A 144,179-nucleotide genomic window follows, 5' to 3' on the forward strand; every position below is an offset into this window, starting at 1 on the left:
ACACATTTGTATAAACCACACATGGAATTTATATTTAAATATTTGAATAAAATAATAATAATAAGAAGAAATATTTGTAACAACTGATGGAGTGCTGATGAATGCTGCAAACACGATTTGTCAAGGTAACGGTTACTTAGTCATTCCTTTGCCAAGAGAGCTCCAAACACTTACACGAGACAGTAATGCCCTACACCCTACAAAGTACACACTTCAGGGCTCTACCCTTTGAAGGGAGTAGTGCATAAGGATGCTCACTTCTGTTTAGTATTCGCCCATTGTAGTTTATGTGAGCATTTTTTGGGAAAGTCTCTAAATTATCTCTAAATAAAACGTTTTTGTTCTAAATAATGTAAGCAGACAGTAAAGTGGATCTTAAACTCCAAAACACCATGAATTGTAAGTCACTTTTTATGTCACTTTTCATTGGGGACAGCAGTACGGCGGCTCCTGCTCCTTCTGGCCCCAGCAGTCAGTAATGCAGCTCATACAGTAACTGTGTCCACAGGGAATCGTCACCGGCTCCAAAATAATAAACATATGACATCAAGTTAGCATAGAATTATTAAATGCATACAGTAATAACTGTACATTCTTTTGTTAGTTAAAATTATTATTTAAGTTTATATGAAGTTTTTACCTTTTTAGACAGAAATGTAAGTCAAATATTCACTCCTTTACAGCTTTAGCTTGACTAAAACAGTGTGAATCCTTAAGGAAAGGCTCATGTCGCAGGGAAATAGGTTTCGTTTCTCTTGAATCCACAAGAGAAAGAAAAGACCAAGAGCAGATTATAAATCTATTATTAATGTGAGGCCATGATTTTGCAGTTCTGTTGCTCTTTCCTGTATTTTGCTCAGAATCATAACATAAAACGTATTTCTTTATTTTTTATTTGCATTAACTGCTACAAACACATTTCAAGCCATCTGTGTTTACAATGATTCAATTATTGATGATTTCGTGTTGGATAAACACCACCACTGGCATCAAACTTGTAAAGTTTGAAAAGTGATGCTCTTGATCACAAGAAGAACAGATATTCATTCAGCTGCTGTGGAGAAAAACAATAATCACAGACTATCTCACATATATCAGTTTCTTGAGACAAAATATTTCATAAAACAGCCACATTTTCACTTAGATATCTGATGATCATTAGAACCCTATGCTTTTAAACACAAATGCAATATTTGTTTTATTTGTTTAAGATTACATTAATAACTAGATGAGTAAAGTTTGTGAACAAAACGTTGAGGTTGGCTTGAAGAAGATAGAAGATTTGTCTCAGTTCCAGCCAGAAGATCCCTATGTGTCAAATAAAAATTCACCATAATTAAATATTTGGCCTGGGTAGGAATAATTTTGGACTTAACTGTATATTTATTTCTGAACTGTCTGAAACCTTTTCTTTTTAATAATCCTGACAGATGAACCATGTGAAACCCCACATGCAGGGTAGAGGGGTTCAGTGAATGTGGTCTGGACTCTGTGTAGTAGAGTCATTGTGTCAGAGACGCTGTAGAAGCACAGAGTTCCTGCTCTCTGATCCAGATACACTCCTATTCTAGAGGAAGGGACAACAGGGATTGAAATTTGCTTATTATTATGTATGAAATTGACATTCTGCTTATAACGGGACAATCTCCAGGATGTTTTGTTGAAGCCAAGTCTGCAGTCATCATTGTTTCCTTTACGTCCAATTCCTTTGTAACAAACTGCTACACCCCAAATATCCCCACTGCACTCAACCTCCCAGTAACAGCGACCGCACAAACCCTCTCTACAGAGGACATTACAATATTCATCAAATCGCTCTGGGTGATCAGGATATTGCTGGACTTCATCTGAATATGATGCTTTTTTGTTTTTTTCTGACAAGATGATATTTTTGTGTGCAGTGTTTGGATCCAGTTTCAGTTGACGGAAATCTGAAGAAAATGAGGTGACAAATAAATATGCCAATAAATGACTGTCCACCACCCCTTGCTCAAAGTGTCACATTTTAATAACTAATGATTCAAATAGACAGATACAGTTATTTATATTTTCAGCACATAATAGAAAGAGTTCACAGACATTATAAACCATTATAATTTAACAGTTGTGTGGAAACAACGTATAAAAATAAAACTCAACTTACACTGCAAAAATTCATCTGGAGTTTTAGGTTCTGGAGACTCTGCAACATGGACGTTTGACACTAAAGATGAGGCAAGAAACAATCAAATGTTTCATTTACAAACAATTACAAACACATTTTTAGAGTAAAACAGCATTTAATAATAAAGAAATTACCGTCTCGAGATATTCTGGCTGTTTGCTGTTGACAGACGTCCTCCAAAACCTCTCTGAATGCTGAGATTGAAATGTCTTTAAAAGACAGATGAGTGTGTTGAGTGAAGCTGGGAACGTCTTCATATGAGGGTAAAACACACACAGACTGACAGCTCTGAAATTAGAAAAATAATTTGTCCACCAATCAGATCTTTTCCAAAACATATAAAAAGCATGGCACATTGGAGTTTCATTTAATAGATTCTTAACATTTTTGCATCATCACCTTCAGACAGTGGATCTGATCGTCAGTAATCAGAAGTTTCTCAATCTCTGCTTGTGTTTTTCTGAGTTCTGTCAGCTCTTGATCCAGATGTTTGTGAAGTTTCTCTGCTCGATCTATCTCAGTCTTCTCCTGATCTCTGATCTGATCTTTAATCTCAGAGCGTTTCTTCTCCAGAGAGCAGATGAGCTCAGTGAAGACCTTCTCAATGTCCTCCACGGCCTCTTGTGCTGAACTCTGTTGGAGACACAAAGATGTGATCATGGAGATCATTGTTGTGACTTAATTTAGCACAGTAGCCAATGTAAGAGTCAAATTCCAAATGGCTTTTTTGTCTTAAAGGACACTTCAGGAAGGGGAAGTCATTTGTAGAAATGTTTGAAAGTGAACCACTGAATCGCTTCATGAAGGGCCCTTTCAGAAGACTGTTAGCGAAGGGAACATGCGACGGTCTCTTCAAGGAATTAATTTCCGTTTGTGATCATGTGATCTTTGGTTCAGAAGATCTTGTGAGGCATTTTAAAGCAAAGTTGGGGTTGATTTTCACTTGACATACAAAATAGACTAATTAAATTTGTCTATATTTTAATGTAAAACAAAATATTTTAGTCAGTTTTAGAAATATGATTTAAGATGGTAGTGTAATCAAGTTTAGTTTACAATATTTGAATAAAATAAAAATAAGAAATATTTGAAACAACTGATGGAGTGCTAAATGCTGCACGCATGCTCAGATTTGTGAAGGTAACATTTTCTCAGTCATTCCCTCCGTCAAGAGAGCTCCAAACATTTACACGAGACAGTAATGCCCTTCACCCTTCAAAGTACACACTTCAGGGCTCTACCCTTTGAGGGGAGTAGTGCATATTGATGCTCACATTTTTATGAAATTCTGTATATAATAAGCTGTTTTTGTTCTAAATAATGTAAGCAGACAGTAAACTAGTGGCTCTCAAACTCCAAAACACTATGAATTGTAAGTCAATTTTTTATAGCACTTTTAAAAAATATATTTGTAGCTTAAAGTTCATTGGTCACCATCTACCTTTATTGAATAAAACAATAAATCAACTTTTTTGTGTCAAATAAACTTTAAAACAATGAAGGAAACACAAAGAAACATACTTTAAGATGTTTAACAGCTTCTCTGAGTTCCTGCTGACCTCTCTCTCGTTCCTGGATCAGATTCTGATGTGTCTCCTTCATCTCCTCTAATTCTTTCTGATGATGTTAGTATACAAATTAATAAAACAACAGGTAAACATTGAAACAACACCCTGCCATTCTATTAAAGAGTGAATCAAAAAGCATAAACATTTATGCAATATAATAATAATAATAATAATAATAATAATAATAGTTATTATTAAATATTTTATGCTTTTTTTATTATGGTTGATATTACCTTTTTACTAGTCCATTCTGAATCCACATACACAACACTGTGTCCTTTATGATTATCAGTACACATGCAACAAATGCACTGACGGTCATCCTGACAGTACATCTCCAGAAGTTTCCCATGACTGAGGCAGATGTTCTCCTGAATGTTTCTGGAGGCTGGGACTAGTTTGTGCTTCATAAACGCAGGAGATTGATAGTGAAGCTGCAGGTGAGTTTGACAGAAGGAGGCCAAGCACTGCAGACAGGACTTTACAGCTCTGCTCTTCTCTGTAGTGCAAACATCACACTCCACAGCAGTTGTTTGTAGAGACGTCTTCTGCAGTGTCTCCATCATCTCCGCTATCAGAGTGTTCTTCTTCAGTAGAGGTCTCTGACCGAAGCTCTCTCTGCATTGGGGACAGCAGTACGGCGGCTCCTGCTCCTTCTGGCCCCAGCAGTCAGTAATGCAGCTCATACAGTAACTGTGTCCACAGGGAATCGTCACCGGCTCCTTCAGCCGATCCAAACAGATTGAACAGATGAACTGATCCTCATACTGACTCGCTACAGACTCAGACATTTCTCTGCAGATAGTTTATAGAGCTCTGATAGAAACTGCTCTGCCAGAAGTAAATCATTAATGAAAGAAAACATAAATCCACATGTAAATCATTAATGAATAAGCACGTCTAAAAATCTACAAATATCTTAAAGTTTTATCAGCTTATCATTTAAAAAAGAATAATACTTAGCGTTTCACCCGTGATCAAAAGAATAAACATATGACATCGAGATTAACATTAATGTATTTTTATTAAATATACAGGCCCACTGTAGAAGGCTAATTTCATGCACTTTTTTCAAGGCAATGAAAAAACATAGCTAAAACCATTATTTAACGTTTATGTTCGTCTTTTTTAATGTTCTTACCTGTTTTTACAAAATAAAAAATCGAATATATCCCCTCCTTACAGCTTTAAATGAAAAAGAAGAGCGTGGATCCTTTAGCAGAGACTCCTGTAGCAAAGAACTTGGTTTCGTTTCTCTTGAAACCACACACTTCCTGGTTTGCTCAGAATTATTACAGTATCTCTTGACACCAACTGCAGTAGCCAAAGAATGCAAAAATCACTAAGAAACGGAGCATGCAGAAACTTACCAAAATTACGAAAAATGACATTTACAAAATCAAGAAAAGGCTCGAGTTAGGTTTTAAATAACAACTTATTGTAATCAAACATTTACCATAAAACATAACATTTATTACCTTATCTGTCACATTACACGACAACAGTAAATTAAGATATTCTCCCGTAGTATTACAATGTCACGAAGTAGCAGTAAAAGTCACCCCAGATGGCAAAATACACTCGGGCCAGTTCCGGTTAGATGCTCTCCTGCCGAAGACCACTCGGGCCGGACGCCTGTGCACTCACTGCCCGATTCCGGCCAGAGTCAATCGGAATGGTGTCCAATAACATACCAAATATGTTTTTTTTTTTTTTTTGTTTGAACCGCTACTAATCGTCCAACCATCTGATTTAATCACATTTCATGTTGACTGGACACAATGACATTGGCAAACATTATACAGAAAACATGTATTGTTTAAAAAGAAAGAAGATCAGATAATTCAGCTGCTGTGGAGAGAACCAACAGAGTCTCACACAAATCAGATTCTTCAGACAATTATTTCAGATAAAACCGCTATTTTATAAATACAAACGTACACTTTAATTTGATTTAAATTTTCTTTTATTCCACTTTACAGTATACATGAAACCAAGGAAAACAAATATAGAGATTAAACTTTAAAGAATAAGATCATTTTAAATTTGTGCCTCTTCTGAAAGGTTTTACAGCTATTTCTGTTTAACTTTTTGCCAACACTATCGGATATCAAGTCAGCTCAGTTGTCTAAACTGTAAAGAAATCATTTGTAAACAAAGAAAATGCTTAATTAGCAGGTAGAAACACACACAAAGTGGCTGCATTGAATAATAATACATGTGTAAAGTAAAATATAATTATTTGGTCAACACCATAACCTGTAAAATCAGTCTACTAGCTTCCACGACAGTTTAAAAATATATATTTTTTATAATTTCTTTTTACAAATTGACCCTAGCACTTTGCTGGCTTAATGGTGAACTGCATCATTGATTCAGACATTATTAGTATAACGAGCTACAGAAATATTGTTAAAGATCACAGAAAACACAAAATCTTAATAACACCTGATTTTGAAACATCTGATAATGGACTATAGATTTATTTACTGATATCCAGTTTGACAGCTCAAGTGTGTGTTGTGTATTTATTGTTTATGTTCAAGAAATATTATGTCTTTTGTTCATCCAAACTACACATTTCAGGATTTCAGCAGCTGAATTTAAATTGAAAAATTATGTTTTTTATGGTCTGCCTGAGTGTTTCTCTGCTCTATGGTCCTCACAGATGAACATTTCCCAGCTAGAAAAGCAGGGTAGAGGGGTTTAGTGAATGTGGTCTGGACTCTGTGTAGTAGAGTTATTGTGTCAGAGACGCTGTAGAAGCACAGAGTTCCTGCTCTCTGATCCAGATACACTCCTATTCTAGAAGAAGGGACAACATTGATATAGACATACTCCGTATTATGTATGAATTTGACATTCTGGTGATACCGGGACAATCTCCAGGATATTTTGTTGAAGCCAAGTTTACAGTCATCACTGTTTCCTTTACGTCCAATTCCTTTGTAACAAACTGCAACAGCCCAGTGGTCCCCACTGCACTCAACCTCCCAGTAACAGCGACCGCACAAACCCTCTCTACACATGATGTAATGAAACACATCAAATCGCTCTGGGTGATCAGGATACTGCTGGACTTCATCTGAATGTGATGCTTTCCTGTTCTCTTCAGACAGTTTAAGTTCTTTGTGTGCAGTGTTTGGATCCATTTGCAGTTGACAGAAATCTGAGGAATAGAAATGACCATGAAACTGAATTATGAACTTGATTATTATTTTCTTAAATTCACGTTTTGCTTTTTGATGATATTTACAAATTAATTTGTGAAAAAAATAAATAACTTGACTTACATTGCCAAAGTGTATCTGGAGTGTTTGGCTCTGGAGTCTGTGCAACATGGACATTTGACACTGAGAAGACAAGAAGAAACACAAAGGTACAGTCAATGTTAAGGTTTAACATAGTATGAATGCCACATTTTATATCCCAAAGAAAAGAAGAATTCAGACCTTCTCGAGATATTCTGGCTGTTTGCTGTTGACAGACATCCTCCAAAACCTCTCTGAATGCTGAGATTGAAATGTCTTTAAAAGACAGATGAGTGTGTTGAGTGAAGCTGGGAACGTCTTCATATGAGGGTAAGACACACACAGACTGACAGCTCTGAAATGAGACACATACATAGCTTGTAAAGCAAGGATACATTTTGCTTTACATAAAGAGAAACAGAACAAAGATGTATCCATGGTGATATGATGCCATCATATGATCATACATTTTTATTCACTTTCATCACCTTCAGACAGTGGATCTGATCGTCAGTAATCAGAAGTTTCTCAATCTCTGCTTGTGTTTTTCTGAGTTCTGTCAGCTCTTGATCCAGATGTTTATGAAGTTTCTCTGCTCGATCTATCTCAGTCTTCTCCTGATCTCTGATCTGATCTTTAATCTCAGAGCGTTTCTTCTCCAGAGAGCAGACGAGCTCAGTGAAGACCTTCTCAATGTCCTCCACGGCCTCTTGTGCTGAACTCTGTTGGAGAAGAACAACAGCATAAATACTGTATTTATGAGACCAAGTTCAATAATTTTGTCATAATACTTGTCCAAATCAAACAGTCAATTGAACTAGCAAAATCAAAATGTCATCCAGTTTATCATGCCTCTCTTTTATTATTTTGATACTTGTGATACTCACTTTAAAAGACTTCACAGCTTCTCTGAGTTCCTGCTGACCTCTCTCTCGTTCCTCAATCAGCTTTTGACACGACACCTTTATCTCCTTTAACTTGTCCTGAGGATGTTAATGTACAAACTCAATATAGTTACACCTTGCCAATATAATTTTGTGATCATTAATTATCAAACTAAATATACATCATAAAAAGGTAATAAAGAAGAACAAGAATAGGTACTGATATAGGACTAATAAGCATTCATTACCTTTTTACTAGTCCATTCTGAATCCACAGACACCACATTATGTCCTCTGTGATTATCAGTACATAAAGAACAAATGCACTGACGATCATCCTGACAGTAAATCTCCAGAGGTTTCCCATGACTGAGGCAGATGTTCTCCTGAATGTTTCTGGAGGCTGGGACTAGTTTGTGCTTCATAAACGCAGGAGATTGATAGTGAAGCTGCAGGTGAGTTTGACAGAAGGAGGCCAAGCACTGCAGACAGGACTTTACAGCTCTGCTCTTCTCTGTAGTGCAAACATCACACTCCACAGCAGCCGTTTGTAGAGACGTCTTCTGCAGCGTCTCCATCATCTCCGCTATCAGAGTGTTCTTCTTCAGTAGAGGTCTCTGACCGAAGCTCTCTCTGCATTGGGGACAGCAGTACGGCGGCTCCTGCTCCTTCTGGCCCCAGCAGTCAGTAATGCAGCTCATACAGTAACTGTGTCCACAGGGAATCGTCACCGGCTCCTTCAGCCGATCCAAACAGACTGAACAGATGAACTGATCCTCATACTGACTCGCTGCAGACTCCGCCATTTCTCTGCAGATAGTTTATAGAGCTCTGATAGAAACTGCTCTGCCAGAAGTAAATCATTAATGAAAGAGCACGTCTAAGTACAAAGTACTTACATGTTTGTGTATTAAGAATAGTCCTAAACACTTCACCCGTGTCCAAAATAATAAACATATGACATCAAGATAATAATAAACGCATACAATAATATTCTCTTTTTCTTTTTCAATGCAAGCAAAAAAGGCAGGTAACACTATTTTTAAAGATCAGTGTAGATCCTAAAGCAGAGGCTTGTTTAGCAGAGAGATAGGTTTCGTTTCTCCTGAATCCACATGCTTCCTGGTTTTCAGATGTGTGCACGTCACGAGAGGGAAAATGAAGACCAAAGGGCTTTTTACACTGCGCTTAAAGCCCGGGTTTTGTCAAGAAAACTCGTTATTTATCATATATCTGGTGTCAGAATTCCAGTAAACAGCAACAGTAAAATGGATGGTCAGTGTACATGTACTCTACCTAAAAAGATACTTTATCTTTTACACTTGCTATAGTTTTATTTCATTTTACTACATTCAGCTGATTTATTTCCATGCAGTGGACAGGAGTGTAAAAGTTGAGAAAGTGAAAGTATAGACACACTATAAAGATTTTAACATTTTTAAGTCCAGGTACCTAATCAAACATTTATTTGTGTTAAAACTTTCCACAAATAATGGTAACAACCTTAATCACCTTTTTTTTAACTTATAAATACTTATAAATAAATTCTGTTCTATGCTAATCAACAGCAGACATTTGCTGTCAATAAAACGTAATGTATTTAGTCCAGAATAGTCGTGATCACCACAGAAATATGCAAAAAAAGGTACAGGAATAGAAACATGATTTCTTTTTAAAAGTAGACATGACAAATCCGTTCCCATTGGATCAAGTCCTTGCCTACTTCAACGGACACACAACACGGATATCATTTGTCTTGTTATATTTCTAATTCATATACTTCCTGGTTTTCTGTGCGTAAACAACATGGGCGTGTACACCGTGCCCCAAAGGAAAGAGAGAGAGAAAATAACTACAAGAGCGATAAGAAAAAAAAGCCTAAATGTAATCTGTTCAGAAATGCAATAATCCAACAATTCATATTTTAAAGCAAAAGCACTTAACAATGAAAACAATACAGCCCATGTCACCTTTCAAATTTATTAGTTAGGCTACTATGGAGAAAATGCTAAAAAAGATGTGGTGATAATATAGCATGATGTTCCCTTTCATAGGTCACTTCGATGCTGCGGTGACGTCACCGGCTATGGGAACACCCCTTGGTGTGAGGAATGTCTGAAGCCCTATACCATCTCGCCAATCCTATTGGCAAAATAGCGCTTGGCACCACCCTTACGCATGTGCACGCATCATATACCTGGGTGCCGTGCAGCATTTCGCTCAGATTTCATTCCTTCAGGGAAGCGAATCATCTGTGCCCTAGGATTCATCTCGCGTTCTCCAGCGGTTTCTACGAGCAGTGTTAACTCCTCTTCGCGGACATGATGAGTTTTCGAAAGTACAAGGAGTCGTGTACCAGGTACATCACGAAGGGAGACTCTCATGACAGGTGCGTAGTATGTCTGGGTTTACATCACGCACAGGCGGCGCTTATCGGCCTTTCTTCCTGTCCCCATTGTGATGGCCTGCGGCTCAGAGTACTGCGCTCGAGGGTGGAAGTATTTTCTGATGTCGCCTCCCTGTCTAACCCCAGCCATGTCACTTCTGCGACTGCCGAGGCACCGCACGAGGCGATAGCTTGGGGTGACACGTGCAACATGGATTTCGAGGACAGGGCAGTGCTGGAATATTCTCCACATCGCCCACTCTCCCCTACCCTGGTACAGAATAAAAGTTTTATTGAGCCTGTCGTCTTCTCTAATGAGGATTTACAGCCCACACCGGAAGCATGTAGTGCCATTTCCTTCGGTTGTGGACACTATGATGATGACGTTTTATCCACCGTGGCCTCGGGGTCTGAGGATTTTGCGGCCGACACTAGCCCTCTCCCTCCTAGCGGACAGGAGAGGCTTGTTTCCCCCTCCTACAGCGAGCTGTTGGACGTGGTTTCTCGCGTGGTGGGTAAATTGGGGCTGGATTGGGAGGTTGAGAAGGCCGAGGCCCAACCTTCCTCTAAGCTGGACGACCGTTTTCTAACCAGTCGGACACCTGCACAGCCCCGAAGGCCTTTACCTTTTATCCCGGACCTCCACCAAGAGGTTTCGAGGTCCTGGAAACAGCCATTCTCGGCACAAATTACTAACGCTGCGACTGCGGATTTCGCCACCATTTCCGATATGGTGAACCATGGCTATGCAGCGGTGCCTCCGGTGGAAGAGACTCTCGCCGAACACATCGCGCCTAATTCGGCCGCGGCATGGAAGTCTCACCCCCTTCTTCCCTCTAAGGCGTGTCGAGTCACGTCCAGCCTAGTTGGGAAATCCTACATGGCCGCTGGCCGCCAGCGAGTAGCCTCTTGGGATGAGCCTTCACCTATGGCGCCCCCTCGCAAGGATTGGGGCCCTAAGGTTTTACCACCGGCTCACCAACGTCAGCGCAAGAGGTTAAACCTGAGTTCGACGGCTAATGCCTCCCGTTCTAGGGCACCTAATAGCAGCTCCTGATGTTCTTGCTGCTTGCCAGGGACTGTGCCCTGCAAATCTGTGCCCAAATCGAATCTGGGATCTCCACTAGAGAGCGCTGTTGGACTGCTTTCGCGCATCCAACACTCTCATTGCAGTCCCCATGCTCAAACACTGACTGTCTCTCCGCAAACAGCGCCTCGAGCAGCATTGGATCGAGCTGAATGCCAAACGTTCCCTCAGACACTGCGCAATCCAATCCAGCTTTCAGAATTCGAGGAGCGATTCAAGGGTCCTGCACAGACGACCCGTTTATGACGGCTCGCACAGCCGCCACTTTTTCGCTAGCGGCAGAGCCCGATGTTCAATCTGTTGGCCTAATTCCTGCCGTGGACACGTTTCAGTATTATACACAATGAGACGGAACAGCTCTTACACATACACTTCCCCTGTGCAACGCCACAAGCTTTTCGTGCCTGGACATTTTAACGTGTATGAAAGCGTTGCGGGAAGCAGAAATTTTGAGACCGCTAATGTTGTTTCGGATCGCATGGGAACGCTTGCCCGACATTTCTCAATGGGTGTTACACACAATTTGTCACGGATACACCATTACCTTTTAGGTCTAATGGCAGCGGCATTCCCCGTAATTCGTCTGGGATTACTTCACATGTGCACTTTTCAGTGGTGGACGAAAAGACTAAATATTTCACCCTGTTGTCTTCCGCATCGGACGATTTCGGTGACACGGAGGTGTGTGATGTCGTTAAAACTATGGATGTCAACCGAATTTCTCCTAACCGGGGGTTCGGCTGGGGATTTGTGCTTTCCGAGAGACTGTCATGACGGATGCGTCTTTGACCGGTTGGGGAGCTGTTTGTCAAGGGCGCCCAGCCCACGGAGTGTGGACAGCGGCACAACGCAGTTGGCACATAAACAGGTTGGAATTACTGGCGGTTTTTCTGGCGCTCCAGTATTTCTCGAATCTGGGCTCTGTGAAGGTGTTGTTGCGACGGAGGCCTAATTATGTCCCTAAGGTCGCATCTAATAGCTTTCGCTTTCAGCAAGTGGTCCTGGAGGCTTTATCCCCTGCTGAGGTGGGGTCAGGAGATCTAAGTCTTTGCCCTGTGAGAGCTTTAAAGACTTATGTGGATCGTACAGCCCCATGGCGTGAGTCTGACCAGCTGTTTGTTTGTTTTGGACATAAGAATAAAGGCCATGCGGTTACAAAACAGCGAATGTCCAATTGGCTGGTGGAGGCAATATCTTTAGCCTATGAGGCGCGTGGACTCGCTTTGCCCTTAGGAGTTAAAGCTCATTCCACGAGAGCAGTGGCTTCTTCTCGAGTTTTCTCAGTGGATCTTCTATGGATGATATCTGTGCTGCGGCAGGTTGGTCCTCACCGAACACTTTTATCAAGTCTTACATTCTGGATGTGAGGATGGCCCCTGGCTCCCGGGTTCTCTCCGCTTGAGCAGATGCTTCCTCGGATCTCAGTTATCAGGTACGTCAGGCGTTATGGTATAGCGTTCCCATAGCCGGTGACGTCACCGCAGCATCGAAGTGACCTATGAAAGGGAACATCTCGGTTACGTATGTAACCATGGTTCCCTGAATAGGTTCATGAAATGGTTGTCCATAAAATGCACTTGTTCTGTTGTGAGTAATCTTAAAGATTCCTAAATGCATCTCCTTTCAGAAGGCCAAAAAAATGATTTTGCTTTCGCCTAGATACACACAGCATCTCACTGACATGACTGCTTTAACAGACAGTAACAACTGTTACTGAAACCAGCCTTCTTTGTTTTTCTGAACATTTGGATGGCATTATGCAAATATTTCCACATAGTGACGTAAAAATTTGGGGCTGTGTTAGAATGAGCCGTTTTATGACGTTTCATAAATGAATCTTGCAAAATAAGAAAAGTTGCCTTTTTGTAGTGGATTAGTTTTAAAGTGATGTTTCTGAAAATAAATATAACAAAAAAGGTGATTTTGTGTGCACACAAGAACTATTTAAATCTATTTTTTTTCCATGCATACAAATCTTACTAAAGGTTGTCTGTAGGATTCTGTTATTATATGAAGCATTGCTTTTATTGTTTTATTCTCACCCATTTACTCGCTTTAAAAGATTTCACAGCTTCACTGAGATGTTGCTGACCTCTCTCTCTCTCTCCGGGATCAGCTTTTGACATGCCATGTTTATATAACTTGTCCTGAGGATGTTAACACACAAAATCATTAAATAACAAAAGTAGAAATACGCACCTTGCCAAGATATCAAGTAAATATCAAGTAAGACACTGTGTCTACTATAATCCCTAAATTTGTAATAATTAATTAAACTTTATCAGCTCAGGGAGAAAAAGACAACTACCTGAAAATAGCATTCATTAAAAGAACTGTCTTTCGAAGTTGTAAATAAAAATGATCTTTTGGAATGTGTTTTACAAGAAAATTTAATATTTGACTTTATAGCTCATATTTTTTCTCGTCAGCATGTAGCTAAAGTCGCAATAGAAATAGCCTTTTGTTACTCATAGCCCATAGCCCATAGGTTGATGATACACAGGGCAAATTTTTGAGCAAGGTTGAGCACTTGAGAATGGGATACAAATGTATACCTTTAGATTGGTCATGGGCCCTGTCTCAACTAGTTTGTCGTTAACAGCAACATGCCCAAAGTCGCTCAGCAACATTGCTCAGAAAGTTGTTCTGTGTATCATCAGCTTTAATATGGAAGCACGTTTCCGCCACAGAATAAAAATAAAATAAAAAGGTTGTTGTTACTTTTTATCTCACAATTGTGATATAAACTTGCAATTTGTGAGTTATAAAGTCATAATTGTGAGATATATAGTCACTATTGCGAGATATAGGCCTTAAGTTAGAATTTCTTGATATAAAGACACAATTGCAAGATAAAAACAATTCTGAGTTTATATCTCACAATTCTGACTTTATAAGACATAATTTTTGAGTTAAGATCGGGACACACCAAGCTGAAAGTTGGGCTAGTTTGTTTGGTGTGTTCCACTCATCGAACGAGTCAGTGCACAATAATTAAAGCAAAAGTGATGAAAACAAGCACGTAAATGAAGGCAGTACCGTCAGAAGGCTGTTTAAATGTTACGTGATCTTTTCTAATAATTCTAATATATGAATGTTTTCATAACAACATGAGCCGCTTAAAATAATTAAAGTTATCAACGTTACTGATATTTAAAATGCAGCTTTTTTGGTCCGACACTGCCGATGTGAAGCAGGATTTATCCTTTAGGATTTATTCTTTTATACTTTTTTCGCATTTGCCAATGTACTATTCTTTGAAAAGACGGGGCGACAAGGACTAATTATCCTCTAAAACCATCGGGAATCTCCATCCAACCCAAATTATGCACGTCCTTCTTTGTTTTTTTTTTGGATGCATTTATTTTCACATATGATCATCTGCTGAATATTAATGTCATAATGAACAGTGACAACAGAGCAGGTTACACCAAACCTACTGTAAACAAACAAAACCAAACACTGAAAGAAACAAAACAAAACACTGTGACATACCATGATGGCATAAAAGAGTGTGAGAACAAGATAAAAAAACTGCATCATAAAGAAAAACATGAATTTTGACAATATTTTATATTTGAATGACTGAATGTTTTTCTGTCTGAAATGCAATGAAAATGATTTCTGTCGTTTTCCAGAAAATAACCCCCCCCCCTCCCCCCCGAAAACACTTCATAAGATCAATTTACTTGAAATTGAGAAACAAAAATATAAATACAGATAGATATAAAGACATTCTCAGTAAATATACAATGCAAATTTTACTTGAGAACAAAACAAAAAGAAATTTGCCAATGAGTCAAGTATAAATCTAACAAAACAGATTTATACTTTTTAAGTTATAATGAAGTATTAATACATTGTAATTAAAATTGTATATTCGAGATATACTGTCTAAAAACGTCTTAATATCTAAAGCAGTTTTTCTTCTCAAGCAAACTGACCTTATTTAAAGTGTGTCTTGGTATTTTTACTGCAAAACAACAAAAAATGCATTTTCTTTTGCAGCAAGACTCTTTTCTATGGCTTTCAGCACAGCAGCCACAAATGCTCTTTAACTTTATTTTTTATTTGTGTGTGTGTGTGTGTGTGTGTTCAATGTGTTTTTTTGGATGGGGTCAAGAACATGCCCAACCAAAAATTAATAAAAATAAACATATTTTTGTGTAACAGTGCAATGGCTTTCTTGCGTAATAACTGCCTTTCTTTTTCGTTTTTACAATTTTAAATGATTATTCCTTATTTCATTAGCAATTCTGCTGTTGAGTACATAAATTTATTTAAGCTTTTTTGTGCCAACAACCTATTTAGGCTGCAATGATAGTTACATTCATGTGTTAAGGTCAAATAGGGGCTTCAAACACACAATAACAGGAATAAACGGACAAATATGACACTGTGAGACTAGCACACAATCACCTGTACAGTGATAAATGAACTGAACACACTCTTAGACATCTGTTTTTGCATAAATGTGCACACAGTGTCAGGTATATGCATCTGTGCAAGATGTTTTTGCTTTTACATTGCATGGTTGTAAGTGCAACCTGATTGGCTGTTCCCAGACAGGAAGTCAGTCTCAGATTGGATCCTCTCCGAATCCAAACCTCGAGAAAATCCAGTGAAACTTCGATCGCCCTCATAGCATCTCAGTGATGCCGACAACCCCTTCAAAGACCTGCCAACATAAGAACAGCTTCTCTGACAGAAATAACCTGCTGAATCCACATACAACATCTATCTGACGTGAAGTGCTGTTTGAGATGGAAAAACAAACTCAGAGGAGGCTGAAGGTGAACTGACTGTCAAGGCTTTTTAGAAGGAACATTAAAAGACTGAAAGTTAAGGAAAACCAAGAAACAAGAACATTGACTTCCAGACACAACCTTTTTAGTCATTTCCCTTTTTCTCCTAACACCTTCTTCTCCGAAGACACTCCCAAATGGTGAATGAAACCACATAGCTTGTAGTCTTTGAGGTCAAAGTTTAGCCATCAAGCAGGTAGACGACGAACTCGTAGGTGCACATCATGACAGCAGTATTGGGGATCTGTCTGACCACATGTGTGGTGAGTCCTCGGTAAAGAGCTCGATAGCTTTCCTCTCGAATCACCAGACTGAGACTCTGGAAGAACGAGCGATACTTGGAGCCTTCTTCCCTTAGCCTTGTGCGGATCACCTCTGCAGAAGCACACAGAAAACACACATATGCTCAGAATTAGAAATAGTACACTTGAAACTCAAAATGATACTGTTTCTATCCCTTTCTACTTTTTATATACCATTCAAACATTTAAGGTCAGTAAGAATTTTTTATGTTTTTTTTTTAAAGAAATCTCTTATGCTCATCAAGGTTGCATTTATTTCATTTCAAATGTTATTGACAATGAAATGTTATTGCAATCTAAAATAACTTTTCCCCATCACTAGAATATTGCCACAACTTTTACTTTATCTTCTGATCACTCTTCAAAAAATATTAAAAGTAAAAAAATAAAAAAATAAATAAAGTTATATTCTTTCCCAGTATTTTTGTCTTATTTTCCAGTTCACACGTCTTGAGATTCTTAAATCAAGATATAGTTATTTAAGAGGCATAACTTGTTTTCTGTGAAATTGATCAAACTGAAGTTGAGTTTATGATTAAAACAATGACAAATATCTGACAAAACAAATATCAACTTAAAGGGACAGTTCACCCAAAAATCTAAATTATGTGACAAATTATTCACCCACAAGTTGTTTTGGGTTTGGAACAACATGAGGGTGAGTACACTATTTAAAGTTTTCCATTCCCCATTGACAGATATTTGTTTGTATTCGAAGCTTAAAATTGCTTAACTTTGTTTGTTAAAACAACACTTAATTTCTCTAATTTGCATCTTAAGTAAATGTATCTTGATTTAATGATGTTTAAGTATTTCTATTGCAAAACAAAAACACTGAGGAAGAGGATTTATAATTCTGCATTCAACGTTTAATGTCACGCCTTTATGAATTTAAGACTTTCTGCTCTGATTTAAAACACTTTTAAGGCTTTAAATTGTGGAAAGGGTTAATTAAGACTATTTAAGACCCTCAGAGACACATCTTTACACTCACTTTTGATGCATTTAATGCATCCTTGCTGAATAAATGAAATCGTTTGAACAGTCGTGTATGTAACATTATGAAAATAGGTTGTTAATGATGTTTCATGTTGACTTCACGATGATAAGGTGCTCTGATGGTAAGATGCACATGCTCACCGTGTGGATAGGCTATGCAGGTGGCGCAGGTCTTGGAAGTGGCGGCTGCCAGCATCATGCCCACGAAGTCCGACGCGTCCTTGGCTGTGTCCTCTGCCCCATCCATGTGCGTAGCTGCTTTGGCCTCTAAAAGACGACGTTTTATGCTTTCATAGATCACAAAGTGAATCACAGTCTCTGAGATGCCCGCGTAAGAAGCAGACATGCCGCGGTAAAACCCGCGTAGACCGTCCGTCTGATACACGCGCCGCACACACTCAAACGCATTCATGCGACGCTCTCCGCGTTTCCTGTGCAGAGTCAAATACAAAACTTACTCTGGATTCATGAATAAGCAGCACTAGTCATGTTAAAATTATAATCTACTTGTATAATGCCACGTATCTGTTTGCATTTACCTGGCGTCCAATTGTAGACGTGTCTTAATTAACCAAATTGGGTTGGTTGCAGTTATAGCCGTGAATCCTGATTGAAGAAGAAGAGAAAAGGTTAAAATGCAAATTTACTAAACACAGAAATGAGCACAAACTTTCACACACTAACAGATATTCTGCCGAATTAGCTACTTTTTAAATACTAACTTTATACTATTCAAAAGTTTGAGGTCGGTAAGTTTATTTTTTTTTTTTAACACTTTGGTTGAACATGGAAGCATGCAATTGACATTAAAGATATCTGCATTGTTACAAAAGATTTCCATTTCAGATAAATGCTGTTCTTTTGAACTTTAAAAAAAAAATGTATCATGGTTTCAAATAGAATATATTTTAAATTGTAATAATTTCACAATATCACAGTTTTACTGTATTTTTGATCAAATAAATGCAGTCTTAGTAAACATAAGAGACTTCTTTTAAAACACCAATAAATCTTATGAACCTCAAACTTTTAAACACTTTTGAATATTTTGGTTTTACATAAATGGCCGTCCTGATAGCAAGCATGTCACAATTAAACAACAGCAGGCAGTACAAGCATTTTTAGCAAAACCATCCAAATTCATTTTGATAAAATAGTTGTTGTTGGACAATACATTTAGGTTGAAAATTAACCATATGTATTTGAAATTTTTGTGCTTATTTTTCTTTATTGTTATTCAAAATTTGATTCAAACTGTCTTGCTGCTTTAAAACTGGAATAAACATTTTTTTTTCTTTGCACAATTTGAGCATAATGTATATATATATATATATATATATATATATATATATATATATATATATATATATATATATGTTATAGCACTGAATTTGCACATTGTTTGGAGGAAAACATTGCAGCTCAGAGTTACAGCCCTAGTTTTCAACAAATACTGCACTCCTCATGTGATTTTCTTCTAAACGACTTTCTGTCTATCATCTTCATAAACAATGAAAGGCGCAAGAAAACTCTAGCATAGTACGAGCGTTAAACTTAATCCACCTTGGCAAAAGTCCAGGTGACAGGAGTCCAACAAACACACACACCCATTCTCTTCTGGCCGTGTGCCAGGTCTTTATTGGGCTGTGACATTTATTGGCCTGTTACTCAGAGATACAGCATTGAACAAAAGGAAAAAGCTGCTATTCCAATCCACTGGAGAAATCATCACGTGCAATTAAGCAGTAAACGGTTTATATTTAATGAGCCCATCAAAACCGAGGAAACAGGATGTAGTTGGATTGCATGCTCAAATTTACCTGCAATCCCAGCAGACGTCATGTGCACCTGCGTGGAGTCTGGCTCAAACACACAGTTCAGTCTCTCCTTTGAGCTGGAATAGGCGGCGAAGTAGATGGCCCTGAAAACACAGCAGGACACATGAGTAACAAACACACAACGATATTACACCCTACTGAACTACAACAGACTGGCCAGGCTGGTTTTGGCCACTTTGGTTGGTGTGGGAGACCAGATGAAGCAGCTGAGCACCACCTTGCCCAAGCTTGGAGACTTACTAAACCGTGTACCAATTATCTGACTGATCTGATTATATCATCTAAACCAGCTAAGACGAGCAAATCACCAATTAGGCTGGTTTAAAATGTTCCCTTCAGGACTTGGTCATTAGCTGGTCCAAGTCATTTATTATCTGCAACAAACTAACCTCATACTAGTTTAAGGTGGGTTTTGAAACAAGCTGGTTGGTGACCAGCTAAAAACTATCCACCAAGTTCTGAACACAACTGACAAAGGATAATGATTTTTCAGGAGTGCAATTATGCCAAATCTTATAATGCGCAATAATTGTTTACAGAATTGTTCACATCATTCATACATTTATATTTAGTTTCCATAGCCTTATTTTTTTTATTTTTTATAACATTTAGATATTATCTGATTAACATCATATCAGCCAAACACAAATACCAAAGCTAAGCTAGATTTTTCCAAAGGATAAATCCAAAGCTGCCAAATACAACATAATTTCGCTCCCCACCTTCTGAAATGCATATTAGGTGACTATGATGCCTACATAGCCAGCTCACAAGGACAGCATGTTCCTTACAAACCCTCACATGTAACTGCAAATGTTTGCACATGTACTATCCTGAAGCTCTTAACTGTTGGATGGTGAACACTGAACAGGAAAACACTCTCCACACACTCCGCAACTAATCTCAAGTTTGATCTCACCATACTGCCTGTAGAACACACACGTTTACATAAGCATCCCTTAAAAGTAACTGGTCCGGCACTGATTTATCATGCATGCCTCATTGGACAAATGCTTTATCCTGAATGCATGCATGAAAAACATCTGTTTATACAGACAATAAATGATAAAACCACCATTTATCATGGCCACTTATTTATTAAATTGCTCTTTAAGCTGTGCTGTTATATCGGAGCCGTCTGAGGTTTGTTACGCCTCAGCTGAAGGCAAAAACGGCTCTTTGGGATTTCAGAATATGAGCTTCATTGTTCCTGAAAACCTCAAAAACAGCAGGGTTTAACACCTGATTTAATCAACAGGTGTTAATTGAGCTTTGTGATGTTGATGATAAACTCAGTGGTAAATTATGTTTAAAATCACATTGTATTATTTAGTACTAAAACTCTACATGTACTTTTTTAAAGGAACAGTTCTTAAAGGAACAGTTCACCCAAAACTCGCAAACAAAAAATATATTTAGGAAGTGTCTCATTGTTTGGACAGTCAAAAAACACAGAATCCTTTCTCAAAATATCTGTTCAATCCTAAATTTGAGAGTAACTCATACAGGATTTTAACAAGTCATTAAATAATAAGAAAATTTTCATTTTTGGGCAAACTATCTTTTTAATTGGGGGCTCAGATTCCCCAAATTTGCATGGCTGATGTCTGCCCTGTAAAATAACCCTAAACTGAATGCTGAAAATCAGACTTGTGTCTGTGTGTTTTTTCCAAACTATGTAAATTTGCAGCTTTACTGGTTGAGCAGGGTCAGATTCACACCACTTCAGCATACACAGTTCAGGACTACACGCTCTTACAGGTGTTTCGATCTGCCTGTTTAACTGTATGAATGGACAAACACTCACCGCGAAGGAGCCACTCCAATCAGATTGGGCCCCAGGCCCCGAAATAAAGAACGAGGGCCTTCCTTCTCAAGAATTAATCTGAGAAAGACAGAGAGAGAAACATATCAAAAGAAGCGCAAGACAAACGTACCAAAGTGACAATTTTGTTCTGAATGACTTTGTGAACATTAGATAAACAGGTTTAGAGTTGTTAAAAAGTGGTTCCTGAAAAATATTTGGGGGCAGAGGTAATATATGTCCTATATTTCACTCCAAAATCAATGTAAAAAATGGGGGCTTAATTGTCATGAAAATAAAACTTTTAATTATGAAAACAAATATGTATTATTTTTCGTTTGCTATATAAATGAGCTGATTTGTTTTGGAGTGAAATATAACCAAAACATTTCTTTCTGAGAGTCACTCAAATATTTTTGAATCCTTCGATCAGTCAATAAGACGGACACACCTCTGAAGAAGAACACGTTCAAACAAAGAAATTCCTCAAAGACGCACCTAAAACATTTCTCTTGTGTGCATGAGAGCTTGACATCCCACACATATAGCATAAAAGAAAGTCATAAAGAGAAGCTAAATAAAGATGAAATCAAATGAATGATGACCTTGTTCAGGTCGTTCAAGAGTTATTTATATTCCATCTTGAACATCAATATATACAATCTTAATACTGCATTTATTCTTTATCCCCAGTGGTTTGCAACCGGCAGGTTGTGAAAAGAAAAATGGGACATATAAGTTCATGGACATCAGGCAAGAAAACAATGCTAGATGGAAATAATAAAAAGCAACTACCTGTGAAATTGGGTGTAATTTGCCATAATTGGTATTGAACTAATCAACTTTTAAAAAGGAAGCAAAAATACTTCCCATACCTTTTGTTATTGACGTCAAAGTACATGTGTCCAATCAAAGTCTACAGTACTAAGATGCAATTTCAGGTGTCAGAAAACCAAAATAGACAGATGCCAACATGGACAGGTTATGTAACAATCCAAGAGTGTTGTGTATGATGTAAGAGTCCTTTATTTACCGTATAAAATTAGTAAATGAGACCAAAGTCGATATAAATGTCTTTGTGTTTACTATTTTGGTATCTTTCTGTGATATAACCCGAGTTAAACTATGAGGACAAGGGGCCTGTCTTGAGACCCAGTGATTCACACACACACACACACACACACACACACACACACACACACTCATCAACCGAGAGCCAGGACGCGGTGTTTAGTGTGAGGGCAGTGATTGGTTGGGTAAGGGGGAGTGAAAACCACTATGAACAGTCTCTTTATAAAGAAAACAGAAAGAAAGAGGCAAAGAGAGTGCATTATAGACTTTATGCAGTGTGCACTGTATAAACACTGAACATCTGCTTTGGTAATGTATACATTTATATATTATATATGTGGAACCAACTAGTATCAAAACACACTCAGATTGCAAACCAACGTTTCTTATTTTGTCTCGTCTTCTGACCTTGTTTAGTCACATTTGGTGGTGTACTGAAGAAATATGACCACATTTTTGGAAAGAGTCAACAAAAAAGGGGCGTTTCCTCTGGCAGGGAAGATGGACGATTGGTTTTAGGCCGACAAACCATAGATCAAATGTTTGCAAAACGCAGATGTAACGTGGTGATGCATGAATCCAGAACTAAAACCAACATGTTAAAACGAGTAAATATTATTGTCTTCATATCTAGTATACATCTACAAATAAATATATATATATATATATATATATATATATATATATATATATATATATATATATATATATATATATATATATATATATATAATATAGAATTGATGTATAAAATATGATTATTATATAAATATATTATTTGAATAATATATTTATGCACCTCAGTATTGTATCACAGTATTGTATTCAAAGAATATCATGATTTTATCACGGTTAATTTCCAAAAAACATGGAAATAGCATGGTACTTTTTTGTTAGTGTACTTACAGACAAAAGACAGCAATGTGTATGCATGCACTGCACAAAACTCAAAGAGGTCTAACTTGTTTAAACGTACCTGAGGCAATGCAGGGGCCCCGGAGGAGCCACACGTGCCACGCTGGCTCCATTAACTGTGCTCAGATGCAGCTCAGAGAAGCGGAGCGTTATTGAGGAAGACTGAAGCCTCGTCTTCACCACCTCTAACGGACAGGTCAGGATCGCACCCACCGTGCCTCCACATCTGAGAGAAACAGAGAAAACGCCATTTCAGAGACAGTGCAACTCTGCACATAAGAATCAATTAAAAGAAATGATCAATTGAATGAAAATATGGTCAAATTCTGCCAGTGTAGGACATTCATCCCATGACTTCTTATATGAAACGAACAAGACTTCAGTCGAACGTCACAACACGGATATAGAGGAAATGAGGGTGATAGAATTTCAACTCTAATGTGAAAGGCCAGTTGCCATTAATCGGCTCCAACACTTGCACTCGTGCAGCGATATGTAGGTCAGCAAACACAGTAACCAAAACCACCCCTCACCTGCCAAAAACAACCTGATATCAGTGATTCCCAATGGAAAAAACGCCATCTGAAATGTGAGGTGTGATATATGTGATACATGTCTAAAGTTACAGAAATGTGGTTGAGGAACAGCTTATTTGACCAAGATAAAACAGTATCATATAGCAATACCATGCTACTTTTGATTGTTATTTTCATATATGAAAACACTAAGATAAATATGGTATGCAATACTGTGCAGTTACGAATAACAAGAGTATATGGGACATAGAGTTGGGATAAAACGCCAGTTTTCTGACAGTATCGTGTAGAGAGACAGTGCCAGTCAATAGTTCTATTTTAAACTGCTCTGGTTTATCAGAGGACAGATATTTAGAGCACAGGCTACAATCACTGAATATCAATGCCGAAATGAGGAGTCCCTCGCCACTTCAGGAAAGCACACTAGTGAGATCAGTGACTTTCACTTCTAAAATCACCTTCTCGCTGTTCAAGTATTACTAAAGATTTAAACCTTCTATTTTATTTTTAAAGAATAAGAACACAAATATCCTGAGGTTTCTCTCTCTCTATGTAGACTGTAATATAAACATCAGTGTGGCTGAATTCAAGGCCTCTTGGGATGGCACTGGCAGTGCTAAATTATGCAACGTCATACTGCAAACCATAATGCGTTGTTTATATGTAGGTTCGTTTGTTGATTTCAGAATCAAGCTGAATGTCTATAAATCCGTTATTCATTTAGTGAAGACATTATCAGCCCTAAATGACTCTATAACAGCTGTCAGTTCTTCTGTTGCATCAGATTTACTCTTCCCGGGAAACGCAAACTTATTGGATATGTGGAGCAATCTGACCTGTGTACAGTATATACACAGTGGGAATGTAAACATATTAATGCAAGCTTTACTGCTATCAAACATATGTTGAACTACTCATCAAGTGCATTGAAAAATGATCTCATCATTACAGCTTTAAACGAGCATGGAGTAGATTTTGGTATATTGTGTGTTATTGTAATGACCTTTTCAGTGTTAGAAGGATCATTTTTGACTTGGTAAACCCTGCAAGTTAAATAGCACCGAATTAATGACAATATATTGTCTCTGAATTAAAATTCCGAATTTTTGTATGTGCATTTATTAAAGCCATTCCTCTTAAAAAAAAACTGAATTGATCTTAAAACCCTCAATCTGTCACCCTGACGCTTCTCATGTCCGTCATAACCAAACAAAAACTCAATTGTTCTCTAAAATGGTTGGTAATGGCAACAGCATGGGGTACAGTTTTTTTTTTTTTTTTCATTTAAGTATATAGATATTATTGGGATCAGTAAGATTTTTTAATGTGTTTAAAAGAGCTTCTTCAGTGTCACATGATCCTTTAGAAACCATTCTAATATGCTTATGTTGGAAACAGTTGTGCTGCTTAGTAAACATGAAAAGAACAGCATTTATTCAAAATAGAAATCTTTTCTAACAATTTAAGAGTTTATCACTTTTTATTCATTTAACATCCTTGCTGAATAAAAGCATTGATTTATTTTTAAAAATTAAAATGAAAAATTGAATGGTAGTCTATGTTGTTACAAAAGATTTCTATTTTGATTAAATGCTGTTCTTTTAATTGTTTTATTCATCAAAGAATCCTTAAAAAACACACACAAAGTTGAAGTTCAACAGAAACGTGAAGCAGCATTTAAGAATGATTTCTTAAGTATTTTGTGACATTGAAATCTAAAGTAATGATCATGAAAAGTCAGCTTTGATCACAGCAATAAATTCTATTTTAAAGTATATTCAAATAGAAAGACATTATTTTAAATTGAAATAATATTTCACATCAATCATTAAAATGTGTGTGTGCATATATATAAAATATTTTAAAACAGTGTAAAAAATAATTTATAATAAATCAAATGATCTATTATTAGTAATATTGTTAGTAACGTTAGTATTTCTAGACTCTAGTTATGTTGTTTGTGTAATCTAGAAGAGTGAAGCTGTCTCACCCTCCAGCAAACAGATGCACCAGTGTGTCTCTCTGGCTCATCTCAGCTCATTCTCTCCGGGATACACCGGGCTGAGCAAGTGTCAGAGTCCGTGTCCGGGTGTCGCTCATGCGGGTGTGCGTCGCGGTCACTATCAGCCACTTTATGAAACCTCAAAACATTTCGGCGCGGCTTCGCCTCCAATAAACCCCCGCTGATCGATCCACGGCCGTCAATTCTTCAATAATTAGTCTGAAAGTGAGTCTATGGTGGAGAAGTGACTACATATCAGGGTCAAAATCCAACTGTCAGGTTAGATCAGGGTGTACAGAACGTGCACGTTTGCCTCGCACGCAGTTCACCTTCGTGTTCACTCACATTCCGCGACGCGAACGCGCTCACTGTTGACTCTAGCTATAGACCAATCAGAGCGCAAAACAAAAGCGTCCATTGGTCGACTTTCAGTTGACGTCACCAGAGCCCGCCCCCATCAAACGCCTTTCACGTGATCTCTGCTCTTTCACATACTTGCATATATAGCCTACATAACAGTGGTGTGGGTTACATGTGTGACAAAACTAAAATTAAATATTACAAACTTTGCCAGAAATAACTAAACTATTTTTATTCTGTGCCTAGTACACTGAAACCGTACACTGAAATAATTATCCCCCAGAAATGGCTAATAAATGTATCAAATGTCTACAAAGAAACACATTGAATTAAACATGAAAAATTGAACAATTTCTTGCAAAACTTATAAAACTTTTTATTCCCAACGTTTTATAACTAACCTCTGCACTCTTTGGTCCCAGACAGTGTTAATTGTTCTTTTTTCTTTAAATAATTATTTTTAAAATAATGATTCTTTTTATTTTCTATTATTTTCTTGGATGATGTAGCATCTGTCAGGTTTCTTTTTATAGATACAGTTAGAGATATTTATTTTATCATATTGTTTTTTTTTTATTATTCTAAATAAAGAGGATTTATTGGGCAGGGGTTATTCTGAGTTGATTTTTATTTATTTATTTTTTTTATTATTTTTTTTTTTTTTGTAATTGTGATATTAAGACCATTACTTTTTCTTTTCTTTTTTTTTTTTTTTTGGATCTGTGGATGGGAGGAGAAAAAAAATGCTGTTCAAAACACAAAAACTTAAGCTTGTACTTTGACAGCAAACAAAAACGTTGTGCACAAAACACACTCTTTTATTGACATTATGTTTTCCAAAACAAACTCTTTACCTGAGCAGCTTACTGAAAAATTACCATGAATAACAACTCTCTTTTTTTACTGAGGAATTTCTTTAATTATATTATAAAAATAATATAAAGGCATATAAAGCAGAATTATTGGGATTTACGGCATTATAGATCACTGGTTTATTAACATGATCAGTAAAGTCTTTGCACACGTCTTCAACCTGAGCAATCAGACAAAACTTGTAAAACCTGCTGTTCCTAACCAAATTATTACAAACGTATATAATCTAACAATTATCAGATTTGCAAAATGCAATTAACAAACTTCAAACATTTAACCAAAATTATCAGCTGTAGTTAATAGAGACATTTGCAGCTACTGTTTCGGCTTCTGTGTGTTCAAGAGAGATGAAGACACAGCATATCTCTATCACATCTATCAGTAACTGGGCGAATAGAAGACAGAGGCTCTTTGAACTGTGTGTGTTCTATGTAAACAGGTAGATCTATATTTAAAGTGATTCAATCTTCTGTTTATTCAGGTCTTGGCTTTATGTGCAACTTTATATATAAGTCACATGAGTCAGTGCGGCAAACATGCATGAACTTGCAGACCTGTAAAGGCAGTAGAATATGCAAGTGTGAGAGGGAGGAAACCACTCATCTTTTGTCTATTTAATTTTTTGTTTACGGAAGAACGGTTAATTATTACTGTAGTTCTTTAAACTGGTTTATCCAAATAAACCATACCTCTCCCTATTGCAGTTCCTCATTCCCTTCTGCTCCACTATTCCCTGCAAACCTGAACATTTTACAGTTTGATCTGAACTGACTTGAACGAAATATTTGTCCCATTGTCTTGTCAGAGCTGCCTTACATTTCCATTTTAACCCCTTAAATGAGTTTAACAAGAACAAACTTGCAGTTCTTTGCCAAAGAGTGATCTAGTGTAAAGGGCAACCTGGTCTCAGACACTTGAGCTGGAAATCAGTTCAAATAATGCAGAATCTGTGCATACAAACAAGCACAGAGTGTGTACACACACACACACACACGGCATAAAGTGGGTTGCAGACAGTAAAAAAACAACGTTAAATGCAAATAACACGTTGCAACTAACCATTTAAATGTGCATACTTGCAAAATAAATGGGCATGCTATTATTATTAATATACTTCACAAGGAGTGAATATAGGTTTTGCTGCAACAATGATAAACACTGTTTGTAGTCATGTGGTCACACTCCCAGCCAAATTCAAGGGACGTGTACTCCGGCACTTCATGTCCGATGTTAAATCTGTGTCCAGAAGAAAAACCACAGAAACCTCTAGCGGATCTTTATTTAAATTCAATTCAAGTTTATTTGTATAGTGCTTTTTACGATATTAATCATTGCAAAGCAATTTTACAGAAGATTACGTTTCTACAATATTTAGTAGTGGCTTAAAAGTAATGACTGTCAGTTTATGTGCATATGGCAGAAATTTTCTGAAAAATTAATACAAGACGTAGTCAACCATCCGATGAACACAGCAATTATTATATGATGCAGTCACACTTGTAGCAATATTTGTTAGTTCTGTATGTAGTTTCAGAGTTAGCATCATCTGGGGTCCTCTGAGGGTCAGCATCATCTCTTCTCAGGTTTTCTGGATCCAGACTGGAGCTTGTTTAAATCCTATTTACCACTGGATGTAAATCCCAGTAGAAACAGAGAAACAAATAGAGACACAATTAGTGTTGCTGCTTTTCCAACAAAGTAAAATGAATTAGTTTAACCCAAGCTAAAAAATAAGAATGCACATTTGAAAAGATTCAACTGCAGTCACAATTTAAGCATTATTCGAATGCTTGGCAAAAGAGATGCGTTTTTAATCTAGATTTAAACAGAGAGAGTGTGTCTGAACCCGAACATTATCAGGAAGGCTATTCCAGAGTTTGGGAGCCAAACGTGAAAAAGTCCAGCTTTTTGTAACCTTAGGGTGCGTGATGGATTGTAACGTGGTAGAAGGCTAGTATGCAGGAGCTAAACCATTTAGGGCCTTATAGGTAAGTAATGATAATTTGTAACTGATACAGAACTTAATAGGTAGCCAGTGCAGAGACTGTAATATTGGTGTTATATGATAATATTTTCTAAGGACTGTAGCTGCTGCATTTTGGACTAACTGTAGCTTGTTTATCAGTGGTGGACGAAGTACACAAATCAAGTACTTGAGTAAAAGTACAGATACGTATAATAAAATATTACTCCAGTAAAAGTAAAAGTACTCCTTTTTCAATTTTACTCAAGTGAAAGTACAAAAGTACTCAATTTGTTATGTACTTAAGTAAAAAAGTACCGAAAGATAGATGTTTGCAATTTTATAGAGGCTAATTTAATTTTATATTAGCACTTTTTTTTATTATAATCCTACTGCTCAAAATACCTGGGATTTTTTCCAAAATAACCACTATATGGAGTCAAGATATATTTTTGTTGTTGATATGGACTACGCTGACGAGAGTAATGTTCACTGTGAAGCTTACACTGTGATAAAACAGAGATGACCATCTGATTTTCACCAGTAAGAACAAAATATTTTAAAGTTTGTTGTTTTACAGAACATCACAGTTATATATGACATGATAATAAGGCCTGAAGATTTTAAGGAAAATATAATTATATTTTCATAATGATTTTTTCCTTCTCAAACCTTGTCTGGGGTGTAAAAACACCCCTGGCCAAACGGGGTGCATCTCTTCCCCTCTTTGATAATTACTGTAGTTACCATGTTCTGGACATCACATCCTTTCTTTTCTCCCCAGATGTAATCTATATATATATATATATATATATATATATATATATATATATATTATATATATATATATATATATATATATATATATATATATATATATATATATATATATATAGATATAGATATAGATATAGATATACACAGGTGGTTGAATAAAAATATTTGGACATTATTTATAAAAATTACCTCAAGTTAGCACCAGCAAGCTTGTTAGCTAGACAGTTAGCATCAGCTAACAATATTTACTTATTTTCAGTATGGTTATGAATAACGTCCTTAATAACAATGGATGAAAAGTTTAGAGCTCTACTGATGATTAAGTCTAGAGTGTGTCCACCTTTGTGTGTGGGTCCATGTACATGCTGAATCGATAGGTAAAAAAAAGCCTCAAGTCCAAATATTCATTTATCACCAATTAACTGTTTGACAAACACTTCCTGCTTCGATGTCCAGATCTGATTTAAAAAAAATGTCAAACATGCTCCGATGTCCCGATCTGAATCAACCGAGTCGCGAACATGCTCCGAAGTGGCGATCTGAATCAACCGAGTCGCGAACAGGCTCCGAAGTCCCGCTCTGAATCAACCGAGTCGCGAACAGGCTCCGAAGTGCCGATCTGAATCAACCGAGTCGCGAAAATGCTCCGAAGTGCCGATCTGAATCAACCGAGTCGCGAACAGGCTCCAAAGTCCCGATCTGAATCAACCGAGCCGCGAACATGCTCCGAAGTGCCGATCTGAATCAACCGAGTCGCGAACATGCTCCGAAGTGCCGATCTGAATCAACCGAGTCGCGAACAGGCTCCGAATTGCCGATCTGAATCAAGCGAGCCGCGAACATGCTCCGAAGTCCCGATCTGAATCAACCGAGTCGCGAACATGCTCCGAAGTCCCGATCTGAATCAGCCGAGTCGCGAACATGCTCCGAAGTCCCGATCTGAATCAAACCGAGTCGCGAACAGGCTCCGAAGTCCCGATCTGAATCAACCGAGTCGCGAACAGGCTCCGAAGTGCCGATCTGAATCAACAGAGTCAAGAACAGGCTCCGAAGTCCCGATCTGAATAAACAGAGTCGAGAACAGGCTCCGAATTGCCGATCTGAAAACTTCGACCAAAGAATGTAAAAAATAACTCCATTTCTCTAATAACTCTATAATAACTCTAAAAATCTATGAAAGACTGAGATCATGTATCTAAAAATAAATCGCTATAGTAAAAGAGAAATAATAAGAGGAGTGAAGTTTCCTACCATTCTGCTGTGTTTGGTCCTCACGCGCGTCTGACGCTTCGCGGCAAGTCTCAGCCCCTCACACGCGCGTTTACAGCGCTAAATTAATCCTCTTTGCTAATTATTATACATTTACTTCATTGTCAGCTTCAGGTACTTAATTTATTATTGTTCAATGAACTGTTTGAAACAAAAAAGGTTGCATTTCAGTAATAATTCTAAATTATCAAAATAAAATATATAAAATAATGGTTTCTATTTTAATATCCTTTAAAATATAATCTATTTCTGTGATGTGCAGCTGTATTTTCAGCATCATTCCTCCAGTCTTCAGTGTCACATGATCTTTAGAAATCATGAAAATATGATGATTTATTATTAGAACTATTAATAGTTGTGCTACCAAATGTTATTTTGGAATCTGTGATACTTTTTTCAGGATTCTTTGATGAATAAAAAGTTAAAATTAAATAAATAAACTTGAGTAAAAGTACAGATACGTATAATAAAATATTACTCCAGTAAAAGTAAAAGTACTCCTTTTTCAATTTTACTCAAGTGAAAGTACAAAAGTACTCAATTTGTTATGTACTTAAGTAAAAAAAGTACTGATATATAGATGTTTGCAATTTTATATAGGCTAATTTAGTTTTATATTAGCACTTTTTTTTATATATAATCCTACTGCTCAAAATACCTGGGATTTTTTTCCAAAATAACCACTACATGTATATGGAGTCAAGATATATTTTTGTTGATATGGACTTTTGTTTTAAAGTGTTTTAAAAGTTTGTGGTTTAACAGAACACAGTTATATATGACATGATAATAAGGCCTGAAGTTAGGAAGAACTTCAGTTATTTATTCGGTTATGAATAAACATTCATGTCTGTCTAACGTTACTCGTCTAGTTAATCCAAACAATATACGTATAACATTGATACACAATGTAAAAACAGACGTCATGGTAGCATTTTAATAAAACTGTTAATATTACGGTAGCGGGGAATTTGGACATGCATGAGTTATTTTATTTAATCTGTGTTAGTTTAAGGTTATTTTATTTTATTTTTTAACCTAAAACACAGAGACGCTGATTGATGTGTCTGCATCGTTTGCACTGGAGCATTTCAGTGGGCTTAAACAGATCACTCTTTACAGTGGATTTAGTTCCCAAACAACTGACAATTTTGACCTAAATATGATTTTCAGTTACAATAATCAATCCTAAATTTCGACTTTAATAACTTACTTTTAGCAGCAGGACAACCACCTAGAAGTGCATTACAATAGTCCAGTCTAGAGGTCATGAATGCATGAGGCATCATTAATTGTTTTCAAGTGCATGGAGGCACAACAAACACCTAGGCCTACACAGAAGAGCTTTATTTGATTGAGGAGGAGGACACCTCATAGACTGTTTCCATAGATGGCTAGGCTGTACAAACACAAATAGCTACCATATGATACCATGCTATCACCACAATTTTGGTCTTTGGCGTTGCTCAATCTGCACCTTGTTGTATGTGGTTTTCCTACATTTCACTTCTGTTCCTACATTCCACTGCTTGTAAGTCAAATAAATTGAACGTGACATAAAATCTTGTATATTTGACCATTTATGACCAGCAGATGGAGTAGTACTGAACTCGACAGTATGTCTAACACACACCACACACACACACACACACACCACACACACACACCACACACACACACACACACACAAACAGACACCATTCTCTCTCTCTCTCTCTCTCTCTCTCTCTCTCTCTCTTCTCTCTCTCAATTTATATGTTTAGAGGATCGCAGCAGGGCTGATCGGTCATTCTTCACCGCTCGGATCGATCTGAACGGAATATCTCGGCTCTGTTCGGTCAGGTAAAGCGGGTTTCCCTCTTCTCGTGCCGTGACGTGTCTGTACGTGTGTTTGATCCGCTGATCTCACTGAACGATTCAGGATTGAATATGCAGCGTTCCCGTTTTCCATCCGAATTCTTCTCGTGCTCCTTTTGCACGGTTTCCCCACGACACCGATGTTGCGCTACTGAGATCTCAAACTGATCGTCTTTACTGCTAAAACACTGACATTATATGCAGAAAAACTGCTCCTTTCCAGCATTGTCGGATTTTTAAGATTCTACACTTTCAGACCGTGACATTTATTGTTTAAAATGCGTTATTACATGCGAGCTGTCAACAGCAACTTCTCCATATGGCCTATAAAGAAAATAGTAAAAATATAGAAACACATTTCAGGACAATCAAGTAAATATATAGATACAGTTATTAGAAATGTCATATTTGCATTATTGTTGGTTTCATACATACAAACATACACAATACTGTAAAGGGGTACATTTCTAAGGTGCAATATATATATATATATATATATATATATATATATATATATATATATATATATATATATATATATATATATATATATATATAAAAATTATTATTTGAGCAAAACATGCCTTTTTATATAAAGTTCCATTATGTTAAATATATGAACTTGATGACCTTGAGACACCGTAATGAGGTATAAATATAGTTTTCTATAAAACTTACAAAATGTTTATTTTCAGTTCAAAATCCCAAAACATGTTTATTATGAAAGAGTTTGCATTTAAATAATTGTTTAAATTTCACTTTTGAACTGTTTTAGCCTTCACTAGTTCATTTCAATTATCCTGCTGTGTGACAAATTTTGATATTATCAATATTTCATGTCATGTGTCTCCTTTAAAATGAGGCCATAAAACAGCATGAATAATAATTACACAAAAGTAGTTTTAGATGGAATAAGGCTTGTTTACACCATCACACTGCAAGAGACTGCTGGCATTAGAAGCACAACATTACCAACAAAGTGAAAAAAGGTGCAAAATTGGTGTGATATTGCATTTTTAAAATGTCAATGCATGTTTGTTTTCATCTCAGTATTTGGAGTTTATCTGCAGAGGAGGAAGGGTGTAGTCTAGGAAGTGGTTTAATGCTCTTTGGCGGCTATAAACATGTGCTCAGTTCATCAGCCGTGCATGTTTGTATGCGCACTTCAGATTTGGTCAAAACGATCATTGTAGGAATTTAAAGGCACAGCTATTATCTGTATTTAGAGTTAATAGCAGTTTTTGCTTCTGCGCGACTGGGGTAAATTACACGTTGCTTCTTGGTGCTGTGTGAAGGTTTGTAAGTTCACCAGACTTTTGGCTGTCCTGTGTTATGTTTTTTTTTTTTTTTTTTTTTTTTTTGCAATATGCCTATAAAAGTGAAACCAGACTGTGGGGTCAACATTTTAACATTTGTTAAGCATCACATGCATGTTCTGTTTTTCGTATGTGTGCAATATTAATATGTTTCCATTGCCTCTTAATTTTCCAGGTGACCGTAAGTAGGCTGTGCATGTATGGCTGATGGACAGGCGTCTGAACCAGTCACAGGACAATGCTGGGCACGAAGCCGTTTCATGCTGGTGCTGATGGTGGGTGCCCCTGCTGGCGGTGCTGAGTTTCAGCCTGCAGTATTGTAAGTGTGAAACACAATGTATTATTTCAGTCACATTTCCTCTGTATGAATTTACAGCTATACATGCATTCTCTAAGTTTTCTTTGGGAACTGCTTTGTATGTATGTTAAGTGTGTCAAGTGCGGTAATATAACCTCCGCTGAATTGTATTTACTTTCTTAGTATGTGCCTGAGTGTGGGTTTTGTGTCCAGTGGGAATATGATCTCAATTAGACTGCATTCAACACACTAAACAAAGGCATTTCCCTTGAAGACATGCTATATATATTGCATGCTATATATATATATATATATATATATATATATATATATATATATATATATATATATATATATATATATTATATATATATATATATATATAATGGATTGTTCCCTGTTTCAGTAAAATACAGTCTTAAGGGATACTTTTTTAATCGGCTGCAAAAAAAATATAAAAAAAGACAAACGGTGTCTTTATACTTTATTATTACCATGTTAAAAACACTATGTTAATACCACGCTGGGCCACCATAAACACCCTCAATATACAGATTTTTGGTTAATCAATATAGGATGTTTTTCAGTTATGAATTCTTAAATGTCTACAAAAAGATACTGTAGCAGTACTTTGAAATATATCATGATGCTAAACTTCCAAGTATATCATAAGTATGGAATGGTGCATGTCCAACAACCCATGGTACTTTTGTAAGTGTAAAAACAAAGCCACTTTATTCAAAGATAGCAAGTTTTAAAGAACTGGTTTGTAGCAGTGGCATCTGCTGTATAAAAGAAAGCATGAGATCTCACAGATGAAATGCTTTTTGCTTGATACTCTGCTCAGAAGTATGTCAAACAGTATAAAGTTATCATCAAGTAGTGATTTTTCTTCTGTATTGTGAGACAACTCAAGTGTTTTTACGAGAAGGTCCATTTATGACCTTTTGATTAAACATTATGAGGTCAATAAAATAAAATAAAATGCATGCATGGATGAATTGTCCATAATAAGACCTATAACATGAATTAGATGAATTAGAAAATCTCTATCTGTCGTTTTCACTGGAAGATACAGTTATGACATTCTGATTAAGAATTACGAGGTCAAACACAATTTAAAAATGTACAATCAGATCTATAATAAGCATTTGAAAAATAAAGAGATTTTATATCAAGCTGACTTTAAGTAGAAAAGTAGAGACTGTCTGACCTCTGGGAATGTTTACGTGAGCTTGTGAACTAGTAGAAGTTGGGGGCTGCCAGCCGACACATGGATGATACTCCACTGTCGGTCTAAATTCAATCTCTGAAGTTTACATTACATTTTTAAGAAGTGAAACTGGGCAGTCCAAAAACCTGGGAGACCCAAAGTCATTGGAGAGAATATGGTTTGCAGCAGATAAACGTTTTAATGCACTGGTCAATCAAATTAGCTTCTGAGACAGATTATTCCCAGATTAGACCCCAATGTCCCATGTCCTTGACTAAAAAAATCCTCTTTCCCAGATGACTGCGGTTATTTGTATCTGAGAAACCAGCCCTGCATATATAAGCAGATTAAACGTTTAATGCGACAGCTACAGAAAAATCCTGCTAATTTAGTCGTTTAAAAAGCACAGATGGTAAGAATTTGCAAAGCCAACTCGAATGAAACCATGACATCTTTTGACAAGGCGAGCAGGGATTGGTCATTGATCGTTTTAATACCCACCTTCTGCATCCCACAGCCAATCACAGTTCAGTCTGAGCAACAGGCCAACATAAGAGAACCAAATTTTGGTTGTGCTCAGGCGTGAACATGTGCTTGGAGATAGTAAAGAGTTGCCCTTTGATCTGGTTTACAGTCTCTCTTTGTACTTAAAACATTTCACTCAGCTGTTAGTTCAGAAAACTGCATCTGCTTACACACTTGTAATCTAATGCAATGACATTTTAAGTGTCTCAAATGCTTAAATGCATCTGTATTTTCGCTGAATCTGATTGTCATCCTTACGGTCTTCCTCACGTTGCCTGTTTGCTTTTACCTAGAGAGAGGTCATTACTAATTCATTCCTTCCTTTGTGGTGTCTCCAACAAGAGCTGAAAGCTGTCTGAATGTAGGACAGAACAGGGTCTTAAATTAGCCGACCTCTCTCTCTCTCTCTCTCTCTCTCTCTCTCTCTTTACTTCAGTTCAGTTCACTCAAGCATGACTGATGTAGTTTTAGAGAAGGAGTCTCAGAGTCTGTTGAGACTGAGAGAAAGAGGCCATACATTGAGAAAGATGAAAAATGACCCATTCTCATTCCATGATATGTTTGTTTCTGTCAACATTGCTTCATTGCTGAAGGACACACTGCTAACAACACACACAATATCAGCCGGACGGCCTTGAACAGCACTGTCTGTCCTGCTTGATTTGTGCCTGTTGTATTTGTGTTTAGGTGTGTGGGATTCTTTTTGTGCACTCTACTCAGACTTTCAGCTACAAAGAGCTCTTTGTGTGGCCGGCCTCTGCACTGAGCTGTGATTGGCTGAGAACTCTGAGCTTACGCCTGATTGGTCAGGAAGCTTTTACAGGAGTCAAATGGGGTTTGATGCTGAATTAAAACCAGTATGAGGTACAAACCTGCACAGGCTCACTTTAACATCTCCAGAATGTCTTTCATGGTGCGTGTAAACCAGCTAACCATTATACTTCTGTCTGGTGAGTTTAACTCCTCATTGGTTAGGGTTAGTTGGAAATGCTAGTGTTTATCGTTTAGTCCATTTTACTTATTAAGTTCAGCAACAGTATTTATATGCTTTTCTCAGTTTTTTGCTTCATAATGTTGCATACATATTTCCAATGTGAATGGAATAAAAGAAACTGAAAGTTGATGCCAAATTGTATTGTTATGTAACTGGAACAATGAAAAGTTTTAATCCCTGGCTTACTTTGATGCCATGTTAAACATACCTTTAATTAGGAGTTAGATGGCGATGCCGCTCGTTTCTTTTATTAAAGCATTTCATGCTCTTTAAGGGTTATATCATGTGTTTTCACATTTTATTTATTTTCTTAAATCCACTTCTAATGTTTTTTTTTGTTTTTTTTTGCCAAAACAATCATAATTTAGTTTTTCATGGTCTTCTTATTGAAGCGTCTTAGTTTTATATATATATGCTGGTTTTGGAAAATTTGAGTTATTAATGTTAGAGTCTGTTTTTATAGTGCAATCTGGAGACAATTTGATTTGTCATAATTATGAGCCCTAAGCATGAGTTGCTCTCATTGTTTTTGTGTACTAAAAATGTAAGTATCCAGATGTTGGTCTTGTGTTTTCATCTGTCACATTGAAGGATTGTAGCACCTTCTTTCTGGTAGCTGTCACTCACTGGTTAATATCCGGTCAGACCCCTCCCTCTGTCCACATCACCCTGGCGATTCCCAAAATTGACAATCCGCAGCACTGTGCAGTCTCAATATTTGTTTTATGAGGTCAGAACTGGGGAAGCTGGAAAAAGTGTGTGCTTGAGCTCAGTGACTCTCATAGTCCTTTCTTTCTTTCCCCAGTGCACCTCATTCCAACCAATCCGGTGGCAGAGCAAAGGTCACTTGGTAAAAGCAGAAAGCGTGTGAATCCGGTCCTCCACACGGATGCTCCCGCTCCAGACCCCATCCGAGACACTCACAAGTACTGCAATTACCCCAACCTCACCGAGCACGGCTGGGAGGGTAAGAAACACACTCATTTCCCCTCTCTCTCTCACTCACCTGAAGACTCTCTCAGACGTGTGCTGATGTATTTGTGTGTCATAGGTCACAGTCCGGCTGACTACAGGCTGCTGTCGGTACATGTGATGATTCGGCATGGAGACCGTTTCCCTCTGTACTCCATCCCCAAAACCAAGAAACCCGCCATAGACTGTTTACTATCGGAAAAGAGGTACATATGCAAATCATCTGATGATGATCTTCATATTTGTTACTGAACATACAACTTCTGATGCTCATGTTCATCACTTTTTTAAATGCATCTTGTTTTTTCAAGGAATCAAAACTGATTGGACTCATCCCTCGCTGCAGAGGATTGTATTTTGTTTTTTTGATCTCACAGCTGATAACCACCAGTAACTGGTGTGTAAATGTGGGATTATGATTTTGTTTAGCGTGTGTGTGTGTGTTTATCAGTGTTTGATGTTTGTCAGAGGGCATGCAGTTTATGAATCATTATCAGATTAAGATTTCATTCCCGTCGTCGTCTCTTTTAGCCGCTCCTGAGCCGTGTCTCTGTGGTGACTGAACAGTCACTGTAACACTGCTGAAAATAACACTGTTGTGTTTCCATGGTTTCATTGTAGAGTTCTTACCAATGGCTTGACAAATGCTTTTGTCCAGAGTATTCCAATGATTATTAATCATGCACAGCATATCATAATATTCCCATGATGGCTGAGATTTATGTATTATAAAGTAATCCTCAGACACAAATCCTTCTTTCTCATTCCCTTAAACATGCTCTGGTTCTTTACATGCACTAAATATGCTTACCTTACTATCTAAATGCAGACGTGCCCTCAGAGGTCAGATGATTCAGATTAACTCTGTGACCTGACCCAACTGGACTCTTCTGATGGTCTCTGACTCAAAAATGAGAATGCATTATAATAAAATTCAGTGATCTGACATACCTTGTGTTTAGAAATCAAAACTGACTGCAAAGGGAAATAATACCCAGTGTGTTAGATATACTTGTTACTTTCCAGTTTTCATTCCCTTAGTTGCATGAGACTTGCATTAATTCCATGGAGTAATTATTTAAATGGTGCATGTTTCATGCAATTGTAGTACTTTTGTTCATCGATTCAGTGTAGTTAATACTGTGCCTTTGCATTGTTTTTGGTGTATGCTATTGTCATCTTATAGTTTTCAGGAACAAACAACAGACCTCTGCCCTTGACTTTTATTGTTTTTAATTTATAAAAAAATTTTTTTTACTGCAGACTAACCCAAAATGTAGTTATAAAAGTATTCGCAGTTTTATAATTAATCAAAAGGCTAACCAGCTTATTTATGAACCTTGGAAGAAGTCCCTAATGTAGAATAGCTTGTTAAATTCAGATCATTATGAATGTTATCACGCTTCCCCCTTCTGGATATGTCTAGTAATGACATGCTCACATGGCTACTTAATTGTTGGCCTACTGTGTTGTTTTTATTGGTAAAGTCTGATTTAAAAAAAGTTCTAAAACACTATTTGTTGTTGTTGTTGTTGTAATTTTGCAGAAATCCCTCTCACCCCCTCTTGGCCTCCTTCATTAGTCACATGGCTCTCAGTGGGCGTGGTCACTGGGACACATCACTGGTATCTCTGCCCAGATTACCCAATCACAGCACCTGTGAAATGGGAGAGCTCACACAGACAGGTAAATAATCACACTGCACAGCTATAGAATATATATATATATATATATATATATATATATATATATATATATATATATATATATATATATATATTAGGGGTGTAACGGTTCACAAAATTCACGGTTCGGTTCGATACGATACACTGATGTCACGGTTCGGTTCGGTTCGGTTCGATACGTTTTAGATACAGCAAAATGTAAAAACATCTCAACTTTTCAGAATGCCGCAAGCGCACCGCGGGTCATGTGACAAGAACCAACCAATCAGCTTCATCCTTTCCCGTAACAACGTTGAGAGCTCAGCCAAGATGAAGGATCAGCTGATCATAGTTGTATATGGATTGCAATTTTGAAATAAATTTAGTAGCAGAGCTACTGCAAGCGATTTTTAGAGCTGCAAATCCATTTATCCTTCGCTGAAATTTCCGCGTCTCATGGAGAGAGCACGTCATTGTTGCTTAGCAAAGACAGACGCCTCATGAGCGCTTCTGCCCAAGCGCTTTGGAAAGAGGAGAAAGACGCGCTTAGCGTTTTCCACGCGTTTTTAGGCACGATATGTGAACGGCCCCTAAGGCGCTCGCTCACTCAGCACGCGCTGAAGGCTCGTTGCAAAATGTCGAATGCCTTTAACAGACCAGAAATATAAGATCCTAAAATAACCAACAGGTCTGGTGTTTGGGTTGGATTCCCTGTAAGCTATAGTTTCTAAATGCTGCAGGGATAGTTTGCTGCGTGCATGTTTCTCCTTTTTTTCGTCTTTTATCAGATAGTACTGACGCATATATCCCCGCTGGTGTTTTTTTTTTTTTTTAATTATTCCCGCTGCAGATGCGACATACCGTTGTTTTTTTTATCCACCACTCTCTTGCCATCACCATTATAGCTTAAAGGGAATCCAAAGTGCACCCAAACACCAGACCTGTTGGTTATTGGAGGATCTTCTCATTTCTAGTCTGTTAAACGCATTGGCTATTTTGCAACGAGCCTTCAGCGTGTACTGAGTGAGCGAGCGCCTGCTGAGTAGCCTAACATAAACATATAAGATGGTGTTTTTTTCTTCTTCGGGAGTGTCAGGGGCGTTGCCTGTTACGTTGTTTGGGTTATTGGGCTACCTTGTTGAACGCATATCATTATATTTCTCTCTCTCTCTTTTTTTTTTTTTCAAATATAATTAATTACTCCAACGAACCGTTCGGTATACATAATGCGTACCGCGTACCGAACCGAAAGCGTCGTACCGAACGGTTCAATACGAATACGCGTATCGTTACACCCCTAATATATATATATATATATATATATATATATATATATATATATATATATATATATATATATATATATATATATATATGACCAAAACACACAGCTTTACTAAACCTTAGACTAAAAATACAAACGTAGACCAAAAATATCTGAATATCTGGTGACCCATACTTAGAATTTGTGCTCTGCATTTAACCAATCCAAAGTACACACACACACACACGCACACACACGCACACGCACACACACAGACCCAGAGCCATTTATGCTGCGGCACCCGGGGAGCAGTTGGGGGTTCGATGCCTTGCTCAAGGGCACCTAACTCATGTTATTGCTGGCCTGAGATTCGAACCCACAACCCTAGGGTTAGGAGTCAAACTCTCTAACCACTAGGCCATGACTTCCCCTTAAATAGCCTTGATAAAATAACAAGATATAAAATATCATTACTCCACATTCTTACCCACATGTATTTTTCTTTTTTCGCTTAAGGAGTCGTACAGCACTTGAAAAACGGCGATCATCTTCGCCAGGCTTACATCAAGCGTCACAATCTGCTCACTGCTGATTGGTCGCCACAGCAGTTGTGGGTGGAGACTACAGGTAAGAGCCGCACCCTTCAGAGTGGATTGGCCTTCCTCTTTGGGTTTCTGCCTCATTTCGATTGGTCACGGCTGACGGTAAGACAGCAGTGGAGTACGCTGTTCTGCGGTTCCTCGTGTGACTGTCCCGCACGCAACCGGTACCTGGAGCAGGAGCAGCGCAGGCAGTATCGGCAGAGGACTGCAGACACCGAACTGGAACACACATATGTCACAATGGCGAAGACGTTGGGCGTGGCCACAAAGACTCTAAGGGCGGCCAATCCGGTGGATGCATTGTTGTGTCACTTTTGTCATGGTCTTTCTTTTCCATGCTCTAGCACACAAACTACATCAAACGCTCCGGATGAGGAGGCGTGTCTTAAAATACAGCACTTTGCTGTGATTCGACGGCAGCAGAAAAATGATGAACTGGAGCGGCGGGAGGCGGGGATTTACCGCCAGTATGCTGTTCTCGCGGCACATCCGTACCTAAACCGTACTGCAACACGGATGGAGAGGATTGCCAGGGGAAGCCAAACGCGGAAAGGCAAGGAAGAGGCGGTCTTCGCTTTAGCATCTGCTCATGACGTAACAATGGCACCGCTGCTAAGCGCACTTGGTCTGGAAGGGGCGGGGTTTCCAAAGTTTGCAGCGCGGCTGGCGTTTGAGCTGTGGAAGAGCCCGGAAGTGAAAGACAAAGACAGAAAGAGTGATAGAAAAGAAGGAAAGTGGTTGGAAAATATGTTCATTCGTGTTCTTTATAACGGAGAGGACTTGACCTTTGAAACAGCCTTCTGCCGTGACCACAATCGACACTCTGCTCAGCCGCTGTGCCCTCTGGGTAATTTCCTGTCTTTTGTGAGAAATGATATGTTTAATATTGTCAATGCGACGAGTTACCATCAGGCCTGCCACCAAACTGTACTGTAAATGTGAACGACTGACAGAGAGCAAACGTGAAGCAAGAATGAGGAACAAGTATAGTTTACCCAAATATTCTGTACAGCTCGGTCATTATTTAGTCCCTTCATGTCATTCCAAACCCATATGACTTTTCAAGGAGTGCAACTGAATACATTGTGATGAATATTCAATGAATGCAAGACTTAAAAAGCTTCCTAAAAGTCCATACGACTTCCGCACTATAGTTTCCATGTGCTCGTCACTGAATGCTTGAATTGTGCTGATCGAGAGCAGCAAATCTCTTCTTTTGTGTCCCGCTGAAGAAAGAAAATCTGGTTTGGAATGACATGAAGGTTAAAAAAATGATGACAGAAAATTTTCTTTTTGGGTGAACTGTTCCTTTAAGCCTGAGCTCTACTAATGTTACTGATGTAGTGTTAAGTTTGTGGACCAAATAATTATCTCTGCACAACATTGTTTTTGGTACACTTTACTAATCCCGCTGACAAAATTTGAAGTGGTTTACAGTAATCATTTTAAACCGTGGGTTGTGACTGATTATCTGACTGATGTTGTGGCGTGATGTCAAGGACCCTTCAAGAGCTCCTGAATCCAGACAAACACAGAAACGGTCAATTGTTGCCTTGATCTAGGAATTATGACAATCCCAGTGGGTTTGCTAAATATAAAAAAAGAGTTTGAACTGTCATATTTAGACCACATTTCTTAAACACTTGTATTAGATTTAGGGCACTAAGCCACTTTATTGCAGAGTACCCTCAGTGATCGGGAATCTGATGTTATTACAATTTCACATCTCTTCCAGTTTTAAGTTCTCACTTGAATAGTATTAGCAGATTTTCTAGCACAATCATGTTTTCCTGACACATTCCTCACACATTTGTGCTTTTTTGTAAAAACTGATTGAATCAACTAATTGTATCATGAATGGTGTTCTTGTGATCAGTCTGTACTGCCACATTCCAAACCTCCAAGAACATTTTTCAATAAAACAATCATTTTGTAGAACTTCTCTGTGGTTTGTCTAAAGAAAAATACACATCTTTTTGAATTTGAGCCACTTTGTAGCCATTTCTGTCCCACCCACTTAGACAAGAAGAGATCTTTTGACTGACATGTACAGTAAAGCATCCAACCACATGTTTTGCATGCCATTTATTTAAACTAGCTCATAAAACAATAACAGTCCAGCATGGAAAAATGCATTCACATCCATTGCTCAACAGTGCTGGTATGAGACCAGCTGTACAGAAAACAAAGGATTTCTGTCTTTTCAATTCTGTGTGAGAGAATCTAGTTTAATAACAAAACTTTGTTTCAAGACAGACTGGTGAATTCAGATATCCCAAAGTTGTTTAAAGCTAGTAAATCTGATCGGAACTTGCAATTTTTTTGCTCTGCTAAACAGCTAGATAAGTGTTGAACTTTATTATTAACTAGCATACTTTTTATGGTTGCACTTTATTTTACAGTACGTGTGCTTACATGTACTTATAGTGTACTTACAGTGTATTTATCTAAGAAAGTTCTGGTAATACAAAGTAACTACATGGGGTAGGGTTAGGTTTAGGGGTAGGTTCAGGGTTAGTACCTAGTTATTACATAGTTATTGTAATTACTATAATATGTACATAGTATGTACATGGGGAACAGGACTGTAAAATAAAGTGCTACCCTTTTTATGTTTCATATGATCACCACTAGGTGGCAGGAGAATTTCATCAGTGGCTCTGAGAATAAAAATCCAATCAAGTGACCTCAGGTTGAGTCAGCATTATAGAAATAGAACAAACTTCAGTTCAGTGGTCAGCATTATACATACACTAAATGCAGAACGCCTCTTTGGCTTTGAGTCATTATTGTTAAATATGAGATTGCAAATCATGCTGCCTAGTTTTTATCCTCTCCTGTTGAATAACTCAATCACAGCAGCCAAAAATCTGTCTAGAAGTAATCTCCAGAATTTCCCCAGAAGTGTGTCTTGGGATGTAAGTAAAAGAATCTGAGGTCCTCTGATCTCTACGGGATGATTTTAATTAGCCGCTGCCTTCCTCGCCAAAGAAAAGATCATTCATTTACTGACTAGGACAGAGAAATCAATCTTAATTAAAGAGAGTTAGAGTGTGTGTATCAGATGGTGTTTGTGTGCTGGCGAGTGTTTAGAGGGAAATAAAATTAACTTAGCAAATTAAGCATGATACAGAAATTATTAGCAGCTTCAAGACAACACAGTCCAGACTCTCTTTTGATTAATTTGCAATTATGCAAAACATGGCTTGGTTATTTCTATAAAATGAGAAGAACTGACTTCTGGGCAGTAAATTATTACATGTAATCTGGATTATGTAATCAGATTGCAAAAATTAAGTACTTGGAATTAGATTATATTACATTTTATAACACCCGTGATCATACTACAGTTGTTTTTTTATTGATTATATGATTTCACATTATTCACACAATAAGCAGTAAATGTTGAAGCGTTTTTTGATTTTCTTTCTAAGTTATCTTTTTTTTTATAGTCCACCAAATACTCAGAAAGTTTTCTAGTTTTGTGGACATTCACAAGAAGACCAATCAGGTGGCTATAATTACACAGAAAATGCCACACAGCACTGGATCTCTGAAATTTGGCATAGTTTAGTAAGCATTTAGATTTTTTGTTATTTAAAATGTTTTATTTTTGTTTTGCATTTTTATATTTGTTTTTCGTTCAATTTATAACCCCCCTGCAATTCCTTCACAAAGCCTAAGGAAATCTAATGTAACGCAATGTACTTGATGTTGATAATAACAAAGAACTTAATATATTTGCTTTCTATTTGTATTTTTATAGCAATATATTACAAGATTATCCTATTTGAATCAATGTGATAAACAAGTTAGTTCAAAAAGAATCTGAGAATAATTATAAAATTCCAATTTTATTACGTTAACCGTGTAATGTAATGGATTATTGGAAATTTTGTGTAATTTGGAATCAGTAATTAAAATTTGTAAGTAATCTACCCAGCACTGATGCAAAAAGCAGTATGTTAAATGAATATGATGTTTTATTGTTATAAAAAAAAGTATTAAAAGTATTAAATGTGCTCGGAATGGCCATTGTGTTGCCTTACACATTAAGGGTGTATAATTTTGGCCTAAATGTTACTGGAAACTTGTGGTTAAAACCAGGACAAACCAAATATTTAAGTTTAGGGTGGTCCAAAATTATGAATGAAATGCATGAAAACCACTTTTTAATCAACCACCAATCAAAACACAGGGATAATGTATTGTGTATTGTGTATGGAGGTTATGACCCTTTATTTTTAAAACTGATAATCAATCAGCAAGTGAGATAATGTAAAACGAAGAAACAGAATCAAAGGGATTAATTTAAAAATGAGACATTCAACTCTTTAGACTAGAGCAACACATCAAGGTCTTCGTCATGTCTGCTGTAAGATTTTTAAACGATTGGCCTCAGACACACATAAACATGAGCGTGTCTTCATAAAAGGTTTTCTCAGCGCTGTGAATGTGTGTGTGGTCACATCTGCGATGCTTCACTCACTGCTCTGTCATAACATTTTCTTCAACCTGATGTTTCCTCCATCCAAAACAGATCTTACAACTCGACTACGTCTCCACACACACACTTAAAAGGTGCAGAAAGCCATGGGACATTAACGCACTTTGAGTATTTCTGTGTGTGTGTGTGTGTCAGAGTGAGTGGTTGAGCGAGGAAAAGAATGACGAGTGAATGCTGGTGCTGAGTGATCATGAAGTGTTTCAGAAATCCTGACCTCCACATGTTGCACTCAGTTCATCAGCTCGGGCCAATCGGGTGTGCTTTTCTCTCCAATCGCCCCTCAACACGCTGACAGAGTGAATGAACATCTGAGACCAGATGCAATGAGTAAACAAATGTGTGTGCGTGGGTTTCTATAAACAGCTTGTTCGTATTACAAAACAAAGATAAAGACTTTTAGTTCTACCATTTAAGATGTAACTTCTTCTGTACCATTTGTATATAATTGATGGAAACCACAATTGCCCTGTAATAAAAAATAAAAAAGCAACTGCTTGAACACCCTTTCAACATGCTAGCAACCTAACAATGTCCCAGTAACACCAAAGCAACCATCTGAACGCCTCAGCAATCATCAAGAACACTAATGACTAGTAACACTCTTGCAACCATCTAGAAATACCCTAACAACTACAAGAGAACATCCTAGCAACTGCCTATCAATAAAAACATTCTAGCAACTGCCTGAGCATCCAAGCAGCATGCAACCACCCAACAATGCCCAAGCAACACACTAGACACCGCCTAGCAATAGTTAAGAACATACAGGGACGTAACGATGCATTTTGAGTTGGTTGAAAATGTGTCACAATTCAAGTTGGTTGAGATGTTAAAATAATCGCGATAGAGTTGTGGGTGGGGGTTTGTATGAATGTACTGTATCTCTGAGGGGAACTTACTGTCTTTAGAAGAGTTAAGATTTTATTTTATTTTCATCTTGCCTCTGTATAGTGAATATTAAAATAGTAGAATTTATTAGTGCAGCGCTGATTTGTTTACAGCGGTAATCAAGGAAACACTCTATTGCTGCTGTTCCAGAAGAGCCACCTGCTGTCAGAGAGTGAGTTTGCATTTTCATTCAGTCTGTCTGCTGTTTTTGCTCCATTTAGATATGATTTGTTTATATGAAGACATTTCTTTTATTTGTATTATTTATTTATGTGATTTGGGATTTGTTTTATATTTCATTATAGTTTTGTTATTATACATATTCAAGATTCAAGATTCAAGATTTTTATTCGTCACATACAAAATTATATATAGCATATATAACCAGCAGTGAAATGTGAGTCAGGTCCGCTCCATGGACAGTGCAATTATTAAAGAAAACAACACAGATGAAAATATACATAAATAAAGCTATGTAAGAATGAAATAAAAGTAAGCAATAAAAATATAAGAATAAAATATAAAAATGTATATTGTAGAATTAAATATAGAACGCAAAATAATGTGCATGAATGTAAACTGTAGTCTTAAATATTAAGATACCCAGGAATGTACAAGAAGCATATATCAGTTTCACAAAGAAATGCGCAGCATTTTGTCTGAGAAACGCTAAAAGACACCTTTATAATTTGCCGTAATTCTCATTTTGTAAAAAAAAAAAATTCAGAGAAAATCGTTAAATCAGTATTGTGAATCGTATCACATTGTGAGAGTGACTTGTTACATCCCTAAAGAAAATAATATCAACTGACTATCAATGTAATAGCAACCTCCTGACAAACAACTAACAACGCCACATCAACATCTGAACAACCTTGCAACTACCTTTCAATGACAAAACTAGCAATCACTGAAATGAGTTTTGCATAAGCAAACACTATACAGATTTTCTTCATTAACTATAGGTCTAGTTCTTCTCCCCATGAATACAACCATGCCAAAGCTTTCTATTCGACTGCATGACTGCGTTGGATGGCAAAGAGTAAAAGAGACTCAATTCATGCTGTGCTCACAGGTATGACATGGTTGAGCCCAAACACCCCTGTGACAGCCTCTGTGGTGTCTTCCATCTCCACCTGTTCCTCAACAGCACACTGAGCTGCAGGTCGTACCAGCTCACCTCCCGCAGGCAAACACACACACATATACATAAAGAAGTGTCGCTTTGTATTTTTCCTCTGATCTCCCTATGCATCTACTTCCTTTTGTGTCTTAATGACATCTGCACTATTTGTTTAGATTCATATTTTTTTATATATTCCTTCTAAAACTCTTACTTAAAGTGTTTAACTTTGCTGTAAAATCCTAATGAGACTTAAGACAATAATAATGCACTTAAAGCACTCAGAATAGCTTAGAAAGTATAAGTTCCACTTGTTTGGGATCAGAAATAGTAAAACTTGAGACACAAAAGAAACAAAGAAACAACTCTTATGTTAAAGTTATGGTTAATTAATTAAAGTTCTAATTGTTTGTTCTTTGCTTTGTTTCTTCATTGTGTGTGTGAGTGAGGGAAATATTTCTGGCTTGGTCTGATCCTCTCAGTTTTGTGCTCCAAAACCAGATGGGTGGAACAGATCCGAGCCAAAACGACACAGAACCCCCCAGGGCAGAACAAATCCACACACATATCGCAATACAATAACACAATCACTAACTGAGCCGCGCGAGACCCACAAACACTCAAACAAACAGTCAGTCAGTCAGTCAGTACATTTGTATCTCACTCATTATTCAGTGTTTTGGAAGGAATCTGTGGATATAAACTTGTATGTATAAGAAGTGTGGGTTAAAACTGCGGGGTGGTTGAGTTCAGTTATGTTGGACTTATCAACACTGACACATAAGACACAAAACCAGTGACTTAAAAAGGTCAAATATCCCTCATTCTGTGTGTATAATTCTACAGTGAAAGATGCAGGATCTATGACTTCCTGAACTGCATTAAATCTGTCTGAAAGGAAAAAAAAAACACAGGAAACAGTGAAATTCTCCCTCCATTTAGGTTTTTGTCCCCCTTTTATTTTCTGGATTACTTTTGGTGGATGAATTAATATTTTAGATAAAATCAATCAGTCAGATCATTTTTTTTTATTATTTTTTTACTGGTTTAAATAAAGTATTTTTTATTTATTTGATGCCATTAGTTGCTCATAAATTACACACTTTATCCAAAGAATTGATTATGCTGTTTGGTTTTTGAATTATTTTATTGTCCAGTAATTTATCGGGATATAACACAGGTCACAGTCCCATGGTAACATACTAATTTGATTTTAATAATTAAAATCATGGCAAAGCTAGAGATTATATATTTGTTAGCATTTCACAGGAAAATGCATGGACCAACTGGATTTGTTTGGAAATGGAAACCTAATCTAACATTTGTCAGTTATAAAATATTTTTTTAAACAGTAAGTGGCACTATTTCTTAACTGCTTAAAGGGATTGTTCACCCAAAAATGCAAATTTTATTTTTTATTTATCTGCTTACCCCCAGGGCATCCAAGATGTAGATTACTTTGTTTCTTCAGTTGAACACAAACCAAGATACATAATGTAAGTCGATGGAAACAATGGCTTAAACACACACACACACACACACACACACACAAATGTACATACAACTAAATTAAACCCTGTGGCTCAGGATTATACATTAATGTGTAAAGACACAAAACGACTGGGCTGTGCAAGAAGCTGAACATAATTAATGGACCATTGACACTCTATCTACAATCTCAATAAAGATTGTCAATGGGCCACTTGAGAGATAGGTGGCAGTAATGCACTTATGAATCTGTAATCCGTCATAAAGCAAGAAGAAGAAGATGCATCAAGCTCCTGCTGCTGAGAACACGCTCAAGTCGAACAGTTCGGACATTGCATGAATCAGAGGTTAAAAAAAACTATATAAATACTGTTCAGTTTCTTGCAAGATCGATCGTTTTGTGTCTTTACACATCAGTGTATCATCATGAGCCAAAGGGTTTAATTTGGTTTTATGAATTTTTTTTTTTTTTTTTTTTTTTTTAGCTGTAATTCAATCCACATTATAAGACTGATACAGTGCAACGGTTTGAGTAAAAATTTCACTCTGTGTTCTATTGAAGAAACAAAGTCACTTACACCTTGGATGCCCTGGGGGTAAGCAGATAAACATCACATTTTAATTTTTGGGTGAACTATCCCTTTAAGTTTCCCAATTAGTACAGCAGACAAATTCCAGGTGTTTGACTAAATTTACAACATTATCTCATGGAAGTTATATTTACAAACTGTGAAAATACTTTTACATGCCTCTCAGACTGTAATAAATCCCACATGATGAGAACACTTGACTTGATAAACACACTTCGAATGCTTTCAGAACACGCGGACACGCACACACACACACACACACACACACACACACAAAGCATGCATCGCAAACTATTAGATCACATTAACACACACTTTGCACATGTACAGGAATGCCGCAGCACAAACACACACATTACTCAAGACAAAATGGTCTTTGTACAGTTATATACATGTCACACAAAATACTTTACAATATCAACTTTAGAATCTCACAGTTCAATTCCAGTTATGAGTACTACGTCTTAATTGTCTTTGAAGAAATTAAATACAAATTAACTAGTTAGTTTTGGATGCCTTCTAAGCTTATAATTCAAAGGTTGAAGGTTTAATTGCATGTTTGGGTTCCCATGAGATTGTGCTCAACCAGAACAATTTGACAGAATTAATTCACCATGTTACTTCCATGCGCTTGGCGTAATTATAAAGAGAAATTAAGTATGGGATTGGTGGTATGCTGAGTGTTAAGACTGTGTGTTGATTCTCTGTGGAAAACTGACCTACAGTACACACCTATCTACTCTGAACATTTCTGTGAGCCAACAAAAACAAAAGAATAGGAATCAAAATGTCAGTCACCTGTAGGAAAAGCTGCCATGCTGTCATCTTTGACTTCAAATATCTCACCCTGGAATAAATGCTGAAGTCAGACATTGTATAGCAGCCCTTTCACTGCCAATGTTTCTCTAAAAAAAAAATGCTCGAAAAGAAGTGTGTGTGTAGGTCATTTATAGTACCTCCGTATCTCATTGGTATGGCTCTATAACTCAGAGAAATGTGACAGAAGACACATCCACTATCTTAAAAGCCCCTCAGAGGGGCATTTGTCACTGATATTTATCTTCCAATGTGTTTTATTGAGAAACAAAAAGCATGTTTTTTGAAATATTATTTCTGAGATCATAGGCATGCACATATTAGAACAACCTACTTTACAGAATTGAATGTACAGCACACATTTCTTCCACAATTTAGCACAACAAAAATGTAAAGGTTTAACATTTTCAAAACACACCAACCAGCAAATGTGCATCCGTCTTTTAAATCCTTCCTGACAGAAATCGCAGCCTAAATCACTGAACAATGCAGAACGAGAGAGACAGATGTGTGTTTATATGCGTTATAGTCTGGGATTGTTAAAGTGAACATGCAGGTACTGCCAAAAGAACATCTGACTGTTCCAGCCTTTCTATTGTCTATTTACCAGTGCTTTCAATCGTGTGAGTGTGTGCAGTGTTTATATCTAATTCAGCTTTATGTATTTTATGGAGGCCAATGGAAGGAAAACAAAAAAAGATTGATGGAAGGGACAAACAAACAAACATCTCAAGATAGCAAGATGGAATATAATATACACAGAATGATAGAACAATAGATAGAACATAGAACGAACGATAAATAGAACATTCATATTCTATTTGAAAATATATTTTTAAAAAACAATAAGATTTGGAACCTTTCCAGATGATTCCATGTTGAGGAAAACATAATCCTTGTAACAGCAGCCGATACTTCATAGTTTCCTTAAAAATCAAGGAGCCACTTTCCCCTCTGTGACCAAATTTGCTTCAGATGATTTAAAATTAGCACTTTAAATGGGCCAGAAGCATTTTAATCATTTGCCAATGTTTACTGCAGTGGCATGGATGTTCATTAAGAACGTCTAATTCTACACACTTAAGCCGTCCACTCTCCTAAAGAAAGCTGCTTTTAGCATCAGGAAACCAAACCCCTCAATCTTCTATCATGCTTGCTGAAGAAACATTGTCTGTTATTAATCTGTTTTCACATATAAAGTATTACGTTGTGGTGAAGCCTCAATAGTTTCCAGTGTGTTTGCAGCGTGGGGTTGTTAGTGGGTCGTAAAGATGAGTGAGATCATGTGGTTTTGGCGTTTATGATCTAGCGCACGGATGGCCATGGTGACACAGGAACAGCTCGGCACACTGAGCACAACATCAAAAACCACACCGAACCACACCAGACCTTCAAGAGCTCAGCTTTACGTGATGGTCATTAGAAACCCTGGAGCAAATCCTACAGGGAAAGGATGTGCGTGACGGAGACTGAGATCTATCAGGTGCAGAGTTGGATGATGAGGTGATAAAACAATGAAATGTCTTTGCTTTGGCAGTGGGGTCCAAAATCCTGAGACCGAATAGAAAACAACATTTCAACATTTTTTACATTTAAAACAATACAAGTTATGATGTAAATGAAGATTCTGCACTATTTATAATTCACAGATTAAATGCAAGTAGATTAGTAACAGATGGCCAGATATTCTTGCTTTCATTGATGCTCAATAAGAATCATGCTGGAGAACACATCCATCAGGTTCTTGTCAGCCCCAGCGTCACTGTCAATAAAACAAAACAGATGTATTTCAAATATTAAACAAACTATAAATTCTCAAATTCATGCAAACATTTTAAATTCATAATTTCCTTTAAATTGACATCCTGATAACTCATGAAACTTTGTACTTTCTGTACCAGTAACATCGTCAAACAGATAATAATGATTGTTATCATGCAGGTTTCCTGTGTCAAAATTGGCTTTATTACAGCCGTCTCTGCATATCTAGCAGACACTGGAGTATTTCATCTTTTAAAAAACCCTATAATTTAGAAAAGGAAGCACTTTCTCTATAGTGGTCTAATACTTTTTGAAAGCTCAAGAGAGAGAGAAAATTAACTTTAATTTAACACAAAGTTGTCAAACACTAAATGTCCTCCACCACCTTCTTCTCTTTCTATCTTTACAGTCTATCACTTCTCTTTACTGACAAACATAAGAGAAGGAATCTGTCATACTTTCATTCTCTCTTTGATCTCGTTCTTTTCTTCTGCTTCACCCCTACTGGTTTGATTCTTTAAATTATCTGCGTGTCCAATGCGATCCAGGCCGCAGTGTGCTTGTGTGTAGCTGAACTTGATTAACATGAGTAGACCGAAGTCACGAGAGAACTCCTCGACATACTCCTCTTTTACCTCCCCCACATCTTCAAATCCACACTGATCTTCTCCATCAGTCTGAAAGATGTTACAAAGCAACTGCATTTTTCTGTAAGTCATGATATTACAATACAATCAGGCACTATGATCTAGACTCACCTCTGTTATGGGATCATTGGAAAACTTGAAAGGACGATTGAAGTGAAACCATAAACCAGCTGATTTTTTGGGATGAAGTTCATAAGAACATTTTATGTAACTGAAGTCATTTTATTGGCTTTTGGATTTCATGATTTCAGTGTATAAAAGGATACAATTTTGAAATCATTGGGACAGACCTACATGAGGATCTCAAACAAGCTCTAAAATTAACATTGCCAAGTGAAACTGGCTTTGACAAGTAGATAAATTGGACGCTAACTTTAAAAAACTTAATACAGTCTAATTTAATCTAAGAACAATAATTACTGATGTAACATGAGTGATTTAAAGAAAAACCATCTATTTGTGATCTGTTGTCCATCTTCTAAAAATATTTACACTGTGTTTAAACTGTATGCGACAAAGCGATCATTATGCTTTAGCATTATCTTCTTGTCGATCCACCAGTTCACATATACAACTGTAAAAATATAGGTTGATTTTTGCATTGGTCTGAACAAATACAGCAGAAGGGCTTCATGACAATGCAAATTCATTCTCTGCCAGCAGATGGCGCTTTCCAGTAACAACAGTACTCAAAGCAGTACATCATCTGACTTTGAAAGTTGCAGTTCTCATATTTATTAAATTAAATCATAGCCTTTTGAAGTTTAATCATAAATCCACAATTCTTGTCTTTCCATTCTTGTACAATACCATGTAAGAATTGTTGTTATACGACAAAATTTGAGACCCGCGGAAACTCTGTATATTCATATTTTTGTGACAGGTTAATTTTTGTCATTTATGTTGCTAGGTCATAATTATCAGTAACCTGTCATAAACATGCATGGAAAAGCATAAATAATCCCATTATCGAAAGGATGAAAATAATGTTAATAAAAATTGTTGCACAATCAGTAAATCTCTCTTTCTTTAGCTCTCCTGTAAAAAGGTCTGTTTATAGTATAATCAGGGATGTTGGACAGAATGAAAAATGAAGAACAGTTTGTCAGAGTGTTAGGTGACACAGATACACACACATACAGATGAACTTTGACCTCCAGCTGTGATCCACTATCAACAGGAAACTGCAAAGGTCTTGCCTCCTAAATGAGGTCTTTCATCAGATGGCAGTATTCACGTGTCTGGGACAGTTGCACCGTTTCTCGGGGATGTTGAACTTTTGCTTTGAGTTGAGCGAGATGGTGACGTGTAGATTTTTCTTGGGCTAGTATCTCGCTTTGTTTCTGCATTTACTTGCACTGCGTCTGCAACAGAGAACATGGAAGTAATATGTGTTAATTATCTGAATCTTGTTAGACACGTTTACATAAAGAAATTTAAAAAAGTAAAGTTACATTTGAAATCTGGAGTAAAATATGTGTGAAAAGAGAAAACGTTATATGTGGTCTTCTCATTTTAGACTGAGCCAAATGGTTTTCTTTAATTGACCATGCAATATCATACAGCTGGGTCTGATTAAAACTCTATACTGTGAAGAAAGAGAGAAATTAGGAGAGGAAAAAAAGAAAGAGAGAGATGAGGAGAAGAAACAAGAAAGGGTCCCAACATGTGCTATGAGGGAGTGAATTTGGTTGATCATTGGTCTTAATATTTATATTTACATAAGCTACAAAATAATTAATATTTACATTATTAGTTATAACTATAATAGAGTGAAAATACGATATTATACAATGATTTTAAGAATTTAAATCAGTATATATTACAAGAATTACCATAAATACTACCACAATGTAAAAGTGTGAAAGTAAAAAAATTCAAATGTTACTTTTTGTGTTAACATAATGTGAATGACATTTTTGAATTATGGTAATGACCAGGAATAATGCGCATAACTGTCATAAAAATAATTTTCTTCAAAGAACTTAAATCTGCACATTATACAGAATTTACCATAGTTTCTTCTCTTTAAAATAATAAGAATTGAATATTTGCATTAAAGTAATGAAAACAGGGAGCATAACTGTCATTACAATTTTTTTTTTTTTCATTTTAATTGAATTAAATATATTTATTTTTATCTTAACTCTTATTTTGGGGAGAAATTTTCCAGACATTCAGACAAAACAGTTTTTGGCAGATTAATTTCATCAACTCCACATATTTTTCAGTGTTTCACTGGTGCTTGTCTTCAAGGTCTGATCAAAAACTTTCAGCAAGCTAACCAAAAAAGGCAACATGTTGAGATTCTGAACAGCTGGTTTGTATAATAGTCCATAATTGTGTTGAATTTGGTGCTAAACACATCTTCCCTGCAACGCTGTCCTCAAGTGGTCATCTAGCTCTGAGTTCTGCTGTGGTAACCAGTGCTCTTGCGTCCTGTAACCTGACCACTCTTACACAAAATGTCAAATGGTCACAGTGCACACTCTCCATAGCAAAAGAACACCAAGGGAAATTCCCCGGATCTATTCCCCGTCTCCTCATCTCAGTCTGCTTCTGGAATGTGATGGCCCTTCTTCCTAAATCCTTCCCTCTCATGTCATTTACATACTACTCCTTAATCTTCCCAAATCCCTCTCTCACAAAAGTCCCTCAGGAATTTCTCCAGAAGAGGAGGAAAAGTCTCGACTGATATTTTATGACTCATGGAGGGATTAGAGAGGAAACTGATGAGGAACACCAGTCTGAAATGTCTTTCTCTCGCTCTCACACTCTCTGGAAGCACACCAGTGCTTTGTCTTCATAGAAATGGATTACATGGACTTTTTTTTAAACATTTAAGGAAGCTGAGCAATTCATAAACAGTCAATATTCATAAACAGATCACCCTGTGCTTACCTTGTTTCATGTAGCAATACTTTCAACAACAGGCATTGACAATTTAGACAGAAAACAGCCACTTGACACCACGTAAAGTCAGTGACCACGGGTACATTTTTAAATATGTGTTGGTTGCTCTGAAATAGGAGGATTATGGTTTTAGATGTTTTGTAAAATATTTTGCAAGTAAAATTTACTTTTTTTGCAATATATGCCACATTATTTGATATTTTGTCATCTAATACAATGACATTTTAAGTGTAGCTTAAGTGTCTACATTCAGAGGTTTCTAAGGATTCATTTATTTACTTCAAATAAAACTTTCTTTAAAAATTGCAATGGTACAAACCTTTGCTTAAACTTTAATCTAGCTCTGGGTTCTTTCTTGTAGTACCTCTAAACATGTCTTTATTTCCTGGCGGACCGATAAAAAGTACACATTGACTCCCAGAAAATGCATTTTAAGCTCCAATACATCAACTCAGGGATTTGAAAGTCTCGTCATTTTTATGTAAAAGTCCTTAGGTTTGCCGTCTGAGGCTACTAACACTCACCTGGATAGACTATAATGTGAAGCAAAAGATCATCACAAAGACGGCATGTTTTCTTCTTCTCAGAAAGTTTTTACATTTAAACTGAGTTTCCTTGGAGAGTCAAAGGTCGATATAGGTTAGATATAGGAGAGAGATTAGAAGAACCAGAACCAGAAATACAGTATCTATATTCTAAACTGTATAAAGGTTGAAAGTTGAACAACATATGTGCCAAGAACTCAAAATAGGGAGATGATCACAACTCTTTCCACTGAGAATTAATCTAATCCAGCACTGAACTGAAAGGAAAAGACAAGAGTAGTGTGTGTCACAGTGGTCTATCTGGCAGTCTCCGCTCTTCTCTAATCAACACATTTTGCATGTGACCACTGAAAATCAGCAGGTTGTGCTGGCAGCAACAGAGCAAACCAGTGTGTGTTTGTGTGTGTGTGTGTGTGTCATTAAAAACAAACAATTCATTTCTGTATCTATAGATACCTATATGCCTTTAGCGAAGTGTGAATGTTTGTCCTCATAATGTGTCACATCAAAATGTAATGAAGCTTGCTACTCTTTTCCTTTTCTTTTTCTTTTCTTAATTTCAAATGCATTTTATTTAATCCCATATCACATAGAGATGTCACCATTCAATAAATTTCTGATGGATAAAATCAAGTCAAGTTTTCCAGCATTAATATGCAAACATGCATGAAACAAGCTAAATTTACTTAAGAAGGAAAAGCATGAGATGACAATGTTTACAGGAAAAAAAATTAATGAAGTTCATGCTAAAAATAACAATAAAAAATATGTATATATATTTGCGAGTGGGGTTACTTTAATTCAAAGTGAAAATGTGTTTATTTGTCTGATGCCACAGGCCAATAGTATTTTTTCTTGTTTTATACATAAATCTCATTAAATTACTCTAAAAACACAACTTAATATCTCATATCATTTTTTTTATCTCAAGTAAATTATTCAGTTATTGGAAAACAAGACAAAAAAAACTGAGTTAAAAAATGCATTTTTTTTTTAATGAATTATATATCTCTGACATACATTAAAGGGCTTCAAATCTATAAATCCACCACTACAAACTCAATTCAAGCTCGTTTCCTATTCTGGCTGTGAAGATGCTTACTGATTTATTTGTTATTTGTATATTGATTGTTTGGTGTAATAAAAGTTGCATCCTGCAAGATTGAATGTGGACAGTATATAGTCACATCTGTTCGCATGTACAAAATATTGTCACTCATTTTGGTTGCACGCTCACTATTTGTAATGAATGCACCTGCTGTTCATCACATTTATAGATTATGCAAATGTTCATCATAATACCTGTTTTAAAACAGAGCAAATCACTCACTCAACCTCTCCTTGTCACGGCACATTCCAGTACGCCTGACTGCTCGACGCTTCTAACAGGATTACGCTTCTGCAGGGAGAACAGAACCGCAGGACGCTGCAGTGACCTGTGGAGAGATTCAGGAGGACATATCAAAGCCCACAAATGTGTCTTCTTTATCTAGGTTTTGATTGAGGTTTATACATTTCACTGAAAGGAGAAAAAAAACCTGAAGTTATAATTTGAGCCCACTGATGTTCACTTTAAAATATAGCTTACATTTTATAAAATGTATAGCTGTATTTTTACAAATTTAAATCTTAATAAACAACTGTACATTTCTGTAATTAAATAATAGAATATATATATTGCATATTTATTTAAATATTTGTTGGGCAAATATAATCTGAACAACGCAGTCCAATTTGGATGCTTTTTGTTGAGGTATGCACAAGTGATTCAAGTGATTTATAGACCTGCATACAAAAAATAATAATAATCAATCACTCTTTCCAGAAATTAATTTGCATATTCATGACACACCTTTACTAAAAGCTTATTTGCATTTGCATGCTGGGTAAATCTGAGAGAATTATTACATCACTGAGATGATCTCATGCTTCTGTCATCATGCAGGCTGATGAATGTGAACATCTGATAAATGCAGTGCAATAAACTCACTGTAAAAGTGTATGAGCCCCGACTGCTGTTTATAATTCAAAGCAGGATCAGTAAGATATGATTTTATCTCACATTTCTGATTTTTTTTTTTTTCTTAAAATTTGTGTGATACAAACTCGAAATTTAACAAAGTCAGAACTGTGAGATAAAAAGTTACAATTGCGGAATTGCAAATTTTTATCTCACAATTCTGACTATTTTTCTCACAGTTGCTTCATACAAACTAGAATTTCTGAGAAATAAAGTCAGAATTTTGAGATAAAGTCCCAATAACCTTTTTTATTTTTTATTCAGTGGCAGAAACAGGCTTTCTACACAGATATGATTACAGACCAGAGAAATGTGTCGCTTTCTTAATAAAATTTGCCATGTGTTTTTGATAAATCGTATGTAACATTTTTGCTTCACTATATTCAAAACTTATCATAACTGATATAAACAAAAATGGTGTACGCCTCATACCTGAATAAACGTCTGTGAAGCACTCAAAAGTTTTTTCCTTCATCGACTGCATTTATGTAATTTACCAAGCTCATGTTTAAAATGAAACGAACTAGAGATTTTTGCACGCTTTTCAAACGCAAACACAGTGCCATCATTGATGAAGTGAGTTACAGACCGGAATACTTAATTGCAAATACCATACCATACAGATATATATAAAACCTCGACATCTTTATCTTTTTAAGCTGGACTCAAGTGGAGAATCTTTTTTAACCACGAAGTGTGAAACAGCGCCACCAGTGGTCACAAGATAAGTTGCATCACAATGTTTACACAAGATTAAAAAAACTAAAATACATAAAAATTTTCCAAAAACTACTGACTAAAATAGATTTCCTTCTAAGATTCACATGATTATACCCTTTATCTAGATCTTAAACTCTTATTGTAGTTTGGCTGATCATCTTTTATGATAACATTAAATCTAATCTATCTAGACTTATGTCATCAAGTCAGCTATTATGTTTACACATGTAAAGACAGTAACAATACGTCAGTTTTCAAATACAAAAACTAACTTAATGCTGCAGTCCATGTACTTGATTGCCTTAATATTTTAAAGCGGTGGTTCTCAGTCAGACTTTACAGTTTTTTGGTGCAAATTCATCTTGTCAATGTGGTTCAAGGTTTAAAAAAAGATTTATAAGAACAAATGCACAGACTGATAGTAGAAGATTACACTAGGCAAGATAAATCCTTTTGAATTAAACATTAAGGACACATGACACTTATGTTATATTATTTGCAGAATGTAATTGAAAGTTTAAGTGTTTAAGTTTTATTTAAGTTTACGTCTTAATTTATCACAAAAATTGTATATTTACCCTTTAATCAGACACTGCTAAACAGTCAAATCTTTTATTAAATGTACTATATAAAAATAAACCAGAAAGTTCTTCACCAAGAACCAGTCAAACCAGTTTGAAAAAGAAAGCTTCAACTGTGTGCTTTGTTTTTGTTCCTCATTCCCTGTTCTTTAGCCTTTCATTACAAGACACAGAATTCAGAATACATTTCTTCAGAAGTTATGAAAAGACAAGCACCATGAATGCTGAAAAAGACGCTGAATATCACAACACTAGCGATGGAGAGAAATGGTAAGTCAAATGTTGTGTTTGTAGATGTATCAGAATTGTACAGATCAAAGCAAACTTAATTAAAACCAACTCGGTTTAAAGTAAGAGCTTAAAACGTAGCGCTTATAACCTACCATATCTAATTAAATTAAACAAATGTTATTACAAAAGCCACTGACCCTCTTAATATAATCTGAGTGAAAGCGATGTTGAATTGCTTTGAACTATGAAGATGGATTGTGTTGTATCTGACAGCGTTCAGCAGGAGAGACCACATTCACCTGTCTGCAGTGTTAACTGCATTCAATTGCTTTGAAAACAGACAACTATTCACTTAAAATTTTGCATTTCAACATTTAAAATCTGAGGATTTTATTTGAAGAAACAAAAAAAATCTTAATTATCTTTACCTTTGTTTTGAATGTAATAATAATAAAAATCTATCAGCAGTGCTTTCCACAGAAAATCAAACATTGTTTTAGAATGTATCAAGGTCATACAGCAATAGCTCCTATGATTTACTATGTTGTTTGAGAAACAAACCTTTATTTTATCAAATTATCAAAATCTCACATTACGTATGAATAAGTCTCCAAGTACAGAATATAATATAGGTGCTGACAATCAGAAAACAAGACAAACCAGATTACTAAATATAGTCTAAACTGAATTTTCTTCAAAAAGCTGATGTTGCAAGCATGACAAAGAGTCTGGTTCCTTTGTGCTTTGTCCTTTGTGTATCCTGGTGCTTTTTTTAACAAGCTGATGTTATCAAACTGATAAAAATACGTTTTTGGCCTCTCTCACAGATGTTGCCCTCTTAAGGCAGTTAGTGTGCATACTGTGGGCGGTCCTTAATGCCTGAGGCTTATCCTTCACCAACTTCCTTGACATCAGAATTCACTAACAACACTGAGGACCACATATAAGCCTGGGACAGACAGCCTGTGGAAAAATAGAAATCATCAAACTGGTTGACATATGGTAAGTACGATACTGCCCAGACCAAGAAAAGCATCTGATGGATCACACCAGACACAACAAACTATTATAATGTGGGAGATTAGCTATGTTTAATTCTAGGTGTAACAAAAAAACTGTATTTGTATGTGTTACATACAATTTAATTTTGATTGCATGAATGTATTACTTTGTAATATTTTTCAATTATTGCTGAAAATTATTTTAAGGTTTGTCTTCATTATAATTTAGTGCCTAACACTAATAACAAAGACCAGTGAATCCTGATCTTAAAGAGAGATTACATACTCAATCATGTTTCTCTTTCTCATTTGCAGCATGCAGTGGTCTGAAGAACAAAAGGCTTTCTTTGCCCATTTATTATGTTGGGAATACAAATCTATAATATAAAAAACAATAGGTACAAAGAACACAACGTGGATTCTGACAGTTGTGATCAGGAGGGATCAGATTCACCTGAGCCCAGTGTTTTGTCTATGGAGAGCAACCGATCAATGCAAATGCCGGTTTACTTAAGAAATACAACACATCTTCCACATCTAAGGTATATTTGTATCATTTTAATCTTAATTATCAAACAAATTGTCAAATGAACATAATTATATCATTACAATTACTGTTAAACATTTTAAGAAAATTGTGTTTTGAACATTTTTTATCTTAATTTATATTATATAGCATAACAAATATTGTGTTCCCTCTCACAGTTTGGTCGACAGATCAGACCCTTCTAGTCCTAGTGTTTTATCCATGAAGAGTGACCGCTCAATGCAAATGCCAATTCATCTGAAAAATGGATCAATGGAAAAAGGGTAATGACAATTGCTTGTTTAAGATAAAGATAGACAGAACAGTGGGTCATCAGGGCAGTAAAACAGCAATAAGGATTCAGATTTTGAAAAAAATTCGGACCCTCATCGATGCTTTTTAGGCAATCTTTACTAAAATACCAGATTTCTTCTTTATTCAAATCTACCAATGGTAAGTTTTGCTTTCAGTCTCCAGCAGGAGAGATCAGACTCATCTTCCCCAAGTGTTTTGTCTATGAAGAGTGACCGGTCAATGCAAATGCCAATTCATCTAAATGAACCACCTCCACTGGGACTAAGGTAACATTCTACTATAAGAACTCATTTATTATGCTTCAACAAAGTGTAAATGGTAAATAGTGCGCAAAAGTTTTTATAATTCTCAGACAAAAGTCTTAATTCTAATAGGTTGTACATTGTTGACATTTTAATGCTTATTACAAAATATTATTTTGTCTATAAGGTATTCACTAACAAAATCATGTCAGGATGCTCTGAAGACTGGCAGCTTTCCTGGAGAATTCATTCATCAGTAGGTTCAATGCATCAAGAGTCTTATTTATAGTGTCTATACTGTGTGCATATTCTCAGTTACTGAAAAACATGTTTTCAACAGATGTGATTCAAAAAGTCCCGACGTCAAGATTCATAGATTAAAAACAGAAATAAAAAAGAAGCAACTGTACATTTTTGAAGGATTTGAAATGCAGAGAAACCCAAAACTTCTGAATGACATCTACATAGAGCTCTACATCACAGAGGGAGGGAATGGACAGATCAGTAATGAGCATGAAATTAAAAGAATAGAAAAAACTTTGAAGGCTCCTGCAGGAGCAACGATACCAATCAAATGCAATGATATTTTTAGAGCTTTACCTGGACAAGACAAACCCATCAGAACTGTGCTGACAAAGGGAGTCGCTGGCATTGGAAAAACAGTCTCTGTGCAGAAGTTCATCCTGGACTGGGTTGAAGGGAAAGAGAATCAGGACGTCCAGTTCATATTTCCTCTTCCTTTCAGAGAGCTCAATCTGATGAAGGACAAAACACTCAGTCTTTCAGATCTTCTTCAGATGTTCTTCCCTGAAACAAAAGACATGAAAATTTTCAGTGATGAATATAAAGTGTTGTTCATCTTTGATGGTATGGACGAGTGTCGTCTGTCTCTGGATTTTCAGAGTGATGTGAGGTTGTGTGATGTAAGTGAATCAGCATCAGTAGACGTGCTGCTGACGAACCTCATTGTGGGGAATCTGCTTCCCTCTGCTCTCATCTGGATCACCTCCAGACCAGCAGCAGCTGATCTCATCCCCTCTGAGTGTGTCCATCGAGTGACAGAGGTACGAGGCTTCAATGACCCACAGAAGGAGGAATACTTCAGGAAGAGAGTCAGTGATCAGAGTCTGGCCGAGAGGATCATCTCACACCTGAAGTCATCAAGGAGCCTCTTCATCATGTGCCACATCCCAGTGTTCTGCTGGATCTCAGCCGCTGTTCTGGAGAAGATGTTGAGTCGAGCAGAGAGTGGAGAGATTCCCAAGACTCTCACTCAGATGTACACACACTTCCTGATGGCACAGATTAATATTAAAGAAACAAAGTACAATGAGAGCAAAGACAAAGAAATGATTTTCAAACTAGGGAAACTGGCATATGAGCAGCTGGATAGAGGCAACCTGATCTTCTATGAGGAAGACCTGAGAGAGTGTGGCATTGATGTGACAGAAGCATCAGTGTACTCAGGATTGTGCACTCAGATCTTCAGAGAGGAGTCTGGCTTGTATCAGGGGAAAGTCTTCAGCTTTGTTCATCTGAGCATTCAGGAACATCTAGCAGCTCTATATGTGCACCTCTCCTTCCAAAACAGCAGAATAAATGTGCTTGAAGCACATGAATCTGGAACGCCGGTGACAATGTTGAGTTTACACAAGTGTGCAGTTGAAAAAAATTTAAAAAGTATGAATGGGTATCTTGATCTTTTCCTTCGATTCCTGATTGGACTTTCTCTGGAGTCAAATCACAGTCTATTAGAAGGGCTTTTGGTGACAAAGACAGACAGCTCCCTGGAAACAGAGAAAACTATTGATTATCTCAAGCAGAAGCTAAAAACAATCCTTTGCTCAGAAATGGCTCTTATTTTGTTCCACTGTCTGAATGAACTCAATGATCATTCCCTCATTACTGAAATCCAAAGCTACCTGACTTCTGGAAAACTGAACAGCGAAGCTCTGTCCCCAGATCTCTGGTCGGCTCTGGTGTACATCTTAATGACATCAAATGAGAAGTTTGAGGATTTTGAACTTTGTAACTATGGAAGATCAGACACTGCACTATATTGGCTGCTTCCTGTGATCAAGGTGTCGAAAAAGATCTGGTGAGAACATTTTACTACTCACATGACTTGTTCAAAATCAATTACATATAAAAATAAATAAACAGGTTTGACTACTTGACTTTGATGAGCACCTTTTGAAATTAACTTTGCATGTGAGTGCAGAAAATTGATATATAATAAAATGGCAATGAATAAAAAAAATTGACAGTCTACTTGCTCTTCCAGGTTGCATGACTGTAATATCACAACCAGAGGATGTGTATCACTGTGTATGGTTCTGCCATCACTATCCAATGTGAGAGAGCTGGACCTGAGCAAAAACACCCTGCAGGATGCAGGGGTAGAAATACTCAGCACAGGAGTAAAAAACTCATGCTATGCACCAAAACTGTATGTTTGTTTGAAGTTAAATATTACAATATTATATTACAAATACATTATGTACATACTTTATGAAGATATTTAAAGAAATATGTCTATGCCTCTTCAGAAGAGAGGAATGGTTAAGCAGTAATCAAAATGAACAAGATAATCAGCTTAAGTATGAAGCTTTCCTATGTCTCACTGCAGGGCTACAGGATACGGACTGTAGACTGGAATCCTTGAAGTAGGTTCTGTTAACTGTCTTTAAAATAGACTTTTTCCTGCCAAATTTGCAACAAGACTTTTGTCTTTGGATTGAGATCTCAAATGTATTATCTCTCCTCTCTGCAGTCTTAAGAACTGTGGAGTAACAGAAGCAAGCTGTGTTTACCTGAGCAAAGCTCTGAGTTTAAACCCTTCTCATCTGAAAGTTTTGGACCTGAGCTGGAACAACATTGGAGACTCTGGAGTGAAACATCTCTGTGCTGCTGTGGTTAAAATTCACTGTGCATTGGAAACAATAAAGTGAGTTATTACACAATTATGAGCTTATTTAGCTAATTATGAAATAAATTTAAAGTTAATAATGACTAAAGAGCATTTTAATTGTTTTAACAGGTTAAATAACTGTAACATAACACACAAAAGTTGTATAGCATTGGCTAAAATACTACAAACAGCTTCAAACCTTAAAGAGCTCTCTCTAAGTGAAAATGAGCTCCAGGACTCAGGTGTTATGCTGTTCTCTGTTGGACTGCATCATCCTCACTGTAAACTGGAGACGCTCAGGCAAGATGATTCTGAATACTTGTGCTAGATTAAGTAAACAATAAATTGACCATTAAATTATATTGCTTCATGGTGAAGGGTTTTTGTTTTATAAGGGCTACCTCTGAATTTTCAAAGCCATAACATAAAGGACATTAACATCATAGACATTGGAAAGCAAGTAAAAGGACTACTGTTCTCACCATGTCCAATATTTAAACAAACATTTAATTCATCAGGCTTTTACTATAATTAAAGGCTTCTTGATTATACTAATTTGAAATTTTCTGCTATCACTGTATCATATCAATCAAATATACTGGATTTTTTTTTCAATAGGCTTTCATGTTGCAACATTGAACCAGAAGGCTTTGGATCTCTGGCTTCAGTTCTGAGGTCAAACTCTCATCTGAGAGAACTGGACTTGAGCAACAACAGTCCCGGAGATCAGGGAGCAGAGCTGCTGTCTGCTGTTCTTCAGCATCCAAACTGTAGACTGAAAACACTGAGGTTATTATATAGAAACTTGTGAGCACATTTTATATTTGACGTAGTTTGAAAAGTGTATATTATGATAATTTTTTTCTCAGGTTGGACAAATGTGGAATCACTGAGATAAGCTGCACTGCTCTGGCTTCAGCTCTCAGCTCAAAGACCTGCAGTCTGACACATCTGGATCTGAGCATTAATGATCTACAAGAATCAGGAGTGAAGAAGCTCTGTGCTGGACTGCAGCAGCCTCACTGTAAACTACAGAAGCTGAGGTAAAAATCTGGAAATGTCTTATTTAGTGCAATCTTAGATCTAAAGCCATTTAAAATTAAATGGAATAATAGCAAAACCATCTCTGCTTATAAATCCACTCTGCTCTCTTCAGGTTGTCCAAGTGTAATGTAACACATGAAGGAGTGACAGCACTGACTGAAGCTCTGAAATCACATCCATCCCACCTGAAAGAACTCGATCTGCTTGAGAATGATCTGGAAGAATCAGACTTGAATATGCTTGCCATTATACTGGAAAAAAACACTATAAAACAGCAATCCTTAAGATAACTCTAGGAATAAGCACTCAAGCGTTTAACATTGTGAGAAGTTATCATGCATGATACGGTGATAGCATCTGACCTAAAGAGATATATTGTTCACCCAAAATGAAAATTCTGTCATCATTCTGTTTACTCACTCTCATGTTGTTCCAAACCTGTTTGGTTGTTTTGGTGAGCACAAAAGAAGATATGTTGAAGAATGTTGGTAACCAAACAGCTGATGGTATTGACTTAAAGCTTTTTTTCCCCCATACTATGCAAGTAAAATGCTACCAGCAACTGTTTGGTTAAATTATGTGAATAATGACAGAATTAAAATTTTTGTATGGACTATGTCTTTAGAATAAAGACAAATCACAATTTCTATGGACTGAGAGTTCAGATAGCAGGTTTTTATAAAGGCTTAAACAGTTTTTAAAGTATGTAATATATACTTTCATGGTTATGAATATGCTTGTTGTAAAAACAAAATGGACTTTTAGTTCGTTTTCTTCCCTTAGGTGTTCCTTGACATAGTTTTCCCTCGTGATTGATTATGTCATCATGTCATCGTCACATTTGTCTGTGTATTTAAGTTCCTGTCTGTTCTATTAGTGTTTTTCGGGTCTTAAACACTGATTGTGTATATTTGTTGCTGTTCTCTCTCTGTGTGGATTATTACCCTTTTGGTTTATTAAGATTACCTTCTACCTTCATCTTTGTGTGATCGTGTGATGTACTGTAGCAATCTGTGACAGTTGTAACGTTAACTAATATGACCTTATTGTAAAGTGTGAGTTATACTTATGTAATAAATGTACAGTTCACATGCATAAACTTAATGGTTGTTCTGCTCGTGGTTGTCTTAAGTCTACTTGTTACTGAGTACCTCAAACAAAACACCAAATATCCTTCTGGACTGCTAAATCCAGGGCTTATTTCATCCTCAAAAGCTGGTACCATGCAAACATGACTTTGTTTGCAGGCAGACCGATGAGTCTAGTTTGGCCTTATTCAAGTATGCAAATCCAGCCAGTTAGATTAGCACTTGTTACACCAAGAAAATGCTTTCCATTTTTGTTTACAACAAGAATCAGACGATAAGTGGGTGAGATGTGTGAGTCTAAGACTATGGGCCACTGCCAACTTTCTTAATGCGAGGATTAGCAAGTGGAATTCTGGAAACACAAGGTAAGTACCACAGAAAAGATTAAATAATTATTATTTGCAGAATTAAAACATTAGGTTAATAATCTTTATGCTTTCTCTGGAAAGCTGAACAAGAAAATACCATCCAGTTGTGCGATGTACAATGTGCGTCAGATGGTTTATGGGTGTGACAGACTAAACCAGTGCCAACTTCCTTAACGCCATGACTTGCTCACAACACTACCGAAGAGAAGATATACAGACTGTGGAGAAAACAGAAAACATTCAGTTCAGCGGATTTATGTGGACTGGCTAAAATTCAGAAGACACATGGTAAGTGCATCTCAATATACATCTATATATCGCAGGCAAGATGAATCCTTGAGTTTTAGCTACACCTGATGATTTAGAGAAATATAAATTTTTCAATCATATTAATTGCTGAATGTTTTTATAATGTTGAGTAAACTAAAATACATTGTAATCTTAATGATTCCTCAGGGGAGCTATAGACATCATACTGTATGACACAAAATATATGTGATTAGTCAAACAATGTCAGTTATTTAATGCTTTATAATGTTTTTTAAAAGCAGTTTACTTAGATTACACCCTCAGGTGCATCAGGAAAAACTAGTAAAACCAGATAGTTTACATGCATGATCTGTTTCTCTTTCACATTTCCAGCTCTCCATGTAAAGAAAATACTCAATAATAAAAGGAATCTATGCCTAATGAAGAAAAAAAATGTCTGTGTGCCAAAAGAACCCAGTGTGTCCATAAAGAGTGATGGATCAGTTAAAAGACAAAGATTCTTCATCTTATTATCATGGGTAAATTTTGAATTGCTGACACATACATACATTTGCTATAGAATAGATGTGAATACATTGCAAAAACTGTAACAATGACATGTAATGTCCAGTTCCACTTACTTTTAATCTGAAATAGAATATTATAAATAATTCTGAAAATGTTTTATCTAACAGTTTTGATCAGGAAAGATCAGATTCACCTGCGCCCAGTGTTTTGTCGTTTAAGAGTGACCGATCAATGCAAATGCCTATTCAGCTAAGAAATGAAACACTTCTACCACAACTATGGTATTTCCTTTTCTATCATTTCAGTGGTCATCAAATTAACATCTTTATATTATAATATAATAATTATTATAATTACAGTGAAAATGTGATCCAATGTTACTTCAGTGATCCCCTTTCTATTTATAACAGAAATGCAATGAATTTTACTGATTTTTTACTAGCACATTTGATATAAACACAAGGTATAGCATAAGATAAAATTATGTTTCCTGTTGTAGTTTGAAGGAGAGATCGGACTCATCTGCCCCTAGTGTTTTGTCCATGAAGAGTGACCGGTCAATGCAAATGCCAATTCAAATGCAAAATGGATCAGATCCGATGGAAAATAGGTAATGGAAATAACTTCATGTAGTTCACACAGTAGGTAAATATGACAAGTTAAAGTTACTTTTCCCAAGTTACTTTCCCTGGTGGTGTTTTAGAACATTAAGTTAACCATTTTTCCACTCCACTGCTCTACCTTTGCACTCGTGTCTTTTGCAGTGTCTGAGCATGAAATAGCGTTCCAGAAGCACAGCAGTCAAGTCAAAAGAACTTTAAAAGAAGCGACTGTGTTTTTTTCCAAATTTCAGTCTCACATATTGCGTTTCTCAAAGCAAAAACACGTTCTGTGTGGTTTGTGAACGCCACTTTGTGTTATTGTGTGTGTGTGTGTGTGTGAATGTCTTGTGTTTGGACCCCCATGTACCGCAAGTGCTGACTTCATCCTCCTTATCACCTGCTCATGAATTAGCTTGCTTCTATAGCATTTCAACACATAAATGAACTTCTAAATGCTTACTACACTGGCTTTGTGTTTACTTTCACATGACAGCGCTTCATGCTGTCTTTTTATCGTTCTTTTGCATATGTGGGTCAGTTAGCACTGTCATTCGTTCACACTAGAATCTGATATTGGCCACTTTTATAAATTATTTTGCAAACAGCCACTCAAAAAATCTGAGATATCTGAGCAATAAATTGAAATTAAGCCCAACTTGCAGTGTGAATATAGCCTTATTTAAGATAAAGATATTCAGAACTGCAGTGATGTGGTGACATTCATAAGGATGATGTAGATTCTAATATTTAGAAACACTTTCTCTCCTCAGTGATTTATTGTTAACCTTCTCCAAACAAATTTCTGCTTAAATCAACAAATGTCTTTTATTTTCACTGTCAGTCTTCAGCAGGAGAGAACAAACTCATCTACCCCTAGTGTTTTATCCTTGAAGAGTGACCGGTCAATGCAAATGCCAATTCAACTTCAAAATGGATCAGTTCCAGAGGAAAAAAGGTAGTTTTTCACGCACTTTTGCACCTCACTGCACTACCTTTGCACTTGCGTCTGAGCATGACACAGCATTCCAGAAACGCAGCACTCAAGTAAAAAAAAAAAAAAGTCAATTTAAATTCCACTGTTTTTCAAAGCAAAAATACATTCTACATGTTTTTTGTTTTGTTTTTTAATGTCCTGCGATGGGGCCCATCAAAGGGTTGGGGCCCCCATCAGACTCATCTTCTCCAAGTGTTCTATGAAGAGTGATCATTCAATGCAAATGCCAATTTATCTGAACAGATCACTTCCACTGAAACTAAGGAAACATTCTATTATAAGTACTCATTTATTTTACTTTAGTAAAGTGTATTATAAATAGTGTAAACAAAAAGTATCTATAATTCTAGGACAAACAAATGATGGCACTGATGACAGATGAGAAGACAAAGGTTTAGTGTGGCTGGATTATTTCACTTCCTCTTAATTGCTTGTTGAATGATAAGAAAGATAGAAAAGATACAAATGAACAAAGACCAGCAAAGATCAACAGGGCAGTGAAAAAAGAGAATGAGGAAGACAAGATAAGATAAGAATGTGAATGAGATATAAAAATGTTTCTGGTAAATTCACAAGCTGGCTAGCATTAACTCAAAAACTATGAATATGAAAATATTGAATATAAAACTATTGTTTTGTCTATAAGGGATTTACACAGAAAATCATGTCAAGATGCAGAGAAGACTGGTAGCTCTCCTGGAAGATTCATGGAATATCAGTAGGTTGAAACCATCAAGACTCATTTATAGTGCCTCAACTGTCTACATTACTTGCTACTAATAAACATGTTTTCAACAGATTTGATTCAGAAACAGTTGAAGTCAAGATTCAAAGATTAAGATCAGAAATAAAAAACAGGCATCTGTACATTTTTGAAGGATTTGTAAAGCAGGGAAACTCAACACTCCTGAATGAGATTTACACAGAGCTCTACATCACAGAGGGAGGGAATGGAGAGATCAGTAATGAGCATGAAATTAAAAGAATAGAAAAAACTTTGAAGGCTCCTGCAGGAGCAACGATACCAATCAAATGCAATGATATTTTTAGAGCTTTACCTGGACAAGACAAACCCATCAGAACTGTGCTGACAAAGGGAGTCGCTGGCATTGGAAAAACAGTCTCTGTGCAGAAGTTCATCCTGGACTGGGCTGAAGGGAAAGAGAATCAGGAAGTCCAGCTCATATTTCCACTTCCTTTCAGAGAGCTCAATCTGATGAAGGACAAAACACTCAGTCTTTCAGATCTTCTTCACGTCTTTTTCCCTGAAACAAAAGAAATAGACATTTTCAGTGACAAATATAAAGTGTTGTTCATCTTTGATGGTCTGGACGAGTGTCGTCTGTCTCTGGATTTTCAGAGCGATGTGAGGTTGTGTGATGTAAGTGAATCAGTCTCAGTGGATGTGCTCCTGACGAACCTCATTGTGGGCAATCTGCTTCCCTCTGCTCTCATCTGGATCACCTCAAGACCAGCAGCAGCTGATCTCGTCCCCTCTGAGTGTGTCCATCGAGTGACAGAGGTACGAGGCTTCAATGATCCACAGAAGGAGGAATACTTCAGGAAGAGAGTCAGTGATCAGAGTCTGGCCGAGAGGATCATCTCACACCTGAAGTCATCAAGGAGCCTCTTCATCATGTGCCACATCCCAGTGTTCTGCTGGATCTCAGCCGCTGTTCTGGAGGAGATGTTGAGTCGAGCAGAGCGTGGAGAGATTCCCAAGACTCTCACTCAGATGTACACACACTTCCTGATGGCACAGATTAATATTAAAGACACAAAGTACAAGGAGAACAAAGACTCTGACAAAGAGATGATTTTCAAACTAGGGAAACTGGCATATGAGCAACTGGATAGAGGCAACCTGATCTTCTATGAGGAAGACCTGAGAGAGTGTGGCATTGATGTGACAGAAGCATCAGTGTACTCAGGATTGTGCACTCAGATCTTCAGAGAGGAGTTTGGCTTGTATCAGGGGAAAGTCTTCTGCTTTGTTCATCTGAGTGTTCAGGAACATCTAGCGGCTCTATATGTGCATCTCTCTTTCCACAACAGCAGAATAAACATGCTTGAAGCACATGAATCTGGATCGTCTGTGACAATAGTGACTTTACACAAGTGTGCAGTTGAAAAAAGTCTAAAAAGTATGAATGGGTATCTTGATCTTTTCCTTCGATTCCTGATTGGACTTTCTCTGGAGTCAAATCACAGTCTATTAAAAGGGCTTTTGGTGAAGAAGACAGACAGCTCCCTGGAAACAGAGAAAACTATTGATTATCTCAAGAAAAAGATAAAAACAATCCCTTGCTCAGAAATGGCTCTTGTTATGTTCCACTGTCTGAATGAACTCAATGATCATTCCCTCATTACTGAAATCCAAAGCTACCTGACTTCTGGAAAGCTGAACAGCGAAGCTCTGTCCCCAGATCTCTGGTCGGCTCTGGTGTACATCTTAATGACATCAAATGAGAAGTTTGAGGATTTTGAACTTTGTAACTATGGAAGATCAGACGCGACTCTGTTCTGGCTGCTTCCTGTTATCAAGCTTTCAAAAAAGATCTGGTGAGAACACTCAGTTGCTTACATACATGAAGTCATTGATATGAAGTTGAATAAAAAGAATCTGTTTCCATTGGTGGAACTAGTCAACTACTACTACAATAACTTATTTTTACACTAAATAGCATTTATCACTATATGCACTTAGCATAAATAAGATTATATTAGTGGCTATTTATAATTAGTGCAACAGTATTTACCACTATTTAAAGAGAAAATAACATCTAAATAGCTCATGCGAATAATATACTTGTGTTGGCAGGATGCATGACTGTAATATCACAGAAATAGGATGCGTAGTGCTTTCTGCTGTTCTTCCATCAATATCCAATCTCAGAGAGCTGGACCTGAGCCACAACAACCTGCAGGACTCAGGAGTAGAAATACTCTGTATTGGATTGAAAAGATCACACTACGACTTAAAAAAAATACTGTATGTGTGTTCAGAAAAGCAAAACAGAAACAACATGTCTATATAAGCCCTTTTTTTACTTGTAAAAGTTTAATCAAATATATAAATCCATTGTCAGGAGGATCCTGGGTTCTGATGTCTGTAAACCTGATCTTGATTTTATCGTTCTTCCTACTGCTGGACTAGAGGACACAAAGTGTAGGCTGGAATCACTGAAGTAGGTTTCTTCTTTAAGCTTCAGATATTGTTTATTCAGATTTATAAGTGTAATTAGACTACTGAATATGTACTCTCCCCTTTGTAGTCTGAAGAACTGTGGAGTAACAGAAGCAGGCTGTGTTTACCTGAGCAAAGCTCTGAGTTTAAACCCTTCATATCTAAAAGTGCTGGACTTGAGCTGGAACAACATTGGAGACTCTGGAGTGAAACATCTCTGTGCTGCTCTGGAGAAAGTTCACTGTGCACTGGAAACACTAAAGTGAGTTATAAGAAACTTAATTAGTAATGAACTCTATCTGAATTGATGATTCATTTAAGAAGTGCAATATAAAGTCATGGCAGAGAAGAACTGTTAACTAATGCTACTGTTGCAACAATTCCATTTGTCACTATGAAAATCAACATAAAACAATTCAGGATAACCAGTAGGAAAAAGTAAGGTTGAACCTGATTTTAACCATCGGGAATTCATTAAAAGGTAAATAAAAGTCTCTATATGATGATAAAAAAAACAATAATAATCACCAAGGGGCCTTGGTGATGTCAATCAAAAAGTTAAGTTGATGAAGAATTATGAGAAAAAAATATGTGACTTTTGAATCCATGTTGACTTTAAAGTAATAATACAATCGAATCAAAAATGGAAATTATTTAATCGCCCCCATGAGGAGAATTTCCAAATAACAATTAGTGTTTATTTTAAATGCCAGGCACAAAAACTTTTTTCATAATTGCACTCCATATGACTACTAGGCAATATTTTAAGTCTCCTGAAGCCATACGATAACTTTATGTGAGGAACAAAGTGAAATCAAAGCAATTATTGATTAATTACCGTTCTCAAAACATAAAACAGAATCTCATCAGTTAAAAAAGGGTGCTACTATTCGACGCAGTTGATGCCAACATGTCACGTGACAAATCGCAAAGTAATTCAAGAATTAATTCCTCCTGTGTACCAGAAATTTTTTTTTGGAATTTTGTTGTTTTTTATGTCATTACATTAGTTGCAGCATAAGAAACAAATGCATAAAATATAATGTCCTCTACATAGGACAAAAGTCTATGTCTGTGTCCTAGGAGGATATCCTAAAAAAACAACAGCTCAGTAATGATTTAAACATCTGTTCTAAAAACACATTTCAGTTTAAAATTTAAATGTGGATTCTTGTTATGATACTGTTTTGAGGTTGGCATTTAAATCAAAGATGTATGAAAAAAAACATTCATGAGCAAATTACAGGTTTATTTATTGCGGGTTAACTATTCATTTAAAGTGATATTATGTACTATAATTTTTGTAAATAAGAACTTATTTATACTTATTTTAGACTTTCAACTTGCAAAATCAAAACAGAAGGTTTTGGATCTCTGGCTTCAGTTCTGAGGTCAAACTCTCATCTGAGAGAACTGGACTTGGGCAACAACAGACCTGGAGATCAGGGAGCAGAGCTGCTTTCCGCTGTTCTTCAGTATCCAAACTGTAGACTGAAAACACTGAGGTAAGATATAGAAATATAGTTTTTGATAAAGTTGGAAAATAAGGCATATCTTACAAATTAATTTCTGTCTCAGGTTGGACAAATGTGGAATCACTGAGAGAAGCTGCACTGCTCTGGCTTCAGCTCTCAGCTCAAAGACCTTCAGTCTCACAGATCTGGATCTGAGCATTAATGATCTACAAGATTCAGGAGTGAAGAAACTCTGTGCTGGACTGCAGCAGCCTCACTGTAAACTACAGAAGCTCAGGTAAAAGTTGTAAAACCAAATCAGATTTCCACAAAAACTAAACCGTTTGTACCATTATTTGTTTAAATTTTGTCCGATTTGTGAAAATCCACTCTGCTCTCTTCAGGTTGTCCAAGTGTAATGTAACACACGAAGGAGTGACAGCATTGATTGAAGCTCTGAAATCACATCCATCCCACCTGAAAGAACTTGATCTGCTTGAGAATGATCTGGAAGAGTCAGACTTGAAAGTGCTCTCCAAGATACTGGACACATCATCAAACAAACTGAAAAAATAACACAAATGTTTAAGAGAATCCTTTAAAAGAAAGTGAAAAATGCATCAATATTAATGTCACTGCAATCCGTACAATACAGTATGAAGAACAACATTGTGACTAGAGGAAAGAATGCCAAGCATGGTTTACACTAATGTAAAGATCTGTGGATATGTTGTATAATGGATTTAATTATTATAAACATAGAACGGCAACTACAGTGTCTTTAAATTTTTATTTTAGGAACTAGATACAAAAGATCATAAATAAAGCTCATAAGTTAGGTGCACCTAAAGGTGCAAATACAGAAACTGTGAAATTAAAAGACTCCTCAATATGTTACCGAACCTTTCTTAAATGTACTGCTGTTTTAAAATGTTACATTTACTGCCAACATGAATATTATGCTCACTGTATAATTAAATACATTCTGTTAACACATGTAAAGAAAAACAGGAAGAAAATGATGGAGCTGTACATGGAAATGTCTGCTGGTATTATGTACATCAAACTATTACAAACTATGTACACACAAATTCCTAGATTTTGTACAGTGAAAAAAAATTCTAAAAATATATCTGTGACTATAAAATTCTTGCAATGATTCAACTCAGCAGTTTCCAACATTTGATCACTTTCTACACAGATTTAGCTGTTGGTGTATGATCTCTGGGTGCAGAGTCAATGGTACTCAAAGGTGCAGACATTTATTAAGATCAATGAAATTGAAAGGAGAGAAAAAAACAAGATTGAAAAGAAAACAAGAAAGATCATCAGATTGAGTCTTTTACTTTGCTACTTAAAAATGCAAAGATTGGATACATGGAACATGAGTAACTAAAGACTAAACCTTATCTGGATCTATCTCCTCATTCCCTTTATTCATCTATTTTTTTCAACAAATAAAGCAATATAATTTTCCATTCAGCAAAGCCTCTGAAACTCCCATCTGGCCTTCGTAAAATAAACACACACCGTCCAAAAGGTCTGTTAGCTCCGTTGGCAAACGCTCAAAATCTCCCGAGGCAAAAGATCTGAATATAATGTTCAAATCTGATCCGCAGGGAACAATTCCTTCCTGCTGACAACGAGCGGCCATCCTGAAAAGATCCTGAGGTGAAAAGCGTCGTAGTCTGTTTGCACTTAAGTTGAAATGGTTCTTTCAACTTAAAGGAGGAGGACACTTCTCAAACTTTCTCCAGTCAAAAAATACTGCCTCGCTTCCTAAAATGACAGGGCCAGAAACATCTCATCTGAAGAGATGCATTGAGTCATTTTAGATTTTGTCTCATAGAAGCACAAAGAGGCCCAGAAAAGTGCAGTTTAGCTCATTCATTCTGATCTTCATACCGTTTGTATTCATTAAAGTGCGAATGTGAAATATTCCGTCCCTCTTGTAATGCACGTTAACCAACATGGTGCAGTGTTTTTTCCCCTCGTCACAGATCAGACAGGAACCTTTGTGTCTTGTCTGTGATGCATTCCAGAAAATAATTCCTGCACGCTGCTCAGAATCTTTCTCTGATGTGCACTGCATGAGATTCCCATTTTGCCCAGATCCCTGTAAAAGAGGGAGATTTGGTAAGCTATAGTCATCTTCAAGCTCATCAAGATGTGTAATTGAGTGTGTAATGTGTGAAGGTGGTGCTCACTCATGACTCATTGGTAAGATGCTCTCTAAGCTGCAGAATCCTGCTGTGCTGAAGTTTTCTCTGTATTGCTCAAGTCCAATAATTTTCAGCCATTCATCCACAGAGCCTACAGAGGGGGCGGAGCCTTCAGAGGGGGCGTGGTGAAGTGTGGAGGGGTGGGGCCTGAGGATGACAACATCAGAGAATACATATTAACCCAGAGAAAATGAACTTGTCAGAATTGTATGTGTGTGTGCCAAAAAACCTATTTTAGGTTATGCCAGAAACATACAAAACAAATTTAGGGTCTGTAATATTTTTTAAAGGTCTGTCACTGTCACATTTGATCAATGTAATGTAGACTAAATGCATTGTGAAACACAACAGCAGATGAAATTGAGCATTTTGAAATATTACAGATTACAGCAATTATAAGTAGCTTCTTGTCAAGATAAAAATTCAGAAAATGTCTCCAGAAGAATAGAAAAGCCTAATACATGTTCACAAGGGGACAAAGGATTTAGGAATTAGTATCTACATATGCCAAACACATATTTTAGAACTTTTACCCATATATACCCAAACTAGCAATAAAAATGTGAATGCAAATCTCTGAGAGTCTGTGTTAGAGTGCATGTTCACCTGCTGGCGTCTCCCGCCGTCCTCTTGAGCGTGGCAGGATTGCGTATGAGTTTGTCCAGCATGTTGACGATCTGGCTGAATTTGGGTCTGTCCGCTCGTTCCCTCATCCAGCACTCCAGCATGAGCTGATGCAGAGCCAGAGGACACTCCATGGGCGGCGGCAACCGGTAGCCTTCCTCTATTGCCTTTATCACCTATGAAACAGAGGAGAGGAAATTAATCTATGGCATTCAGTTGGTTTGTATAAGTTGGCATGGCATACTGGCTTTGCATGCATTTCTGGAACGTGTACCATGGGAACGCCAGCACTGAAGATATGACAACCACACGTAATTAATTAAATTTGTGCTACAGTGCCACTCACATCCTGGTTGCTCATGTCCCAGTATGGTCGTTCACCATATGACATCACTTCCCACATGACGATGCCGTAACTCCACACATCACTGGCTGAGGTGAACTTCCTGTATGTGATGGCTTCTGGAGCCGTCCAGCGGATTGGGATCTTCCCTCCCTGTGATTGACAGGTTAATGTTATTGACAATAAACAGCATTATACAACAGAATTAACTGAATTAGAAGTCTGATATTCCATATAATCCTATTGGAACCATTGTTATTACTGAAATTTGGATACAATTCTGATATTATATATAATCTATCTATCTATCTATCTATCTATCTATCTATCTATCTATCTATCTATCTATCTATCTATCTATCTACCTATCTATCTATCTATCTATCTATCTATCTATCTATCTATCTATCTCATTTCTAAAAAATATTAACTTATTAAAAATAATTATTTAATAAGTGTTAACTGAAATAAAATAAAAGATCATTTAGTTTACATTTAGTACTAAAATGACTAAAACCCAAAAACTAAAAACCGAAATAAAATAAAATATTAAATAAAATAAAAATGAAAAAACACAACTAAATTACTTAAGCTTACACTAAAATGGAAATAAAAAAACAATAAAAAATATGGTTAAATGCTATAATAATAATAATACAAAAGTAACCCTGAAAACATAACAACACAGCTTGCATTGTTCCTACAATGAACTGTTCTGTTTCACTGGCCATAATATGTCAAAAGCATTAGTTACTTGATTGTATATACTGTATGATAATATGAATGTAAAATTATATATGCATAAATGTAAAATCATACACACACTCTTACCCTAGTAGTATACGCTCCTTCTGGCTCGTCTTCAAGCACTCTGGACATCCCAAAATCTGAGACTTTGCACACCAGGTTGCTGTTCACTAGGATGTTGCGTGCTGCCAGATCCCTGTGAACGTAACTCATGTCGGAAAGATATTTCATTCCAGACGCGATTCCTCTCAGGATGCCCACCAGCTGAATAACGGTGAAGCGGCCATCATTCTTCTGAAAGAGGAGAGAACACATCAACACTCTTGATAAGAATCAAAGTTGCTTTAGTCGTGATTGTTCTTCCGAGTCATTTAGTTTGGGGAAAATCTCCATTTTTTTTTTTACTTGTGACATTTGTACGAACACCTCTATCTTTTCACGTGTTAAATTCAGCTCCACATTAACTCCAGCTCTGTGAGTCGCTTATAATGAAAATGCAACATGCCACAAACATCTTCCCAGACCTATAATAAGAAGCATTTATAAATGTGTATTGAACAAAAGAGAAACATTTCAAAATAGAAGTTCACGTCTGGTTTTCCACCAAAATAAAAGCTATATGTTTAATTATTGAAATAAAATAAAAAAAAATAAAAAACAATCATAAATATATCATTGTAATTTTACTGTTGTTATATAAAATTATTATAACTATTACTACATAAATGTAAAGTTTTATGAAATATTTTAATGTTCAATTATTAGTACTTTTTTATGATTTAATTTCTGTTATTTGATTTAATACTACTTACTACTACTAATAAAATGTATAATAGTAATAATAATAATAATAATAATAATAATAATAACAATATATAAATAATTATATATATATATATTTCATTATATTTAATAATGCACATAGAGTTTCATGGCCAGTAAAAACATATGGCTTGTAAATTTCTGAAGTCACTGGCCACTGGCACGTGAGGCAAAATATTATTTCCAGGCCCTTTTTAACGCTGTTTTAAAGGCAAAAGGACAAAAAACATCATAATGAAGAAATATTGCCAATTTCCCAGGTGCTATTTTAGGAAATTATTTTATCCAACTCCATATATACAGTATGTAGTTTAGTGTATTAATCTTACTCTGAGAAACATGTCCAGTGAGCCGTTCTCCATATATTCAGTGATAATCATAACTGGTTTGCCTGCGATCACAGAAACAGACAAAAAGAGAACAATTAAAATTCACAGATTATAGTAAATTCAAGTTTCTGTAAGAAAAAACAACAAATGTACTCTAAACCATCTTGTTTTGTATTATAGCATGTTACTGCCTTCTTAGGATGTAAAAGTTTGTTCCTCTTTTGTAAGTCGCTTTGAATAAAGGTGATTAAACGTAAATCTATTTAACAAAGCACTCAAACTTTCCCACTGACAGTATTTGAATGCGAGTGATGCCCTGGGCATATGCAACACCGTTTACTGAAACTTCTCATGTCAGTGTCAACCAGATGTAAACACTGAGCGCAGAACATGAATATCAGTTATTCAAAGAGAATCAACACACACAGTCACAGTCCAGCTGATTGACACTTAGCCAATGCTCCTGTCCTATAAAGGAAGTGCAGTAAATAAAGATCGACCAGACACATTGTAGGACATCTTTGTTGAGCTGGCCTTTCTGATGACCTCGAGGCGAGTTTGATTGACAGCTTCTCCAGAGGGCCTGAGGAGCAGGTGACCTCTGACCCCGCCCCCTCACTGTTGGAGTTTCCCAGCTCCGCCCCTCTCCGCCCACGCTTTAAGAATGCTAATGAAGCGTTTACTGACTTCTTGTGTATAGCTGTGCCGACATGCATGTGTACGCTTGACAATGAACTCTGCAAGACAAGTGTTATAATCTCCATCAAAACATAACAGAAATATACCATTCATAATTTCAAAAACAGTGAAAAAAAAAAACACTGGAAATTATATTTCTTGCATCAAGAATACAACTACCACAAGTCTTATAAAGCCAAATAATCGCAAAGAAATGCTGTTGAATCATTGATGAGAGACATCGAGAGGCCCAGCTCCAAACCACCTTATTTACATATTTAGATTCACTTCATACTCATTTACATTATGCAAATGAAGCATTCAACTCCACCAGCTCTGCTGTAACACAAAGCGGGAGACTTGAGATGGTTTTATAGTTTCATGGGGATATTTATGAGCTGAAATTAAATAAAAAATTGACAGTGCTGGCTGATATTCAAGTGTTAGAAATGTCTCGCACCATTTTAATTTAATAAGAAATTATAAATCAACGCATTTGGAGTCACCTGCTGCTCAAGACTTTATTTCTTTAAGCATATAAAGCAAAAATTTTAGCGTATATGTGCCAAAAAATTACATATTTGAAATATCAAATAGACACATAATAAAAATTAAAAATAAATTACAATGAATCAATTAAAAATCTAAACTCATGCTATGACTTTTTAAAACACTCAGTTTCTCACATTTAAAATGAATCGTTTAATTCATTATCACTCTCTTTTATTGATAAACTAATGCAATGACAGAAAAATAAAGTAAACAGAAAAATTAAGTAGAAGGATGGCCAAAACGATTAAGAAACATGCTAAATGTGTGTAGAGTCTGACTTTCTCTCGCTCACACACACACACACACACTCACACACACACAGAGCGCAGTGGCTATAGGTTACAGATATAGGGTGAAACTCTAACCCCAAACACATTTAGGTCTGACGACGTGATTAATGAGTGTGCTGTGCTTTTTAGCTCACATCAGCCGTCCAGAGCGACCCACTCCATCTGGAGACCACAAGGCTGTGTGTGTGTGTGTGTGTGTGTGTGCATCTCATAGCAGTTTTTGTCAAGACACGCTCAGCAAGCAAACACACAGTTAAGCTGGACATGCATACATAAACACACGACCATTAGTACATCAAAAGGAAAATGTGTTCTATCAGCAGCCTGTTTCTTTAGTGGCTTTATGCACACTTAATATCCCGACTTCTGACCATAGCATTCTGCTTTCTAATTATATTAGCATGAAACATAAGTATTTTGACTCTTTGGGGCATTTTATTTGCATAATAGTTAAATGTTTAGAATTTCTGAGAATTTTATCATCTCTGTCCCTGAATTCCACGATGGTTCCAAGTAGGAAATTCTGATATGAAATGCACTCGAAACTAATATTTAAGCCAAGTTGAACCTCTTGGAAACATCCCAAATTAAAAATGACTAAAGAAGACAAAGAAATACTTGTTTCTCACTAATTTTGGGTGCTGATTCCAAAAGTAGTAGCTGATCTGCTCAAGCACATTACAAATTTTCACAAAAGATGATGCATTTTGTAGCATTTTACTTTTGACAGCCGCAGAAATTAAACCTTAATCAGCAGAAAAACTGTTGACATGTTCCTAACTTCCTCTATTTGAGAGAAATAGGCCTTTCTGCGTACATAGAGAAAGGCTTAGATCTTACAGTTCAGCTCATGAAAAATGGGGGTGGGGAAAATTGTTGCGTTTATAATTTTGCTCAGTATATATATATATATATATGATTGCAGGGGACAAATAAAAATCTATGATGTCAGATTGAACTTACATTTGGTGACCACGCCTTCTAGGTGAATGATATTAGGATGGTCAAACTGGCCAATCACGCTGGCCTCGCTCAGGAAGTCCAGCCTCTGCTGCTCTGTAAACCCCGCCTTCAGTGTTTTGATGGCCACACAGATCTCTCGCTTTCCAGGAAGTTTCAGACGGCCGCTGCACACCTCGCCAAACTCACCTACAGAGACAGGAAGTGACTTTTACATGCATCTATCATCAATAAATGATTGCTAACGATGTAAAAGGGCGGTTAACGCACCGATGCCGATCACCTTCTCGATCTTGATACAGGAGGTGTTGATCTCCTTAGCGAACTCCCTGATGGCCTGGTTGGGGTCTTCGTAGGTGTAAGGGTCCACATATATTCTCACACCTACCGGCACATTAACAGAAGGTTTGAGAACAGAAATGTTTCATTTTAAGGTCCAGCTGAAGACTGATGAAAGGTGTTTTCTCACCTGGCTGCAGGTTTTTCTCCTCTGCCTGTTTAGTTTTGCTATATTTGCTTTTCCTGAAATGAAAATATTCACATTTTTAAGCATTTATTCTATTATTTATCTATGTATCTATCACAGCGGTATATTACTGTTATTTATACACTATAATGGTATTTATTAATATTGTGAATTGGCTTTCGAATATTTCAAAACTTGTGACATTTGACTGCATTCGTTATTTTGATAAGTGCATCAAAGCTGATACATATAACTAATTTAAATTCTTAATTCTTATGTTTTGAAAAAAACTACATGATGAAATTTTTTTATTGATATTTCTGAACTCAGCATAATGAAATTACCTAATACTTTAAGCAAATCAGCAGATTTAGTTTTTAGATGCAGGACAGTTTATTAAATACATATATAAAAAATATACTAAAAATAAATGAATAAAAATAAATGAATTTCATATTTTATACATACACAATTTTTTTTCATATTAGATTTTATTTGCAGTTAAAGTTTTAATCATTTTGTTATGTGCTTTTGTAATTTAAAATTTTATTGTAAAGTTACATTTTTTGTACATAATTCTATTTAGTTTTAATTTATTTTTATTCATTTTAGTGCCTCAACATTTTATTACTTTTTAGGTTCAGTTAACATTAAAAAAACTGGCCTGTCATCATGGAAAATAAACTGGATGTTCTCTCACCTTTTGGTGATGATGAAGGTAATGATGAGGACGAGGAGGAGAACAACAACACATCCGGCCACCAACAGCAGCAGCACAGCAGAGCTAATGACTCCTCCAACAACAGGAGCTGCGACTGAGAGAGACATAATTCAAATTCTTCTCCAAATCATGCAGCATATTTGTGTGTCCTAATTCACGTACATATGCACTATTCTTTACCGTTTTGTAGTATAAATAAAGTGAGTAGTGCATTCAGATTGAAAATTCTAAAAAGAAAAAGTGCACTTTAAACACCTGAATGATGCACTTAAATAACAGAAGAATTAAGGGGGAGGAGCTATCAAACTCAAAAAGTTGAATGACAAAAAAAAAAAACCTCATCATATAATTGCTACACTGCATGGTTGAGTACATAGTTCATAAGTACATAGTGTATAAGTGCATAGTGTATTGTGGAAGCAACATGTTGTTATTTTATACTAGGTATTCATTTTTTTTTTTGAGTATATGTGAAGCTGTTTCTAGCTCCTTCTTACTTAATTAAACACATGAACTGGACACCCACCAGTGTTAGTGCTGAACTCAAAGGGGGCGCTGAACTCCCCATATCCTGCGGAGGTGCGAGCGCGCACGTGAAACATGTAGGAAGTCATCGGAGTCAGGTCTTTAATATCAGTACTACGAGACGTCGTCTTTACGATGCGATAACTCCTCTCGTTCTGATCCTGAGATTCATAAATAAAGAGAGAGACAGAGAACGGAAGACGAGAGGAAGGTGAACTATCTGTTTATCCAGACAGCAAATGTCCTAAGGGTTTGCTGCAGTGTGTGTGAACAAAAACATCTTAAAGGAACAGCACACCCAGAATGTAAGGGTGATGATCAATGCCTTTAAAATATATAAAAATAAAAACCAGAACATTCACCTTCTCGTAGTATTTGACTTCATACTCCAGTATGACTCCGTTGGGTTTCTCGGGCTCGTCCCAGAACAGAGAGAGCGTCTGGCGCGTGATGTCCTTACTCTGAACCATCATGACCGTAGAAGGAGCTGAGGAGAAACAGAAAGGGTTCATATATTTATTAAAGGTTCATGCTTACTAAATTGTACTTTTGTCAGGTCTTCCTGACACATCATTCTTTCTTTTATCCCATCACAGACAAACAGAGAGAGAAAGGATAAACCCGGAAAGCAAGTAGAGCTTTTTCTTCTTCAAAACTGTGGATTTAGAGTTAAGACCGCTATTGTCTCTTTGGGTTTTTTGTCCCATGAAGCTGTTTTTGTTGAGGGTGAGAAAGTCAAACAGACTCAGAATCAGACACAACAGAGATATGTGTCGTCTTCTCTGCTTTCGTAAGCCACAATAAACAGAAAGAGAAAAACAGCAAAAGAAAACGGATCTGAGGGATGCAAAGGAAGAAGACAAACAAAAGATCTCTATGTATTAGTTTCCGCTACCAAACAGAACAACTCTAGATATCAAAACCACAGAAAGCTCAGCGAATTTACACAGAATTCAAATGCTGTATTTGGTGAAGTTCTAGACATTGTCTCATGTGTATTTTGACTAATTAGTGGTGTTTGCTAAGTTGAGCATCACTATTACATTTGCTCATACTTAACGTTAAACAAAAATCCAATTCTAAGGCCACAATGTTTCAGAAAATGTAGAGTTCTGACCTCATTTCCATATGTAAACAGTGTTTTAGTTGACTGAAAACTGAAAATCAAAGTGCCAAGCAATAAAATGTGCATGTTCTGTTTTTTGATGTAACGCTACATATCAACCAACCAGTGAACTCAGGCAATCGCCTAGCAAACACCCCCCCCCCATTTAAATTGGCAAACTCATTTTTTCTTCAAAAGATGTAAACAAACCAGCATGACGATGCTTTCAGCTAGCAATAAACTATTAGCTCAATGTGACATATTTAACCATTTGTAGTAGGTCTGCATTGTTTTAAAAAACAAAATCTAATTATAATTTTTCAGATAAATATGATTTTAAATGTTTGTCTGTAGGTTTGCACAATTTGGCCAAATATTTTGATATATCAATATGACTATAAAATATAAAATATTAAAACAATACAACTTTATAAGACTATAAAATATTAATAATTATAAAAATAAGAATTATTATTAAAATTTTTGCCAAAACAAAACAAAAATATTATTTCACTGTATAAATAAAGTATTTAAGAAAAATCATACACAACAAACTGGTTTGGCTTTTTTCCTTCATTTTCAAACATTAAACCATTTAGCTTTTATTTTGGCAAAAAAAAAAAAAAATACAAGGAGCCCATAGAGCATCTCTTTTATTTACATCAGGCATCTTATTAAAAAATATTATTTAAACTTTAAAGTATAACTAAAAAATACAATACGAATATGTATGGCTGTTTTAATTTCTTCATTTTCAAACATTAAATCATTGAGCTTTTATTTTGGCAGAAAAAAAATTAAAAAGCATCTATTTTCTCGTCAGCTGATTTATAAGCACTTTTCTTCACAATTTTGGGAAGATGTTTTTGCTGCATGTCGCATTTGCTAATGCACATTATGACCAACCGATACTCAGAGAAGATGCAGAAATGAGTTCATGTGGAGCAGCATATTTACTATGAATCCAGCTGCTCTAAAATGCTGAAAACACTGGATCACGGGCTGCTCGTGTGTGAATGAACACAGTGCTGTGCTTTACTTTGAAACATACAGGACACTTATTCAATTAATTAAATTGCATCCATTGCCTTAAGCCTTATCGCAATTTTAGGGTTTTCTTAGCTTCCAGAATTCAAATGCTGAAGCTAGAGTTTCATCTCAGTGCATTAGCGAATGTGTGTGTGTGTGTGTGTGTGAGTCTGTTAAACAATTCGATCCCCCACCAGCTGTAGCAGCAGCTCGACGGCGGCCCTCTCTCATCTCACAGATCCATCTTCCTCTGCCAGACCCGACAGACTGAACGTCATTTAGGGTTGTCCCTTGGGGGGACTCTGAGTCAGCCCCCTCCAGCCAAAAACACAGGGGTCACAGGCCCCCCTTCACACACCTAACACACTCATCCCTAACACACATCCATCATGCCGTCTGCTCTGACAGATATGGGCTGTAATGGAGTTGTGGGTGTGTGTGTGTGTCTGGCTGAGATAATGTTAAGGAAAGATGATCTGCGCTCGATCATCTTGAATACTCAAGCACATTAAGATTCGGTAAAGCTGATTTAGGAACAACTTGCTATATGGTTCATTTAACACCTTTAGTGCATGCTGAGATATGCTGTACTTCACATGTGGCATGAAGTTTTGTGGCATCCCTGTGAACTGTGACTATATATGTGTAAAATTATATATATATATATATATATATATATATATATATATATATATATATATATATATATATATATATATATATATATATACATGACATTCCATTTTTCACTCCGAAAGCATGAATATATTGTGTTCACTAAAATGTTCAACCCCATATCATCCAGGATGTTTACGTCTTTCTTTCTTCAGTCGTAAAGAAATTAAGGTGTTTGCCGCCTACATCATGCGTGACCATTTCAGCGTGTTTACGTATTACATGAAGTCATGGACGTGCATCGCAGAGCAGTGCAAGGTGAGCATTTCTGTTTATAAATCATATACATTTTTTTTTAAATGACAGATGGTTTCACTATATAAGACCCTTATCTCTCGTCTGGTATCGTGTCGAGCTCTTTGAAGCTACACTGAAACTGTACATTTGACCTTCAACCGTTTGGTAGCCGTTGAAGTCCACTATAAGAAGAATAATCCTGGAATTTCTTTTCGACTGAAGAAAGACAGACGTAAACATCTCGGATGACATGGAGGTGAGTTAATTATCAGGAAATTTTAATTTGAAAGTGAACTAATCCTTTAATTATTCAGAACTTTTGACCGGTAGCGTACTATATTTCTCTCCTAATCCTCAATGAAAACATTTCACGAGGTTCAATTTCACTCACATAATCACCTTCGGAGAACTTCTGTATGACCTTTCTGTTCCATTACAAACACACACATATATGTAGCACGTCAAAACACTATTTTGATTCATGGTGGTGTGTGTGTAATTGCAGACGTGTTATATGCAGTCTGTGCTCTTGATGGTGTCTTGGGTTTCCTTCAGAATGGAGCGTTAGCTGGAGATCCGGAACTTTCTGTGACAAGCCAAGCCTGTAAATCAGCCTGAGGGATCGGAGTGTGGAGTTTAGGGAGGAGGGTGGGGTTTTACCAAGCAGTGATGTGCCTTTGGCTAACAGAGGACGTGGATACATGTGTCCTAGTTAGTCGTGGGCTGGGGGGTCATGAGTGTATATTTAGATTAACTAAACATATATATATCTCAATGTAGATGCTGTTGACACAATGTTTAGTTCACATTAGACCAAACTACTCCTTTTTTTAGAATATTTTTGAAAGAAGTCTCTTCTGCTATGTTTATTTGATCAAAAATACAGTAATATTGTGAAATTATTACCATTTATAAGAACTGTTTTATATTTAAATATATTTTAAAATATATCAGAATGATTTCTGAAGGATCATGTGACACTGAAGATTGGAGTAATAATGCTGAAAATTCAACTGCGTATCACAGAAATAAATGACATTTTACAATACAATAAAAAACGTATTTTAAGTTGTAATAATATTTCAGTTTTTACATATATCAGACGCTTTTATCCAAAGTAACTTACAGTGCATTCAGGCTTTTTTTTTATCAGTATGTGTATTCCCAGGGATTGTACCACTGAGCCACAGGAACACTTAATCAAATACTTTAATCAAATACATTCAGTTTTGGTGAGCAGAAGAGACTTCTTTCACAAAAATTACTTTTTTGTAATAATTCACAATTTTTGACTGGTAGTGTACTATATTTCTCATCTAATCCTCAGTGAAAATATTTCACATGGCTCAATTTCACCTGTGTGATTACATGCAAACATGATGCTTGATTAAATCCGAGCATCTTTGGACAAACACACACACACACACACTCACCGGCCTGGTTGGTGGTGATTGTAATGGACGTGGCCTGCTCCAGACTGGGGCTGTGTTTGGACACCCCGTTGATGGCCCAGATCTGGAAGGTGTAGTTTGTGTGTGCCTGCAGCTGGTGAACGGACACCCGTGTGGAGCGCAGACTCAGCCGCTGTGGAGAGTATCGCACGTCGTCTCCACACGGTGTGCATCTCTGCGTGTCTCGCACACACTGCTTACACACCACATTGTAGGTGAGATCCTGACGGCCCCCGGAGGAGACAGGCGGACTCCATTCCAGCAGCACTGACGTCTCGTTGACATTAGAAATCAGATTGTGAGGAGCAGATGGAGGACCTGACATACACACAGAGAGATAGAGAACAAGAACTTTAAGTGCATAAAATCCTTACATAAAAACAGGCTGCTTTGCTGGAAATACACTGGAAAATGTAATTATATTTAAATAACAATGTTGCAATGGAGGTAACATTTTATAAAATATTAATATAATTTAATATAATATTATCACCAAAATTCATTTGGAACTTTTCACAAAAGTTTGTGAAAAATTATACACACACAATGTTTTAAAGAAACAAATACATTTACTCTGCAAGGATGCATTCAATTGATCAAAAGTGACAGTAAAGACATTTATTATGTTACAAAAGATTTCTATTTTCTAATAAATGGTGTTCTCTTGAAATATCTATTCCTTAAGGAATCCTGAAAAAAACCCAACATGATTTACACAAAATATTAAGCCACACAACTGTTTTCAATAATAACAATATTAATAGTTATTATTATTTAAAAATGTTTCTTGAGCATCAAATAAGCATATTAGAATGATTTATAAAGGTTTGCCAAAACATTTATTTAAATTTCATTTCAAAAATAGAAAAGTTGATCTTAAAATCTAATATTACACAATACTAATAGTCATTACCACATATATATATAACAGCTTATATATTCAGAATTTGCACATTGTTTATAGATTTTGTTGTAAATATTTATTCTGTATCAGAATTATTGGTTGCAATGATATGATTAGATGAGCTACTCATACAATTTCTATTTGTTATTTTCCATGGTTCTGTTTTGTTACTTTGTGTGTGTGTGTGTGTGTGTGTGTGTGTGTGTGTATGCTCTGTATAATGACATGGGTATGACACAGGTATTACAAGGAGAGGGTGACTTATGAGGACATAACCCATGTCCCCATTTTTCAAAACACTTATAAATCATACAGAATGAGTTTTTTTGAGAAAGTAAAAATGCACAAAGTTTCCTGTGAGGGTTAGGGGTAGGGTTGGTGAATGGCCATAGAATATACAGTTTGTACAGTATAAAAACCATTACGCCTTTGCATGGCCGCGGGAAGTGGGGGTGCTGGGGGTGCTGCAGCACCCCCTAGTGACGAGAGGTAGATTAAAAAAAATGTAGGCCTATTAAAATATTTTGCACAATTTATAAATTCCTTATGAATATTTTAGAAAATGATTTTGACACACGCAGTCTATTACGTATATTTTGGATTTTAATTTAATATTTTGAGGCCTAATCAACACAGGTTCTGAAGTTACGTTGTCAACGTCAGGCAGGCAGGTTTGGTCGCCGAGTAACGAGGTTTCCCGCTCGTTCCATTCAGAATACATTCATCTTTATATAATACAGCGCACCTCGACATTTGGACACCTGTAACCAGGGCACCCCGCCTGCATGTAGCTCAGGTAAGAGCATTGTGCTGCCGCGCTTGTAACATTTATTTTTTTGGCAACAAGTGTGGGATCAGCTTTGACTAGCCAAGCAATTGTAAGTAGTATACTATAGTATTTTTGGAAGGTGGTGGGGATGGAGAGTATTATTTCGTTCGTGTGTTCTTTGCGTAAAGGTTGTGGAGAACTGTTAAATAACGTTTAAATAGTCGGAGATTATTTCCTTGTGGTTTGTGTAAAAAGGTTGGAGATGGAGACAGAAAGCTTTATACTGTGCGTGTGTTTTTTGCGTAATGGATGTGGAGAACTGTTCAATAAACAAATTGCTTAAATAGTCAGAGATTATTTCCTTGTGGTGTGCGTAAAAAGATTTTGGAGTTAATAGAGTTGCGTGTGACATAAACGTGCAGTGACTCAAGCCAGCTGACCAAATCGATTGCATTGTTTTAGCATTATTGTGAAGTTTGATTAATATTATATTTTGTTGTAATATTATTTGTTGTATCTAAATAAGTTGCATGGATGTATAGGCTATCTGAAATTTTAATGAAAGTAATTATTTCGTTTTCTTTCGATTATTAAACTATTATTTCTGATTCTGCTTCTGCTTCAGATTAATAAGGCATTGCGCATATCTGAGAACTGATGTCTGTGTGTTTCAGACCCTGTGCACTGAAGTGTATATGACAATAAAGTAGTAAATCTCAATGTATTTATTTTTAAAATGTATTTTAAATAGGCCTATAGGCTCATAGGTTTTTTGTCCAAAAAAAAAAAAAAAAAAAAATTCACAGCACCCCCTGTTCAAAATTACTTCCCGCGGCCCTGCGCCTTTGAGATGTCCCCACTTTTCACAAAAACAAAAGTGTGTGTGTGTTTGTGTACTTATGCAAGTGCCGTTTTGCGTACTCTAAAACTTTCCATCCACTCTGAATAGTAGGATGAAAGAAGATAGACAGAAGAAAAAACAAGAACAGAAGGAGAAAACAAACAGCGTCTGTTCTACAAAGAGATAGAGCTGGTCATTAGTATGGAAGAGAGAGAGAGAAAGAGAGAGAGACAGCTGGTAGAGTGAGACCGATACTGTCTCATTTAAATTCCTTTATTTGATGTGAGGAACATCTGCTGTGCATAAAAGGATGTAAATAGAAATAATCACATGCCCATGCACAACATTCTATTAGAATTTTTTGTAAATATTTTTTCAGACATTATAGTTTTCAGTTCACTTATCATATATTTTGTAATTCATTATTTTTTTTTATCTAGGAAAAAAAATTACATCATGAAGCTATAGATTGTTCAATAGTCAAGGGGGAACATCTGGATTAAGTCTATATTTGATGCATACATTTCCTCTTAATTATCAATATGACCTATTGGAAAACAATATTGTACACAATCTACTACATGACATCTGATTGATAGTTTTAGACTTTTTTAGCAAGTAAAAGGCCTTTTAGTTTAATTGTTTAAAAATACATTTTCAGTTTGTGGTTCAAATGCCTTTTTAAGTTAAATATTTAAAAAAATTACAGAGTAAACATAATATAGGTTTTATATTGATAATAATATTTAAAGATGAACACTTATTGGAATAAAGCAACTAAGGTTAACTTAATTACCCACACATCATTTTTAAGAGAATCACGTTCAAACGTGATCAAAAGTGATCATCAGGCTTTGGACAAATTTTCATCTCTCAGTCATCATTGTATTGCATTGCATTTTTAGATTTTGTTTAATAGTTCAACAAACTGTTCCATTTAAAAAAAAATCAAATTTTTCGCACTAGGCTTTACAGGGTTACAATGCTAATATAATGATAAGTGCATTATTTGACAAGTCTAAGAGCCTATACATTTGAGTAAAAGTAAAATATTGAAAAAGTCACCCATATAAATCACCACCATAGGGTCCAAAAAACACGGTTCACCACCTTAAACTGGTGTGAATGTTTGTGTTTAACTCACGTGTGCAAGGCATGCCAGCAGGATCTGTCTCCGATCTGTAATATCCTTTATCACAATCACAGGAAGTAGCTCCTTCTTTCATGGAGTAACTGTGCAGTGGACATTTACGACAGCCGTCGTCCGTAGAAAGAGACCTGTAGTAACCCACTTTACACACTAACAGAGGAGAGAAAGATACAGGATGGCGTCAATTCAGTGTAAAACAAGCTGCTGAAAATGTTACCCGGATAACAAAATACCTGGCCTATGACTCAAACTATTATAAAACATTATTAAACGACTCAATTCTGAAATGATTATAGAGTATATAAGCAGACAAAGATGGAAGATGAAAACCTGCCAGTTTTCCAAATACAAAACAATTACGCATTTATGATGGAGAGAGAAGCCAGGAAAGGGAGGTGAAGTCAAGAGACTGCGAGACAGACCAGACGATGATGAATGAGGAATTCTGGGAGTCTTCCCAGCATGCACCAGTCACCTTTAATTCTCTCATCCATACGTCTCAAGAACCCGCCTCGCACATCTGAGTAAAACATGTTTTGACATCATAAATAAAGAATGCATGATGTTTAAATAATCTAGCGTCGCGTCCTCCTACTCCTCCAGCCTGAAAACACTGTTTTTCATCATCCTTATCACTCATTTACGTGCTAACACAAGCACGCACGGAAACCTCTCTCTGTGTGTTTGGACGTCTGTATGCGTATGGATGGAAACTAGGTGGATGAAAGATGCCTTTGACTCCAGCGCACTCCTAGAAACTTCTAGCAGTCTCCAGAGACCAAACCAAAATGATGGGTTGAGTTTAGGTGTTTAGCGTGACCCTGTTTTCCCAGGTATGGGTAATCTAGTAAGGTAAATTGCTTCAATTCAATTTTGTTTGTTTGAAATATTACAAAAAAAACAAGTTTTTCTTACGTTTACTTTATAAAAATCTGTAAAGATATCACAGCAAAAACACACATGAAGCACAAGCTGTAGGTGCACATTTGTAATTATACTAAAATGCCATTTAATCTTTAAAAACTATAAACCTATCAATCAGACGACAGAAGGCATGTAGTAGATTGTGTACAACTGGCTGCTCAGCAAGGTTTTTTCATATCAAATATGATACAGAACAAATGTTGTTGGAAACCGCTGAAAGTAAAGAAAACCCCAGAAACTGTAAGGAAAGATAAACCCCACGACACGAGAAGCGCTTTCTGCCATTAGGCTCTTAGATGTTCCTCTGCTAATCCTAAAGAAGCGAACAGAGCTCCCGACAGATTATCACCATCAGCCTAGGACTCTAATCTCTGGTTAAGATTGATCCAGAGGTGCGGGAGATACCAGAGGAAGAGAAAAGCCTCTCTCATTCGCTCTTTTCACCGAACTGAAAGAGCTTTTCTGTTCCTCCAGACATCCAAACACTGACTATATGACATGACCCTCTCAGATAAGGAGACCAAAAAAGTGTCTTCTTGGTTTCCAGTAGGCATACTAACATTCCCTCATATCTATACAGGATGAAGAACAGAGACATCAGTCACATTTCTGACCCCTCCAATCAACGTCTTTCCATTAGTGAGACGCTGAGAGATGGACGAGAGACGGACGAGTTGCGATGAGAGACGAATTCTTCAGTGGCTGGCCTGGCACACACAGACAGGAAGAAGACACTTCAAGAGTATCTTGTGCTTTTATTAAAAAAATCCTGTGCATCTTGTCTCATTCTGATCGTCTTGGTCTTTGCTCTTCTCTCATTATCTGCTTGAATCTGCTTTAAAACCTTGTTGACACTCATTTCTCTGTCATTCTTGATTCAATGCAACTCAACCTTTAGGAAAGAATCATTGAATAGGAAAAGTTAATAGGATGAATTACGTTTAAAGGGGGCATAAATGCCCATTTTCAACAAGTTGATATGATTCTTTAGGGTCTTAATGTAAATTTTGTAACATAGTTTGGTTAAAATTTCTCAATGGTAGTGTAAAACAACACAGTTTTTACCCTGTGAAAAACAGCTATTTTCAGAGCAAGCTGTTTTCTTGCATGCTGCTTTAAATGCAAATGAGCTATCTTATATAACATTATAAATGTCTTTAATGTCACTTTTGATCAATTTAATGGATTCTTGCCGAATAAGAGTATTTATTTATTTCAAAAAAATTATATATTATATAAAAATTAATAGTTTTTATTGCCAAAAAAGCATCATAAAGATATTCCATACAACTTGTGCAACTATATTCCAAGTTTTCTAAAACCATTCAATAACTTTTTGTGAGGAATACACTAATATTTAGACAAAAGACATGCAGAAATTTAAAAGAAAGCATTTGATGCATGCACTGCATGGAAAAGTGCAATAAATATTTTTATTCCTCAAACTTTGAGATACGGTGACGAGCACATCATTTTAGGGTGTGTATCCCTTTAAGAATAACAGAAGTCAATGGGCAGGGTCCATTTAGATAGCTAAATAAACGTGTGTGTGTGTGTGTGTTAATGACAGTTTGCAGAACACCAGGATTTTTTTTGACAAAAACATCAAGATCAGTTTCTTCTCCTAAGGGCAGGGAAGATCTCTCTAACAAACATACATATGTGAAAGAAACATCAATTGGCTTCTTGTCTCATGGTCTGGCATCTGTTGTTCTACATGGTTTAGTCACTAATTAACAATTACCACTGACCCCCCCTCCAAACGCAGGGCCGGCTCCATCAGTGTGATTGATGACAAACATGCGGAGGGCGGCGGATCACATTGATTTATGACTCACTCGCTCCACATGTTGACCTTGACCCCACCCTGAGGCCTACAACACTAACCGATTCATAGCAGCCCCGCTTCACCTTAACAAACCCTATTCTCATTCCCAGAGGAAGTCGTCCATCTCCCAATGCCTGCCGGAGCGCATCCGACGAGCTCTAGTAATAATATTAACCTGAACAAAAGCAAATCTCATTTAACTCCTGAGTAGATACGGAAGGTCCCGTTGTGTTTTGAAGGGTGGTCATTGTATGGCTTCTTAACGTCCCAAAAAAAATATAAATATCAAATGAGACCTTCTTTTTATTGAAACTGTTGCTTCTAGAAGCAATGAGATTAAACGGAGAGTAAATGGAGCAAATGTACACTTTTTCCTGAGAAAATGACCCAATGATCTCATTTAATCAAGAGTTTGAAAAGAGATTCAGTTTTTACTCAGGTTTTGTAAGATCTCAATATTAACTCAAACATTTCTCTTCAAATTCAACAAATAAACCAAGCTGCTATTCATATTCATTTTATAGCTCTGAACTCTGTCAACTTTTGATTCATTTGTTTAAACATTATTCACTTTAAACATTATTTGGAGCTCTATTAAGTTTCCTGAGTAATGCTCTTTAACTAGATTTTTTTTTCTAAGCAGGTTAAAAACAAGAGAGAAGAACATATCAATAAATCATGTTTTCAAAACAAACTAATTCTAATCAAAATCTGATTAAACTAGCTAAACTGAACAATGTTGTTAACTAAAACTAAAAGTAAAAAAAAAAAAAATTTTGTTCATTGAAATGAATTCAATATTAATATTAAATGAAAACTTAAACTTAAGGTTTAAGGTTTAAGTTAACTTAAGTTCTAAAATTACACATAACATGCAAAAAATAAAAACAATTTAAAAATGAATTGTGCGCACAATTTACTAATTCGTTCCCTCTTTGTACTTAACCATGCACACGATTACTATTTTGTTCCCTCAATTTGCTAATTATTTCCCTTGATTTTCTAAATTTTCCGCACAATTTACTAATTCGTTCTTTCAATTAAAAAAATCATGCATGATTTAGCAAATCAAGGGAACAAATTAGTACATTGTGCGCACAATTTATAAATCGAGGGAACGTAATAGTAAATCGTGCACACGATTAAACCTACAATTTTTTTCCTGCATGCCATGTGTGAGGCTCCATAACAAAAATTAAAACTGAATAAAAAAATTTAAAGATAAAATATACTGTTTTGGGTGTAAAAACTTACATTTACCTAAAAATCTAATGATTTTCATTGAATAGCAAAATTTTTGTCTGTCCCTCAAACAAAGCTAATGCAGGCTATTGCTTATATTTTGGGTGAATTATTACCAAAGTAACCTGGGCTTTACCTCTCCTCAGCAAGTTACTTAGTCAAAACTGCACCTGAATTAATTATTAATATACATTATGAAACCACAGTGTTGTTGGTATTATTTTGTTAAAGTGTGTTGTTTTAATATAATAGATTTGGCAGGTTTTGAAGGGATTTGTGCAAGACTTCCTGAAATGACCATAACTTCATGCTGCCCCGATCACGTACACCAACTTCCTTCAGTCAGAGAGAGGAATTTCCCATAATTTACAGTGCATTTATCGGCAGAATGATCGCGCAGACCCTGTTGTGCTGCAGGGGTCTTTAAAATCCATATGCAATTCATAAAACCACAGGGTTTCAATAGCATCTAGCATGAAAGTAAAAGAAAGACTAGTGTGTGTCTGGAAAGGTCTGCATGCATTGTTAAACATGAAAAGTTGTGGAACTAGTTTTGGCACAGGAGGATATGTAAATGAGTTCCGCACACACATTTTTTATTTCATACAGTTACACACACATATACACAAACACACACACACACACACACACACAAATTTCAGGTGACTTTTCATGTAAAACCTTTACTGACACACCGTACAATCACACACATCACACAAACATAAGTTTACAACACGATGCATCATGGGATGAGTACACTGTTTTGATACCATGCACATGTGACTTATCAGATCAGGGTCAAAAAATTAGAGTGTGTATTTTTCGTTTGTTGGAAATGAGGGACGACAGACTGTCTGGAGCTGCAACACCTTCCACTGTGAATGTGTGTGTGTGTGTTTGTGTGTGTGTGTGTTTATGGGAAGTGGGTGACAGCAGGGAACTGGGTACGTTTCTATCGGTTTGTTGGGAAAACAAAGGCACCCACCTATTGTACAAACACATGAACATGATGTTGTGGCGTTGCAACATGGTGAAAATGGCAGCACTAACATGACAAACTCTTTTATTATGACCTTTTACTTTTGCTACTTTCTCTTGACCTTTAGAAATGAGTCACAGCCATGTAATCGGTTCTCTCAATTTTGTTTTTGTCCTTAGAGGTAAAAATAAAATGAATTGAAATAAAATGATTGTTTCAGTAATTCACTAATGCTTGTGCATTAAATATATTATAATATTATATATATATATATATATATATATATATATATATATATATATATATATATATATATATATAAAATATTACATACTACATACTGCATACTCTTTTCTCTTTATTGCCCAGCCCTAATGCAATCTTCTAAATGACAAAAATCTAAATGCATGCTATGCATAGAAGACGATCCCAGAATGCATTGCAACAAGTTCCGTATATGCAATATCCATGCTCTTTTTACATTCAATATATCAAAGTGTAAATAAAATAGTCTAATCTAATAACACATGACCATTTAACATATAATAAGTGTGAGTACTATGCACTTTTATCACACTGTTAATGTTCCAGCTTTGAAGCAGCCTTAGAAGAAAGGGTTTTGGAACACAGTTTTTAAACGGTATTAAAATGAGTTTCAGAACACATTAATTTTTGACACCTCTTTACATCCATCATTCCATCACAAAGAGGACTAAAACTGAGAAAAGACCACCTACACACCTCCTACAGTTTGACGAGCTTAAGATTACAACTCAAAACCCTTGCAATCACAATCCATTGTTACAGGAGAACGCCAGAGAAAGAGAGGGAGAGAAGGAGACAGCATCTGTCATCACATCAAAGGGAAGTTTAAAGGGAACGTGAAGTGAATGATGAGGAAAAGAAATCAAAGACCTCCTAAAATCCTCTCTCTTTCTCTAGACATCAGCTCCTTTTCATTCTCTGGTCTGTTCCTGTCTGAGAGGAGGCCGCTGACCTTCCCTGTGTGCTGACAAATCTGTTTTTCTCTGCGATCACCTCCTTTATTCTCGCTGTCTTTCTGTCTTTTGTTGTACCCCCATACTCTTACTGCACGTCCATCTCTCTCTGTCTTTTTTAACCCCCTCTTGATGGAAAATAAAAGACGAATTCAAAGGCAGAAGGAAAGTGAGTGCGAGAGAAAACAATACAGCAAGATAGCAAAACCCCACACTACTGGTCAAAGCACTACAACTAGTCCTAACACCAAACCACACTATAGGAAATGACTAAAGCAGCGGCATGGCTTAGATTGGATATTCTTTCTTCTGTGAATCATGTTCAAAACATCACATTCAATCCATTAACAATGAATTTGGACTAAAAAGTTTCTAGCTTCAAATAGGTGCGAAAAGTACCATAAAAGTAGTCAACGTGATTCAAACATGATGTACTACATTTTCTGAAGTCATGAAATCACTTTGGGTGAGAAATGAACTAAAAGTTGATTTGTTATTTACCACCAGATTTAAATATTAAAGGAAAAATGCACAAATTAATTGCATGACTTTGAAAGCTTGAAATACACAACACCTCATTAGATTATTAGATTGTTATAATATTAATAATTACTATATACACAAACACACACACATGCATTTTCAGTTTTAGGAGAAACATCTGAAATGATAACCATGAGATATCTATTAATAATTTTGTTTAATTTTAAAAGAATATTTAAAATTTAAAGCGAATAGAACAGAAGATGCAAAATAACTACTTTTATAATATGTTTGTAAATAAATACATTATGTGTATATATATATATATATATATATATAATATAATATATATATATTTCTATATTAGTTTTATTACAATTTTAATACAATTATTATCATTTTAATAATAATTTTCAACAGAGTCTTCAAATTTGAAGAAATTAAAATGAAATTCCATTAAATAAAACTTAAAGTGAATAAAATATGTAGGATAATTCGGAAGAATTTGATTTCTCACTATTCTTGGTGTATTGATGCCTTTTTCAGGAGATTGTCAATATAAAATATATTCTAACTTTGGTTGAAAAACAAACTAAAATGTACAGTATGTCACTATTCTCAACGGCACTTCACTCTGCCCTCACCCACCTGGACAGTCAGAACACACACGTGAGAATGCTGTTCATAGATTTCAGTTCTGCATTTAATACAGTAATCCCCTCCAAGCTGATCTCCAAGCTCAGCCATCTTGGAATCAGCACACCCATCTGCAATTGGATTCTAGATTTTCTGACTAACAGACCTCAGTCTGTTAAGTTAGATAACCTCTCCTCCTCCATCATAACCCTGAACACTGGAGTGCCACAAGGCTGCGTACTTAGCCCTCTCCTGTACTCCCTATTCACCAATGACTGTGTTCCTGTTTATGGCTCCAACACCATAATCAAATTCGCAGATGACACCACGGTGGTAGGTCTGATCAAGGATGACGACGAGTCAGCCTACAGGGATGAGGTGCAGCACCTGGCTGAGTGGTGTGCCACCAACAATCTGGAACTTAACACCGAGAAGACTAAGGAGATCATTGTGGACTTCAGGCGGACTAGGAATCATGCACACACACCCATCTACATCAACGGAGCTGTAGTGGAGCGTGTGTCGAGTTTCAAGTTCCTTGGCATCCACATCTCAGATGATCTCACCTGGTCCCTAAACACCTCCACCCTGGTCAAAAAGGCTCAGCAGCGCCTTTACTTCTTACGGAGCCTTAAAAAAGTTCACCTCAGTCCTAGGATCCTTTCTGAATTCTACCGCTGTACCATTGAGAGCATACTCACAAACTGCATCTCAGTGTGGTACAGCAATTGCTCCGCATCTGACCGCAAAGCACTCCAGCGGGTGGTGAAAACTGCTCAACGGATCACCGGCACCCAGTTAACATCCATCGAGAACATTTACCAGAAGCGCTGTCTGGGCAGGGCAAGAAACATCATCAAGGATGTCTCTCACCCAAACCATGGACTTTTCACCCTCCTTCCATCCGGCAGGCGTTACAGAAGCCTACGCTCTCGAACAAGTAGGCTCAGGAAGAGCTTCTTTCCTGAGGCTGTGACACTCCTGAACGCCACACCACCAATCTAACCTGCACCTGCTCTTTTACTGCACTGGTCACAGTACTTTACATACATGTATTGCACTACTCATATTTTGCACAGACTTCACATGGTTAAATCCATTACACTATAAACTGTCTAAAGCTGTTACTGTACAAGCACAGTAAACTATTCTACAAAAAATATAATTGCACTACTGTTATTTTGCATATAATTGTTAAACAATACTTTTGCACACTCATTCAACTGTATTTATTATTACTGTTCTCAAGTTCCTGCTATTCATAATGTATATATAATCATTCTTTGCTCTGTTCATAATGTACATACAATCCCTACTTTACATTAATATTTATATTCTGTATATACTCTGATCAATATTGTATATAGCAACTCCACTGTACATTCTGTATATCATAAGCTTTACTTACTCTGCACTTTTATGTATATATAACACTATATTCTTGCACTTCTGGTTAGATGCTAACTGCATTTCATTAGCTCTGTACTTGTACTCTGCATAATGACAATAAAGTTGAATCTAATCTAATCTAATCTATTCAATGCCAGGTTTAAAACATGGGTTTTAGAAAAAATGCACAAAACCATTGCATGTCTTTTAAACACCTGAAATACACAAAACGTAAATTTAACGCTGCTTTTTTGTTCTTTAAACTGTTTATAAATGAGAAGCTTGCTAAATATTTCCTATTATAAGCAACATCAGGTTGAGTAGGCATTTTTTGTGTGAACTGTCCCTTTAAGAGAGCTGAATCAGAGCTGAATTTGACTGAAACAAGAGAGGGAAATTCAGGTCAGCCGAGTCCACACATCTCCTGTCGTTCCCTTGTAAGACTTCCAGAGAGTCCATTAAGTTTGGTTAATATAAGGGACTGTCAGCGAGCTGCAACATTATATCAATGTTACGCGGTGCCGTCCCTCGCACTTCTGTCACGCTCCTTTTAGAGGAGGGAGAGCCGGCGATGAGAGAGACAGTCAGAGATAAAGAAGTAAGGGAACAGAACACCATCCAGACCAGAAACAGCTCTCAACACCTCCGTAATGATGTTCGACTCACACACACAGGACTCTTTCTACCTCTGTTTCCTCTGCTGAGGAACCGAGCTGGTCGTCCCGAGCTCTCCAGGCTGAGGTAAAAACTCTGACCTGTCCTTTTTATCCTGCTGTGTGTGTAAACCGTTCAGGCGTGTAGGAGAAAACGAAGCCACAAAAAGCTGGAACACCAAACACAATTCAACACCGACTTTCCCTCAGCTCAAATAAAAAGTGATGAAGAAAAGGTGAGAGGGATTGTTTTCTTCCTCTCCTGTCCATTCCTTCATTACCCAGAGGACATATTATGATTCAGTGATTGCTCTTTCATACCTGAGGAGATGAGATAAAAAGCTAAAAAAAAAAAAAAAAGTTTATACAAAAAAATAAATACAAAAAAAATAAAAAAGTTTTTTTTTTTACTAAACTAAACTAAAATTAAATAATAAAAAAGATAAAATAAAATAAAATAAAATAAATACATATCCTTGACAGCTAGAGTTCCAGAAAATAGCAATATATTTATTATATGCATTTTAAGCAACATTTTAATGTCATCATCTAAGATGCTTCTTCTTTTGGAAAAAAAAATGTAATTAAATATAATTAAAGTTAATAAAAAAGTTTTGTCCTAATAAAACAACAAAAACAGCAAACAAATAAAACAATAGCTATATGTATGTCTTACTACTACTACTTTTGTAAATAAACATGTTAATATTATAATAATATACACCTGTGTGTATTAATTATTATATATGTATTATTGTATGCATATTTTTGCATTTTACAAATTTGAATCACCATTGTTATCATCTTCAAAGATTCTTTTTTTAATAAAAATATTTAAATAAAATTAAAAGTGAATAGATCTGCCTCGGGATAATTTGATTGGATATGTGTGAGTTCAAACTGAATTCTTTCACCAACTTTATTGGTGTTTTTGGTCAGGAGAAAAATCTGGGAGAAAAATCTTTTTGTCTCAACACAAAAAATGTCAATTTGTTCTCGATAGTCTTGTTGACAAGACAAACAACTGAGATTTTAAAGAGATCAAATTTATGAGCCAAGTGAGCCAAAAGGATTCTGTGTTATATATCATATATTTTTATTATTATTTATCCTTGCAACTTAGGAGCATTTAAGAATCTAATCTGTGGTCTACAATATCTTCTGAAACTATAAAGGAGACACATGTGAGATTAATCAGAAGAAATAAACAGAAATCTCAATTCGATCTCTCCATTTAACAACATTTCTGTCTAGAAACTCCAAATGAGATTGTAAAGACCTAAGTGTCCTGTGGGTGCTCATGCAACAGGCGTCTCTAAACCACCCAGAACAAACAGAGAACAGGAGCCATGGTGTCCTGTGGAAGACCAGTACAAGAGTTTTGAGGTCTTAATAAATTTCTCCACTCCAGCTGTCAGCCGAGCGTCAGAGATGGATGAAAGAGTCAGTGACCTCTGACCTGCCCCGGACCTCTCCTTCATCTCCCCTCAGTGAACCCCCAAAACTCTCACAGAACCCCGAGACTCGACTGCACTCGAATCCTTTCAGCACAACGTCAGCTCAACAATAGCGTCGATACTTTCACATGCAGTGCTATGCATTACTTTATTTCCACACTGCATATACCAAGATAACTTTTCAAATGAGTAACTTGCATTGATTTTCTATTTATATAATGTATTTAGCAACCAATTTTACCATTAAGTAGTCATGTAGAGCTACACAAAGCACATTGCCTCTCTTGTTAGACATGGTTATATGGTGGGCAAAAGTATACATACATACATATATATATATATATATATATACATATATATATATATATATATATATATATATATATATATATATATATATATATATATATATATATATATATGATAATAACATTATAAATATTATATCATAAATATTTTATAACATTTTATAAGTAAGTATTAGTTCTTTCATAATATAAAAATATATATTTCAAAAATAATAAAATAATAAATGATTTAGTTATAAATAAATAAATGTAGAAAACATTTTATATATAAAAATATCTTAAATTATATAAAATTACATATATACTGTGAGTATATATATACATAAATGAATGAGTAAATGGGAAAAAGTCTAAAATGTGTTGCTATTCATAGTTTTTAATTTTCTGAATAATTAATGTGGATTCAAATACCATCAGTATTCATGAAGGCTCAACTAATAATCTATCTGTAACATAATTCCGCTTCAAAAACTCACATAACATTTAACTCATCATGGAGTCGACGCACACCTAAGGAAACCTGAAACAGCTCCAGATGACTGCACTTGAGTCCTGAGCGAGAACATAACCTTTGACCCGTGACCTCTCGAGGCAAAGGTCAAGAGTGGTGCAGGCTTTCCCTCATCATCACTGTGGAAACCACACAGTGTTTGCAATGCATCTTTGCAGCACTTCTACAAATAGCAGCACATGTCTAGAAGCCATTAAGCACAAGAGAAATCCTACTTTCTCTTTTCTTTCAACACGTCTGTGCGATGTGTATTTATTATTGTCACAGGCTCTTATTTGGCTTGATCTATGGCAGAATGAAACGTCAGTTTTAAAGATAATTACATTTTTTTCTCCTCCAACAGATCCATTCATCACACTCACAGCCCTCTGCCATTTTTAGACTCTTGATAACATGCCTCGACTCATTCCATCTTTCCCTCTCTCTCTCTCTCACACACACACACACACACACACACACACATCCACAATGAGTCAGATCCTATTATGTGGCATGAAGTTGCCAAAAATTTGTTAATTACAAAGTCCAGAGCCCAACTTGTATGATTATAATGAAGTTATTTCCGTGAGAACGCTCGGGTGAAGACGTCACTCGTGGATTTACTGCCTCTCCTCCTCTTTCTTTTACTCTGTGCTTGTAATCAGCATCTCTTGTTCTCATGGGAGGAGAGACCTCCGTCCTCGTTATTAATCACAAATGCTGATAAACCAATCAGAAGCACTCTTATTACCACTTGATGACAGACTCGTGCTTGAGAGGAAAAGAAAAAAGACATAGGGATGCATGGACGGACGGAAGTGTTGTTCACCGTTCAGAAGTCAACTGAGAATCCTTTTAAATTTCAGTTCCTGAATTTCAACTTAAGGTCATTCAAACGTAAATTAAAATTAATTTAATAATGCAAAGAAATTTATGTAAGTATGTAAGCCTGTTTCCCCCACTGAATAAAAAATAAAAACAATAAATGTGACTTTCTATCTCATAACTCAGACTTTTTTCTCACAGTTATGATTTAAAAAGACAGAATTATGAGATAGAAAACATCATAGTTGTGAGCTGACTTTTTTTTCCCTCAGAAATGGACTTTATAACTTTTGGATTTTTGGAACAATTGGAATTTGTTTCTCACAATTGTGGAAAATAAAGTCAGAATTGCAGGATACAAACTCGCAACTGCAAGAAAAAAAAAGTCTGAATTGTGAGATAAGGAGTCATTTTATCAAGTCAAATTATCAATTAATTTTTTTATTTCATGGTGGAAACAAGCTTCCATATTTAAGTAATTTTTCACGTGAACGTCAACGTTTTTCAATGAAAGAAGTTTTGGTGGGGAAAAAATAGACATACTAACTGGCGCTAGCTACATCACCTGGCACAGATCTTAACAGTTCTGAAACAAATTCATCTGTTTACAAAGTAGATATTTGACACTTTATGAAAGAAATATACATATATTTTATTTCTAGTGACAGGAAAAGTCCCTGAAATTCTAAACATACATAAAATTAATAATATTTCAGAAAACTGCTTTATGTTTCAGGAGGACTCAAACTTTCTGTATATTCGATATATTCAATGAATGGTACAAAAAGGTGTTTTCTGAACAGTTTTCTGCTAAAATACAATGTACATATTGTGAATATCTATGCTTTGGTCTCTGACTTTAAGGTTAAAAACACAGACGGTGACAACTTCCTGGGGGCGTGACAAATTCAAATCAAAATTCCAACCAATGAAATTTAGCCGATTCTAAAATGTGCCCATGATCATTGAGGCTAGTTTGAGTGAAACATCAGAAGTGTCTTACCCTGACATTGCTCATTCCGTTCCTCGTATCCAGGGTTGCACAGGCAATTCCCAATGGGCACCAGCCATTCTCCATCTGCACCGCAGTACATTTTGGGAACCTCCTGCTCCTCTGAGTGATTCACGCAGGAGCCGCGCACCTCCACCAGTGATGACGTGTCGGCTCCAGTTACCGTGTCAGGAAACTGTGCTAGGTTCCTCACAGCTAACGGACACTTCTTGTAAAACACATGAATGGAAACCAGAGCGATACAGGCTCCTACATCCTGGAAGGCCAGATAAAACCCTGTGTGGCTCAGAACACCGACGTCCCGAATCTCTGTGTTTAGCTTCATGATCCGATCACCAACATCCACCTGCGTGAAGCTCTCGTCCGCCGCCACCGTGTCGATCTTCTCAAAGCGGCTCTCGTGAGCGTAGCGCTCGTTATCGGAGTCAGACTCGAGGTAGTAGAGGTTGAACGTCTCTTTGCAGGTGCCGATGACGCCGGGCAGGCTGTTACAGTCACGCAGGGTGAATTTAATCTCGATGTAGATACGCTGCGCCGGCCCGCGCTGGATCCAGTGAGTCCTGAGCCAGTTGTTCTGATTGGGCTCCATCACGTTACACACCTGGTATGTTCTGATGGGGATGTTCTTCTCGTCCATGATGCTCACCTCTTCCCACTGCAGAGGACAGCAAAAAAAAAATGTTAGAAATTAGGAAAATCAAGACCTTCTCAATGTCAAATTGAAATCTTTTAGAATGCAAACAATGCAAAAAATACTACAGATTTCCACCTGTGATTTGAAGCATAGTTTCTAAGAGGGAACCTGTGATGAATTAAACATCAAATAAAGCAGAATGACTGGAAAAACAAAATAGTAAATAAAGCAGTCTTCACTATCTCCAATAAACCACAAGCGATAGACCAGAAGTCATTCGTTTCCATTGGAGAGCAGTGCGGGAGCCCCGTAATTGGTCATTTGTTTTGTGTGGATAATTTCATACAGTCATTGTATTAATTAAAATCGTTCATTTTCCCATGGTGAATAAGTTCAGGGTAACAATTGCTTCACAACCAGTTTGAAAATTCAGTGTGACTGCCACTAGGGGGAGAAACGCGACAATCGTGTCCTAATGTCGATCTTAGTTTTATCTTAGAACTCGAATCAATTAATTAGCAGAAGTTATTTCTTCACCACATGCGTATGACGGCATTAACAACAGCCCTTTATTGTTGAACAAATAAGGTTTATACGACGGAGATGTGAACGTGTTTGGGAAACATTCACTACTGGCTAGTTAGTTTCCACAACAATACATCATACTATTGTGGTTAATGAGTGAGTAATTTTGTTGTATGGGAAACACACCCCAGTGCAGTCCGATTCACAAATAAATAAATTAAATTAAATATACTGGTTCTTTTTAGTGAAACAGCGCAAGCGATTTCGAATGATGAGCTGGTTCTTTAACTCACACAAAGTCAAGAGTTCCTTTTTAAAATAAGGAGAGAATAAAAAAAGTGTGGCAAATAATAATGATGTCATGATCTAATCACTGAACTTCCATTAATTCACCACAAGAGGTCATCATCTACAACACAGTACACCCTGGACTACATTTCCCATGCTCCACTGCACCAATCACAGTCCTGATAACAATCACATGCACCTGAGACCAATTACACACATACAGCACAATCAATCAGACATGCTTCATAAGCATTGGACTTCCTTTCAAACACTGCCGAGTATTGTTCTGCACACATCTCTCCCCTAGCGATAGCTGTGATACGTTAGCCTTTCCGTGTTAGTTTCTAGTTTTCATAATTTAGTCTTTAAATCTTTCTGTGTTAGTTTCTAGTTTTCATAGTCTGGTTTCAGTTCCTTGTTTTCATAGTTTTGTCTCTGTATCTAGTTTTCATAGTTTGGTGTTTTTCTTGCCTTGCCGTGTTTTGACCTTTTTGCTCTGGATTCTGAATTACCCCTCTTGCTTAGCCCTCTGGATATTGTTCGCTCATCGAAGACCCACGCTTGCCCTAAGAATATTCTTCATCTTTCCCTCTATATACCTGTTTGTCCCATGCCAGAAATGACCACGTCTTTGTGTAATAAAAGCTCACACATGGATCCGCACATTTCACGGCTCGTCAGCCTCGTAACAATTGACAATAATTCACAGTTTTTTTTAAGTTTGATTTTAAGTGTTACAGCGATGTCCTCATCCTGTTAAACAGATCATATTTTGTGCAAGCGTACAAGTTTTTACGAGGTCTACTGAAAGTGTTTGTTTTAAAATTAATACTCTTGTGCTTATTATCAATACATTAAACAATATAGTCAACAAATTATGACAGAACTCCTGAAAACATTCAGGACTGGCCATTTCAGATGACATTAAAACAGAATCGAAGCATCTCTATTAAAAAATGATGACAGGTGGTTGACAGCATAAAGTATGAGGCTCATCAGAAAAAAAAAACGAAAGAAAACAAAAAATAACTGATCATTTAACTAAACAAACACAAGGTCATCCAAAGTGAAAACAGAACTGAACCTTGGGAATCTATAGAGTAAATGCATAACATCTGTTTCCCTCTTACAGGCTTGAGTATAAGTTTGCCTGAACTAACCTCTGAAAATCACCATTACTCGTCTTCTATAGCCTCAGAGACAATAACAACTCTTGACAGTCATTAATGTTTCACAGCCTACAACACTTCTCAGCCTCTGCTAAACCAGCATTGCAGCGACTGATTGGACTCCCTGAGTTTTCATCATCTAATCAGCACTTATGATTTGTATTAAAGCAAATGAACACCATATAAACACATGCAAATTTAACTGTTGATACCCAAGAGTCTGAATGGGAAATATCGCATAATAACTAACACTACAAGTCAAAAGTTTGGAATAATTCCGATTTTTTAATGTTTTTGAAATAAGACCATTATGCTCACTAAAGCTGCATTTATTTGAGCAAAATAAATACAGTAAAAATAATAATATTGTGAAATATTATTACAATTTAAAATAACAGACTTCTATTTGAATATATTTTAAACTATAATTTATTACTGTGATGCAAAGCTGAATTTTCAGCATCACTACTCCAGTCTTCAGTGTCACTAATGATCCTAAAAATCATAATTATTCCAAACTTTTGACCAGTAGTGTATGTGCATTAATAATTTGCCTTTGACCTTGAACTACAGGCACATTTATTCATTTAGCAAATGATTTTATCCAAACTGATTACAAATAAACACATATCAGTGAACCTTCACAGACCGATCTACAAATTTACCAAATTATTTATCTGTTATTTTAGAACCCACAAAAAAAAAATCTTTTGAAAAATTATTATGTGTGATTTCAGCAGCCACTAAGATCATCCTGACGGCCCTGAATAATCTCCAGGAATTATTCAAAGTGCGCTAAAACTAATTGAGCATTTGTGAGATAATAAGACTGACAGAAATCTGGTGTACGTCAGGGAGCGTGATTGTCTCCATTCGGCTCGTCTCTTCATCTGTGTAACTACGGAGGCCCAGAGGAGCAGCGCAGAGATAAGAACCTGGAGCTGCTGATAGCGGGACGAGAGGAGAAAGGACCTAATTGGCCGTATTAAAGTCTGAATACCCGCCCACCGTCCGTGCCAAAGGCCTGTCCATCACGGAGAAGATCACAGAGGGAGAGGAACTCAGGAGCTCAATGAGACTTGGATCGATGCGAAAGGAAGCCGAGCTGCTCCGGAATGAAAGGGAATTCTGTGTGTTTTATTGAATCGCTGATGTGCTCATTTAGATGCACCTGATCTGAAGATGTTAAACGGCTAATTGCTGATGAGGGGCTCCAAACAGTGCAGAAGCATACATTATCGGACAGAACCCGCTAACCCCCTCGGTATAAAATCTCACACTCACATACACACACACACAGACATTCAAACAGACCTTTTCTCTGCCTCCGGGTTGCCAAGTCTCTCCCCCCTACCTCTTTTGAGAGAAAAGGGATAGAGTTTCCTAACAAAGGGCATTTTTGTCTTCCTCTACTATTTAGGAAATCTGACACCCGTCGCTGTAACCTAGCTTTCCGAATTTACATCCCAGAGAAGTGGACAGGGTAGGCTGATCTCACTTGTATTTGCAGGTATTCATACGTGACATGAGGATTTTTAGACGTTGAAACGGACAATATCAAAATACTGACAGCAACTAAAATGTAAAATGCTTTTACATATGAGATGTAAACAACCTTGAGGCTCTCTGAAGACCTGAACCAAAATTGTGTGTACACTGAAATTTGTATTTATTTTATGGCAATGCCATAGAGCTATTTGGGGTTCCTGTCATGGGATGAAAAAATAAAAAAGTTTTTTTCTCACAATTCTGACTTTTTTTGTTAAAAATGTATAATTTTTAAAAAAGTAAATGGTAAACTAAATGGTAAACTATAAACTCAGAAATAAGAAATAAAAAGTCTGAATGGCAAGATAAAAATGACAGAACTTTCTATACCTTTCAGCAAATGCTTCTTTAAAGAACCTTAGTGTGAAGAACATTTTAATAATCAGAAGAACTTTTGCGCAATGAAAACGTTACATGAATGTTTCTTCCTGGAACCTTTGATTCCATTAAAGAACCTTGATTTTTAAAAGTGTACCACCAAAATGTAATACTCAACGGCCTAAAAAGACATTATTAATAGCACAATTATTTATTAATGAACTTCAGATGGATCTAATAAAAATAAAGTCACCTGCACTCTTTGCATGGCTGAATGTAATTATCATCAAAGCAGAACAGAACGAAACTGCTATAATGTATAATTAATTAACTTTATATATGCGCTATAATAAATGCAATGGTGTTAAACACCTTTAAACCCTGTCATTTATTAGTAATATAATGCAATTAACCATGAATTTATTATTATTTGAATGTCAGTTCATTTTTAATAATTTGAATATCTTTAAAGGCTCTAGGTTTTAGATGCATTTAGATGCGGTATCAATCTAAATTGTGTTCGAACTCTACGTATGAATACAAATGAGGTCAAGCTGGAGAAAGAGGGACGGAGAGATGGTTTTGACTCACCCCTCCTTCCGTCGGGCTGGCGACCCATGCCAGATCTCCCTGCACCGATCTTGAATCCAGCAGCGTGACTGAAGGTGAAAAACACAGAGGACTTGAGAAGGAGATCACTAAAGCCTGTGCATCTTACCCACAGTGATAAAACTGATGCGAGGATGATGTTAAACTGATAAATAATGACAACAGCTGCAAAGGTGGCTGAAAAGTGACAGAGAAGTGCACAGGGGTACGATCAAGTGCTGAACTGAGTAGGGAATTACGGCTATTTATTACAAATACAAATAATATTCATAAAATTAACCAACATGCAAAGAAAAGATTTTTTTTTTTAAATAAGTAAACACTTTTGTGTCTTATACAGTACTGCATAAAAAAAAAACTCTAGCCTTCACAAAAAAAAAAAAAAAAAAAAAAAAGCTTCAAGTTAATTAAGGCCTTATACAGCCTTTATGATCTTTGACATTATATGTAGGCTATTGTTTATATTTCCAGATAACAAATTATCACAATTCTATTCTTGTGATAAAAACGCCTAAATAATTTTAAAGTTAAAACTAAAGATTTAAGACATTATAAATATCAATTGAGAAAAGGAAGGATAAACAAAATTCTGAATAAATATTATTATATCTAAAATGTAAATAATAAATATGCGGCATATCTCTATGTATAAATAGTAGTTTTTAAGCTGCTAAAGTGACAGTTGCCCTACAATATATTTCCAAACATTAGTTGCAACAAGAACTTATTATATATATATATATATATATATATATATATATATATATATATATATATATATATATATATATATATATATAAATTATTTGATAATGTAGATTAAATTAGAAGGAGGTGTTTCTGGAACTGGCCGCTGATCGCCACTGTTTGTATTTGCGCGAGTTTCTCTCCGCGCCCGAAACTTTTCGTCTTTACTCAAAGCCATCTCACCTTCATTCGCCGGAGGATTCCTCGGAGCGGACAGACCTGCACAAATCCCCAGGAAGAGCGAGGTGAGTGAGTAAATAATCCCGGCCATGAGCGCCATTCGTCCCGTTACTGTCTCTCCGTTATTCCTGTTTATTCCTCGTGCTGCTCCGCGCGACTGAACTGGAGGCGCACGAGACGCGCGCTCCGAGAACTCTGCTGTAGGGGGCGTGGCATTCTCTGGTGACGTACCTGTCAATCAAGAAAGAGAGACGAGAGTCTTAATTTTCTAAATATTGATTAAAATTATCATTAGTAGAAGACATAGTATTTTTTTTTTTATGTCAGACGCTATTGAAAAAGGAGTTTTTAAAACATATTTAATTATATATAAATATAATTAAAATGATACAATTTTACATATTAGCCTATATATTTTACACACACACACACACACACACACATATTTAATTATATATAAATATAATTAAAATGATACAATTTTACATATTATATATTTTACAAACACACACACACACACATACATATATATACATATATGTATGTGTGATATATATAAATATATATATATATATATATATATATATATATATATATATATATACCACTGATCTATAATATATACGGTAGATTAGTGATATATACACACTTTTCGTATTTAATTCTAATTATTATACATTTTAATCTTCATTTGAAACGTTTTAATTATTGTACAAACATACATATTATTTAATATTAATATTATTAACATTAATATTACATATTATCAAAATATATATAAAAAATATCAATCTAATAATATTATGAAGAAAAATATTTTTTACGATCATTTTATTATTATTATTATTATGATAATGAATAGTAGTACTATTATAATAAATAGCATATTATGTGTGTGTGTAACGGAGGCACATGTGTGTGTGTGTGTGTGTGTATATATATATATATATATATATTATTATTATTATTATTATTATTATTACACTAATATTAATCTATTAGTTCCAATGGGCCAATAATAGTATTTTGTTATGTAATTGGGTTTATAAGATACTTTTAATTATTTTAATTATTTTTAAAATAGTTAAAATATTTATATAAAGTTTTACTAATTATTTTAATAATTTATAATATTTTTGAACATTCGTGCAATTTTATAATAGGCCTGAAAAATAAAATAATAAAGAACATGAAGAAAAAAAAAAACAATAAAACACAATATAACGGATAATAAAATGATTGTAATTAACGTATTATTATTATTATTATTATTATTATTATTATTATTATTATAGTGGTGTTGGAAGTGGCAGATCATTGAATTATGGCCTAATGAATTATGGACTGATCGTGTTTCGCCATCTAGTGTTCATTTCCAGACACACAGGGCAAAATTAGCAAAATCATGTCTTTCTGAATCCACCGTGACGCGCTGTTGCTTCATTTGTTTTTCATCCAAACTGGAGCGAGCAGAGATGTATAAAGTACTAAAGAACCATACTTGAGTAAAAGTACAAGTGCTCTATCAAAAAAGTGACTTGAGTAGAAGTAGAAGTGCTCTTTAAGCACCACACTTAAGTAGAAGTACTAAAGTATTCAACATTTTTTGTACTTAAGTATTGCAAGTAGTCTATTTTAAAATTTACTACTCAAGTACTGAAAGTAAAAGTAGAAGTATTGTGTTATGTAGCTATTAAAGAAAGTAGTCAAAAGTTTGAACATATTGTTTTTACTATTTCAAATGATTAACCTAAAGGACAATCACAATTCCTTTGACTGTAACTTCTTGTAAACAAAAAACAGTTACTAGGGTTAGTTAGCCCAATTTGCAAAATGATGTCATTAATAACTTACCCTCATGTTGTTTCAAACCCGTAAGACATCAGAGGGTCATTTAGAATTTTTTGAAGCATCGAAAATACACTTTGGTCCAAAAATAGCAAAAACTAGACTTTATTCAGCATTGTCTTCTCTTCAGTGTCTGTTGTAAGACAGTTAAAAACAAAGCAGTTTGTGATATCTGGTTCGCGAACGAATCATTCGATGTAACCGGATCTTTTTGAAACAGTCCACCAAATCGAACTGAATCGTTTTAAACAGTTAAAGCGTCTCCAATACGCATTAATCCACAGATGAATTAAGCTGTTAACTTGTTTAATGTGTCTGACACTCCCTCTGAGTTAAAACAAACCAATATCCCGGAGTAATTCATTGACTCAAACAGTACACTGACTGAACTGATGTGAAGAGAGAATTGAAGATGAACACCGAGCCGAGCCAGATAATGACTCGTTCACGAGTCAAGAACCGTTTCTGTCCGATTCGTGAACCGAGGAGCTGATGATACTGCGCATGTGTGATTTAGCGTGAAGCAAACCGACACACAGAGCGTCTGGAACCGAACTGATTCTTTTGGTGATTGATTCTGAACTGATTCTGTATTAATGTTATGAGCCCATGTGCAGTCAACGCCAATGACGCCATTGCATCGAGCGCAAAAGAATCGGTGAACTGTTTTCTTCAACTGGTTTATTGAATCGAACTGTCAGAAAGAACTAACGTTACTGGTCATCCGAAAACCGACGCAACCGGTTCTTGACTCGTGAACGAGTCATTATCTGGCTCGGCTCGGTGTTCATCTCTCTCTTCACAGCTACGGTGTACATTTTAGGACATCCTCAGACCTCAGTCATCAAATGAAAAGGCGTCATGCCTCAGACTAAAAGGCTTCAGTCATCGGACAAAACGGCATCGCGTCTCTGACTGAAAAGCTTCAGGTCTCAGGAAAAACGACGTCAGGTGTCAGGTCTCATACAATTAACGTTAGGCATCAGACGAAACAGACTCAGAAAAAAAGTCATCAGACGAAACGGACTCAGACAAAAAGTCATCAAACGAAAAGGACTCAGGTGGAGAATCGCGTTGCCCCGCCCCATGTGACGTCACACGCACGCCGTTCACAGGAAGTAGTAATGGTTGATTGATGGCAAAAGGAGGTAAGCAGCGTCTGATATTTTATATTTTATTCAAATGTTACACTAATTAAGTTATATAGGGAAGAGAACATGCTTTTCGAGAGTATTGTGTGCACGTTTAAGAAGTTAGTTAGCCATATTGCAACTAGCCAGCTTTTATTTTGGCCAAGTAGTAAAATTACCCTTACGAAAAAAAACATGATTTTACTATCAAAAACCACAAATAAATAAATAAATAAATAAATAAAACACATGGTCGATATAGTTAAATCATGGTATCCACAGATTAACCATGGTTTTGCTACTCACCATAGTTTAACCATGGTGTTTGTAGTAAAACTGTGGTTATACAAATGGTACGTTAATCATTACACTAAAAAAACAATGTTACTACACTTTTACTATAATAAAACCACAATGCATTAAATATAGAAAAACTGTTGTTTCATCTCATAAATAATTATAACAATTATACGTATAAAACTTATACTTATTTAACTTTATAATGGTTTATAAGTCTTATATCGTGACATTATGTATTTAAAATATATACAGTATCTTACTATCTTATTGATATTACAATAAATATTGTTAAAATCAAAAGTGCCATATTACATGTTCATCTAATCAGATATTTGATATGATGGTTGTTTAAGGAAAAATAATATTTTTATTTTCATTATTATTGTTGTAATTATGTATAGTGGTATTTGCCTGCTTTGAGTAAAGTAACAAAACAACAATGCCAAGATATGAGACTTGTATTATATCTAAGGGAAACATTCTATTGTAAGTTAAGTGGATGCATTATATTCATTGCGTATTATAAATCATAATCTTAAATGCTATAACCACAAATAAGTAAACATTATAACACATTAAAACTGTTGTTATGATTACTCATGAGATGATATGACATATTACAAAGTTTTTTTTCTAATACATTATGCATTCATCATAATGCCATAAGAATTCTCTTATAATTTGTTTTAAATACGGGCTTCATAGGAAGTGTTACCGTTAAGTTTAATCGATAATGTACTTCTTCACTGATGTTATACAATATCCTTATACAAATGGAAAAAAAATGTTTACAGCATCTAATGCTTTTATCTTGGAGTGAAACACAACTAAGAAGATGAATAAAATCAAGTGAGCCACAGAGATGGCATCGTCCAAGAGCACAGGCATGTATTTTTCTTTTTTCTGCATTGGTAAGAAAACTATTAACTCAAAGAAAGTATATGTAAACATTTAAACATCATATACTAATAATGAACAAGAGTGCAGATTAAGTAACAAATATATAAATGAAAACCACCCAAGATCAGTAAACAATCTTTAACTATTACTGTATTCATTTTATATTAAGGGAGTTCATCCAGAGGCAGCGAGTGAACTTTGTGTCCTGAAACCAGAATCAGTTGGGAAGAATGGAACCAAGTCTACCCAATTAAAAGGCTTACACAGGTAATTCACAACTCTGTTTGTGTGTGTGTGTGTGCGCACAGCTATAGCTTAATGTCTTCATGACTCATCATTTGTGTTCATTTCTTTAGGTCCCCTTCCAGATGCTGATGTCTTGGCTTCTGGTGCAAAACTACGTCAGATTAATCCCAAGCCTTTGCTGCCGCAAATACTTGAGGGCATGTCAAAAGTAGAGTTGTACCTCTTGGCAGTCCACTTTCATTCCAGTGTCCCCGTATAGCTGCAGGTGTTCCTGATCTTAATTTCCCCCCACTACCTGTGCTTGGTTTTCAGTTTGGCTGTAATTTTAAATTTGGCCAGACGGACGAGTGCATGATCCATCTGAAACATTCGTTTGGACTAGTGGAGGTAAAAAGCACCTCTGCTGAAAACATTGCTCAGGTTCCATTTATGAAAATTCAAAGAGGACTAGCCAAACTTAAAGAGACCCATAAGTACTACTGGCAGGTACAAGGTCAGACTGCAGTGACTGGTCTACACTGGTGTGACTTTGTGACTGACACACAATCAGATTTCATAATACAGATGATCTGGCGAGATGATGCCTTCATAACATCAATGAAAGTACTGTTATAACGTTTATCTGGATGTGTACCTTTCAGTGGTATGAATGGACAGATTCTGTTCATATTATAGTATGAACCTAAGATTTATTTTTACATTCATAGTAAATATATACTTTATGTAGTTGAGTAGTATGTAGCATATTTTGTAGTAGATCTTTGATAACATATTAGATACATCACAAATTATAACAATAAATATATTGTACTTGCTATTAATTAGATAAATGTACATACCAAGGTGAATACTTTTTGTATGAAATCTTCTGTAATGTATATGATATGCATATTCTTTTACTACTTGCGTATATTTACATTTGATACATTGTGTGATATAACAAAGAAGATTTTTTTCATGAGTTATTATAAAAATACTTTTCATTGTCAACTATTTAATTGTGTCTGTGAAATTATTTTCAGGGACATTTTATTTAAATAATTTCATTATACAAAATATACAATTTTACATTACAATAAAAAAAGGAAAAACACATTTAATGGTGGTAGGTATGCATTGCAACTAACTGAAAAGGTAAAAAAATGTAATAAATAAAAAACTACTATCAAATGTTAACACTGTAACACTACTATTGTAATAATATAGATTCACTGCTCAAGAAACATTGGTCCCTGATAATAAACCATAAAACAGCAATTATGCCAGATCTGATTAATTCTTCCTGACAAGGTGAGTGGCACAACAGAATCCCAGATGTGTATTTCCTTGACCCTTCGAATCACTCTTTCCACCAGAAGTCTGAGGCGTGCAGTGGTCCTGTGTTTTTTCACAGTCCTGTTTGCTGAACTGCTTGGCACATTTGAAAGGTGGAATGATCCGTCTAGCACCAATACTGGAGAGCATATATTCAATAGTGAACCCCTTGTCTGCCATAACCACATCTCCACTGCACCACACAGAGCTACCCCAACCAGACCTTTGAATGTGGTAGTGCACTTATAACTTCAGAGTGGAGTTTCAGTGATGTAGGGCTTTCACAGCAGATTTCTGTACAGTCCAGGATGACATGCAGGTTTTGATTGAACGAACAGTAATTCTCTGGCATGGAGGAGCTTATTTGTTGCCTGGAAATCTAAATGGGTAGTGAATCCAGGTAATCGTCCTGCTCAGCATAGCCACGCTTACCCAGAAAATGTCAGCGATAACTTGATTGACTGAAACAAACAAATATATATTTAATTATAAGACAGAACCATTGTATTTACAAAATCATTTAATTCAACAACTGGTGTTAGACTCATACAGGTATGTTATAATTAGACCAAGATTTCAATCTAATAACTTGAAAGAATTTGCTTTACCAAGACGTAAAGTGACCATGGTTTTATTATAGTAAAAGTGTAGTAACATGTTTTTTTAGTGTAATGATTAACGTACCATTTGTATACCCACAGTTTTACCACAAACACCATGGTTAAACTATGGTGAGTAGCAAAACCATGGTTAATCTGTGGATACCATGATTTAATTTTGTGTGTGTGTGGTTTTTTTTATATATAGTAAAATCATGTTTTTTTCGTAAGGGTAATTTTACTACTTGGCCAAAATAAAAGCTGGCTAGTTGCAATATGGCTAACTAACTTTTTAAACGTGCACACAAGACTCTCGAAAAGCATGTTCTCTTTCCTATATAACTTAATTAGTGTAACATTTGAATAAAACTGTTAAAATATAAAATATCAGACGCTGCTTACCTCCTTTTGCCATCAATCAACCATTACTACTTCCTGTGAACGGCGTGCGTGTGACGTCACATGGGGCGGGGCAACGCGATACTCCACCTGAGTCCTTTTCGTTTGATGACTTTTTGTCTGAGTCCGTTTCGTCTGATGACTTTTTTTCTGAGTCTGTTTCGTCTGATGCCTAACGTTAATTGTATGAGACCTGACACCTGACGTCGTTTTTCCTGAGACCTGAAGCTTTTCAGTCAGAGACGCGATGCCGTTTTGTCCGATGACTGAAGCCTTTTAGTCTGAGGCATGACGCCTTTTCATTTGATGACTGAGATCTGAGGATGTCCTAAAATGTACACCGTACACAGCAGTTCAGTCAGCACGCGCAGTCTCGCTTGATTCGCTCAATGATGTGCCAGCTTCATCAAACCTGTCATCTACAGTTCTGGCAGTGGTTTGTAATGGAATGATTCGTAACATTATTATAATTGTAACGAGTAACGATGCAGCACATAAAAAAAATATCGGAGTAAAAGTATTAAACTCAGCGAAAATATGTACCGAAGTAAAAGTGGAAGTAGGAGAAAAAAATAATACTCTAGTAAAGTACAGATACCGCCTTTTAGTACTTAAGTACAGTAGTGAAGTAGTTCTACTTCGTTACTATACATCTCTGGGAGCGAGTGATGTGCCACATCAAGACACAAATAAAAGAGACCCAATGGGTCGATATTTAGCGGTTTGTGAGGTCAAAGGTCACATTCTCAGGGCATCTGTTTGGACTCAGTACAGTATCCTGGGGGTTTACAGAAGTGACCCGCTGTGTTTTATTATTACCTCATTTTTTATGCATTCTCACTATGAAGTGAAATGTTCTTATTGATTGAATTCCACCTGACACCTGGCTCCCCTCATACAGTCTCTCTTCTGCGCTGTTCCTCAGGGTAATATGCTGTGGGAGATGTTTCATCTCCAGCTGACTGAATCCAATGGTTTCCATGACTCTGTGTGTTCAGCTTTGATTGATCAGCTCGTCCTGGATGAAATACATTTAACAGCACCAGACTGACAGTTTAGGTGAATATATTTTATTAGTATATATTTTAGATTATAGAATATATTTTATTAATATATATATTCTTCTCAACATTGTAAAAAATAATTTTCATATTCAGTATTTCATATTAAATTCATTGTGTCACTTGCTGTTTGTTTGTAATTTTTTGTGTATTTGTGTGTGTGTGTGTGTGTGTGTGTGTGTGTGTGTGTGTGCGTGTGTGTGCGTGTGTGTGTGTGTGTGTGTGTGTTTGTGAAAACATGAAGCTTCTGTGAATTAAAAAATTATTAATAATTAAAATAACATTGTTTAAATAATATTTTTATTTGATTAAAATAAAAGTGATTATATAATGTAATGTTTAAATGTTATTAAAATTATAATAATAAATACTGTTACTTTAAGTACTATCAAAATGTAAAAATAAAAACAGTTATTTAAAAATATGTAAAATATTATTTTCAATGTTATTATTATTATTAAAATTATTATTGCGAAAAATAGTATCAGCAGTATCAGCACTACACTGACAGTTCCAACAAGTTAATATTTTTCAACAAACCTGATGCTGATTGTATTGTAATTACTGAAATATTATTAAAAAATTTGCTGTGCGTCAAAAATGATTTTAAAGACTTTAAGTCAAGAGTCAAGAGGTATTTGACTCTTGGTCACAAAAAAGGTCGCAATAAACCACTAGTCTGAGAATTCGGTATTTATGTATAATCTAAATCTGTGCTAAAGTATTTCATATTCATATTCTTTGAGGTGTAACGTAATGGAAGGATATCATAGTTAAAAAAGACATGGGCACTCCATATGAATAAATAATGCATATAATAAGATTATACTTTAACCACAAATGGTGCTCAGAAAAAAAATGTATTCACTCCAGCAGTAAGCAGACATGCTAACATTAGTTTACTTTAACAATACTTGTCTTCTAATCAAGTATGCAATTTCAAACTTTATGATTTTTTACATATGATTGATTTTATCCAACCTGGAAATTACAAAGCAGTGGGAATGGTATATTTTATAAGAGCTTATTTTTCTAATAATAAAAAATGCATTATATATATTGTAAGGTGGTTAAAATAAGGGTTTCTTACAGTTTTTGCCCATTGCTTGAACACATTTTGCAAAACTTGTCATTGCTTGAACACTATAGACCCATGCTTAGACTAAAGTAACACAACTTGAAGCTCTTGTTACCATACCTCAAACACATGTACCCATACCTTAAACAAAAGCGCTGCTTTGCACTCTAGTTGCAATTCTGCAACACACTTACTCCTTTATGCAACACACTGGATGGTCCTGCATACTACACTCTATTTCATACATAAGACACTTTGTTCAAAAATGAAATCTCAGAGTGCCATTTGGAAAACACATGTATCCAAAATACAAAACACATTGGGTAATTGCTACCACTCAAATACACAACTGAAGGCACTTACTTGCAAAACTGAACACCAATCAGCCAGCTACAAAAAGCCCTCAGTTTAGCCATTTCAAGAATTTTGCATGCATGGATGGAGGGAGAGCAAGAGGAAGAGGAAGAGCAGGAAGAGGAGGAGGAGGAGGAAGAGCAAGAGCAAGAGGAAGAGGAGGAAGAGGAAGAGGAGGAGGAGGAGGAGGAGGAGGAGGAGGTCGAATAGGGCCATGCACGGACCCCTATTTCTGATGATATAAGAGCAACTTTGGTGGACCATGACAGCAATCCATGGATGGTTTCGACATGCAAGGGGATATTTTCCCCGGTGCCTAGCGGGAGAAGACATTGTTTGTGATGTCGATGAGGCCAACAGACGGCGGGATCCATGAGCCCACGAATGCACAATTGCCATGATTTTCTGTGTTTACAGTATAGTGTTTTATATATATATATATATATATATATATATATACTTTTTTTTTTTTTTTTTTTTTTTTTTTTTTTTTTGCTTTATCTGAATTCATGTTACTGCAATGTACAGTGCTGTAATGTACAATATTGAGTAGGCCTATTTGCTTTTTTGGTTGTTTGAAAATGTGCCTCTTGAAAATATGCCTTCTGAATAAACAGTGAAACTCAAAAGACTGCAGTGTTTTATATAAAGTAGACTAGTGTGTTCCCCCTGATCTGAAAGTGTATGCATAAGATGCAAGTATGTGTCATTTTGTCATCAGAGTTACACTTTGACAAAAGAATGTTAGGTTTTGATAGCAGAGTTTAGGTTTTGATAGTAGAGCTTCAATTTTACACAGATGTGAATGGTATATTTCCCAGTGTTGTGTCATGTTTACTTGTGTGTAGAGTTTTGGCACAATGAGCAAAGTTTTGCAAAATGTGTTCAAGCAACGGGCAAAAACTTAAAACAAAATATTTTTTTAATTTTTATTGTGTGTAAAGTTTTTAGGAATTTTAATTCACAACATGAGCAATAGTGATGCTACTTTAGCTTCACTAGCGATGATATTAAATAAGTATAATGTACCATTTTATCTGTTGCTTAAAATCCAATGGTTCAGAGGTGCTGATCGAGTCTGTAATGAAGCAGAATTGATGAGAAAGAGGAAGCAGATGTTGTTTATTCTGACACTCGCCCAGCCCTCTTCTTCATCACTGTGACGAAGACACACTTGACTTGCTGATCACACTTAAATTACTGACACCTTTAACAATGTAACTGAGCTTCTTTGTAAATGTTGGACTTCCTAGAAACTGACCCATAAATTACATTTTTTTTTCGATTGCTAAACAACAGTGAGCACAACTGAAGCTACATGTGCAAAACTCTAACTACAGTCTGCTCTACCAACAGTCACCTGAGCTAAACAGTTCACATCACCTGCAAAACTCATTCAAAGCAACACAACTCTTAACACACGGCTCAAAACAGGCTCATTGCAGCCAAACACTACACACAACCCTCACTGAGATAACACACACTGTCACTCAGAACACACTGAGAGGAAAAACACTAGCATTAAACACCAATACAGAAAATACAAGCTTTTCATCTTTACAGTTTGAACTATTTCAGTGACTTCATACAAAGTCATATTTTCTTCATAGAAAAGAGTGACATTCTTTCACATGATTTATTTACATTTTTAGAACATAATTCTTTAAGTTACAGTTTTTCTCAATTGCTAAAACACTAAAACCCATTGGCTGAACAAAGTTCTCAGTTGCCTGAACTTATTTAGCTAATTGTGCAGTCTGTTGTCAATACCTTAAACCATTTCACATGTTAAAACACAATTTGCAGATCTCACTTAGACTCTTCAGCAAAACGCTAAACACAATCTCATTCTCAAAACACATTCTGCACTCTAATGCACGTCATCCATACTGGTAAACACAAGTGGCAACAATCAAATACAAATAGCGAACATGTGTCATTGATTGAACACAACCACTCAAAATTGATTTAACCTGTTTCAAATGATGTGACACAACCAATATAAGCCAGTTCAGAGAGCAAACAGGTTGTTGAAGGTGGGAAGGAGAAAGTCTGAAAATGGATAGAAGAAACAATGTGAGAGGACGAGTGCGTATGCGAAGTGGGCGACGAGGAGGAGGGCAAGAAAGAGGAGGAGGAGGAGGAGGGGGAGGGCGAGGAGGAGGAGGAGGAGGAGGAGGGCAAGAAAGAGGAGGAGGAGGGCGAGGAAGAGGAGGAGGAGGAGGGCAAGAAAGAGGAAGAGGAGGAGGAGGGCGAGGAAGAGGAGGAGGAGGAGGAGGAGGAGCGCAAGGAAGAGGAGGAGGAGGAGGAGGAGGAGGGCGAGGAGGAGGAGGAGGAGGAGGAGGAGGGCGAGGAAGAGGAGGAGGAGGAGGAGGGCAAGGAAGAGGAGGAGGAGGAGGAGGAGGAGGGCGAGGAAGAGGAGGAGGAGGAGGGCGAGGAGAGGAGGAGGAGGAGGAGGGCGAGGAAGAGGAGGAGGAGGAGGGCAAGAAAGAGGAAGAGGAGGAGGAGGGCGAGGAAGAGGAAGAGGAGGAGGGCAAGAAAGAGGAGGAGGAGGAGGAGGAGGAGGAGGAGGCAAGGAAGAGGAGGAGGAGGAGGAGGAGGAGGAGGGCGAGGAAGAGGAGGAGGAGGAGGAGGGCGAGGAAGAGGAGGAGGAGGAGGAGGGCGAGGAAGAGGAGGAGGAGGAGGAGGGCGAGGAAGAGGAGGAGGAGGAGGGCAAGAAAGAGGAAGAGGAAGAGGAGGAGGAGGGGGAGGAAGAGGAAGAGGAGGAGGGCAAGAAAGAGGAAGAGGAGGAGGAAGAGGAGGAGGAGAAGGAGAGGCCGAAACATGATTGGACAGCGGGCCATTGTTGAAGTCCCTGGTCAACGAGGTCAACAAATCAACAAATAACAATAATTACACTATCACAGAGACCAAGCACAAGTTTATGAGATGCGGGGTACAGTACTGTAAAAATAGGGGTAGAAGGAGGAAGAACCAAAAAAAAAACCTGCAAAGAGCAAATCGGAGTAGTAATTTCTGATCAATTTTGAGCTACTATGATAGAACATGTTTTCGTTCATCAAAAGACAAATGACGGAATAATATGAACTTTGTTTGAGATAAAAAATGTACTTCTCCCTGAGAACTATGTTTTGAACAATGTATTTTCTATTTGTTGGTGTATTGTTTACTGACTGCTTGATAGTGTATATCATTTTGATCACTGTTTATGATTTGAGAGCAGTGTTTGATTTTGAACACAGGTAAAACTGTTTTGAGGCAAAAGTTTCATTTTGCAAGAGGAGTCAGAGGTTTTGTAAATAGTGCTTGAAGATGAGGTTTTGTGTTCAATGTTTTCAGAAAATGGAGCAAGGTTTCAGAAATTGTGTTTTAGCAATTGAGAAAAACTGTAAATGAAAATTAGCAGTTTGCTTCAATAGTCTGCAGTAATTTACAGAATTACAGTAATGAGAAAAAAAGGTAGAACTAAAAGTACATACTGTAATTCAAACAAATAATTTTCAGGGCTAATCCTGAAATTGCAGTCAGCAGTGTTTGAAATCTATTCTGTTCTGAATGTGTGCTTCACAGTTTTGACAGCAGTGAGTTAGCATTTGAACAAAGAGCTGTAAATCCACAGTGTTGTGCAGGTTGTGGTTAAAGTCATGGGATAAGTGTGTAGAGTTTTGAAAACTGTGTTCAAGCAATGAAAAACGAACTAGAGTTTGGTCCACATGAACTCCTGCTGTGCAGACTGTAGTTAGAGTTTTACACATGTGACTCCAGTTGTGCCCACCGTCGTTTAGCAATCGAAAAAAACTGTAACATATGTTTGAGGCAACCTGAAAGGTTCTCCAACAAGTGAAATGTAAACAATGAAATGAACCAAACTGGCGAATCAGGTGTCCGTTTTTACTTATACAGCTGTGTTTGCTCAAAATAATAGAATTTAAAATAGTTATGAAATACACACAAAAGGAACAATGGTATCACTTTCGCAACATTTGTTTTATTTATTTTAAATTTAAATGTATTTTATTTTGTAAAAACATGGAAATAACATACATGATGCTGATTATAATTCATTTAAAATAAGTGTAAGTGATCTAGCAGTTTTGTGTGTGTGTGTGTGTCTGTTGCAAAGTGTGTGTGTGTGTGTGTCAAAGTGTGTGTGTGTGTGTGTGTGTGTGAGAGAGAGAGAGAGATAGTCATTGCATTTTGTCATATTCTCCACATATTCACACTACTGTATTTACAAATACACCCTCCTGGAACCATTGATCAGCATGATCTGTTTGACCTTGTGCAATTGTGATTAATAATGCAATGTGTTGCCACATCCTGTGGTCGGTTTGACATCAAACTTTGTGCATGGGAATGACCTTGTGTGAGGTCTGATGACAGCCTGTGCTGCAACAGTGCACTGTGACAATCTCTCTAAGATGCTTCTAGAAACCACAGGTTGTTTTGGAGGGATTCAAGAGAAATCCAAAGAAAATATTCTAGCAAATAGATCTTCAACCCTGCTCCTGGGACCCACTGTCCAGCAAAGTTTATCTCCAACCCGCTTCAGCACACCTGGCCTGTGACTTTACAAGTGAACATAAAGACCTTGATTATCTGGTTCAGGTGTGTTGATTAGGTGTGGAGCCAAACTCTGCAGGACAGATTTGTCTAGTCCAAATACAAACACTTGTGGTCTTTGCATTTGACCACTAGGCTACTTATATGATGAATTCCCTATATTTGGCCCAAGTGTTCAAATAAACATGAAGACCCCAGCTTGTATCCGAAAACTGAAAAATGCTGCCTTCTGAAGGACAGTTTTAACATTAGTTATTTCTATTTTCAGAGCTCAATGTATAGTTAAAAAGTTTGTAATGAACTAAAAATTAGGTTATAAGAATTTACTTACACTCTAAATCCTGTGTAGTTACAAATGGACTATCCCACCTTTTGGGTAACAAAATTTATTAATAAAACGTACCCCAATAGTTGGTTTAGTCCATATTTGACAAAAAAATGGGTTGAAACAAGCCAGCATTTTTATGGGCTAACTAAATGGGTTCATTTACCTTTGCCTCCTAAACTTTTCTTCTTTATTCAAACGCCTCTCACCTAATCCCGGGCATGCACCATTCGGCATACCCATCAATCAATTAAAATTTTTTTTATATTTAAAATACTATTGAAATAGTATATTATAGCAACATATTAACAAGAACAACACCAATAATAAAAAGTGTAAAATATATTTAATATTATTTATTCATATACATTTTTAATTTAGTTTTTTAATTATAAATTATTATTACAAGTATTAATATGTATTGTATTAATATTGTTATTGTTTTTGGACATTTCCACCAATATATTTTATTCTACAAAGCATGTCTATAATAAACTTTTTGAAAGTTTATATTATACTGTTTAAAACCTGATTTTTTTATTTCCTGTGTATCTTCTGCAAACAGGGTTTTGTGAAAAATTCTCTTTTTTGTGTCATCTCTTGTCTGGCAGTTTTTATCAGTTACGTGAGTTGACACTGAAGTTCCAGTCCCATATGTATCATCTAAATCTGTTCTAAATACTATATGTAACATTTCATATTCATGCCATGGCTTTAAAGTATAATATCATGGAAGGATATAATAGTTAAAACAGACATGGCCTCTCCGTGTGACTGAATGATGTACATCTAGAGTGTGTTTGAATGAGATAATAATTGAATCACAAATTATGCTTACAGTTTTTCTCAATTGCTAAAACACAATTTCTGAAACCTTGCTCCATTTTCTGAAAACATTGAACACAAAACCTCATCTTCAAGCACTATTTACAAAACCTCTGACTCCTCTTGCAAAATGAAACTTTTGCCTCAAAACAGTTTTACCTGTGTTCAAAATCAAACACTGCTCTCAAATCATAAACAAAGTGATCAAAATGATATACACTATCAAGCAGTCAGTTCAAACAATACACCAACAAATAGAAAATACATTGTTCAAAACATAGTTCTCAGGGAGAAGTAAATTTTTAATCTCAAAACAAAGTTCATATTATTCCGTCATTTGTCTTTTGATGAACAAAAACATGTTCTATCATAGTAGCTCAAAATTGATCAGAAATTACTACTCTGCTTTGCTCTTTGCAGGTTTTTTTTTTGGTTCTTCCTCCTTCTACCCCTATTTTTACAGTACTGTACCCCGCATCTCATAAACTTGTGCTTGGTCTCTGTGATAGTGTAATTATTGTTATTTGTTGATTTGTTGACCTCGTTGACCAGGGACTTCAACAATGGCCCGCTGTCCAATCATGCTTCGGCCTCTCCTTCTCCTCCTCCTCCTCCTCTTCCTCTTTCTTGCCCTCCTCCTCTTCCTCTTCCTCGCCCTCCTCCTCCTCTTCCTCTTCCTCTTTCTTGCCCTCCTCCTCCTCCTCTTCCTCGCCCTCCTCCTCCTCCTCTTCCTCGCCCTCCTCCTCCTCTTCCTCGCCCTCCTCCTCCTCCTCTTCCTCTTTCTTGCCCTCCTCCTCCTCCTCTTCCTCGCCCTCCTCCTCCTCTTTCTTGCCCTCCTCCTCCTCCTCCTCCTCCTCCTCCTCCTCCTCGCCCTCCCCCTCCTCCTCCTCGCCCTCCCCCTCCTCCTCCTCCTCCTCCTCTTTCTTGCCCTCCTCCTCGTCGCCCACTTCGCATACGCACTCGTCCTCTCACATTGTTTCTTCTATCCATTTTCAGACTTTCTCCTTCCCACCTTCAACAACCTGTTTGCTCTCTGAACTGGCTTATATTGGTTGTGTCACATCATTTGAAACAGGTTAAATCAATTTTGAGTGGTTGTGTTCAATCAATGACACATGTTCTCTATTTGTATTTGATTGTTGCCACTTGTGTTTACCAGTATGGATGACATGTGCATTAGAGTGCAGAATGTGTTTTGAGAATGAGATTGTGTTTAGCGTTTTGCTGAAGAGTCTAAGTGAGATCTGCAAATTGTGTTTTACCATGTGAAATGGTTTAAGGTATTGACAACAGACTGCACAATTAGCTAAATAAGTTCAGGCAACTGAGAACTTTGTTCAGCCAATGGGTTTTAGTGTTTTAGCAATTGAGAAAAACTGTAATAAAATGCATTTTTATTTGTTCCAGCACTGAGCAGACATCCTATCTGTAATGTTAGGATTTAGTGAGAGATCCAGATGCAGCAAAGATTTATTCGAATAAACCTAATAAATGTTAATCCAGGATACACAGGCGAGGAAAACAGATCCGAGAACAAGCACTTGATACATCACTGAAGGACATAAGACAAAGAACAGAGGGATACACACATTAATCAAGGGATAACAAGGAACAGGTGAAGGTGATTACTGTAGTTGTCATGGGTAGCTATGGTAACAAACAAGGGGAACTATGGTAAACAGGAACTGAATAAAAAAAGTGATTATTTATTCCTTCTCTTTCTAGCTTTTACTAATTTGAACAATGTCTAAAACTTTGTATTACAAGCACTTCCTGTGTCTGTTTGCCTCTTGAAGGAAAATCACTTTTTATATCTCATGTGAGTTGCTTTGGATAAAAGCGTCTGCAAAATGACTAAATGTAAATATAAGTGAACACAGAAACCAGGTGCAAAAACATTTATTCCTTGAACACGAAACAGGAACTGTAACAGAGCTGGCGAATACTCAAGCACACAAGATCACAATTTATGAATTTCACATATTACAGATTTTATTTGCCAATCGTAATGTTTACTGCAATTAAAACAGAACCAAAACCCTCAGCTATGTGTGTGAAGAAAGCAACTGTTCAGCATAAGCATCGCTCTACTCACAGGCGATCACATTCAGCTTTGTTTTGCTTACAATGATAATATGGCAAAGAAGCAGAAATTTCCTTAAGTGTCCTTTTAACATCCTCAATTTCATCATGTCTCCAAACTAATTTGAATGCAAAGGCTTTAATTCCTTTATATTTTTCTAAATTCCTCAGATTACCTCTAATGTTGTATTGCCAGGTTTCTGATATGCATTTATCCAAACAGGGTGAATTTACAGTGAAATAAACCACACATTGATTATTTACATTCAAGATATTCTTCAGATAATTCCTCAGGCGAAACTCTGAATGATCTTGTTCATTTATTTCAGCCCTTGCAGCGATAAGGTCACCAGTTACATAAACTTCATTGTTATCAAGTGTTTTTTTCACTTGTCTAGTTATTAATTCCTGACCGTCATAGTTGGGATCTTGACATTTGTTCTTCTCGACTCTGAATGCGACAGCATATTGTCCCATGCCAGACAACCTGGAAAGCAGTGAGAATTTATTATTTTGCTTATCAAATTAACAAATTTTATATATAATAAATGTTAAAATTATTGCATAATGATTTATTTATAATGGGGAAACTAATTTTTATTTGGAACAATCTCTGTTATATATATTATATAAATATATATATATATATATATATATATGTATATATATATATATATATATGTGTGTGTGTGTGTGTGTGTGTGTGTGTGTGTCATTTTGATAATTTTGATTGCGTTTTTATTGTATGTGATTGTTTTTATTATTTGTACTTGTAAATTCTGTTTTCATGTTCAATCAAAGCAACGTACTTATTCTCAAAGTTCTTTACAATATTCATGAGAGTTTTTGGGTTCACATTCTGACCGACTGCACAAGTGCAAAACTGCAGCAGGCAGATCAGGAGGATCCTCTGAGGTACAGCGAAAACCTGAATCACACACAAATATAAACATTCATATACAAACTCTGTGTACAAAAAGCACACAATCATTCTTTACGCTAGAAAATGAATATTCTTTGAAGGCGTATTGTATGGACACTTCTAACTTTTTTTTATTCTTATTTATTTAACAAGACCAATTTTCCAAACAACGTAAGCATTATTTGAATGTTGGACTTCCTGGAAACTGTCGATAAGAAAAAGAACCCAATTACTGCAAGAACTCCAAAGATTCTAATGGGTTCGTCTAGTACCCACAACATATGAAGAGAAATGATTTTAAGGTACTTGATACGGGCACAAATACACAGTATATTAACACTTATCCAATGCAACATGTTATAGTGTTAACACCATAAGGAAATACACATAAACGGAACAATGGTATTGCTTTTCCAACATTTGCTTTATTTGTTTGAATATTAATTTATTTTATTTTGGTTGTGGATGATTTCACAGTTGTTTGATTGCATGTGTGTGTCAGTCATTGCATTTGATCATATTCTGCACTTATTCACACTACTATTTACAAAACAGAGCAAAATGTCCCTAAGCATTCAACCCCAATCCTGATGAAGACAAAAACATTCATTTACTGATTATCAGAGTCAAGTTACCTCACCTGATTATGTTCATAGATTTGTGTTTTCTTTGGAATGGAAATATGTATATTAACATCATGCTTTTTTAGCTTATTTCAGTTAATCTCATAAAACTACTGTAGAGAGCTAAACCAGAAATAATACTGACGATAACGTAAATATGACTGAAGATGGGAAAAGTGAGGAACAGACAAACCTAAAGCCAGTTCAAAGAGCCAATCATTTTCAAATTTAGAATAATCTGACATTCCGTTTGACATGGTCCCTACAGAGACAAGAGAGTTTAAGAATACAGAACAGAAAAGAAAGGTTTCTCAAACTTACCATTGCGACTGCTGGAATTATGAGGAAGAAGACACTTGTTTTCAGAGCTGAAGTATTCTTCTTTCTCTTCTGATGGTTGAGAGGAAATGAGGCATATATAAAGACCTGACTGGTTTATAATTGACAAACTTAGTGTTTAACCAGAGTGGGTGGGATTTGTGTGTGTGTGCTTCTCACTTTTGTTTAAGATAACTGATAACCAGGTCCAGATAGAATCAACATTCTTATCTTCTATATCGGGAAATCCAGCAGAATTTTTGTGGAATAAATGTAAACATGGAACAATTTGGTAATCAGAACAAACGGAAATGTACATAACCATAACTATTCGTCAAATTAGTGGATGGTGATATTAAACAAGACTTAAACAGTAAAACAATGATAACACAAAAAATATTATCAAAAAAAAAAAAAAAAAAAACAGTTGTAAAAGTATGATAAAAAAATAAAGTATTGGTTATTAAATAAATAATGTCTCAATTACAAATAAAATAAAAATAAAATATTGGCCTTTATGCATGGATATAATAACAGTATAAAAACATGAGAGAAACTCACCATTTGAATTCATTAACTTAATCATGCACACCATCATGGAATTTTGGATTTGTTAAAAGGCAAAAGAAAAATAATTGTTTATATGCAAGTAACAGTAGAACAAGCAGACTAGCAGCAGTTTATGTAACCGGACCCTTACACAGAGATTAATGTTTCCCTTATAGTTGTTTATTTACCTTCAGTTCAGTTATGTTAAGTCTCTTTGTAACATCCATACTTGCATCTTGTTTCCAAAATAATTTGAATGCAAAGGCTTTATAATTACTTCACATTATTCAAAATTTCTCAGATTGCCTCTAATGCTGAATTTCCAGGATTCTGATATGTATTTATCCAAACAGGGTGACTTTACAGTGAAATAAACCACACATTGATTTTTTACATTCAAGATATTCTTCAGATAATTCCTCAGGCGAAATTCTGAATGATCTTGTTTATTTATTTCAGCCCTTGCAGCGATAAGGTCACCACTTACATAAACTTCATTCACACTGAAGGCATCAAAACTATGAATTAACACATGTGGAATTATATATGGAATTATATACATAACAAAAAAGTGTGAAAATATGTCACATTCTAGGTTCTTTTGCTTTGATTACTGCTTTGCACACTCTTGGCATTCTCTTGATGAGCTTCAAGAGGTAGTCACCTGAAATGGTCTTCCAACAGTATTGAAGGAGTTCCCCGAGAGATGCTTAGTACTTGTTGGCCCTTTTGCCTTCTGTCTGCGGTCCAGCTCACCCCTAAACCATCTCGACTGGGTTCAGGTCCGGTGACTGTGGAGGCAGCACCCCATCACTCTCCTTCTTGGTCAAATAGCCCTCGATGCCTTCAGTGTGACTTTACAATTGTCATAGTCATGAAAATAAAGAAAACTCTTTGAATGAGAAGGTGTGTCCAAACTTTTGGTCTGTACTGTATATATATTGATAGATGTTGTTTATTCTGACCCTCGCCTAGCCCTCTTATTCAACACTGTGACAGACACACTTGACTTACTAATCACACTTGATTTACTGACACCTTTGACAATGTAACTGGGCTTCTTTCTGAACGTTTGACTTCCTAGAAGCTGACGATAAGAAACGTCTAGGTAACGTATGTAACCCTCGTTCCCTGAAGGAGGGAACGGAGACGTCTATAGCCTATAGCTGTCACAGGATACACTTAGTAGCATATTCCAGCTGGATGTATGCTAGCAGGCTGCATACGTGTAGGAGGACTTACAAAGGCAGGTATCAACCAAAAGGTGGTGATACACATGAACTCTGAGGTACCCAGCCCGCAGGGTGGAAGTTTCAACAACAGAGCTGGCAGATAAGACAGGACAATAGCATCCACTATCCAGTGGGATAACCTCTGCTTAGAGACAGCCTTTCCCTTCTGCTGGCCTCCATAACAAACAAAGAGCTGGTCTGAGGTCCTAAGGCACTGAGTTCTGTCCACTTAAGTGCGGAACGCACGTACTGAACAGAGCAGTGCCAGGGTTGGCAGAGGCAGTGCTTGCAAGTTCACCACCTGGACTCTAAAGGGAGTGGTGGAACTTTGGGCACGTACCCAGGCCGGGGTCTCAAGATAACATGAGAGATCATGCTTGCAGAGAGAATTACCATCAACAGGGTCATGGTGAGCTGAAATGGTGGACACATAGACCTTCAGGGTGGAAGAAGACAGCGTTCGTTCCAACCCTTCCTAATGAAAGGAAAGCACTGACCCGATCATGCATCTCCAGGGGTCTTCACTATGAGACTGCTGCTCTCACAGCTCGTCGGCTACATGATTGAGCCTGCCCGGGATGTGAATGGCACGAAGCGACTTCAGATGCTTCTGACTCCACAAGAGGAGATAGCGAGCAAGTTGTGACTTGTGGTGGGAGCGTAGACCGCCCTGACAGTTAATGTACGCTACAGTCGCAGTGTTGTCCGTATGGACCAGAACGTGCTTGTCCTTCACCAGGGCCTTGAAGCGGTGCAGAGCAAGCCAAGCAACTCGAGGCAATTGACATGTCACTGAAGTTGGGGTCCTGTCCAGGAACCTGACGCAGCATGCTCATTGCACATGGCAATGGTCTGTATCGAGGAAGAATGGAGACATGAAAGTACACGTCCTTCAGGTCGATTGCTGCAAACCAATCCAAAGGATGAATGCATTTGAAAATCCACTTGGGTGTTAGCATCTTGAACGGAAGTCTGTGAAGAGCTCGGTTCAAGGCACACAAGTCAAGGATTGGCCGTAATCCACCTATTTTCTTGGGTACTAGGAAGTCGGGGCTGTAAAAGCCGGAATTCATGTCAGCTGGAGGGACCTGCTCTATCACGCCCTTTGCCAGCAGGGACACAACCTCGGCGCGCATGAAAGGAGCATCCTTGCCCACCATTTTCGCACAAACACCCCGAAACCTGGGGGGATGCTGAAAGAACTTAATAGCGTTGCCCAGCCTGATATTTCAGAATAAGCCACCGGGATGGCCTGGGGAGCTGTAACCAGGCTCCCAGAAACCGATCCAGCGGGGTCAAGGTAACTACAGGCGTTCCCACGGTGGGGCAGCGAGGTGGAACAGACAGCCCTGACATGGGAGGCATAGCGTCCATTAGCTGGGGCAGAGTGAGAGCACTCGTCTGATTCAAAGTGGCAAAGAGGGCATGAGAAGGCAATGTGTTCTCGAGCCGGCTCTGGATGGAAACTGACAAGGGGAGAGAGGAACGTGGGGCCAGTGGCGGAACAAAAAAAAACAAGAACAAAGGATTCTCCCCCAGCCCTCCTCCGGGGGAAGGAGTGGTCCTGCTACCATCTCTTGAAGACCTGACATAACCAACTGGGTCTTGTGCAAACTTTTCAAAACATTTCTGTTATTTTCTGTGGTGCAGTGTGGTGCAGTAAGTTTGTCTGGTTGTAAGTGATCTGGCAGTTGTGTGTGTGTGTGCCAGTCATTGCCTTTTTATTATATTCTCCATGTATTCACAGATTAAATACAACATTGAGGAACCATTTTATCAGCATGTTCTTTTTGGGTCTTGTGCAATTGTGATTAATATTGCAATGTGTTGCCACACCTTGTGGTCTGTCTGACATCAAGCTTTGTGCGTGTGAATCACCTTATGTGAGACCATAGGATGAGCCATGCACCGCAAGTATTCAGTCACATTCAGATACTGTGTGAAAAAACTTTTTTTTATTTGTTAACATAATATCCCACACAGATACAGATAAAAAATAATATATAAATAGTATACAAGTATATAAATAGTAAGTTACAAGTATAATGTTAGGTTCACTAAAAAAAAATCTTACAAGTATTCTTTCAGTATTAAGTATTATTTTATAGTCTTCCATCGTCTGGTGCCTAAACACTCTACTGCTAAAATAATTCATAAGTGTGTGTTTGGTTAATAATAATCCATATTTCATAGCCCAATGTGTGATGGGCAAAAATAGTTTTATGAAAGATACGATGTGATCATTGTCAAAAAAAAATTAAAAATTGTTTTGTCAAAAATTAGTGTTCTGGTTTTAATTTCTCATATAACTCTAAATGCTTTTACACAATAATACAGACAAGACAAATACATTTACAGCCATGTCTTTCATACTTTCATTTGACTTTGCAGCACAGAAAAAGCATCTTATATGCACATTTTTGCCATCTTGTGTTCAAAGGTGCACAACACAATGTGAAAAAGAGTAATCCACAATTAACAGAAATTGAAATGAGCTTAAAATGTTAGACTTAGACTTCATTAAGTTTACACTTGATCTATCTGCATCAAGGGTTTTGTGTTTGGATTTGCACAAGAATTATTCTGAAATGAAATTACAGCACAACAATTGCCTTGCAAATATTTATTTTTCATCATGCAGTAAGCCATTATATCAGTAATTATCACAAGACAGCTGCCATCTAAAACAATGACTTTCAAGAAGTTTTCTAAGTATTTTACCCTCTCTCTTTTCTTCGTTTCTTTGTCCTGCAACACTAATAAAAACTCCAGCTATGTTAGACTCTACAGTAACCAAAATGACCTGCATTTCATGTACTTAGAGTAATTAATTAAATGTATGAGAACTTGATGATTATACTTGGGTTTCATTCCCTGACAACGTTGTTCATCATTGGTGCATTTTAACACTGATATGTTATATTCATAACAGTTTTATTCACAGAGCGATAGAAGGGAACAAGATCCACAATCTCTGTAAAGTTTTTGGCAAGATCCGAGCATCTATGGCCACTTTCATCAACCTTGTAAACTTTCTTGAAGACAAAGGCTTTAATTCCAGTGTGATTTTTCAAGTTTTCAAGGTTGGGTATAATGTCATATCCACCTGACATCTTTTGACAGGGAGCGTAGACGGTGTAGATGACAACACAGCTGTCATTTTCTCTACGCTGTAAGAATTTTTTAAAGGTTGAGAATGAGTCATTATTGAGCAGGACAGACACTGATTTATATTTGCAGTTTTCTGATATTTTACTACCATTACAAAGACAAGGTCCTGCGGCCATGAGGTCTTCACCTTCGTAATATTGATTTTGTGTTTCAAAAATGTCATTTCTCACACGTGTTGCATTTTCCTGAGTCAGGAAGTTCTCATTTAAAGGATCAAAGTTGCCTTGACATTGATTCCTCGGTACATTGATGACTACAGCATACGACTCCTCTTTGGGGTCTTTATAGCTGTAAAACATCCAATAGAGCAAGATAAGAAGATTTTGGTGATTACCAGCAGACTAAACACTTTCATGTCATGTTTACTAATGACATTTTATTTCTTTACTTCCTCTTTGTGCTACATCATATACAGCAGTTAAATGCTATTTATAAAACCTTGATTTTATGGACTATACTTACTTCTGCTCCAAGAAGTCAATTATTCGGGCAAGAGTTGTAAGGTTCATCTTCTCTTCTTCCACACTTTCTGTCCAGTGATGAAGCAGAAAGAGCAGCAGGAGTCCATTCAGAAACACAATGATCTTCTAAAGAGATAAAACATGTTCACACACTAGATTTAGAAACTATATGTAACATTTGACACTGCAATTCCTAAAAAACACTTTTTTCTTAGTTAAAGAACATTTAAAAAACTTAAAGAACCCTCGTTTGCTACATAGAGCCTTTTGTGGATTAAGAAGATCAACAAGGAATGCTAATAAAGAGCCTCTATGATTAAGAGTTAATAACTACATCTTAAACAAATTAAATGAAAAATGGCATTTAAACATTACTTACCATTGATTCTGAAGGTTCAGGTTCTCTTCAGAGTAAAGGGTGAAGATGCTTGTGATGAGGAGGATATTTATGATCTTGGACTCTTGACTGACCCTCTTCATCAGCATCATTACAAGATGAATGGAAACTACATGATCCCTCACTCTTTGACTGAAGTCTTTGCCAGGGTTTATGGGTGTAATTCCCTTCCACCCGAATGTCAAAAACACAAACATACTTCTGAGGGCACATCAGCTAAACGTTTCACCTTCAATCTAAAGAATGTTTTCACTTGCTTTCTAAACCTGTTAAGAATGCACATGGGAAACAAGAGATCCAATCGCAGTATTTAATGAGGAATCCAAAATAACATCCAAAAATAGGCAAGAGGTCATAACAAAATCAGACCAAAAGCAAGAAAAACACAAGGGAACACGAGAAAGCCGGGTGATGAATAACAAGGACTCCATGAATCTAGGTGTTTCTTAATGTTAAGGAAGGATCCTCGGAAGGCAGTATTTCGACGATGCTACGTCATCGACATCCGAAGGACTATTCCAATATCGAGGATCCTCGGAATTTCAACCAAGGAATGAGTCCTTCGTTCGAAGAATATCCCATACACACGAAAGGATGCATATGTGTATCCTTTGCATTCTTCGCACTCTCAAATCACCCACAATCCTATGCGCGCAGCTTTGCTATCTAACGTTCGTTCAAAAATTCAAAAATGTCGAACGTTAGCGGAGTCAGAGCGTTAATGGTTTTTATTTACGTTACCAAACATTTGTTATGACTGTAGTAAATATAAGTAAAGTTTGATGTTTAAATGCCAGTACAAATTACTACCGTATTGATATTGTAAATTATACAAATACAAATCGGACCGGACCTGTCATTTAACAATTGGTTGCGTCAACGGCATTTCTTTTATAAATAACTAGTTAAGTTGTCCAAAGTAATTTAATGATACCATTCACAGCGTTATTCAAACGGACCTTTTCACTGACGTAATGACGCAATTACATGCACTTGCTAGCCTGTTCCATTTACGTGTTCTCCGTATGTAAAGAGGAGTCTCGCCTAGCCTCTGAAGGAAGTGACTTGGAAGGACCAATCCTACCAAGGAAGTATCCTTGACATGAGAAACGCCTACAGATAGAGACAGGCTGGTTCATATGGACAGGTGCAAACGATGAAAGTGGAGACAGCAGAGTGCAAGTAACAGGTGTGAAATTAACAGTGATGAATGGGACAAAGGCTTGTGGGAAATGTAGTGCCTGCATTGGTGTGACTATGGGGAAGTGAGATCACTAGTGGACACCCAGGGAAACACAGTAATGTGACGTTATGTGAAGTTAAAAATGTGGTAGTTTTTGGTAAAGAAGTGGGGCGGAGCCGAGAGCCGTGGTAAAGCCCCGTGGAGTGATTATAAATGAGCGACACCGGCTCGACTCGTCACACAGAACAAACAGTAACAATAACTATTCATCAAATTAGTGGATGGTGCTATTAAACAAGACCTAAAAAATAAAATAAAAAATTTTCAAAAAGATGTAAAAGTATGATAAAAGAAATATTAAGTATTGATTTAATAAATAAATAATTACTTAATTACAGATAAAATAAAATATTGGCCTTTATGCATGGATATAATCTACTGGAAAATCTATAAAACATGGGAGAAACTCACTAGTTAATGGGTGAATTCATTAATTTAATCATTCACACCATCATGGAATTTTGGATTTGTTAAAAGGCAAAAGAAAAGCAATTGTTTATAAGCAAGTAACATTAGAACTAGCAGACTAGCAGCAGTTTATGTAACCGGCCCCTGACTGTGACTTTGAGAATAAGCAGAAAGATTAATGTTTTCCTATAGCCATTTATTTACCTTCAGTTTCACTGAAGAGCACACATTTGACTGAAGCTGTTTTTAACCTGTGGTTGATAGAAGCAGAATCAATGTTAGATCAGAATTATACAGTACATACACAAATGGGCACAAATTAATGTGTGTATATTTAAAAATATTATTTGCAAATATAATCTTTGTAAATATATAGTCCTTCATTAATGGAAATATATAATCCTTCAAAAGACAAGTTTTATTTAGGGGCAACACATACAGTGATGTGAAAATTATTCATTACCATACAACAACAGCATGATTGTTGACAAAAAAAAATATATATTTTCCAGCAATCACAGTTTGGATGCAACTTCTCAATGCCTGGATTTCACACAAGTGTGTGTAGATTTCTAGATTTCTAGAATTTAAGACATAATTAAATAAGAATTTGGTTCAAATGTGAGAAATAAGTATTCTAGCTAGAGACTGCCTAATTATGTTAAATACCATTGCGTGTGCATTCACACTGGTGTCCTCACAGGATGTGAAGCACCCACTGTGTTCACGCTGCCACAGCTGCATAAGCTTGTTTTCTCTCTTGCCAGAAATGTTAACATACCCCATAGTGTGTGCATGCATTTTTTTTAAATGCTGTTCTCTATGTATTTTTCTTTTCACTGTAAATACAAACACCCTTAGATCTGCACTTGACCTCTTATGAGACACATGGACGTGTTTTATGAGCATTACTGTGCTCTCATCTTGAAATGAAATTCACACACACAAAATTTGCTAAACAGACAGAAATATTTATTTGTTCATGCAGGAAGCAAGATTATTTTTACTAGTTCATCTAAGCATAATGAATTTCCAAACAAAAGGACAGATCTTAATCACATTTGCAAGAAATGAATGCTATTGTATAAATCTTAGTTTTCTGCTGGAGGCAGACAGTGTGCGTCTATGGGAGTGTTTCCTTCACCTTTACAAGCATAACACTGATTCTCACTCACACAGCGGTAGAGAGGAACGTGAGCCACGATCTGCTTAAATTTGGCCTGAAGATCTTTTTTAGTGTCAAACTTCCAGAAATTCTTGAAGACAAAAGCTTTGATTCCACTGTGTTCTTTCCAGTTCTCCAGGCCCCTTAAAATGCTGTGTCTGCCTGATGCATCCAGACACGTATCGAGACAGGGAGATTCAAATGAGAATAAAACCGAGCAGCCGTCTTTTCTTTTATTTAATAGTTTGGTCATGGGTGAGTTGTCAGCAGGATTCAGTAGAAGAGACTCCGAATGCATGTTGTATTGCTTCTTTTTACTGATCACAACCTTTTTGGTTCCTGCAGCGATGAGTTCTGCACCTTGGTAAAGTGCTTTAGTGTCATCAGTAATAGCATTTTTCACGTTCGCTGCATCCTCTTGAGTCAGGAAGCTGTTCTGTGAAGGAATGAAGTTCTTTTGACACTGATTCTTCGGCACGTTGATGGCTGTAGCATACTGACGAGGATGTTGATCTCCATCGACTCTCTTATAGCTGGAAAACAGTCAACAGGATCAGAATAGCTAAAGACACACATACATCATGTCTTCTCATTTCTCTGCTTCCTCTTTGTTGCTCTACATCCTCATTTCTTACTTTAAGAAACTCTTTTAACTCTAATTTTATTAGATTTAATAGAAAACAGACTTACTTCTCCTCAATGAAGTTTATAATACGTGCAAGAGTATTGATATCCACATTGTCATCTTCAACGCTTTCTGTCCAATCGAGAAGCAGGAGCAGAAGGAGTCCACTCAGAAACACTGTGAACTTCTAAAATCACAAAACACACACAGTTCATAAATACCATGTGCATAGTTCATCAGAAACAGAAAAGTCCTCCAAACCCACTGACCTAAAAAACAAAACTATATTACATAAACTACTCTTAGTAAATTTTTGTCTTGAATGTGACTGACCATGTTTGCTGTTCCAGATCTCTAACTCCAGAGATGCTGCGTGAGTCTCCACAGAAGGAGGAGTGATAAGAAACAGATTTATTCTAAGACTGGATTTATTCTGAGACAGCCCTCTTCTTAAAAAAAAAAAAAAAGTAATTACTTTCCTATTCTCAAGTTGTGGATATTTATCTACATATCATTTGAAAGCTTAAAGACTCTCGTTTTCATAACTGGTGACTATTTATTATTATTATTTTACAAAGCAGCTGTAATTTATTAATTTGGAAGAAGAGTACTCATCAGAGTCAGAGAGCGAGATCTGATCTTTGAAATAGTGATGCACATATGAAATCATGAGAAATCAGTGCAAACTGAAAAAAAAAGTGTTTTGAACACAAAGAAAAAAGCAATAGAATTTCAACTGCAGCTTGAACTGTAACATTGGTCTAAGGTTCTCGTCTCATATCTTTTATGTGTTTTTTAGAGGTTGAATTTTAATCAAATACTGCCATACTGACCATTAATTCTTCTGAATGTGACATATACTTCATAATTATAGAGAAAAGTATGGAAAAACATGTTTCAGATTACACAAAAAATATCCAAAAATATTTGGAAATGGAGGCGCCTTTATATGGTTCCTGATGGGGTTTGATGGTCATCTAGTGGAAAAGCTTGGTACTACATCCAAACAAATTCTCACAGAAATGTAAAATGTACATTTTATATAAAATATAAATATTACAATTTTTACATTTTATATTTTCATAAATTTTAACTTCCATAACTTCATAATGAGTTTAAAAACAGAACAGAAAAGAAAGGTTTCTCAAACTTACCATTGCGACTGTTTGAAATATGAAGAAGAAGACACTTGTTTTTAAAGCTGAAGTATTCTTGTTTCTCTTCTGATATGCTGATGGTTGAGAAGAAATGAGGCATTTATAAAGACCTGACTGGTTTATAATTGACAAACTCAGTGTTTAACCAGAGTGGCTGGGATTTGTGTGTGTGCTTCTCACTTTTGTTTAAACTGATAACCAGGTCCAGATACAGTCTGTCAACATTCTTATCTTCTATATCGGGAAATCCAGCAGAATTATCTTCCATATCGAGAAATCTGCCAGAATTATGTACGATAAATGTAAACATGGAAAAATTTGGTAATCAGAACAAACAGTAATGTACATAACCATAACTATTCATCAAATTAGTGGATGGTGCTATTAAACAAGACCTAAACAGTAAAACAATGATGACAAAAAATACTCAAAAAAGAAAAAAAAAAAATATTGCACCCTGTCACTGTAAACTGGCCAGTCAATCTCCTCGTCACCGTTAACGTCCTCCACATTTCATTTCATTTAACTTCCTATAGTACTGGAGAGAAAAGAAGTAGCTCATTGATCTGCCGATCACGGGTCTTTCATGCTGAGAATGGATTGTGGGTGATTTTAGCCATTAGTGTGTGCATGGATCCACACTTATAAAATCGACCTGAAATAGTAGCCTATCCGGGGACTTCTGGCGTACTCTTTCAATATACTATATGGTGTGGGACACACTTATTATAATCTTACATACTATTTAGGATGGATAGTATGAACATTGAGATACAGCATTAATTCATCATCATTGAGCATTTAAGTTCCACCTTATGCACTCTACAGTTTGCTTGTCTGCTTGTTGTATCGTTGCATTTTTAGATGAGGATTTTTGAACATGATCTTCATCTTTCTGTACTTCTTTCAACCTAAACATGACACACTGGGGCCAGCTGGATGAACATCCAGCCTTGATAAACATGACTTTTAAGCAGTGGTTTATGTAACCGGCCACTGAATGTGACTGAGAATAAGCACAAAGACAATGTTTCCCTATAGCTCTTTATTTACCTTCAGTTTCACTGAAGAGCACATATTTGACTGAAGCTGTTGTTTAACCTTTGGTTGATGGCAGCTGTGGTGTATTCCAGAAAGCAACGTTAACTTACCGTCACATACACCCCGAACTCTCGGTTGATTAACCCTAATCTTTCTCACTGAGATATGCTGGTTCCAAAAATGAGAGTTTGTTTGTTTACGGTTAACACACAACACATTCTCAACAGAGCGACGAATCGACGAGTGGATTTATTATTATTTATTTTTTGTGAGAACTGTGCGTGTGTTGATGTGCATTATTGCAACCCATAGCCTACTCTATAATAAAAGGGTAAAAAAAGCATCTGGATAAAATAATAAATGAAAATGGAAAACAAGTGTTTACCAAGCAAACTATTTTATTTGTTCTATCAAATTCTAGCAATTTTCCAAATCAATAGCACAAAAGAAAGCAGGTCTTAATACAGACTCACAGAACTGTTACAGCTCATCTCTGGTCTTTTTTGGAGGCAGACAGTGTGCGTCTATGGGAGTGTTTCCTTCACCTTTACAAGCATAACACTGATTCTCACTCACACAGCGGTAGAGAGGAACGTGAGCAACAATCTGCTTAAATATAATCGAAAGATTTTTTTCAAGGTCACGTTTCCAGATATTCTTGAAAACAAAAGCTTTAATTCCTCTGTGTTTTTTCCAGTTCTCCAGGCCTTTTAAAATGTTGTGGTCCCTTGATGCATTCAGACACGAGTCAACACAGGGAGATTCAAATGTGTAGAAAACAGAGCAGCCGTCTTTTCTTTTATTCAATAGTTTGGTCATGGCTGAGTTGTCAGCAGGATTCAGCAGAAGAGACTCTGAATGAATGTTGTAATTCTTCTTTTTAATCACAACCTTTTTGGTTCCTGCAGCAATGAGTTCTGCACCTTGGTAAAGTGCCTTTGTTTCATCATTAAGAGCATTTTTCACGTTCACCGCATCCTCTTGAGTCAGGAAGTTGTTCTGTGAAGGAATAAAGTTCTGTTGACACTGATGCTTTGGCACGTTGATGGCTGTAGCATACTGACGAGGATGTTGATCTCCATCGACTCTCTTATAGCTGGAAAACAGTCAACAGGATCAGAATATGACACACTCCCATGTTTTAAATTCATGACCGTTTGACAAACGGTTTCTTTCAGTTTCCTGTTACAACTTTTTGATTTTAAGCTGCAGTCGGTTACTTTTGACGCTCTAGCGGTTTATAAACAGAACTGCTTGCGTGTTGTGGAAGGACATTGTAGCCGGAGCTACTTCTCTCTGTTTATGTCTATGAAGAATCACAAAGGTACTGGGTTACTCCGCCGCGGTACCATTGAAGCTCCCGGTAAGAAACAACCAATCAGAGCAGCGGTTTTGTGTTTAAAGTATACTAATATATAATAAGCGAGTACACCATTAATCAATTTTCCAAACCGTGTTTTTAGCTTGTCCTGAATCACTAGGGTACACCTATAATAAGTGTTTAAATTCGGACTATTTTAGATTGCTTCGGGGATATCGCGGCGGAGTAACCCAGTACCTTTGTGATTCTTCATAGACATAAACAGAGAGAAGTAGCTCCGGCTACAATGTCCTTCCGCAACACGCAAGCAGTTCTGTTTATTAACCGCTAGAGCGTCAAAAGTTCCCTACCGCAGCTTTAAGCAACAACTTGAGATGTTAATTGTTTAATAGAAAATGAAGACAGACTCACTTTTGCTCGAAGAAATCAATAATACGGGCTAGAGTACTGATGTCCACAGTCTCAACACCAGCACTTTCTGTCCAATCAGGAAGCAGAAAGAGCAGCAGGAGTCCACTCAGAAACATACTGAACTTCTAAAATCACAACAAATACATAAACACACACAGAAAAAATAAATGAATCTATAAATCCAATGTGCATCAGAAAAACTCCTACAAACCCAAAGTGAAACAAACCTACTCCCAAAATCAGTACGTATCATGTGAATCTCGTATGTGACTGACCAATGCTCTTTCTTGTTTCAAGTAAACAATGAATGAAGTGAAAGAGAAAGTAGCTTTATTCTGCACCAGCCCTCTTCTTTAAAAGACTGTAGAATCACTGACTCCCCAAATAATGGCATTGTGTTTGTATGGCTCTTTAAAATAAGTTATTACATGATATGATATATTTCAAAATGTTAATGGACTTTATGTACAGTCTGTGCAACTGAAAAAACGAAAATGTGAAGTATTGTTATCGTAGGATTGATTAAGTATT

The 144,179-nt window shown here is 36.5% G+C and overlaps 7 protein-coding genes, 1 long non-coding RNA gene and 1 pseudogene across 10 annotated transcripts; 2 read left to right on the forward strand and 7 right to left on the reverse strand.

The window, feature by feature from the left end:
* Positions 1 to 878: 878 nt before the first annotated feature.
* Positions 879 to 5,395, reverse strand: LOC113058695 (E3 ubiquitin/ISG15 ligase TRIM25-like). 2 transcript variants are annotated; one of them, XM_026226850.1, is made up of 8 exons: positions 5,211 to 5,395; positions 4,874 to 5,046; positions 3,966 to 4,558; positions 3,686 to 3,781; positions 2,564 to 2,797; positions 2,299 to 2,452; positions 2,144 to 2,203; positions 879 to 1,931 (listed from the first exon to the last, which is right to left on the reverse strand). In XM_026226850.1, exons 3-8 carry the CDS (start codon positions 4,521 to 4,523, stop codon positions 1,384 to 1,386), a joined length of 1,650 nt encoding a protein of 549 aa, XP_026082635.1. In that variant the 5' UTR covers positions 4,524 to 4,558; positions 4,874 to 5,046; positions 5,211 to 5,395; the 3' UTR covers positions 879 to 1,383. The 2 variants fall into 2 exon arrangements, with proteins under 2 accessions (XP_026082635.1, XP_026082634.1); XM_026226849.1 differs by having other exon boundaries at positions 3,966 to 4,563.
* Positions 5,396 to 5,683: 288 nt separating this feature from the next.
* Positions 5,684 to 8,908, reverse strand: LOC113058694 (tripartite motif-containing protein 16-like). 2 transcript variants are annotated; one of them, XM_026226847.1, is made up of 7 exons: positions 8,767 to 8,908; positions 8,116 to 8,713; positions 7,871 to 7,966; positions 7,472 to 7,705; positions 7,185 to 7,338; positions 7,026 to 7,085; positions 5,684 to 6,901 (listed from the first exon to the last, which is right to left on the reverse strand). In XM_026226847.1, the coding sequence occupies exons 2-7, from the start codon at positions 8,671 to 8,673 to the stop codon at positions 6,336 to 6,338; spliced, it is 1,668 nt and encodes a 555-aa protein (XP_026082632.1). In that variant the 5' UTR covers positions 8,674 to 8,713; positions 8,767 to 8,908; the 3' UTR covers positions 5,684 to 6,335. The 2 variants fall into 2 exon arrangements, with proteins under 2 accessions (XP_026082632.1, XP_026082633.1); XM_026226848.1 differs by having other exon boundaries at positions 8,116 to 8,708; positions 8,767 to 8,893.
* A 6,253-nt stretch (positions 8,909 to 15,161) lies between these two features.
* On the reverse strand, positions 15,162 to 25,963 carry LOC113058702 (solute carrier family 25 member 36-A-like). Its single transcript, XM_026226859.1, has 7 exons — positions 25,601 to 25,963; positions 23,136 to 23,300; positions 21,092 to 21,169; positions 19,267 to 19,367; positions 17,986 to 18,052; positions 17,588 to 17,877; positions 15,162 to 16,520 (listed from the first exon to the last, which is right to left on the reverse strand). Exons 1-7 carry the CDS (start codon positions 25,639 to 25,641, stop codon positions 16,327 to 16,329), a joined length of 936 nt encoding a protein of 311 aa, XP_026082644.1. The 5' UTR covers positions 25,642 to 25,963; the 3' UTR covers positions 15,162 to 16,326.
* A 7,854-nt stretch (positions 25,964 to 33,817) lies between these two features.
* LOC113058697 (2-phosphoxylose phosphatase 1-like) lies at positions 33,818 to 43,497 on the forward strand (annotated as a pseudogene).
* A 16,816-nt stretch (positions 43,498 to 60,313) lies between these two features.
* Positions 60,314 to 76,060, forward strand: LOC113058944 (uncharacterized). Its single transcript, XM_026227191.1, has 25 exons — positions 60,314 to 60,428; positions 61,217 to 61,391; positions 61,706 to 61,932; positions 62,096 to 62,200; positions 62,375 to 62,497; positions 62,661 to 62,729; positions 62,814 to 64,571; positions 64,758 to 64,922; positions 65,023 to 65,139; positions 65,247 to 65,420; positions 65,514 to 65,684; positions 66,003 to 66,173; positions 66,254 to 66,427; positions 66,541 to 66,708; positions 68,829 to 68,942; positions 69,161 to 69,271; positions 70,105 to 70,218; positions 70,904 to 70,975; positions 71,056 to 72,819; positions 73,079 to 73,249; positions 73,347 to 73,445; positions 73,533 to 73,706; positions 74,779 to 74,949; positions 75,023 to 75,196; positions 75,303 to 76,060. Exons 3-25 carry the CDS (start codon positions 61,751 to 61,753, stop codon positions 75,472 to 75,474), a joined length of 6,513 nt encoding a protein of 2,170 aa, XP_026082976.1. The 5' UTR covers positions 60,314 to 60,428; positions 61,217 to 61,391; positions 61,706 to 61,750; the 3' UTR covers positions 75,475 to 76,060.
* Positions 75,674 to 111,772, reverse strand: LOC113058689 (ephrin type-A receptor 4-like). Its single transcript, XM_026226835.1, has 17 exons — positions 111,584 to 111,772; positions 110,636 to 110,703; positions 105,554 to 106,217; positions 92,333 to 92,488; positions 88,657 to 88,992; positions 84,540 to 84,664; positions 84,179 to 84,338; positions 83,632 to 83,746; positions 82,935 to 82,987; positions 82,736 to 82,849; positions 82,469 to 82,654; positions 79,986 to 80,047; positions 78,919 to 79,128; positions 78,091 to 78,240; positions 77,727 to 77,920; positions 77,106 to 77,267; positions 75,674 to 77,014 (listed from the first exon to the last, which is right to left on the reverse strand). Exons 1-17 carry the CDS (start codon positions 111,678 to 111,680, stop codon positions 76,900 to 76,902), a joined length of 2,967 nt encoding a protein of 988 aa, XP_026082620.1. The 5' UTR covers positions 111,681 to 111,772; the 3' UTR covers positions 75,674 to 76,899.
* Positions 111,773 to 128,405: 16,633 nt separating this feature from the next.
* Positions 128,406 to 130,561, reverse strand: LOC113058709 (uncharacterized). Its single transcript, XR_003278020.1, has 3 exons — positions 130,471 to 130,561; positions 129,414 to 129,532; positions 128,406 to 129,091 (listed from the first exon to the last, which is right to left on the reverse strand). It is a non-coding gene; the product is annotated as an uncharacterized LOC113058709 (long non-coding RNA).
* An 8,317-nt stretch (positions 130,562 to 138,878) lies between these two features.
* Positions 138,879 to 140,132, reverse strand: LOC113058706 (uncharacterized). Its single transcript, XM_026226864.1, has 3 exons — positions 140,052 to 140,132; positions 139,784 to 139,905; positions 138,879 to 139,626 (listed from the first exon to the last, which is right to left on the reverse strand). The coding sequence occupies exons 1-3, from the start codon at positions 140,052 to 140,054 to the stop codon at positions 139,020 to 139,022; spliced, it is 732 nt and encodes a 243-aa protein (XP_026082649.1). The 5' UTR covers positions 140,055 to 140,132; the 3' UTR covers positions 138,879 to 139,019.
* Positions 140,133 to 142,396: 2,264 nt separating this feature from the next.
* Positions 142,397 to 143,949, reverse strand: LOC113058945 (uncharacterized). Its single transcript, XM_026227193.1, has 3 exons — positions 143,924 to 143,949; positions 143,649 to 143,773; positions 142,397 to 143,012 (listed from the first exon to the last, which is right to left on the reverse strand). Exons 2-3 carry the CDS (start codon positions 143,762 to 143,764, stop codon positions 142,397 to 142,399), a joined length of 732 nt encoding a protein of 243 aa, XP_026082978.1. The 5' UTR covers positions 143,765 to 143,773; positions 143,924 to 143,949.
* Positions 143,950 to 144,179: the final 230 nt, after the last annotated feature.

The sequence above is a fragment of the Carassius auratus genome, chromosome 40 (genome assembly GCF_003368295.1).
Source record: "Carassius auratus strain Wakin chromosome 40, ASM336829v1, whole genome shotgun sequence".
Lineage (NCBI taxonomy): Eukaryota > Metazoa > Chordata > Actinopteri > Cypriniformes > Cyprinidae > Carassius > Carassius auratus.

What these genes read in the sequence shown, in the direction of transcription:
- LOC113058689 (XM_026226835.1), bottom strand. Translation starts at nt 111,680, where the DNA reads ATGGCGCTCATGGCCGGGATTATTTACTCACTCACCTCGCTCTTCCTG. An exon ending in CGAGAAGGTGATCGGCATCG is followed by an intron (nt 82,655 to 82,735) that starts GTGCGTTAACCG and finishes CTGTCTCTGTAG; the next exon opens with GTGAGTTTGGCGAGGTGTGC. An exon ending in GGGACATGAGCAACCAGGAT is followed by an intron (nt 77,921 to 78,090) that starts GTGAGTGGCACT and finishes TCTGTTTCATAG; the next exon opens with GTGATAAAGGCAATAGAGGA.
- LOC113058695 (XM_026226850.1), bottom strand. Translation starts at nt 4,523, where the DNA reads ATGTCTGAGTCTGTAGCGAGTCAGTATGAGGATCAGTTCATCTGTTCA. An exon ending in CAGAATGGACTAGTAAAAAG is followed by an intron (nt 3,782 to 3,965) that starts GTAATATCAACC and finishes TAACATCATCAG; the next exon opens with AAAGAATTAGAGGAGATGAA. An exon ending in AGCCAGAATATCTCGAGACG is followed by an intron (nt 2,204 to 2,298) that starts GTAATTTCTTTA and finishes CCTCATCTTTAG; the next exon opens with TGTCAAACGTCCATGTTGCA.
- LOC113058945 (XM_026227193.1), bottom strand. Translation starts at nt 143,764, where the DNA reads ATGTTTCTGAGTGGACTCCTGCTGCTCTTTCTGCTTCCTGATTGGACA. An exon ending in ATTGATTTCTTCGAGCAAAA is followed by an intron (nt 143,013 to 143,648) that starts GTGAGTCTGTCT and finishes ACTGTTTTCCAG; the next exon opens with CTATAAGAGAGTCGATGGAG.
- LOC113058706 (XM_026226864.1), bottom strand. An exon ending in ATAAACTTCATTGAGGAGAA is followed by an intron (nt 139,627 to 139,783) that starts GTAAGTCTGTTT and finishes ACTGTTTTCCAG; the next exon opens with CTATAAGAGAGTCGATGGAG.
- LOC113058702 (XM_026226859.1), bottom strand. Translation starts at nt 25,641, where the DNA reads ATGAGCCAGAGAGACACACTGGTGCATCTGTTTGCTGGAGG. An exon ending in CGTCTACAATTGGACGCCAG is followed by an intron (nt 17,878 to 17,985) that starts GTAAATGCAAAC and finishes GACTCTGCACAG; the next exon opens with GAAACGCGGAGAGCGTCGCA. An exon ending in CTGCATAGCCTATCCACACG is followed by an intron (nt 16,521 to 17,587) that starts GTGAGCATGTGC and finishes GTGCTTCTGCAG; the next exon opens with AGGTGATCCGCACAAGGCTA.
- LOC113058944 (XM_026227191.1), top strand. Translation starts at nt 61,751, where the DNA reads ATGTTGGGAATACAAATCTATAATATAAAAAACAATAGGTACAAAGAA. An exon ending in CCTGGAGAATTCATTCATCA is followed by an intron (nt 62,730 to 62,813) that starts GTAGGTTCAATG and finishes TGTTTTCAACAG; the next exon opens with ATGTGATTCAAAAAGTCCCG. An exon ending in AAGGTGTCGAAAAAGATCTG is followed by an intron (nt 64,572 to 64,757) that starts GTGAGAACATTT and finishes TTGCTCTTCCAG; the next exon opens with GTTGCATGACTGTAATATCA.
- LOC113058694 (XM_026226847.1), bottom strand. Translation starts at nt 8,673, where the DNA reads ATGGCGGAGTCTGCAGCGAGTCAGTATGAGGATCAGTTCATCTGTTCA. An exon ending in ATCAGATCCACTGTCTGAAG is followed by an intron (nt 7,339 to 7,471) that starts GTGATGAAAGTG and finishes GTCTCATTTCAG; the next exon opens with AGCTGTCAGTCTGTGTGTGT. An exon ending in TCCAGATACACTTTGGCAAT is followed by an intron (nt 6,902 to 7,025) that starts GTAAGTCAAGTT and finishes TCTATTCCTCAG; the next exon opens with ATTTCTGTCAACTGCAAATG.